The 121,896-nt window shown below is 46.2% G+C and overlaps 1 protein-coding gene across 6 annotated transcripts; it reads right to left on the minus strand.

Annotated features, from left to right (window-relative positions):
- Window positions 1-41,836: 41,836 nt before the first annotated feature.
- On the minus strand, window positions 41,837-116,014 carry AKAP11 (A-kinase anchoring protein 11). Of its 6 annotated transcripts, XR_008596686.1 has the most exons (16): window positions 115,936-116,014; window positions 110,651-110,889; window positions 109,905-109,931; window positions 109,636-109,735; window positions 108,590-108,697; window positions 100,234-100,278; window positions 98,107-98,241; window positions 95,728-95,992; window positions 88,319-92,900; window positions 75,172-75,327; window positions 67,519-67,602; window positions 66,781-66,827; window positions 60,180-60,340; window positions 55,894-56,086; window positions 51,287-51,517; window positions 41,837-42,935 (listed from the first exon to the last, which is right to left on the minus strand). XR_008596686.1 is itself a non-coding variant. In XM_054974217.1 (15 exons), the coding sequence occupies exons 4-14, from the start codon at window positions 109,693-109,695 to the stop codon at window positions 55,937-55,939; spliced, it is 5,793 nt and encodes a 1,930-aa protein (XP_054830192.1). In that variant the 5' UTR covers window positions 109,696-109,735; window positions 109,905-109,931; window positions 110,651-110,889; window positions 115,936-116,014; the 3' UTR covers window positions 51,596-55,402; window positions 55,894-55,936. The 6 variants fall into 6 exon arrangements, 5 of the variants coding, with proteins under 5 accessions (XP_054830192.1, XP_054830190.1, XP_054830191.1 ...); XM_054974217.1 differs by lacking the exons at window positions 41,837-42,935; window positions 51,287-51,517 and adding an exon at window positions 51,596-55,402; XM_054974215.1 differs by lacking the exons at window positions 41,837-42,935; window positions 51,287-51,517 and having other exon boundaries at window positions 51,596-56,086.
- Window positions 116,015-121,896: the final 5,882 nt, after the last annotated feature.

Consider the following 121,896-nt stretch of genomic DNA (forward strand, 5'->3'; position numbering starts at 1 on the left):
TTCTCGATCCCGTTTGGTGCAATTATTGTTCACTGATTGATTTACTTCATTTATGCCCCACTTTTCTTCCTGGGCGGCATACATTTTCTCCCGCTTGTGCTTACAACTTTGTGAGATAGCTTAGGGTGCAAGAACACAACTGGCCCAATGGCAACCAGCGGATGTGAGAGGCCAGTGAGCATTCAGCCCTAAGTGCTTCCCAGTCAGCATCCCTAACATCAGCCCTGAAAGGTAGGCTCGTGTGAGCCCTCCCCCAATGGCTGAGGAGAGGAATGCGGAAGGGGAATTGGTGTCTGCAGAGGGATTTCAGCCCTCCATCTCCCAGATCACGTCAGCCTTTCTGCTGCAGCAACTTCTTAGAGCAGCTCACGGTCCAACTGCTCACCGAAAACTCTCTGAAAGCGATTCAGCTTTCCACTGGCTGACTGCCAGGAGTGAAGGGAGGTGCGTAATGAAGGCAGATGAGCCACCTCGTCTCCTGGCTTGCCCGAGGGCAATGGGGCATCTGTGTGGGTGGAGGAGCATCCCAAGCACAGCTTTTCTCCTCTGCCTAGAAGACCTGGGGGTTGCCCGGGCTGGAGAGCTGGGGGCCCCTTCGGGGCAGGGGGCCGGAGGCAAAACCCCTTCCAGGGCAAAATGTGTCTGGCCAGGAGGCCAAGATATCCTCATGGGGGCCTGAGCATCCCTTTGCTGAGATCCGCCCCTGGCTGCGGGAGAAAGGAAAGGAGGTCAACCGAGACGTGGGAGGGAATCTCACTTACATCAAGAGATGCTTGCTCCTGGAAGCCATCTGGAAGAATATCACAGAGCAGAAAGGCTGTTAGTACCAAGCAGAGAAGGGTCGAATCCACATTACTCATTCTAATTCGCATGTTCCCTGCATTCCCCTCGCAATCCCGAGTGCCGGTCACATTACCTCATTAAACAGACGCATTTCATTCGCATTTCTCCCGAATATGTAGTCACAGGTTTTCAACGGGAGTTTCACGGTGGCCGTGAACGGGCCAATGCGCAATTTACCCATTTTTTTAAAAAACCACCCCCCTTCCTGTCTCTCCGGCCATTCCGAGAGTTCCTATTGGCTGATTCAACTTGCAAGTGCTCCGTAGTCTGCAAAAGACTGTTTTTGACTTCATAGCATTGGATTTATTGATTATGCTGTTTCTGAATCAAATCTGGTCGTTTGAAAAATCATTTTGGGGTGAATCCATCCTCAGAACGGACTCACGAAACTTCCTTTTTAACTGTTTTTTATTTTTTTTATTTTATATGACTGTAATATCGAAATTATGAAATATTGAAATAATGACACTCCAAGGAAGTGAAACTTCAGTAAAATTCAGGCACTGAACTGTCCTGCATAGGAAATGCCCACGAAAGCTTCCCACATGCTTCCAAATTTCCAAAAAAGAAACGGGAGAGAGCCATCAGTGCTGTCAGTGGGGGAAAGAGAGACATCATTATCTTCAATGATGTTTCTTTATAAGGCAAGTTCGAAATAACAGAAAAGTGCGCTCAAAAAAATATTAAAAAATGGGCGGGAAAAAAGGTCCCACCCCAAAAAGTGGTTTTCGAGCGGCCGTGTGACCAGAGGGACGCGCGAGAAAGACAGATTGGAAGCAGGAATGTGAACGAAGAGGAAAAAACGCGGATTGGAGGCAAACGGAAGATATCCGATAAACATGAGGGTAATGGGTGAATGTGGATTCAACCAAGAATGGCTCGTAAGCCACAGTCGCTAAATTACAGCCTAGAAGCCGTACAGAAGCAGAAATGGAAGGAATCGAGTCCGCATTGATGACAGGTGACCATCAAGCCTCTGCTTCAGATCCTCGGGAGGAGGAGAACCCACCTGAGGAACTGCTCCGACTCTCCGGAAGTGCTTTCTAATGTTGAGCCAAACACTTTTAAAAAAAATTTCACCCACTGGTTCTGATCCAACCCTCTGGGGCAACAGAGAACAACCCAACTCCCTTCTCCATGTGACAGCCCTTCAAACACTCGAAGAGGCTGTCGTTTCACCTCCTCACAGTCATCTCCTCTCCTGGAGAAACAGACCCAGCTCCTTCAAGCTTTCCTCTCAGGACTTGGGCTCCAGACCCCAGACCATCTTTTTCGCTTCCTTCGGACACATGCTGGCTTGCCAATAGCCTTCTTAAATGGTGTTGCCCCAAAGGGAACACAGTCCTCAAAATGAGGTCTAACCAGAGCAGAGCAAAAGGAAGCTGCTACTCCAGGAGAGCTGGACAGCAGAGGTGTGTTGCTGCCACCCCAAACGGCCACCCCTTCTGAGCTGCCGCCTCCCAGGGCCAAGCTACACATAAGGAATGACACTTGAACGGCAAGTAGATTGAGTGGAGGGCAAGTGAACAGGGAGAAATACACTTGCTGTTCAAGTGTCATTCATCATGTGTAGCTTGGCCCTCAGTGCTGCCTCATGTCCAGGGGATGGTCTACTAAGGGCCCTCGATCCTTTTCACATGAACTACTGCCAGGACAAGCCTCGCCCATCCTAGAAAGAGGCATTTCATTTTTTCTACCTAAATGCAAGACTTCTCTTTATTGAAATTCATTTGCTTAGTTTTAGCCCAGCTTTCCAGCCTGTCAAGACCTGCCGGAAACTTCTGCTGGTTTTGCTACCCCTCCCAATCTAGTGTTGTCTGCACATTTTAATGAGCATCCCCTCCTTTCCCTCATGCAAGTCAATTAAAAAGATGTTAAAGGGTCCCTGAGGCCCTCCGCTTGCACTGCTGCCCGCCCCCAAAGCCACAACAGAAAAGGCCCCGTTCTGCATCCCCTGCTCTCCGGGGCTCCCCCAGCATATGAAGGGGGCCAGAGGGCAATCTCAAGAGAGGGGGGGCAGGCAAGGGCAGGCAGCCACGGCCAGCTGGGCCATTCCCAGCTCAAGCCTCCAGAGAAGGGGACCTTGCAAGCCCACGGCCGCCCTTCCTTCCAAAGACTGATGGCCCTCCTTGCTCCCCAGTGTCTCAGGGCTCTGCTTAGGGTGGCCCGGTTAGGACTTCCTAAGCCATCCCTTGGAACGGGGCCTGGAAGAAGGCCAGCAACCAGGTTTTCACCCTTGCCACTCCCTTTGACGGGAGTTCCTCAGCTGGGAGATTTCCCTACCTTTTCTCCTCCGATTTCTCTCTGCAGAGGATATGGTTTAGTTCTCACAGGTGTGATCACCTGAACCACTGCGGGGTGGAGGGGTCAGAGAGGAGGCTGTGCCCTGTTGATTAGCAACCGCCTCTGGGCCTGCCCTGACATTCACAGGGGCATCATTTCATTATCGCATCTGACCTTTGAGTATTAAATGCCAGCACTTAGAGGTTCTGGTAAAAATGAGAACAACCCCACACCTCTGTTTGTGTTCGATGTATATACTTCTTTCAACAGGACTTTGCAAAGTGCAGGAGAACTTGCAATGCCTTCCCTCACGCGGCAACGTCTCTGGAAGGTTCCGTCTAGGACCGGCCCTTCCGGGGCCAAGAAGCCCACCTCAGACTTCCCCACTGAAGCTCTACCGTGGGAACTCGGTGTGCCTCCAGACAAAATGAAAGACTTGTTCTACTTCAAGGGATTAAGTTTAGGAGCGGGACCTTATTTACAACACAAGTCCCTTCTCACAAGCCACACGAATGCGCTTTTGATCAGCCATCATATGAAGACCCTCCAGTAATCCCTCTTTTACCACGGAAATAAATGGAGACAGAAGGTTGGAAAAAATTATTGTTGTCACAGAGGGGGTATCCGAATCGCCAGGATTGTCAATGAAAGGTTTGGGAGGGGACAGAATCTCATCGCGCAGGAATCTGAAGGGGAGTTTCCCCTGAGTGAGGACCCCCGTTCTTTTCAAGGCTCCGTCTTCCCTTGCTGTCCCCCTATTAATTTCAATGTTCCCTTCCAGCTTTCTTAACTGCGCTCATTTACGGGAAGTCTGGAAGCGGGGACTGTGCCTGCAGGTTGTGCCCTAGGCCAAAAGGGCTCGGGGGGGGACCCCTGGAAACCTGCTGAAACCGGCAAAGAGAGGGAGAAAAACTGCTCCCTTTCGACTCCGAAATAACCACCGTGTTAAGAGAGCCTGCTTTTATTTATTTTTGTACAGCTTCCACATCTCCCATCAGCTTCTCCAGGGCAGCAACCCCAACCTCCGGGGAGCCACCACCTCAATGCGTTGAGCAGCCCCCCCCCCCAGTTCCTGTCCAATGGGACGAGAATCAGCCACGTAGGACTCTCCGCAAGACACGGGAGGGCCCCAGCTCCCCTCCTCGCTTTCCCCCGGGTTGTTCACAGGCGTTTAAGGTGGAAATTGGGTGCTTCCCTGTACCTGGATAAGAGGTTTAAGCAGTTAGAGCAGGGTGGTTCTCTGCTGCTCTTTGCAAACGAGCCAATGCAGCTGCCCAGTCCGAAGCCTTGAACGAGAAGGCCCGTGTGCCTCAATAGCACGCAGATAATTCACCTCACGCACAGGAGCTCACAATATTAACGAGAGGTAAAATTCACAAGATTCACCACACTTACCTCACCAAACTCACCACTCCGCTGACAATTCTCGACACCTCCGCGCCCCTCCGATGAAAATTCTCCACACCTCCGCACCACTCCGCTGACAATTCTCCACACCTCCGTACCCCTCCGCTGACAATTCTCGACACCTCCGCACCCCTCCGCTGAAAATTCTCCACACCTCCGCACCACTCCGCTGACAATTCTCCACACCTCCGCACCACTCCGATGACAATTCTCCAAACCACCTCACCACTCCGCTGACAATTCTCCACACCTCCGTACCCCTCCGCTGACAATTCTCCACACCTCCGTACCCCTCCGCTAATAATTCTCCACACCTCCGCACCACTCCGCTGACAAATCTCCACACCTCCGCACCACTCCGCTGACAATTCTCTATACCACCTCACCACTCCGCTGACAAATCTCCACACCTCCGCACCACTCCGCTGACAATTCTCTATACCACCTCACCACTCCGCTGATAATTCTCCACACCACTAAGCACACCACTAACCACACCAACCACTCAACTCCCACAACACCACACCACACCCACCAAGCTACACCCACCTCACCACACCCCTTATCAGAGCGCCTCACAATGGCCCACCTTGCTCAGCGCCGGGCACATGACCTCACAATGGCCCACCTCACTTAGCGCTGGGCACAGTCACCCCTGGGGCAGAGTGACCCACGCTTCCCTGGATGTTTAAGATATTCAGATGAGGGCCAATAATTCTCACTTATACCTGAAAGCAGAACTGTCCGGGCCCTGCAGCTGGTGCCAAATGCTGCAGCCAGAATGAATTAAAACCAGATGGCACAACCCGGCCAGGGTGGATTTATGCAGCTACCATTAAGAGGTGTTCTGCCCCAGCCCCAGCACACAAGCACACAAGCACACTTGTAAGGGCAGCCATCAGTGTGGTGCTTTGTATTGTGTGTTGAGATTAACAGCTCTTTGCTATGATGGTAAGCCTCTTTATTGAGAACTGGAAGCAGAGAGACTGAGGCCTCAGGCTCAACAGGCACCAGTTTGTACTTGTAGAGACCACGCCCCCTTGTACAACCACCAAGACAACGTAAGCAGCTGGAATCCTTCATTTGCATGAGCATCTATTTTTCAGCCCAGCGATTGGCTACCAGGCAACAGTTCTGGTTGGCCGTGCCGGCACCCAAACACCAATCGCTTTGTAGGCCTCAGGAGCCTCCGTTCCACTCACGCCATGCGTAGCACTTTGCTCCTTGAGGAGGCGGGTATCGTTCGCCTTCCCCAGCTTCCTGATGGGAAGAAAGAGGCAGGTCTTGTTCTCCCACTGCATTGAATGTTTGCGCCCTGTTTGACGCGGCTACGCATCTCATCCCCAGAGTTCTGTCCGGGCCGGAGGCGCAAGGCCTGAGACCGCAAGGCATCCCAGCAAGACCTGAAAATGCTTCTCCACCCCAACCATACCCCTCTGACCAACGGGGTGAAAAGCCAGGCCCTTTTCCTCACTTAGTTTTCTCTCTCTCAGGACAGTTCCACCACAAGAACAGAAAGCAGAGAGCAAAGGAAAGCCCTCCGTTCACCCAGGAGACGTCCCTTCGCCCCTCTCCTCGGTCAGAGCATGTAGCCCACCAGCCAGACGAGAGGACAGGGGACTGGTGGCCGTTCCTCCCCCCCTTCTCTATCTCCCCCCCCCATTGTACACCAGGGGAAGGATGGCTGACCCTCTCCGAATGATCCCCCATTAACACTCAGCAGGACCACTCAGGCAGGGGACTAAGCCTAACGCGGCTTTTGCAAGAACTTTCCTACCCTCTCCACCTCTCGCGTGGATTCCTTGGTGGGGAGGAAGGCTTGTGGCAGAAGCGTTCTCTGCCTTGTAGGCCTTTCTATGGCCTCTCCCCTCTTTGCATCCTCACACACACACCGTGCCTACAGGAATGGACAGTCCAGGACTCTCGATCGGAAGAGCCTCGTCCCTGCGTGTTGTCCAGGGGGGCCACGTAGGGAGTTCTCCGGAGGGCCAAGGGCAGATGTCCATTCTTACTGGGTTAACTAGAAGGAAAACAAACTCCCATGCAATTTCTGTTCGCTCCGGGCTAAATATTCCACAACACTTTTTTTTTTACTTAAGTGTTTTAATATTAACTTGCCTGTTTTCTATTTTTTTCTGTGATCTGCTTTGAGCCTGACTCTCAGGGAGAGCAGAATAGAAACGTAATAAAATAAAAATAATAAAATGGATAAATAATTCTGCTTTGTGACATACAGAGACTCCTGCCTACACAACGTCCTGTATGGGGGCAGGTATTCTGTAATCTCATCATTAACTATTTAGTGATTTATTTTTCATTTTAGTACAGCCTTTAAATCCTGTATCTTTGTGAGTTTTGTGATGTGCCATGGATTTTAAAGGGAGGAAGCAGGATGAGGCCCAGAATAACAGCTCGGTCGACGGAAGCAGAATGTGTTCCTATGCATTCCGAGTGCAGGGATATCCAGCTGAGAAGTGATGTTATTTTATTTATTTACGTTGTTGATAGTCCGCCTTTCTCACTGAGACTCGAGGTGGATTACACAGGGTGAGTCAATACAGTACAAAGACATTTCAGTTAGCAATCTAATAGGGTCTATAAATGCAAGGTTGCAAAGATTTCAAACCAGCAGAAATCCAATATGAAAATGCTGCATAAGCCATTCTACAGCTGACCTATGAAACAGCCTGGGAATGACCCAGTGGGACCATCCTTCTGGCACTAGTAGTGGGGTCTCTGGTCCCTCAGTATTTACAACACGAGTGGAAAAGTCTATGGTCCCTCCCTATCCCTTTACGGATGGATTTTTGAGACCACTTCCTTACAGTACAGCCTTCCTATCGGAGCGAAAAGGGCTCTAGAAAACTTCAGTGTTGGGTCATTTTTGGAAGGCCTGGAGAGTAGGAGCTTTCCTGACCTCTTTAGGGAGACCATGCCATAAAGTGGGGGCCAGCCCAGAGAACAGAAGGCTGGGCACCAGTTGCTTCACATTGGAATGACCTTGTATTAGGAACAACTTTTTTCTCCCTGTTTTAGGCCTGCTCAGCCTGAATCAGAGTATTAACGTATCCATTCGATGGCCTGATTTTGGGTGGGGGAGAACCGTCTTGTAGGGGACAGTCTCTGGACTGGCAAGATGTGTGATTTGGGGAGATCCAAAGATTGTTTTGGGGTGCAGAGGGCTTTCATCTTTGCCAGTTCCTTGTTCACAGCAATTCCCAATACAAGGTTCTGGGGGGCAGGCTGAATAGGAGGCCTTAGCTCCAGAACCAGTGACTGGATCAGCACCAGCACATGCCCTCTGGCAGGGGACAGCCTCGTCTGGACGGCTAGCCTGTGTGATTTGGGGTGATGCAAATGTAACCCTTGTCCACTGGAGGGAGGGAGATAAAGAGTTGGCCCTGAGAGACTGGAGGGCCTGAAGCTGCAGGGAGAAGCGCTCTCCCGTCCGAAGCACGCCCTTCATGAACTCCCTCTTAACGTTGCAGACTCCTGTGAAGAGCAGAAGACACCCCAATGCAGAGCACAGCTACAAGTTGCTGCATTTCAAGGGGCTGGGTGGCCAGTAGAGGTCCGAAAGACGGAGACCTGGGTCTGCTGGAGCCAAACAAACCAGGCTGGAAATATCCCCCCAAGTCATCCACTATTTAGGGAGTGAAAGGCTTTGAAAAGAGTGAAGCAGAGAGCCCCCCCAAAGCGAGCTGCCGGTCACCAGAGAGTATGTGTTTCACAGAAGCCAGTAGCAGTCTCCCCCTTGCAACTCAAAAGCCAGGCAGGAAATGTCCCCCCAAGTCACCCACTATTTAGGGAGTGAAAAAGGCTTTGAAAGAAGTGAAGCAGACAGAGCCCCCCTTAACCTGCTGCCAGTGGTCCTAGGATGGGTGTTTCACAGAGGCCAGTAGCAGTCTCCCCCTGCACCTCAAAAGCCAGGCTGGAAATGTCTCCCCAAGTCACCCATTAATTCGGGAGTGAAAGGCTTTGAAAGGAGTGAAGCAGAGGGCCCCCCCAAAACGAGCTGCCAGTCACCAGAGAGTAGGTGTTTCACAGAAGCCAGTCGCAGTCTCCCCCTTGCCCCTCAAAAGCCAGGCAGGAAATGTCCCCCCAAGTCACCCAATATTTAGGGAGTGAAAAAGGCTTAGAAAGAAGTGAAGCCGACAGAGCCCCCCAAAAACTGCTGCCAGTGGTCCTAGGGTGGGTGTTTCACAGAGGCCAGTAGCAGTCTGCCCCTGCACCTCAAAAGCCAGGCAAGAAATGTCCCCCCAAGTCACCCACTATTGAGGGAGTGAAAGGCTTTGAAAGGAGTGAAGCAGAGAGCCCCCCCCCAAGCGAGCTGCCAGTCACCAGAGAGTAGGTGTTTCACAGAGGCCAGTCGCTGTCTCCCCCTTGCACCTCAAAAGCCAGGCTCGAAATGTCCCCCCAAGTCACCCACTATTGAGGGAGTGAAAGGCTTTGAAAGGAGTGAAGCAGAGAGCCCCCCCAAAGTGAGCTGCCAGTCACCAGAGAGTAGGTGTTTCACAGAAGCCAGTAGCAGTCTCCCCCTTGCACCTCAAAAGCCAGGCAGGAAATGTCCCCCCAAGTCACCCACTATTTAGGGAGTGAAAAAGGCTTAGAAAGAAGTGAAGCAGACAGAGCCCCCCCAAACCTGTTGCCAGTGGTCCTAGGGTGGGTGTTTCACAGAGGCCAGTAGCAGTCTCCCCCTGCACCTCAAAAGCCAGGCAGGAAATGTCCCCCCAAGTCACCCACTAATTAGGGAGTGAAAGGCTTTGAAAGGAGTGAAGCAGAGAGCCCCCCCAAAGAGAGCTGCTGGTCACCAGAGAGTAGGTGTTTCACAGAGGCCAGTCACAGTCTCCCCCTTGCACCTCAAAAGCCAGGCTGGAAATGTCCCCCCACGTCACCCACTATTTAGGGAGTGAAAAAGGCTTTGAAAGAAGTGAAGCAGACAGAGCCCCCCAAAACCTGCTGCTAGTGGTCTTAGGGTGGGTGTTTCACAGAGGCCAGTTGCAGTCTCCCCCTTGCACCTCAAAAGCCAGGCAGGAAATGTCCCCTCAAGTCACCCACTATTTATTGAGTGAAAGGCTTTGAAAGGAGTGAAGCAGAGAGCCCCCCCCAAGCGAGCTGCCAGTCACCAGAGAGTAGGTGTTTCACAGAGGCCAGTGGCAGTCTCCCCCTGCACCTCAAAAGCCAGGCTGGAAATGTCCCCCCAAGTCACCCACTAAAAAGGCTTTGAAAGGAGTGAAGCAGAGAGAGCCCCCCAAAACGTGCTGCTGGTCATCAGAGAGTAGGTGTTTCACACAGCCTAATAGCAGTCTTGCATCTCATCTGCAGCCAAAAAAAACCGTTGGGGAATGAAGGCAAGAACTCAAGCAGACAACGCCCAAAGCTGCCTTGCACCCACTGTCGGTCTGTGAGTGGGGTGGCGTCAGAGCACACTAGAACCCACTGGCAACCCAGAAAAAAGGAAGAGATTGGGGGGGGGGGGGAGATTCAGTCCGAGAAGAACCCAAGGACTCAAAATGCAGAAAGAAATCAGAGTAACCCGATAGTGCGGTAAAAGGATTTTTTTAAAAGTGCTCTCAAGAAAACTAGAATAGAAAGGAGAAAAAAATTAAACAGGAATGGAGAAAAGAGAAAGCTCTCTTGCACCAGAAGCCCCAAAGGCACAAGGCACAAGCCACGCTCTCCCCCCCCAAAAAACCCCTCCCCACAGCAAGCAGTTGCTAAGCTAACTCGCGTCCCCGTGCCAGCAAAATGGAGCGGGTCTTCACGTGCTTTGTCTTTTATGCAGAAAGGCTGTGATCTCTGACAATCTCTTGATTGGCTGACAGAGCTGCCAATCAAGGTTTCCTGGGCTAAGATTGGTGTGTTCCAAACGGGGAAGGTGGCTCCACACCGCTGCCGAGGAAATTGTTTGAGCGAGAATCCTGGCATGACGGGCCAACGGACACACGGACAGAAAGCCCCAATGTTCGGCGGTTTCGTGAGAAAAACATGTGCCCACGGGCCGTGTGTTCGTGAAGGACGAACTGGGTAAGTTCGTGACGAAATTAGGTCCGTTATGCGGACTGTGCCCCTCTCTACTTTCTAGTCTTGACTTCCTGCTGGCTTCCAAACCAAGACCTCCGCTCACAGGGCCAGTCCTTCAGAATTCCTTCAGGGAATTGCTCACCCATACGTTATGGAGTCGTCATGTGCCTCCTTGAAGTCCCTCAGCTAACTGGGAAAGGTGTTTGCATAATTTTATTTTATGTGTTACTCCCATGCAAACTATGGCCAAGATCCAAGGAGCTGCTGCAGGTGTGCATAAAGACTTGTGCATTCTTGGTGGGGTTTCTGCCTTAAACTTGCTCTTCAGGCAGAAAGAAACAGACACACACACACACACACACACACACACACAAACTTCTGTGGAAACTGCCCTTAATCTTTTTAAATAAATGGCTTTTTATACAGCAGGGGGGGGGGGTGAGATACTGTTCAAGATGCGCAAAGACACTTTGGGTGCACAGACCTAGCTGTGCCCCCTCCCCAACTCAGCAAAATTGGCTGGGGAAGAAAGAGCATCAGTAAATACAGACTCCCCCAGAGTTGTTGAGCCAAAAGAGACCACAGACTGTGTCCCACTTTAAGGAAACAGTTTAGGAACTATTAAAAGTCAGCAGTCCCAAGGGTTGTTCTGATTAAAGAAGATGCTTTCACATTGCTAGCAAGTAAATTGAATAATACAATCTGAAAGTACTGCAATCCAATATACAGTAATATGGCCTAAATTTCATTAATATGACTTTATTGGCTTTAATACAAGCACACCCAGATTGTTACTCTGTGCATCTGGCTGCGTTTCCATGAGCTGCCTGTTACCAGAAGTCATCTCCTTACAATAAATATGATCTGTGGGAGAATTAGCAAGCAAGGAAGACAGCTATAGGAGAGGCGGTAACTGGGATCTATCACCCGTGTATACCAGGTCCCTTCCGAAATAGCAAACAAGGCTGGTTCTTAAGGTCAACCAATAACTTTTACTGAACACAAGAACTTCATGCACGTACACACAATTACTGAGAAAATAATTACACACACACACAAACACACACACAGAGTCCTAGGAAATGTAGCCAGAAATTGGGAATAGAAAGAGGGAATGAATATATCTACCTATCCTGGATAAGGGGTCCAGTCCGTGGAGGAAGAGACTAGCTTCAAATGCCAGCATCCTCAGCCAAGAGAGTAAGACGTTTAGGGAAGTGACCCTAAGGGAGAAGCCAGAAGGCTTGCACGATTTGAATGGGGTCAGAGCTCTACCTTTATAGGTAAAATGTGCCCTTGAGTGGAAGAGCCCACCTAGCCGTTAGAACAAAGGCTCCAACGGTTAGTTCCTGGGTTAGACAAAAGGCTTGAGTACCTTAATTGACAGCTGCAGGGGTGAGTGAATACAAATGTAAAACTAGTTCTAGAGCTGCACAAAAAGGATAGTTTGCTGAAGAAGTCCACCGGAGCTAAGTTAAGTACTTTTAGGGAGGGACTGTTCTCTCCCAGGAACGACTGTCTATACTTATGAATGTCATTTGATTACCTCCTCAATCATGGACAGGAGATCTCATCACGGAAGGAGGGAAAGGAATGTGCTAAGTGGGGATGACTCCGAGAGACCTTTGTTGCACTGGGCACTGGCGGGGCTGGAGAGATAGTAAATCCAGTCGCTTCTCAATGACTCCGCATTCCTGTGCGGCATTCAATGCATGCCAGGTTCTCCCGGGGAGGATTCAGCAACTGCTGGAGGGCCTCTGGTGGCCACACAGCAGCCGTTTTAACTCCAGAGGCCTGAACATTTCTAATATTACAAGCAGCCATATATAAAACTGTATTAAAATGGCAGAGGCCAGGCCAATTGCTTACATACCCATGATAGCCATGGACATAAGTTGCTTCTAGAATACTCTACAACGTCCATGTAATATTTTGAAGAATGAGGGATGCAACATAATGCTGCTGCTTAATGGATGAACAGTGGTTGATGCTGAATCCTGATAAGAAGGAGGGAGACTGGTTGGGAAAGAAGAGAGTCTGGGGGGAGTTTATTACCCACTCTGGATGGTATGCTTTGATCTCTAACAAGCCCCATTAGGAACTTGGGAGTTATATTGGATCCAGCCCTTCTGCAGGAAAAATAGGCAAACCAGGAGGCAAAAAGTACCTTTGACTAATTTCAATTTCACTGAAATCGTGCCCGCCCCTTTAAGTTCAGCTGACCTAGCTATGTATGCATGCTTCATTTGCTGAGGTACTTTCCTGCATGGTGGGAAGCCATACACAAAGAGAAAAGAAACCCAAAGTATACTTGTAAAATTACTATAGGTAGTTTCACATGTGGAAACAGATGTTCTAGCAAAGTTTACACACAACTATTTGAGGGTTTATATATATTCAGGGCTTTTTTCCGGCAGGAACACGGTGGAACAGAGTTCTGGAACCTCTTGAAAATGGTCACATGGCTGGTGGCCCCGCCCCCTGATCTCCAGACGGAGGGGAGTTTAGATTGCCCTCCACGCTGCTGGAGCAGCATGGAGGGCAATCTCAACTCCCCTCTGTCTGGAGATCAGGGGGCGGGCCACCAGCCATGTGACCATTTTCTCCAAGGGCAACCCACTGAGTTCCACCACCTCTTTTCCCAGAAAAAAGCCCTGTATATATTTAAGTCTGGCGTAGTGCAGGTAGAAGTATTAGTCTTTTGGACAGCTGCAATTATCACTTACAGGGTAATGCCCAGAAGGAGGGACATGAATGGTTTGAGGCGCCCCCCTTCATATCTCACTGCAGAAGAACAGCACGAGTTCCCACTTGATGTTACATCTAGAGTACAAAAAGTGGCTCTCTATGTTCAAAATGCAGCGCACTGTAATTTCACCATCTCATGGATATTTTTTGTTCACAAAGAGTTAATCTTAAAGTAGATGCTTCCAGAAAGCACTACCAAGAGCTAAAATGACAGACTCCCCCCGCCCTAGAGCAACACTCTAACCACTAAACCACTGAACTGTATTTAAGAAAGCTGTTCTCTCCCACTGGGAGTGGTCAGAAGTTATTATTCCAGGTATAAAGGGAAAACTCTGTTTCCAGCCAATAATCACTCATGATTGTCTTTAAGATTTTTTATTAAAAATTAATCTAATCAATCTTGAAACAGTCAAATATACACAGATTGCATATATATTATAATAACATATGTAAAAGATAATGGAATATGCATACATGTCATAATCCCTTATCCTTGTCTTAGATCTAAAAGATAAAATGCAGATTTAAGCGTCTCATTAAGCATTAGATAGTTTCGTGCAACTCAAGTTTGAGAGGTTCGGGGACCTTTTATGTGTGGCTGTCTCAATGACATGGAACCCATATGACCATCTCAACATCCTCCAATTTGTCACTTCCAATGGCTTGAGATGAACTTTTCTCTCAGCTTTTAAGCAAATCTTTCTCTTGGAATACATGTAACAAAATGTTTACATGTTCAGAACAAGCAGATGAGATCAATCTGTGCCTTACTTTGTTCAAAGGCGCACAGCAAAAACTGTTAAATAAATCGTTATGTAGGCCCCAGAAACCTAATTAAAGGATCCCATGTTTGGGCCGTTAGCAGGGTCTATCGTTCGGCATAGGAAGCGTGATTATAGGTGATTGTGAGCTGGTTCTGCTGACTGGTGTGTGTGCAGAAAGGAAAATAATAAAAGCATACACTTGCTTTATATTTAGAAAAGAAATAAGAGTTCTTTTATTGAAGAAACTCCATACTCTGATAGGAAAGAAGGAGAGACAGATCCTAACTACCTATCTAGTCTAAGGATGGACATGGGTGCTAGGACAAGGCCTGCTTCCATGCTGCCAAGATAGAGGGAGAGAAGTGTTGCCTGGATCAATGCCAGGAAAAGAAGGGGAGAGAGGGAGGAAGTCAGGAGGAAGAAATCCTGAGAATAGCAATCTGCATAATAAAGGACAGTCAGAGCAGTAAACAATAGTAAATAGTAAACAGAGTGCCCTGACCTCTCTATCTTTTTAACTCTTTGATTTGTCCCCCTCTGAAACCTGAGGAGTGAGACAACGCTGGATCCTCCTCTTCTAACAAAAACTTGAGCAGAGAAAATTCACCTTGCAAATATGAAAAATGAAGCAATTGTAAACGTTTTTGTACAACAAGGGTCTGTTACATAACAGGTTTTTGCCAGAACAAAAGATTAACAGTCGTGGTTATATTACCACTATAAAGATATAGTCACCTCCTTAAGTGAGCAAAGTAAACTCAAGTGCAAAAGAAGGCCTTTGTAGATATTAAAATGATATGGTACGAGAATAGAAGATAATGGAATAAAGCAAAATACAGGCTTAACAAGCAATGTTCAACAAATTTATCTGATATATGCCATACAGATCTCTGATAATACGTTAATTAGAAACATTGAAACATAAAGCTGGAAGGGTCTCCAAGGGGCATCTAGTCCAACTCCCTGAAGGGAACCTTCAAGATCCCTGGCTAATCTGGCCTGGAGGAAAGTTCCTTCCTGACCTCAAAGTGGTGATTGGCATTACCCTGGGGATATAAGAAAGGGCGACGAGAGCCTAACACCAGCTCATCACTTCATACCCTCCCTCTCCCAATCTGTGTATAGAATATAATCATAGAATCATAAGAGTTGGAAGGGGCCATACAGACCATCTAGTCCAACCCCCTGCCCAGGGCAGGATCAGCCTAAAGCATCTCTGACAAGTATTCATCCAGCCTCTTCTTGAAAACTGCCAGTGAGGGGGAGCTCACCACCTCCCTAGGCAGCAGATTCCACCTTTGAACTACTCTGACCGTGAAAAAGTTTTTCTTAATATCCAGCCGGTACCTTTGAGCATGTAATTTAAGCCCATTGCTTTGGATCCTACCCTCTGCTGCCAACTGGAACAGCTCCTTGCCCTCCTCCAAATGACAGCTTTTCAAATATTTAAAGAGAGCAATCATGTCCCCCCTCAACCTCCTCTTCTCCAAACTAAACATTCCCAAGGCCCTCAGCCTTTCCTCGTAGGGCTCAGTCTCCAGACCCATGATCATCCTCGTCGCTCTCCTCTGCACCCTCTCGATTTTGTTCACATCCTTTTTGAAGTGAGGCCTCCAGAACTGCACACAAGACTCCAGGTGTGGCCTGACCAAGGCAGTATAGAGAGGGGCTATGCCTATGACCTCCTGCGATTTCGACGCTGTGGCCCCTTTGATACAACCCAAGATTGAATTAGCCTTTTTTGCCACCGCATCACACTTTCTGCTCATATTTAGTTTACAGTCCACTCTTACCCCAAGATCCCTTTCACATATACTACTGCCCAGAAGTGTATCCCCCCCATCCAGTATTTGTGCTTCCCATTTTTGTGGCCCAGATGTAATACTGTGCACTTGTCTTTATTGAATTGCATCCTATTCACAGCTGCCCACTTCTCCAGAGTATTCAGGTCTTGTTGAATTTTAATTCTATCTTCTTGGGTGTTTGCTACTCCTCCCAATTTGGTATCATCAGCAAATTTAATGAGCAGCCCTTCCACTCCTTCATCCAGATCATTGATAAAAATATTGAAAAGTACCGGGCCCAAAACCGAGCCCTGCGGCACCCCACTGGACACCTCCCTCCAATCTGATGAAACGCCGTTGACCACCACTCATTGGGTGTGGTCCTCTAACCAGTTCCCTATCCACTGAACTGTCCTATAGTCCAGTCCACAGTCTTCCAGTTTGCCCATCAGAATGTCATGGGGGACCTTATCAAAAGCTTTACTGAAATCCAGATAAATCACGTCAACAGAGTTCCCCCGATCCAGTAAGCTGGTCACTCGATCAAAGAAGGAAACCAGGTTGGTCTGGCAAGATCTGTTAGGAACAAAACCATGCTGACTTCCCCGGATCACTGAGCGGTCCTTCAGATGCTTACAGATTTTTATTTATTTTTTTAAAATACCTGTTCCTTTTATTTCAACACAAATTTTTACAAAGTAAACTTCCTGGTATTGTTATACAGGTTTCCTTTTTCCTTACCCTCCCCTCCCTCCCTTCCCTCCCCTAATCTTCTTCTGTCATTGCTTCAGCCACGGGCACAAGGTCCAAAGTTTCCAGTTAATATCCTTCTTGGCTTCTTCCTCCATGATCCAGTCAAAATAAGGTGACCACTTCTTATTAATCGAACTCTTCTTTTCCTCCCAGGTCTTCTCTTCAGTAAATAAAGCCACAATATCTGATTGTACAAATTCAAAGAGATAATTGTTCCAATTCTCCATAGTCCATTTGTTCTCGTTTTTCCATCCCAATATATCACAGCTTTCCCGGCTAATACCATAGCTTTGAGAACCTCTTGATATTTACTCTCTATTTTCTCAGTCTTTAGGGTACCCAGTGTCATTAGATTGTTATCTATTGGTATTGATACCCCTGTCTTATCTTTTATCCTATCCAATACTTTCTTCCAAAATGTCTGCACTCTAGCGCATTCCCACCACATATGCGAATACCAGCCTTTAGCCTGGTTACAGTGCCAACAGTTCGAACTCATCCCCTGTACCATATTGGCTAATTGGGCTGGTGTCCTGTACCGTTTCGTGAAATATTTCAGCTCCATTTCTCTAAACTTATCCATTTTAATCTTTTTCACCCCTGCCATTAATTTTTTTAAAGTTATTTCTGAGGTCAGCCCTTCTCTGTGCCATTTCTCCTGAAGACTTTTAATTATTGAGTCCTCGTTGGTGGTCATTATTTTATATATCTTACCAACTAGCTCTTTACTTGTCGTCCTCTTCTCTTTATACAATACTTCTGCAATTTCCTCCAAGCACCTTCCCCCCTTTTGCTGTTGCTTTCTTATTACACTATATAATCCCGTCAGTTTCAACCAATATTGTTTTCCTATTGTCTCTATTATCGTTTGCAGGGGTTTAAGTTGACCTCCTTCATCATACATGTCCCTTACTCTAGTAAAGCCTTTTTCTTTAAGTACTTCCCACCAATATTTTATTTTCTTTACTCCTAGGGATCGAGATTTGGAAAAATTTGAGTAAAACCGGAGAAGAGAACTTTAAAAAGGTTTGGAAGAAGATTAGTAAGGACATGATAAGATGGGCCAATAAGAACTTGAGTATTTCAAATAAAATTAGAGTGGTTAAGATGTTTTTAATCTCGAAAATGATGTACTTATTCCAAACACTCCCAATAGAGTTGAATATAAAACAGCTAGAAAAATGGAATGGGGCAATTAGAGAGTGGATTTTTGGAAGTAAAAAATCCAGAGTTCAACCCATTCCTGTCATCCTTGCTATTTCTCTCCTCTCTGCCTTATCAACATTGAAGTACATAATTTCGGATTTATCCATATTCGCCTTCAGTCCTGAATATGCTTCAAAGTAATCCAATATGGTTCTTATTTCTCTAATTCCCTCTTTAGGGTTTGTCAGTGTTACCATTATGTCATCAGCGAACAGATTAATCTTTAGATGCTTACAGATTGATTCCTTTAAAATCTGTTCTAATATCTTCCCAGCAACAGAAGTCAGACTGACCAGCCTGTAGTTTCCCGGGTCATCCTTCTTCCCTGTACATTCATATTGAGTCATAAAATCATCATAGCTGTCAAGTGACCATCTAGTGTCTTCTTAAATGCCTCCAAGGAGGCATTCCCAACTCATCGTCTCCCAAGGAAGTCTGTTCCACTGAGGAACCACTTTAACTGTCAGGAAGTTCTTCCTGAAGTTTAACCAAAAACTCTTTTGATTTAATTTTAACCCATTGGTTCTGGTCCAACCCTCTGGGGAAACAGAAAGCAATTCAGCTCCATCCTCTATCTTAAGCAATGGGCTTAAATTACATGCATAAAGGTACCGGCTGGATATTGGGGAAAACTTTTTCACGGTCAGAGTAGTTCAAAAGTGGAATCAGCTGCCTAGGGAGGTGGTGAGCTCCCCCTCACTGGCATTTTTCAAGAAGAGGCTGGATGAATACTTGTCAGAGATGCTTTAGGCTGATCCTGCACTGGGCAGGGGGTTGGACTAGATGGTCTTTATGGCCCCTTCCAACTCTTTGATTCTATTCTCTCTTTCAGCCCTGGTCATGGAACAGAGACAGTGTTGGTTACCCTCACAGATGATCTGCAGTGACACCTGGGTTGAGGTGGGTTGGCACTGCTAATCTTACTGGATATGATGGCAGTGTTTGACATGGTCACCTATGATCTGTTGACCTTGCTGACGTGGGGATACGTGGGACTGCCTTACAGTGGCTGGTCTCCTTTCTCCATGGTCAGGACTTGGAAAGCAGATGTCACACCATTCTTTGGTGTGCGGCATTCCACAGGGATCCATCCTCTCCCCAATGTTATTTAACATCTATATGCAACCCCTTGCCCATGTGGTCCATAGTCTGCGGCTGAGCTACCATCAATATGCAGATGACATCCAGCTATATCTGTTGATGAATGGCCAACTGGCTATTGTGCCAGATACCTTGGCTGGGGGGCTGGAGGCTATGGTAACTTGGTTGAAACAGAGCCACTTGAAATTGAGCCCCCTGAAGGCAGAGATCCTATACCTGGGTTATGGGACGATGGATAGAGTGCTCCAGGCTCCCAGCCCTAGACAAAGTGCAGTTACTGCCTGCATCAATGGTGAACAGTCTGGGTGTGAGTTTGATGCCACACTTTTGATGGAGTCCCAGGTCTCGGCAGTTGCCAGATCTGCATTTTCATTTATGGCAGATCAGGTAACTTGCCCCCTATCTCTCCACTCATGATCTAGCCACAGTGATCCATGCAACCGTCACCTACAGATTAGACAACTGCAACGCGCTCTACGCAGGGCTTCCTGTTGATCTGGAAATGGCAACTGGTCCAGAACGCAGCAGCACAGGTCCTCACTGGGACATTGCTTAGGGCACACATCCACCTGGTGCTTCACCAGCTGCATTGGATCCCAGTTGAATTCTGGATCCAAGGTTCTAATTTTGTTGTTTAAAGTCCTTAATGGACTGGGACTGACATACCTGCAGGACTGCCTCTCCCAGTATGTCCCTGGAGAGCTTTGCGCTCAGCTGACAAGCAGCTGCTGGTGATCCCTGGCTGACATTCATCTGGCCTCAACCAGGGCCAGAGCTTTCTTGGCCCTGGCTCTGGCTTGGTAGAACTCTCTTCCAATGGAAATTTGGGCCCTGCAGGATCATTTACAGTTCCATAGGGCCTGCAAGATGCAGATGTTCTGCCTGGCCTATGGTTGAGGCCTGATGGTGTCCTCTCTGGCATTACTGCAGCCCTGAGTTTGAGAAGATCCATCTTCTGCTGTCTGCATTTTATGGCTTAATCACAGCTCCCAGTATATATACTGGCACCTTATTTATGTAGTCTTTGATTGGTTTTTATCTGTTTAATATGTAATTTATCAGACTGTTTCAACTCTAACTGTGCTTTTAACAACTCTGATTGATCTAGAATTTCTTGAGTTTGTAGCATCCTGTTTCTTTTCTATATTTTGTATAAGTAGTTGTTCTTGAGCTTCTGCTTTCCTTTTTTTTAAAAAAAAAATTTTTATTGGATTAGAAACATATAATAACAATTATAATCACATTCTTTAATTTTTTTCTAATTCTAACCCCCTCCCTTTCCCCCCCTTTTTATTGACTTCCAACAGTTTTCCAACCCCCTATCCACTTTCCCTCTACTCCTTCATATTTATTTTATTTGTTTATTATAATATACTTTCAGATTCTTCTAAGCACTATTTCCACTTCCTTTCACATATAAATTGTCATATAAATTGTCATATAAATAAAATCCTCTTAATCTATCTTCTTCATTAAAACTACTAATAATATTCATTTTGATAACCTGTGTTTTATCTTACTCCTTCTATTCTCTTCAATATGGGACAAACAATTTGCCCCCCTTTATACATCAATTCCAATACTTCTATACACATACATATTATACACACTTATTGTCATTTGCTTAGGCTTCTGTTCTATATGTTGTTCTTTATCTATACATATACCATAAGTCTAACAATTAGACCTATGTTTGAATTTACGTATGTATGTATATATTCACTCTATGTTATACGGTTATCTTTCCAAAAAATATAGATTAGTTAATTTCTATCCCATTAATTCTCATAGTATCAATGCTATTGCTACTTAATATAATACTTAAAAATCATATAAAGTTGCTTAGAATTTTTCCATTAACTCTCCACCCCCTCGGTATAGTCACTTCTCTCCTCCTGTGTACCTCAATAATTTTCAAACTGCCACAGTTCTCCTCCCACCTCCTATTTTTTCACCAGATATTGTTTCAGCTTTCCCCAGTCCGTGTTAAACTGCCCTGGATCAAGGTCTCTCAGTTTTCTTGTCATTTTGTCCATCTCCGCCATGTACAGCAATTTGTAAATCCAGTCCTCAGTAGTTGGCACTTCTTGTACTTTCCACTTCTGCGCATACAAAAGTCTGGCTGCTGCCGTCATATAGAATATCAATGTCCTATGTTGTGCTGGGATATCTTCCATTCCCAAGTTCAGTAGCAGGAGTTCTGGGTTCTTGTTAACTTGAAATTGTAAAATCTCACTCATTACTCTTATTATTTCCCCCCAGTACTGCCTAGCTACCTCGCAAGTCCACCACATATGATACATTGATCCCTCATGTTTTTTACATTTCCAGCATTTATTAGACATATTCGAGTTCCCTAGCGCAATCTTCTTTGGTGTCAGATACCAACGATAAATCATTTTATAAATATTCTCTTTAATATTGGTACATGTCGTGATTTTCAATGTATGTTTCCACAAGTATTCCCACGCCTCCATTGTTATTTCTTTGTTAAAGTTTATAGCCCACTTCACCATTTGCACTTTGACTGTCTCATCTTCAGTATACCATTTTCACAACACTTTGTAGACCTTAGAAATTTCCTTTTGGTCTTCTTGTAAAATTACTTTCTCTAATTCTGAGTCTTCCATCCTTATCCCTCCCTTCGCACAGTCTGAGTAATAAAGATCTCTAACTTGTCTATATTGAAACCAATCGTAGTTTGGAGACATCTCTTGTTGCGTTCTTATTCTTATTTTAAAGGATTCTATTTGAGTTATCTCCTTATACGTTAAACACTGTTGTTCATTATCGACCGTTCTTGGATCTATTACTTCATATGGAACCACCCAGGAGGGAATTCCTTCTTGTAGGTATTCTTTGTACTTCTTCCAAATTGTGAAGAGGCTTCTCCGAATATAGTGATGCAGGAACATAGAATCTGCTTTTACTTTATCATACCATAGGTATGCATGCCATCCAAATAATTTTTTGTATCCCTCTAAGGCCAGCAGTTTGCGATTTTTCAACATGATCCAATCCTTCAACCATACCAGACAGATTGCATCATAATAAAGTCTCAGGTTGGGCAGTTGCATTCCCCCTCTTTCTTTTGCATCCTGTAACACTTTCATTTTCACTCGAGGCTTCCTGCCTGCCCACACAAACTCTGATATTTTCCTCTGCCATTTATCAAATTGCTTGGAGTCCCTAATGATTGGTATCGTCTGTAACAGAAACATAACTCTTGGTAACACGTTCATCTTAATTACTGCAATTCTTCCCAACCATGACAAGTTCAGCCTATTCCATTTGATCAAATCATGCTCTATTTGAGTCCATAATTTCTCATAGTTGTTCTTAAATAGATCTATATTTTTTGCAGTCAATTCAATTCCCAAGTACTTCACCTTACTTGTTACCTCACAGTCTGTTATTTCCGTTAATAACTGTTGCTTTTGTTTAATCATATTCTTACATAAAATCTTTGATTTCTTTTTGTTTACATAGAAACCTGCCAAGTCTCCAAACTCTTTTATTTTTTCTATTACCTTAGGCATGTTTTCAATTGGATCTTCCACAATTAACATTATATCATCTGCAAACGCTCTGACCTTATAGGAAAAGTCTTTTATCTTTATACTACGGATTGCATTATCTTCTCTAATCTGCATCATCAAAATTTCAAGAACCAAAATAAACAACAATGGGGATAGCGGGCAACCTTGTCTTGTACCCTTTCCAATAATCAGTTTTTTAGTCAGCTCGTCATTCACCACAATTGCTGCACTCTGGTCTCTATAAATTTCTCCCACTGCTCTTATGAACCTTTCCCCCATTTGTAGCTGTTCCATGGTGGCAAACATAAAGTCCCAGTTCAAATTGTCAAATGCTTTTTCAGCGTCTACAAAGAAGAAACCAACCTCCTTATCACATCGCCTGTCATAGTATTCTATAGCGTTTATGACTGTCCTTAGGTTGTCTCTGATTTGTCTATTTGGTAAAAAGCCTGCTTGTTCTTCTCCAATAACTTCGGCTAGCCACCCCTTTATTCTCTCCGCCAAGATCTTTGCAAAAATCTTGTAGTCATTATTAAGTAAAGAGATAGGTCTGTAGTTTTTAACATTGGTCAAGTCCTGTCCTTCTTTGGGGATCAATGATATATTTGCTTCACTCCAGGTATCTGGGATCCTTTGGTCCCTCATAACACCATTGATCACCTCTTTTAAAAACGGTACCAGTTCATTGGCCATTGCCTTGTAAAACTTAGCTGTGAGTCCATCAGGCCCTGGCGCTTTTCCCAAGTTTGTTGACTGTATTGCCTTCCTTATCTCTTCTTCTGTTACTTCACTGTTTAGTTTAACTCTCCACTCCTCGGACATTACTGGCAGCTTCATTTTCTCCAGATATGCGGCTATCGCATCTTTATTCACTTCTTTCTTATCATACAATTTAGCGTAAAATTTATAAAAAGCTCTGCTAATAGCGACCTGTTCCAGGTGTACTTTATTGTCATCACATATTTTATTTATTATCTTTTTCTCCTTTCTTTTCTTCAATTGCCATGCCAAAAATTTCCCAGGTTTGTTCGCCCCTTCAAACGACTTTTGATTCAGTCTTTTCAGATTCCATTCCAATTCTTTATTATTCATGGCCGTCAACTGCTCCTGAAGGATTTTAATGTCCTGATATATTTTCTTTTTCCCTGGTCTTTTCTTCAACTGAATTTCTTTGGCTTTTATTTTTCCATAATCTCCAGCTTCTGCTTTCCTTTTTAATGCTTTTAAAATGAAAACCCCTCAAATATAAGTTAACCAACTAACATCTAATGTCTCATTAATTTGGAAAAAAACCTTTTCTTTGGAGAAGTCAAGTATTTACTTTCTACAGATGAAATTATTTTTCTTGAATTTGTCATATCAAGTTCACGGAAGAGTGGTCTGTATATACCATGGGATGTATGTCAGCTTTTGAAGTTCTAACTATAATGGATTGAGAAACACAAAATAAATCAATTCTTGAGTAGAGATGGCACGAATCGAATTACAACCCAAAAAAACTCACGAACCAGGCCGATTCGTGGTTCATGAACCAGTGGTTTGTGGAATCTCGTTTCCACAAACTGGTCTACTGGTTTGTTTGGGTCGTATTAAAGGGGCAGTTTAAATGGCCATTTCCCCAGGGAAATGGCCATATAAATTTTTCCTGCTGCTTGTAAGCCGCAGGACCCTTTAAACTGCCCAAACCCTAGCCCCCAACCCCAGCCCCAGCCCCACACTTGCCTTCCCGCCCCTTGCGAGAGGAGGGGGAGGACACCGTGGGCCCACAGGACAAGGTAAGTGTGGGGCTGGGGCTGAGGGGGTGGGGTTTGGGCAGTTTAAAGGGCTCTGCCTCTTGCAAGGCAGCAAAGGGCCCTTTAAACTGTCAAATGCCATTTTCTCTGCTGCTGCTAAGTGGCTGAAAAGGGGCATTTAAACCCCACAAGCCTGAACTGGTTCATAAACTTACCCAAGTTCATGCCAGTTCATGGTTCCTGGTTCGTGAAAACTCACGAACCCCGAACCTCATGGTTCAGTTTTTTTGTGGTTCGTGCCCATCTCTATTCTTGAGTAAGACTTAAGAGGAGATAAATAAAAAAATATAATTTTTTTCTTTAGACTGTAAGACCCTCCATACATCTAATAACTGAAATTCAGTTAAGCTTAAGAAAGTTTTAGGAAGGAATTTAGCTACAATGTAATTAGACATTCTGTCCAACCTTAGATACATTACCTCATTAAAATTCACTCTTATGACCTTGTGCCTATGCATAATTTTTTTCCAACAAAGTACGAAAAAACTTAGCTTGAGACTGATGAAGAGCATAAAGACATACAAATTTATCAACCTCTCAATCTAATACTGCCAAAACAATTACATATAATAACTAGACTTATACACTCTTCTAGTCAGTTTAGTGCCCCACAAAGAGGTAACAAAGTCAGTGTTGTTATTATCCTCACAATGCAGCTGGGGAGCTGGGCTGAGAGGAGGGGTTTCCCCAAGGCCACCTGCTGAGCTCATGGCAGGAGTGGAAGTCAAACCAGCAGAGTGCTGATTTGCAGTCCAACCACTTAACCACTTGCTTCTTGATCAGATTCAGTTTCAAAACACTTATGAATAATAATAGCCACCACTACTACCACCCCATTTTTAGTTAAATAAGAAGCTGAACAAGTAGTTAATAATTCAAAAATTGCAGGTATTTCTCATCAGCAAAAAAACCTGTCTCCTCGTCCTTGTCTTAGAAGTCTAACTTACTTTCCCCTCTTCATAGGTTAATTGAGTCCTTTAATATTTAATGATAATATTTTAAATGATATCATGACTCTTTCTTGTCTTATGAAGGAAGAAAGTAAGGGGGGGAAAGAAAAATTACAATTTTATTTTTTAATATTCCTCCTCTAAGTCCTTACAAAACTGTTGCATTTCTTCAGTACTTTGAATAAAAGTGCAACTTACTCAACTTAAAGGGATATTCCAATTATATCTAATTGTTAAATAAGTTGTCATCTTTTTGCTAATATAACAAAGCATGAAAATTATTTATGTAAACGACACCTCATATGTGGGGTGAGAAAGGAGGAACTAAAAATAATATAAACCTTTGACAAAATTAAGGTAGGCTTCTGCCCAGCCAAGCTGCCAGAAGTCTAGCAGTCCCTGGACTTTGGTTTCCCTCCTCTCAGAAGCAGACTAGCTTGGTTACCTTCTTATCTTTGCACATGACTGAAATCCATGGAAGGCAGAGAGACAGTACAGATGCATTCTCCTTCCCAATGTTTGTGAAAATGTGGAGCAATGGAAGTGTTCAATTTATGCTGGACACAGGGGAAACAGCTGATGGGGAGAATGGCGGGAGGCTCTTTCCCCTCCGCGATGTGTTGGAGCTCTTCACTGAGTTTCTGCTACTATCTACCAAAGATACCGCAGCAGAGTGTGTGGAGGAGACTGTTCTTCAACAAATACAAATAGCAGGGTTAACATCTCTAGCAATCTTGATCACGCTCAAGCGCAACCAACAGATAATGAGCTTTTATGCACTGGATTTTCTATTTTTCACCCCTATATTCATCCAATGAATGTAGAAGAGATAATTGTGACCTTCTTGGCTATTTGGGTATAAACAAGCATTTTGCTCACCACAGAAGTGGATACAGTGGACTCGGAATCCAAACCCATAATTATCAGGACGTCCTCATTCCCCAGAATGCCTTAAGGTAAAAGAGTTTGTTTATATTTTCACAAGATCCTTAAATAATTGAAGTTGAATTGTTTTTTAAAATTCTTACTTCATGAGAGACGAACAGAGTGTTCTGAAAGGCGATTGCCCACACACACCAGTGAGGGGTGAGTGCTACAGCCCTATTTCTTGACGAGGCGCCAGATGAACCAAGCGCCACGTAGTGGAAGCTAAGAATAGAAGGCCCCTGGGCTCCACACAGGCTGTTCTCTTGGTGATGGGGAGAACAGCTCGGATGACTCACCTCAGCAATTAACTCTCAAGCCTGGGCCACTTGCCTGGAGTTGCCACAGCCAGGACTCTTTGGAAACAACAGAAACTTAATTCTTGAATAATGCAGATCCTTGGTGGGAACCCAGAATCATGTGCTGCACAGTGTGTGTTAACTGTGCATGTCCCTGTATGGCTTGGCTTAGCATGCTTAGCCCCTATAAAAAGTGAAGCCCATGTCTACCTTTCTTAAAGGCCTGCCACCTGGGGCCTGCTCTTCATACATTTCCTACAGTTGTTTGTCATCAACACTGGTAACCTGGATTTCCTCAGATTTAGCATGATAGAGATTCCAACTCCTGGGAGAATGAAGGCACAGTGCTTTCCAGCCCAAATTCATGCACTCCCACTTGTGTTGCCTTGTTTTACCCAGCCAAGGGCCCAAACCCTTAACAAAAACCACTCTCATAAACTGCCACAGCATTAGCTTTTAAAACTGGGAGATTAAGATAAATAAGATGTAACCACTTTGGATACTGAAAGTTTTCAACATACTGTGTCTGCTTCCTATAATTTCAGGGACGTTTCTCTCTCCCCCTCTTCTGAGGTAATATTCTATGACTAGTAACAAAGCCCGCTGTTGGAAAAAATACAATGGGCTCTAGAAAGGGGAGGGTAGGCAGTCAGGCATTGCCTCTTCCATGACTGATCCCAGCTGGGTGCAGGCAGGGGGCGGGCATTGCCGCCTGCTCTGCTCCTGGTCCCAGCAGGTGAAGGGGGAAGGGCATTGCCTCCTGCTCCATGCCTCATCCCAGCCGGGTGAAGGCAGGAGGCAAGCATTGCCACCTGCTCCATGCCTGATCCCAACTGCATGAGGGGGGTGGGCATTGCCACCTGCCCCATGCATGAACCCAGCTGAGTGAAGAAGTGGGTGGGCACAATCTCCTGCTCTGTGCATGATTCCGTCTGGGTGAAGGGTGGGTGGGCATTACTGCCTGGTCCATGTCTGATCTCGATGGAGTGAAGGGGGCAGGCATTGCCACCTGCTCCATGCCTGACCCAGGCTGGGTGAAGGGGGAGTGCACATTGCCACCTGCTCTGCTCCTGATCCTGGCCACATGAAGGGGGAGAGGCATTGCCACTTGCTCTGCACCTGATTCCCTCCAGGTGAAAGAGGGCAGGCATTGCTGCCTGCTCCACATCTGATCCCAACGAGGTGAAGGAGGGGGCATTGCCACCTGCTCCACTCCTGATCCCAGCTGGGTGAAGGTGGAGGACAGGCATTGCCGCCTACTCTGCGCCTGATCCCACCCTGAGCTTCCTGCCATGGTGCACTCTGAGAGGGACGGGCTGCCTCTTCTGGTCTTCCCTCTAAGGCAGCACCCTCTGAAGGCACACCAGGGAAGGAAGTGACTTGACTGGAAAATAGTAGGATAGTGCACATAAGGCTTAGCTTCCAGAGCTATAGAATAGTGGGTTTCTTAAAGTGAGGTAAAATGCCTCACATTGTTTGGGTGTTGGGGATGGGGAAACAGGCCATGTAGGTTGCTGTGAGTGGAGAAGAGTTCGTGAGCAGGCAGGGGAAAGAGAGAAGCAGGTGGAGGCATGCCAGGATGTGGGCGGGAAGGGAGGTATGACTGGAGTGCAGGGTGGTGGGAAGAGGACGGCCTTTGGGCACTCTCTGCCTGGAGCCAGGGCCGGTGCCACCATTGAGGTGGTGAGGTGGGCGCTGCGGGTGCTGAGGTGCCGAAGGGGGCACCAGAGGGTGTGCCGGGGGCAGAGGTGCACGCCATGGAGCTGACGTGCCTGGCCCACAGCTGCTGCAGCTGGCCAGCCCTGCACCACCACCACCGCCACCACCGCCGCCAACACATGCCCCCAGCTGGGTGCAGCAGCCGCGGGCCAGGCACGGCAAGTGTCTGGGGCGGCATGTGGAACCTCCCTAGCCACCCACTGCACCCGACTGGGACCGTGGGCAGCCTCTGCGCGCCATCCCAGCCATCTGCTGGCCAATGGGGCCGGCTTGCTGCATGATGATGTCATCACACAGTGACATCATCATGCAATCCAGGGGTGCGTGTGCACACTACATGCATGCACACATAGAGGACAGCCACAGGCGCCAGAAATTCTGGCGCTGCCCCTGCCTGGAGCCCCTCAAAAGCTGGATCCAGCCGTGAGAGAATGTAAACAGTGCAGAAAGCAGAACGCTTCCAAAAATGACAAGCAGAAAATACAAATTTTTTACACTGTCTGTGGCAGACATAAATTTAGGAAGAGTTCTAAGCTAGGCATAGTTTTCATCTTAAATCATTTCCCAAAATGGCTGCAACTCTCTCCATGCCAGCTAAGACTCCCTACAAAGCAAAAAGCCCATCTGTTCAAAACACAACAGCTGCTACTCTACTTCTTCCTATTCACTCCCTTCAGCTAGATTCGGTGCCAGTAGCACCTTAAAGGCTGTTAAAAGAGTTAGCATCAGTACTCAGAGGGAATACGGCTCAGCAGACAATTCAAACCAAGCACTTGTGAATAAGCAAAGCTTCAAATTGATAGAGTCAGATTACCGACCCTTTACATTTATGGGAAATGGAAGAAGCTCTTTTCAGCAATTCTTAACACAGACACAAGAAGTTTATCACTTAAACTTGAAAAGACTTCTCAGTTACAGCTGAGAGGTGCAGAGGAAATCCCACATGCCAGATGCCAGTAAACAAGTTCTCTGACAAACAAAGCAACAGAATGGAGGTGCGTACACTTAATTAATTCAAAATGGCAATTAAAGAAAATGGTACACCCTCCCCATATTTCTATAGCTAAAGTAGTTCGTTGCACCAAGTGACATACAATTTTGCATATACACGCACAGATGCACATATTGTTACTTTCACGAGCACCAAAGCTCCTAGGTTCAAAGCCTGGCGTCTCCCTTTATACAAGGTGAGAAGTACGTGGGTGCCCATACCAATGCCTTCTGTTTCGGCAGTGGGACAAACAGCAGTTTCCTGGAGCTGTTTCAGGTTGGGAAAATGGCCCCAAAGGGAAGGCTTAACTTCCCTTTCCCCGCATTGTGGTCCCAGCCTGAATTATGGCCACATCGCTCCTGCTGCTACCAGATGGAACCAGAACCTTTTGAAAAAACTCGAAGGTGGTTTAACACTGTATGGTTGCCCCCGAGGAAGTCTCTACTGTGAAACGAATGAAGCTAGCCATTGGCCGGGTGGAATTATTACCACTCCATCTGGAGCTTCAACTCTGAAATTTGGAGAAAGTTCTCTATTGATTTTGTGGCAAGCAATTGTTGAGGATATTGGTAATTATTACTTCGTGGTATAGACTCTTGAACTGTGGCAGTTTGCCTTATATTTATCCTTGGAACTATCTGCTGTGGGAATGTTTACTATTACAGATTATTGTGGATTCTGGTTGCTATGTATTTAAATTAGAATTTACTGGTATAGGAAACGTGTATACATTAGAGTGGATTGATTGTAACATATTTATTGTATGATACTTTGTATATGAAAGATTGCACTGTTGCACATTAGCACTTTAGTAAATTGTTACTATAACAGTATTTAAAATAGAAAAGGAGAGTTTTTTGGCTGTGTTTTTAAAAAAGGAACCATAGCTCTGGACACATCATTGCAAAAACATTCTGAAAAAAAAGGAGGGGGGCTCAGAAAAAAACCCTTAAGGAGCAACGACAGTAAACAATCCTGTATGTATGGTTGTTGTGGTTGTCACACTGTGTCACTGAGAGATCTCTGTCTTTGGTGCTACACCTCTGAAGATGCCAGTCACAGCTGCTGGCGAAACGTCAGGAACTACAATGCCAAGACCATGGCTATACAGCCCGGAAAATCCACAACAACCATCGTTCTCCAGCCGTGAAAGCCTTTGACAATATATTGAACACCTCTACGGGGAGGAAACATTTCAACAGACCCGGAGATTGGAAACACTTCAGAACAAGAAAGCACATCTACTCTGTTCTTTAACCTTTCCCCAATCCCAACCCTCCTGAGTAGATATAAATGCCCTGCCAACATCTTTTACACTGTGACATTGAGAGATCTCTGTCTTTCGGTGCTACACCTCTGAAGATGCCAGTCACAGCTGCTGGCAAAATGTCAGGAACTACAATGCCAAGACCACGGCTATACAGCCCGGAAAATCCACAACAACCAGGGCTTTTTTTCAGGGGGAACGCGGGGGAACAGAGTTCCGGAACCTCTTGAAAATGGTCACATGGGCTGGTGGCCCCGCCCCCTGATCTCCAGACAGAGGGGAGTTGAGATTGCCTCCGCGCCGCTGAGCGGTGCGGAGGGCAATCTCAACCCCCCTCTGCCTGGAGATCAGGGGGCGGGGCCACCAGCCATGTGACCATTTTCTCCAAGGGCAACCCACTGAGTTCCACCACCTCTTTTCCCAGAAAAAAGCCCTGACAACAACCATCGTTCTCTGGTTGTGAAAGCCTTCGACAATAAATCCTGTATGTAAGCTAGAGGAGAAACTGATGCAGTTAGGAAGCGCCACAACAGCAGCAAAATCTCTGGGAAGAGAAGCCCTCTGGTGAAACAGCCAGTATAGCCCACATAAGCTGATTCCATAATAGACCTTTAACGGGCCACAAGCCTCCTTTTTGGTTTGTAGCAGGCTGACACGCGATACTCCCGGAATGTGTCTTTTGTGATGGCCCAGGCTAGCTTGACCTCATCAGATCTTGGAAGCTAAGCAGGGTCGGCTTGTGCTTGGATGGAAGTCCAGGGTTGCTACACAGAGGCAAGCAATGGCAAACCACCTCTGTTTGTCTCTTGCCTTGACAACCTCACCAGGGGTCACCATGCTTCGGCTGCATCTTGACAGCACTTTACACACACGATCATTAACATAAATATCAAGAGAAGGAACGAAAAGTGATTTAAGGCAATATGCAAAGATATCCTTAGGTGTCTTCTATGGCAAGAAATAGTATTTGTATCTCAAAAATGAACTTTCTGGTACAGAATTCTGATTCACTGTGGTTTTTCAAAACTTATTTCTTCAAAATTAATTTGAAATGTGCTGACACAAGAAGAAATGTACCGCAAGTTGTTCAATTCCTCAACCGCCCACACTGGAAATTGTCTTGATTTCTGATCCAGTTGTGTGCTAATAATAGAACACTTAAATGTGAGCCTTTGGAGACGCTTATGTTGTTTCTCTGCTTCCCTTGGAAACAATCGACAGACCTGAAGAGGGGCATTGGGTCAACACTGAGTGCCCGTATGGATCACGGGAGACAATAGAATTCCCCCTGAAGTGTAGCTAAAAATATTTCAGTCACCATCAGCGATTTAAAGTGCATGATAGCTACGCAAGGAACGAGGATCCAGCCAAGGGAGAAAAGAGACAAAAGCGTTTTCCACATGGGGACTGGTATGAGGTTGTTTCACTGTTGCTGCTGTGGCTGCTAAGACAATGCAGTAGCAACAGGGAGTCCAGACAGCAGGTTTCCCTGGTAGCTTTTTTTAAAAATCACAGATTGAATAGCATTAAATCAATATATGATTATACCAATATTAAGTATCTGCTTTATTGAATTACCAGCAGTGTGTGTATGCACGTGCATGTACACGTGCGCCTTTGCATGGTGCTGTTGTGATGTTCAAATCCAGCTATTTAGAGGAAGAATGTAGTGGTTATGTAAAAACAGAGTTATTCCTTCTGTGTTGGTGGGTTGTGGGGACCACAGAAGAAAGCATGGTGTTTAGTAGGGGTGTGCAAGGAAAAAACTTTCCGCTTTCTTGTTTCGGGATTACCCGAAACAAGATTCTCTACCGTTAAAGCCGAAAGCCGAAACAAGAATCTCTTTCGGCTTTCGGGATTCGGGATTCTTTCGGCATTCTTTCGGCATTCTTTCGGCTTTTTTCTATGGGAAAATGCCTCCGTCTTTCAGGACGCCTGGAGGAGGCATTTTCCCACCGAATAAGCCCAAAATTGGTGGGGACCTTCCTCTAACCCTTCTCTAACAACCACCCAAGTTTCAGACAGATTGGACTTTGGGGGGCCATGTTATGGCCCCCCAAAGCAGGTCCCCCCATCCTCCCATAAGAAAGCGAAGGAGCAGCATATTGTTAGCATGCTGCTGCTAATCTTTCTTCATTATTTCCTATGGGGAAAAATGAAGAGGCAGGCTTCCTTTGCCAGGGGTGGCATTTTGCATGCAAAATGCCCCCCAGCCCTCAGGGGCCCTTCTCCCACCCCTCCTCCCACCCCCCACCAAGGCTCAGCCTGCTCCCACTTGGGGGGGGGCATTTCATGGCCTCCCCAAGTAGGTGCTCTAATCTCTACCACTGACAGCTGGGGGAGGCTTCCTTTGCCAGGGGTGGCATTTTGCATGCAAAATGCCCCCCTACCCTCAGGGGCCCTTCTCACACCCCTCCTCCCACCCCCCACCAAGGCTCAGCCTGCTCCCACTTGGGGGGGGGGCATTTCATGGCCAGGGGTGGCATTTTGCAGGGGTGGCCCTTCTCCCACCCCTCCGCCCACCCCCCACCAAGGCTCAGCCTGCTCCCACTTGGGGGGGGGGCATTTCATGGCCTCCCCAAGTAGGTGCTCTAATCTCTACCACTGACAGCTGGGGGAGGCTTGTCTTGCCAGGGGTGGCATTTTGCATGCAAAATGCCCCCCAGCCCTCAGGGGCCCTTCTCCCACCCCTCCTCCCACCCCCCACCAAGGCTCAGCCTGCTCCCACTTGGGGGGGCATTTCATGGCCTCCCCAAGTAGGTCCCCTCAGCCCCCAAAGTCCACCCCTCACAGCCCCACACAAACCCAATTCCCCCCCAGCTGCCACACACAGACCCAAATCCCCCCAGTAGCCCCTCACAGACCCAAATCAACCCCCACCTGCCCCACACCCACCATAACCCCAGGAACAGGCTGGCCTGCCCTCCCCTTTTGGGAACCCCTAAACTCTCTTTCCCAGGGCAGTTCCGCACAGACCAGGGGTGCCACAATGGTGGCAGTGCCAAATCGTCCCTGGGAAAGAGCACCTGCCCTGGCACACAGACAACCACCCCCCTGACCCCCCCCCCCCACCTGCAGAGAAGGCTGGCCAGCCTGCCCCATTGTTCCCTATGCTGGGAACCAACCTCCCATCAAAGAAGGGAACACAGACACACAATGATTAAGTTTAAAAAACCTTTATTTTATCATTTTCAAATTACAAGTGGTCAACAAATCACACAACATATTACACTTATTGTCCCTCACAGCACAACACAACACAATTAACTACACATCAGAGAATTTTTACAACAATTTTTCTTTTGAAATGGACAAACTGTAAAGTTTTGAACATTTCCACAGGTTACATAGTGAGCGGGCACAACAGGGCATGGAAACAGAAGATGATCATAACTACCAGCCTAATACAACTCTCCCTCCATAAAACGACTTAATGGGGGGGGACCACTGCAACAGGGTCCAGCAGAACCTATGTCATTTCCTGTGGCTGTGCTTTCAGTTCAGACACACAAAGTTGAACTGGGCACTTCCAAGGCACTGGACAATGGTATTTCTGGAGCAGTTCTGCAGAGGTCTCCCCCCACCCCCACACCAGCCTCAGAATTTCCCTGGGAACATCTGCGAGAGATCATCATTGGCCGGTGCCCATCCACCACTCTTCCCGCATCCCCCAACCATGCAAACCCAACATTAACATCAACAATTTTTTTTTGTTTTTTTTTTTTAAACATTAACATTCAATCAACTTTTAAAAAACATAATCACAACATTTTTTTGGGTTTTCTTCTTTTTTTTACATGAACAGAACATCAACTTTCAAAAAACAGTACAACAATTCTTCTTCAATTTTTTTTACAAGGATTTCATCTGATAAAAACACCTAAGCAATCCCTATCTAACCTGTTTCTCCCTCCAGTAGCAATCCATGTTTCTGGGGCATTATTTTTCATAATAAATTTGGTCCCACAGGGTCTGTCTCAGTGATGGGAGATGTTTTGAATACCCTGGGGGGGGGCTTTCAAATTGCTGGGTGTTTTCCCTTTGCCACTGGTTCCTAACCACCCTCCCTCTACTGGCCGGTTTTAACTGTATATACAGGGTTTTATACAGGGGAGAGCGCGATTCCAAAGGATTGGACTCATAGAGGATGCAGGCCACAAGTTGGGCTCACCTCAGTCACTCTGGAAGTCCAGTCCTAAGAAATCGAAGAGGCGAGAGTTGACCTTCAGGAAGGTCAACTGCTCGACTCTCCATGGGAGAAGGCGAGTGCGATGTGGGCCGACAATGTCGCCCGCATGTGAAAAGACGTGCTCGCTCTCCACGCTCGTCGGAGGGCATGAGAGCAGCCGCTGCGCCTCGAGGGAGAGGTCCGGCCAGACCGACTCCTTCCTGGCCCAGTAGCTGAGCGGATCGGTGGAGAGCGACTCGCAGGGCTTCGCGAGGTAGTCCCTGACCATCGCCTCCGCCGGATCCTCTCTCACGGTCCTCACGACCCCAGAGGGGACGAGGGCCCACCGGAGCATCTCCATCTCCATCGGCACTCCGGTGGTGGCCTTGGGGGGGGCCTGCGCAGAGGGGGCGTCAGAGGGACCCGCACGGCAGGGCCCCTCTTGCATCCCCCCTGTCGACAGGCGTCCCCTCTTGGCCTGCCTGCGCCTCACCCAAGAGCAGAGCCCGTCTCTGGCTTGGGTGAGGTTCCCGTCCCGCTCGGCGAAAGTGCCCTTTATGCGCGGGTCACACATGGTCGCCAACATGTATGACTCTTCCTTAGTGAGAGGAGTTAGCCTGGCAGCTATGCCCTGCTGCAGCCTTCTCACTAATGCGCGCACTGCTGGAACAAGGTCAGCACGGGGCACGACCCGGTCTGCAAGGGTGGCCAGATTCCTCTGGAGCGTGTGCACCAGGGGAATGACCAGACCGAGGGTCGCCGTGTCTGACGAGACCACCACAGTGAAGTCCTTGAAGGGCTTCAGGACCTCCACTGTCTGGGTGATGGTGAGCCAATCCTCCCGGCTGAACTCACCCACCTGACTCGCACCGCGGTTCTCGGAGAGCCACGCGTGGAGTGCGGCCTTCTGCTCCACCAAGCGCTCAAGCATGGCGCAGGTGGAGTTCCAGCGAGTGCTGACGTCAGTGATCAGAGCGTGCTCTGGCACACCTGTCCTGACCTGTGTCTGGCGCAGTTCGTGCGTGGCCTTCACGCTGCGCGAGAAGTGACCCGTGAGCCTCCGACATTTCTGGACAAGTAACTGGAGTTCACGGGTCCAGGTATCCACGGGTTCCTTCGAGGAGCCCAACCCCAGCGCATCTCTCACCACTAGGTGAAGCTTGTGAGCGGCACAGTAGACGCTCTGTCGGCTCACTAGATGCGCCGCTGCCCTCATGTTCTTGCCACCGTCCGTCACCATGCATCCCACGGTGGCGGGTCCCTGGCCTATCCACTCGTCCAACTGTCTCCTTAAGGTGGCAGCGATGTTCTCCGCCGTGTGGGACATGTCGAGCACCTCGGCGTGAAGCAAGGCCTTGCAGTAGCCGGCCTGGCGGTCTCGCATCCTTCCCTGTCTAGCTGTGCTAGGCACCTCCCCCCAGCCCCCACCCAGAACCGACTCGGGTTCCCACCAGTGAGCAGTAAGCGAGAGGTACGCTTGCTGCACACTTGGGCAGGTCCAGATGTCCGATGTGAAGTGCACAGTTCTCCCGGCAACCCGGGACAGCTGTGCCTTCACATGATCCCTGGCAGCCCTGTAAAACGAGGGCACCACCGATCTGCTCAACGACGTGCGAGCAGGGACGACGTACCAGGGAAAGCAATCTTGGAGCAGCCCTGAGAAGCCGAAGTCTTCAACTATGGAATACGGTTGCCCATCCACTGCTATCATGTTGACGATGTGGCGCGTGATGCGCCTGCTCGCCCTCTGGATCCCCTCTCTGGGCACACTAGCGCCCTGCATACCAAGCATCTCCGGGAGAGAGGCTTGGCGTCCCTTTCCTGCAGGTACCCTTGGGGGGAGAGCACCAGAGGAGCCTGCCTCCTGGCTAGCTGGCGGCCGTGCGGCGCCACTCGAACCCTCCTCCCGAAGAAGCACCGCCTGGTGGTGCCTCTTCATATGGTACTTCATCCCAGACATGGAGAGATGCCACACATCTTTGCCACGGCTGACGCGCTGCCTACAATGCAGGCACAGGGCTGCTCGGGGATCCTCCGCTGTCTGGAAGTGCTTCCAGATTTCGGAGGAAAAGGGCAACCCACGCTTCCCAGGAGAAGCGCTTTCCGGATCACCCTGAGGCACCTCCTGTGAGGTGCTCTGGCTGGACACACCGTGTCCCACTCTTGGCCGGGCAGGTAGGGATGGACGAGGCTGAAGGGGCAGAGATGTGGGCTCTTCCACCACAGTCTCTGCCTCTTCCTCCCGCATCCTCTCCTCCTGCACAGCCGCGAGAGGCCTGCTGCTGGCCTCAGAGGAAACTGGGGTGGACCGCCCCAGGGGGGGTCTCACGGGCAGTTCCTCCAACATCCTCTGGGTTCCTGGGGTGAGCGGGAGCGCAGGGAAAGTCATGTGCTCCGCGCCCATCCCAGGAGACACCACATGCTGCCCCTCCTCCAGCAGCTGGCTCGCAACCACTGGAGGAGGAGGAGCCTCAGCAGCAGGCCCCCGCCCAGTGCCAGCCCCTGCCTCACGCACCCGGGTTGGGGGTGGCCCTCCAGCAGCTGCCTCAGGAAAGAGAGTCTTGCGAACCCTCTTCCTGTCACCAGAAGCCAGGCTGGTGAACGGCAGCAGCGCAGGGGAGGGCCTCCTCCGCTCAGATGGGGGGGCTGCCGCAGCAGTCCCCCTCCCCCTCCCCTCCTCCCCTCTAGATTTCTCCCTAGCCTTTCCCCCGGGGCCCCTCTCTGCTTTCCTCTCTGACATACTTTCCCCTCCCAAATTCTACCCTAACTAATCAGAAAAGATTTGGAAAACAAAGGTCAACTTTGTTTTCAAGACCTAACTAACCTGCTCTAAATCTGTGCTTCTAGTGGCTCTGTGACTTGGAGATGAACAATCAAGTGCCTTTTTAAGCAACCCTATTTATGTCAGGGAACCTGAGCCTGCCAATCAGCTGAATTCCTCTGGAATTGAGCTGGCCCTAAACCCCAATAACAGAGGTGACTAAGCCTTAAACACTCACACACTAGTATGCCCGGGCCGGCCTGGCACCACCACGGGTGCCAGAGATGGGCAGTGGAACCCTAGTTATGGGGGCACTAATGGGAAGCCTATTGACAGCTATTACAAATTTTTATATATATATATATATATATATATATATATATATATATATATATATATATATATATATATATATAGAATTCAAACCTAACACTCACTCACTAATGCTTTCCCTGCTGAGTCCCTATTTAGTTTTTTTAAAAAAACTAGGCTTGGTTTCCCTAATAATTATGTTGAGGGCAATTATCCACTGATCACCTACCAACTGGCCTACCTACCTAAGAGACACTATTTAGCGGGACCAATGTATCTGTGGTATGTCGGTGTGGGGTGTGGATGTGGTGTTTTGAAGATGAGCCTCCCCCCTCCCAAGCTAGCAAGAACCCACCCCCAAGCCCACGCAAATGTGAACCCGGACTCGCTCACACTGACACCAGTCCTGCAGTCCAGCGATGTTCAGGCGGTCTTGCAGCTGGTCCTCCTCTCCTCCGCGATGCTGTCAAGAAAATTGGAAATGTTAACAGAGTCAACACCACACGCCGCACACGCAACCCCCAAAAGTCAAGGCCCCGTTGCACAAGCCAAGTCAGCCCCCCCCCCTGAAAGGCTAGGGCCAACCAGCAGCAAAACAAAACACATCCACCCAGCAGAGCTTCTGGCCTTTGCAGGCCAAAAGCTGGCACACTCATTTTTTAGTCCTGTGAAACAGTAGTTCAAGCCCACCCCACACTCAAACTTGACAAATGAAACATGAAAGAAAGCAGGCACTGCAATCTATGCTGGCCCCCCCTAACCCCCAAACAATATCCTCTTGCCCAACCAGAAAATGCCCCCCCCCTAGCCCAAGCCATAAAGACCGAGCCAAAGCATATGCTCGCAGGTAGGCACAGCAGCAGACATAAGCTCAAAAAACAAATTTTACAACAACCCTACCAGTCCACCACTGCAGATGTCCAGCAATGTTGATCCTCCACGTAGAGATCTGCAGGCCAATGTCCACCAAGTGCAGTCCAGTCCAGAAGAGGTCCACCAACGATAAACAACCTGAATGTGAAGCAAAACTGTGAGTGCCAGGCCAGCAACCAAAAAGGGTTACCTTAGCCAAAGCAGCATACCTGTGTGTGGGCCGCAGGCTGGCACAGTTGTTCAGGACGGAGCCTGTTGGAAAGCCTTGGAAGCAGGGGGCTAGACACAGGAAAAAAAGCCCACACCATTCCAGTTTGTGAAGCAAAACTGTGAGTGCCAGGCCAGCAACCAAAAAGGGTTACCTTAGCCAAAGCAGCATACCTGTGTGTGGGCCGCAGGCTGGCACAGTTGTTCAGGACGGAGCCTGTTGGAAAGCCTTGGAAGCAGGGGGCCAGACACAGGAAAAAAGCCCACACCATTCCAGTTTGTGAAGCACAACTGTGAGTGCCAGGCCAGCAACCAAAAAGGGTCACCAAAGCCGGAGCAGCAGGCCTTTGTGTGTGGGCCGCAGGCTGGCACAGTTGTTCAGGACGGAGCCTGTTGGAAAGCCTTGGAAGCAGGGGGCCAGACACAGGAAAAAAGCCCACACCATTCCAGTTTGTGAAGCAAAACTGTGAGTGCCAGGCCAGCAACCAAAAAGGGTTACCTTAGCCAAAGCAGCATACCTGTGTGTGGGCCGCAGGCTGGCACAGTTGATCAGGACAGAGCCTGTTGGGAAGCCTTGGAAGCAGGGGGCCAGACACAGGAAAAAAGCCCACACCATTCCAGTTTGTGAAGCAAAACAGTGAGTGCCAGGCCAGCAATCAAAAAGGGTTACCTTAGCCAGAGCAACAGACCTCTGTGTGGGCTGCAGGCTGGCACAGTTGATCAGGACGGAGCCTGTTGGGAAGCCTTGGAAGCAGGGGGCCAGACACAGGAAAAAAGCCCACACCATTCCAGTTTGTGAAGCACAACTGTGAGTGCCAGGCCAGCAACCAAAAAGGGTTACCAAAGCCAGAGCAACAGACCTGTGTGTGGGCCGCAGGCTGGCACAGTTGATCAGGACGGAGCCTGTTGGGAAGCCTTGGAAGCAGGGGGCCAGACACAGGAAAAAAGCCCACACCATTCCAGTTTGTGAAGCAAAACAGTGAGTGCCAGGCCAGCAACCAAAAAGGGTTACCAAAGCCAGAGCAACAGACCTGTGTGTGGGCCGCAGGCTGGCACAGTTGATCAGGACGGAGCCTGTTGGGAAGCCTTGGAAGCAGGGGGCCAGACACAGGAAAAAAGCCCACACCATTCCAGTTTGTGAAGCAAAACAGTGAGTGCCAGGCCAGCAACCAAAAAGGGTTACCAAAGCCAGAGCAACAGACCTGTGTGTGGGCCGCAGGCTGGCACAGTTGATCAGGACGGAGCCTGTTGGGAATCCTTGCAAGCAGGGGACCAGACACAGAAAAACAAGCCACACCATTCCAGATTGTGAAGCACAACTGTGAGAGCCAGCCAGAAGAAAGGCTTCTGGCCTGTGTAGGCCCAAAGCTGGCACACTCTTGTTTTAATCTTAAAACAGTAGATCAAGCTTAAAGAAGGCAAGCACAACAACCAATGCTGAAACCCCCACCCCACCATCAAACATTGTCTGCCCAACCTGTCCCCCAGGCCATGCCAAGAATAAACTGCAACACCTTTTTGCAGAGGCAGGCCACAGCAGCACATTGCCCAGCATCAAAAAAATTTTCAAAAATTTTAAAAAGGCCTACCAGGTGTCCTCTCAGGATGTCCAGCAGCACAGTTGATCCTCCAGGCAGATGTCCTCCAGGCTCCAGGTGCAGTGCAGTCTCTCTTCTTCTCCTCTCTCGGTCAGCAGCAGCAGCAACAGAGGTGCTCCAGACAGTCTAGCTCCAAATTTAAACCCCCTGCTGCAGCCTCAGCCAAAGATTTAAATCTATTGGCTGGCATGAAAATACAGCAGAGGGATTGGTGACTCCTAAAGTCCCCCCTCCCCTGCCTTTCCCCACCCACACTCCAAGAGCCACCCTCCTCCTGCTCCCCCTCCCCTACCTGTTAGTTTTGGCGGGAATCTCTGCTGCTTTGCAAATGCAAAGTGCAATGCAATGCTTGCACCTTGCATTTGCAAGGCAAAGCAGGATTCCCTATCCTCCTTTGCAAGAGGGGTGGGGGGTGACAGAAGGAGTGAGTGATTCACTCCTTCTCCCCCCCTCCCCTCTTCTAAGAGCCTGCAGGAAGCCTTTGCTTCCAGCAAGATTTTGCTAGCCGCTTGCTAAGGCAAACGGCTAGCAAAATCAAAATGGCGATTCTCGAATGCCGAAAGAATGCCAAAAGAATCCCGAAACGTTTCGGCTTTTTCTTTCGGCTATCCCGAAACGTTTCGGCATTCCCCGAAACGTTTCGGGATAGCAGAAGAATGCCGAAACACTTTTGTTTCGGCATTCTTTCGGCATTCTGAATGCCGAAACGCACATCCCTAGTGTTTAGATTAAAATATCTCAGCACAGATTCTGGCTTACTCATCCTTACTCAGGCCCATATTTCCCCTGTTTTAAAATGTATTTATTTATTTAAAACATTCATAAGCCCACTTTTCATCCAGATAATGGAACCCAATTTGCCTCAGGCTAACTTACTTTACAGAGAAAGCACAATATCCTACTATAAAAAAGGCCAAACATGTTCCAGACAACTCACTTCCTACCCTGTTGCGCTTCCAGAAGGCACTGCCATAGAGGGAAGACCAGAAGAGGCAGCCCATCCCTCCAGAGAGCACACCACGGTGGGAAGCCCAGGCCGGGATCAGGCATGGAGCAGGTGGCAATGCCCGTCTCCCCTTCACTCAGCTGAGATCAGGAACGGAGCAGGTGGCAATGCCCCCCCGCCTTCACCCATCTGGGATCAGGAGCGGAGCAGGTGGCGATGCCTGCCCCCTTCACCCAGCTGGGATCAGGAGCAAAGCAGGTGGTGATGCCCGCCCCCCACCTTCATCCAGCTGGGATCAGGAGCGAAGTGGGGGGCAATGCCTACTCCCCCCCTTCACCCAGCTGGGATCAGGCACAGAGCAGGTTGCAATGCCCGCCCACCCCCACTATCACCCGGCTGAGCACAGAAGCAGATCAGGTGGCTACGCCTGCCCCCCCTTCACCCAGCTGGGTTCAGGAGCAATGAAAAAGAAAAGTATGGCCGTTTCTGCAACCGCAGTAGAGACAAGGGAGGGGTTACCCACAGAAACGTCTGCACTCTATGTGCACGCCACCACAATAATGAATGATTATACAATTTTCAAAGTGCAAGTGCCTCTTGTTCATTGAGCCAATATTGCAATTCATACAAAGACCATTGCTCATAGGACAATTCATACATGTGCAAATCGTACAAGTGCAAAATCATACATGTGCAATTTCATTTCTGGTGCAGTACAACTCTACAACTCTACAATACCAGGTATATCAGTAATACAATGAATTTTATACAGATTCACTCCTTCCTCTCCTTCAACTAGTTCTTCATAGAGTGTTTTCATCATAGATGGCACGCTCCTGAAGAAGGTGGCACGAAATCTGCGTTCGTAGCCGGCCCCAGATTGAGCGTGGCGGTCTCCACTCCCTCCTTTGGAATTTATTTGGGTTCAGGAGCAAAGCAGGTGGCAATGCCCACCCACCACCTTCACCCAGCTGGGATCAGGCACAGAGCAGGTGACAATGCCCACTCCACGCCATCACCTAACTAAAGAAGCTCCCTTGGAATCAATGCCAAACCTAAAGTGGAAAACCACAACCAAGGGACCAAGGAAATTTACAGTAGAGTAATATCGTATGGTTTTATAGTTATTTAAAGTGACCCTTTGAAGTAAACAACAATCCTTATAAATATAAATATATTCCAATATACAAATTCTTCTATAATTCCATACAAAATTCTTATAGAAAATTCTATCCACAGTCCAATAAATAAATATACAAATTAGCACAATTGATTGACGCAATTAATAAGTCAACAGACGGCCAAAATGATGCTCCTGTGTGGGCGCTTTAAATCATGATGCACAACAGAGAATCCTTTATAACTTCTTGTTTGTTTCCTGTATCAATCAGGCGCATCAAATCTACTGGCACACTGACTGACACAGGAGAGAGCTCAACCACCAGATTTGATGCTTAGCGGAAAGGTCTGTTGACTCTTGATGAAGCAACATATTGAGAAACAAGCGTATTGATAGCTGGTCCCTAGTTGGGTCTGTGGGTCCTACGTGACTCTTTATTAGCCGATTCCACCTGTAAAAGAAGAATTCCATTACTAAGAATTACCATTATATTTAATTGTGGACACTTACCTTATGTTTATTGGGGACACCTTCGGGAATAGTCCTTCTTCACACCTATAGAGAAAAAGGAAAGAAACAAACAAGAATAACTATAAAACTACATAACCATACAATATTACTCTACTGTAAGTTTCCTTGGTCCCTTGGGTGTGGTTTTCCACTTTAGGTGTGGGATCAGGCATGGAGCAGGTGGCAATGCTTGCCCCCGCCTTCACCCAGCCGGGATCTGGAGTGGAGCAGGTGGCAATGACTGCCCCCTGCCTTTACCTGGCTGGGATCAGGCACAGAGCAGGTAGCAATGCCCACCCCCCCCCACACACACACACTATCACCCAGCTGGGCACAGAAGCAGATCTGGTGGCTATGCCTATCCCCCCTTCACCCAGCTGGGATCAGGCGCAGAGCAGGTGACAATGCCCACTCCACGCCATCACCCAGCTGGGTTCAGGAGTGGAGCAGATGGCAATGCCCACTCCACGCCATCACCCGGCTGGGTTCAGGAGTGGAGCAGATGGCAATGCCTGCATCCCGCCTTCACCCAGCTGGGATCAGGAGCGGAGCAGGTGGCAGTGTCCTCCCCCTACCTTCACATGGCCAGGATCAGGCATGGTTGCTAACTAAAGAAGCTCCCTTGGAATCAACGCCAAACGTAAAGTGGAAAACCACACCCAAGGGACCAAGGAAACTTACAGTAGAGTAATATCGTATGGTTAGAGAATAACTATACAAGAATAACTATAAAACTACATAACCATACGATATTACTCTACTGTAAGTTTCCTTGGTCCCTTGGGCATGGTTTTCCACTTTAGGTGTGGGATCAGGCATGGAGCAGGTGGCAATGCTTGCCCCTGCCTTCACCCGGCTGGGATCTGGAGCGGAGGAGGTGGCGATGACTGCCCCCCACCTTTACCTGGCTGGGATTAGGTACAGAGCAGGAGGCAATGTCCAACCCCTCTTCAGCTGGCTGAGATCAGGAATGGATCAGGTGGCAATAACCGCCCTCCCTTCATGCTGGCAATGGCTGCCCCCGCCTTCACTTGGCCAGGATCAGGAGCAGAGCAGGTGGCAATGCCCACCCCCTGCCTTCACCCAGCATGGAGCAGGTTGCAATGCCTTCCCCCCCTTCAAGTGGCCGGAATCAGCCATGGAGCAGGAGGCAATGCCTGCTCCCCTTCACCCAGGCTGAATCCACACTTCCCTACCTTCCGCTTTTCATGTGCATTAATCGTGCTGGATTCTCTCCCGCAATGTCCCAGTCTGTGTTCACATCCCTTCTCTTACTACTGCTGCCTTGTGCTATACTTTGTCCACATCCCTGGTAGAATCGTGCAATATGGTGTGGGTTTAGATCCGACGTTGCCAATGACGACATCACGTTCATTCCCCCCCCCCCCCCGTTTTTTCATCAGATTTCTGCTATAGCGTTTTTTGCTAAATTGCTATGTCGAGGCCACACCCCTATGATGCCTGTGATTGGTTAATGTTATTCTATGCCTTCTTCTTTGAAATCCATTGGACCATTATTCTGGCGGGCTAATTTGAACTGATATTTAAGGTGGGGGTGATCCAAACTCTCCAAACGGGCAGACTAATTATTTGACGTATTGTCGAAGGCTTTCACGGCCGGAGAACGATGGTTGTTGGGGGTTTTCCGGGCTGTATTGCCGTGGTCTTGGCATTGTAGTTCCTGACGTTTCGCCAGCAGCTGTGGCTGGCATCTTCAGAGAGATCTCTGTCTTTTGGTGCTACACCTCTGAAGATGCCAGCCACAGCTGCTGGCGAAACGTCAGGAACTACAATGCCAAGACCACGGCAATACAGCCCGGAAAACCCCCAACAACCATAATTATTTGACGCTTGAATGTAATGTTAGAATGACAGATTTCCGCTATACGGTAATTTCAACAGTTGAAAAAAAAATAATTTTAACAGCCACCAATATTTCCGACTGTTCGACATCCAAAAAATGACACAGAAATGGAAATGATGCCACTCCTTGATGTCTCCGCGGGGATTTTGGAGCACCCCGATTAAGATTTATGGCCAGGATTGTGCAACAATGCTGGGAAAGTCCCCTTTTTAAACAAAAAAAGGGGGGGAAGGGCAGGCAGGCAGATATGCTGCAGAGAGAGTGGAAAAGCTTGATAATTGCACGGCAAAGAGGGATGGTGTTCCGGAAAGGCTGCAAACATGGAAGTGGGGTGGTTTGAAGGGGGCGGTCTCCTTGTGAAATGCTTCTATTTGTCCACATGCACAGTGAGAACCACGCAAGAAAAGCGTTTGAACGCATGACAAATTCGTCTGAGGCGCAACACGAAAGACGCGAACGAATGGCGGGATTGAGGTAAGAGTATGTGAACAGCCCTCTGAGAAGCGAATAATGGGTGGGGGAATAGCGGGAAACTTGAGACATGTGGATTTGGCCCCAGTTGGGATCAGTAGTGGAGCAGGTGGCAATGCCTCCCCCCACCCTCACCCAGCTGGGATCAGGAGTGGAGCAGGTGGCAATGTGGGACACCCCACCTTCACCTGGTTAGGATCAGTCACAGGATCAGCCTGTTGTTTTCCCCACAACCGGCTTTGTTACTAGTTATATTCTTCCACTTCAAAGAAGAAACGTATTTGACTGATTTCATACACTGGAGCATAATGTGATGATGTTAACATAACACTGGAAATTATTTTCTTGAGCAGTTCTGCTCTAATTACCTCAGTTACTTTTCCATGGAAACACCCTTGTCTGGTCATTTATTTGTTTAAATCCACAGAAGGTGACTACTGTTGGTTTTGAAGAGTGGATTGGAAGTTTCCAAGTCAACAAGATAGCCTGTATGCATTTTTGGTTGTGGTTGTGGGTGTGTGTATGTACATACACACATGTGTTCCTATTAACTTGAAGAAGTAGGGAAAACATGACTGGTTCTGTGATTAATGCAGCCCAGCTGCATTAGCTCCCAACACAACCAGAGGTAACAAAGCATCTGACCACTCATCTCTTGAAATAACAAAAGATTTAAAGTGTATGGGTATCGCTTGATGTCCAAGTACTATGGATTAAGGGCAGGGCTGCCAAGAGACAGGGACAAAACTCCCCTGGCCCAAGGTCAGTTGAGGGCCCTGAGCTGAGGCTCAGCTGAGCTGCAGTCTTGTGCCAGAGTGTTGGATGTGTGGCTGTTACTGCCATGTAAATCGAATGCCTGTTTATTTATTTATTCAATTTATATTCCGCCCTCCCCGCATCAGCAGGCTCAGGGTGGATTACAATCGGTATAGTAATTTAAAATACATATAGCTTTAAAACTAATAAAACCACATAAATATTTAAAACATACAACAGCAGACTTCTCCAAAAACACCACCCATCTCCAAAAGTATTTAACAGGCTGGGTGGTAGATACTTCTAGTAGGGGGGGATGTTTTCCTCTAGTCGGCCAGCGGGGAGGCCCAACCAGCATCAACCTGGTGGAAAAGCCTGGTGGAAAAGCTCCGTCTTGCAGGCCTGGCGGAAGGATAACAAATCTGGCCGGGCCCTGGTCTCTATAGACAGAGTGTTCCACCAGGTTGGCTCTGGTCGACGCTAGGCGGGCCTCCCTGGGGCCAGGGACCATTAACAGCTGTTTGTCATTGGATCGAAGCATCCTCCGGGGCTCATATAAGGAGAGGAGGTCCCGCAGATACACCAGTCCCAGTCTGCATAGGGCTTTATAGGTTAGTGCCAAAACCTTGAATCTGATCCGGTACTCCTCCGGTAACCACTGCATCTGGCGCAATACCGGTGTTTTTCATGTCGGCAGTAAATCTATCACCCCAAAGACACAAAAGGAGGGATCCAGCCCCCCCTCCCCTTTGTGCTTGCAACTAAGCACACAGCTTGGTTGCAGCCTCAGCATTCTCTTGCACCTGTGTGCCAACTGGGATTGGGAAGCACAAGCAGGTGAGACTAAGTCCGTGTGTGCTCCACCTCCCAAGCCCCGTGCAATCTTCTTGTACTGCACCAGCGAGCACCTGCAGCTGTCAATACTTAATGGGCTGCCTTCTGGCTCCTTGCAGCCCCTGCTGTACCTATGGAAGCCAGCAGCATGGAGTACCAATTTGACATGCACCAGCAGAAGATTCTGCAAGTGAGAAGAGTTTTTGCCAGTCCTCCTGGGAAGCAATTCTCTTGCAGCTATAGGGGGTCTTGGGTGACATTTACTGTGCAAGCTTAGTGCCACTTCTGCATCTGTTGCTCTTCAACGTAAGCCCCACCCCCTCATTCCCAAGTAAGTTTAGGAGTAGCGTAGCTTAAATTCAGCACACCTCCCAGCAGGTGTCAGCAGAGGAGAGTTATTTCTTCAAGTCCAATCTAGTCTTTAACAGGAAGTCCGGGTAGGAGGAAGTGGTGCCTAATTAGGCATGCTTAATGGGAGCACCTCCACTCGGTATGTCTCTGCTTGAAAGTTTGTGAGGGGCTGGTTGGCTCTCTTGTAAACTGAGATCTCGTTGGAAGGGTTTCTTATGCGCTTCACAACTTGGCAGCAGAAGAGAAAAAGAACGTTGTGTTGGAGTTTCCAACCTCCCCCCCAAGTCCGAGTGCTTCAACTGCTTGAGGATTTCTGTCCTTTTTCATCTTTCCCTTCTGCTGTTCCTTTGGGTCGGTGCATTTTTTCTCTCTTCAGGTCTTGATCAAAATAAACAAGTGTCGTTAGGTCCTTGGGTGTTAAATCATGTGTGATTATTTGTAAGACGTTCTCCAGTTGGGATCACTTAAATCAGCTAAAACAAGAAGTCTGGTGGTTTCTGAAAGAGTTATTGAAGCATACACTTTTGCCAAGTGGACTGATGCAGATTGATGGTGTCTCACCTGTGGGGAAATCCTGTGCGCGCCCTCTTGCATTGTTTTTATTTCTTGACTTCATTTATACTTGCCTTTCTTCCCATGGGGACCTGGAGCACCTTATGTCATTCTCCTCTCCTCCATTTTTTCCCTGTGGTAGGTTAGGCTAAGTGTCTGTGACTGGCCCAAGATCACTCAGCAGGCTTCCACGGCAGAGTGGGGAAATGAATATGGGCAGGGCTTTTTTTCAGCAGGAACGCGGCGGAACGGAGTTCCGGAACCTCTTGAAAATGGTCACATGGCCGGTGGCCCCGCCCCCTGATCTCCAGACAGAGGGGAGTTGAGATGGCCCTCCATGCCGCCAAGCGGCGTGGAGGGCCATCTCAACTCCCCTCTGTCTGGAGATCAGGGGGCGGGGCCACCAGCCATGTGACCATTTTCTCCAAGGGCAACCCACTGAGTTCTGCCACCTCTTTTCCCAGAAAAAAGCCCTGAACATGGGTCTCTTAGATCGTGGTCTGACACTACCCACTGCACCACCCTTTGGAGACTCAGACTCCCTGTCTCTTCCCCCTGAAATTTTTACCAGTCCCTTATTTTTCTTCCCCCATTAAGCATCTTTACATTTTGTGTCTCACTATATTCTGTGGTGCTTATTCCCACCAGTAACTTGTGTCTCTTGTACATTTAATTTATAGTGCAAGGGAGCATTCTAGCTAGGTCCCTTGGCTGGGAAGTCTTACTGATTCTGCTCCTTCTTCTTTTTGGGGGGGGGGGGGGTTAAACACTATAATTTTTTCTAACATTCATATTGGTCAGGATGGAGGTTCTGAATGAGTATTTCCTGCAATTACCAAGGAGACACCTCCTAGGATGTTTTAAAGCACCGTCTTCTAGAGTTGGGGGACAGCCAGGACTCAGTGTTTAATTTAGAGAAGAGATACTTTGGAGGAAGAAGCCACAAGGCTTTTCTTTTCTTTTTTTAACAGAGATGCAATTGTAAGCAGTCGGCCCGGCCTCCGCCATCTTTAATAGCCATTTAATATGGTTATGTGTGATATTAAATGTCAACAGGCCCCTGGATTTAAAATGGCAGTTTACATTGCAGCCAGGGGAAGTACAGCTGACAGTTGCTGAGTCCTGCCCGGGAAACACAGCCATGAATGGAATGTCGCATAGGAATGCAGAGATTCGTGGTGATTAGTTTTGCAGTCCCCCAGGCCCCTAAGGAATCCAGAGCAACAAAGGTCTCGCAGAGTCATCCCCACTTAATACATTCCTTTCCCTCCTTCCCTGAGGAGCTAATCAAATGGCATTCATAAGTATTTATAATTCATTCCTGGGAAGATACATTCCCCAATTAAAGCCATCAACTTAGTTCTGGTAGACTTCATTAACAAACTGCCCTTTTGTGCAGCACTAGAATAAATTTTGCATTCTCTTTCACACACCCCGGCAGTTACTCCCAGGAACTGACAGTTGGAGTCTTTGTTCTAGCAGCTACGTGGGCTATCCTACCTCAGGGCACGTTTTATCATATAAAAGTAGTGCCCTGGCCCCATTCAAATTGTGCACGCTTCTTGGCTGCTCCTTTAGGGTCTCTTCCCTAAGACTCTCTCTCTGTACATGCTTACTGGATCCAAAGCGCTGTTCCCTTGAGGTTTGCCCTAAGCCACTTGCTCTCCTGGCCGAGAACGCTGGCATTTGAAGCTACTCTCTTCTCCCAAGGACCGGACTACTCTTCAGGATAGGTAGATATACTTATTCCCCTCTCTCTGTCCCAACTTCTGGCTAGCTTCCTAGTGTGTGTGACCTCCCCCCTGCCCCCGAATTTCTGTGTGTATGTGCATGCTTAATAAAAATTTTTATTTGAACTTAAGCATCAGCCTCATTTGCTATTTTGGAAGGACCTCGTAACACTGGTGAACAAGATCCCGTAGTTGTCGGCCTTTTGCATAGCTATCTTCCTTGCCTGCTAATTCCCCCCACAAATTCTCTTACTTGCAAGGAGACCAATTCCGGTTACACAATCTGCTATTAGAGATGTTCAGTGGCCTCAGTTTATATCTCCTTGGCCAATAAGGCAGGCCAGGTTAAAGAGAATGAAATGGGCCCAAGGCCATGGGAAGAATGGCAACAGGACACGGGTCTCTCCAGTTCCAGCCCAGCACTCCAACCACTGCACCCAACTGGCTCATTAGAAATAGTGTCGTACATGAATGACTCGATGAACACAATTGAACAAGAACTCTCTCCAAGCAGCAGCAGCAGTTGTAATGCTGTGGAATCTGTGTGAGCTGGCTGCAGGAAAGCCTGTGCTAGCCCTTGTGTTCTTTTCTTTATTTCTACTGAATACAGTTAGCCTGTGCTGACTAAAGTGGATTGAGAACCCCAGAGAGAACCAGCACCATTCCCCAGTAGGAAAAGGGAGGGTGGTCGTGTATGGAACCAACAGGAAAAAAACTTCACTATCTGCATACATTTCTAGTTCCCCTTGAGAGTTCTCCCTCTTTTTCTGGTATAGGCTTCTTTTTTAGCTACCTTAGTGGGCCAGCTAGGGTTCCCTTTGTATGAAACTGTTGCTTCCACAGTTCCCTGTACCGAGTATCTTTGGAGGGATAAGGTATTAAACCTGGGACCTTCTGCATGCCGAACAGACTCCGCCACTGAGCCACAGTCTCTCCCTTCTGGGGGTGGGGAAGGGCCGGAGGATGAGCCAGAGAGAGACCTGTCTCTTCCCTGAGCAGTCTGACAAAAATGGCAATCTATTCTCCCAGAGTTTGTCTAATCAAGTTCAGAAAAACTGAGAATAGCATCATGGCGCCCAATCCCATTGCATTACTCACGAGAAGCCCTCCCTTGTTCACCATGGGCTCTGGAGGCATGGACGGTGGCTGAACCCGAGACCAGCTTGGCTGCCCTGCACTTGGTCTTGCGCCTCTAGCCTGACTTAGGGACAGGTTTGCCAGGTCCAGGTTGGGGAATTCCTGGAGATTTTGGGGGGGGGGGGAGCCTGGAGAGGGTGAGGTTTGGGGAGGGGCCTCAGTGGGATATAATGCCATCGCGTTCACCCTTCATTTTCTCCAGGGGAACGGGTTTCTGCTGCCTGGAGATCAGCTGCAATTCCGGGAGGTCTTCAGCTACCACCTGGAGGCTGGCCACCTTACTTAGGGATGTGGCGAAACCCACTCCGCAGCCCCCTCCTGGATGGATAGATGGATGGGTGGCAACATTGTCCTCACTATGCTGCTGTTTACAATGAACCTTGAACCCAGAGATAGGTACAGCTCCAGCTTTACTTCATTCAGCAATTTCTCTTGGATAGCTCCAGTACTGGGAGCAGGCTCACCGCCCAGGGAAGTGCCCTCATTTCCATAGGCCAGGCTCCGTTCTTCTAGCTCTCCTCTCTGTTGCACACCTGACTTCTCAGAGCAGTGGCTCTTAAGGAGTGGCCCAGAACCCCACCCCTGGTTTAGGATCCTACCCTTTCCCCACCGTGCTATGGCTCTCGGAGAATCCCCTCTCCTCCCAATGTCGCTGTAAAGGCTGTCTATCTTAGGTCCAACTGACCGGAGTCTGGCCACACCTGGGCTACAGGCCTCTGGGGTGGGCCCATCCTGCCAGCTCCTGTGCAGAATCCTTGGCTGCTTCTCCCCTAGGTAGGGCTTCCTCTTCTCTCTCCCTCGTCTTCCTTGGGCAGCATATGCTCGCAGTATCACTGGAAACTCCTGGCCAGAGTGAGAAGTGTACCGCCAGGAGACTTCTGTCATGTAGCACTTGGTCACTTCTGTCATGTAGCACTTGGTCACTTTGTCAGCTGCAATAGTAGGGGAGCACATGAGGTCTTCAGCAAAGGAAAACTAACAAAATCTAGGAATCATTGCAACACAGAGAATTGGTTTGCACAATTTATTTTAAGATATTGCTAAAACAAGGATTGAGTGGAACCTGAAATTCATATAACCATCACATTTCTAAGAACAATAAAATGACACTCTTACTCAGTGAAAAGATCGTTGTTGATTTCATTTAATATGTGTGTGTGTGTTTGTGTGTAAAGATTTATTCCAACTGTTTTTAGCTTATAAATTAAGGGCCACTCCACGTTATATCCTATCTGCACATAAACGTCTCCTACGTAGGAAGAAACATGATATCTATGTGTAGGTTGTACACACACATGTATTTGACTGTTTCTACATGCACAGAGAACTCACATGAACACATCATGTGCGCTCCATGCTGGAAAAGGAACAACAGCCCTACAGAGCTAGCTGAAGTACAATACAGATACAAAAGCTCAAATAATTTACTTTTGGATTTGCTGCTCCAACTCAAATAGGACTAGCTGGTCAGACAAGTGGCTCACACCTCAACTCCTTCTCAGCATCACGAGCCTGAGAAGAATCTTGAGGTCTTCCTCCTAGCTTGTGACTCCTAGAGAATAAATGGTTAAAGATTTCAGGTGCAAGCCACCCTTCTGAAGGATCATGCTCCAGACGTTCCTTAATTCCCACCTGTACACAGCACCTAGGAGAGATCCTTTGGGTTGGTAAGGAGCAGTATAGGATAGTCAGGGAGATGAAGCCCTGTGAAAAGAGCTTTTAAATACTTCTTCCCAAGCTGTTCTCCAACAGATTTTTTTAACTTTTTACCTCCCCAGGCAGAACTCCTGTGCTTTCAACAGCTGCTCTGCATTTCTGGGCCATGGGTCATTGCACATGGTAAATTTCTGCCCTTCACAGAACTTACAGGCACAGGATCCCTGCCAGACTAATAGGTGGCAAACTCAACCATCTTCTCAGAGTGCAATGAAGCCCGCGTCATGTAAGCTGGAGGCTGAAGCTGTGAAGGAACCCGACTGTGCATGCACAACCATGTCTCTCTGTGTGTGGAAAGGGGGTGTTGCAAGAATGGAGGCCATTCTGTGGGCTTCAAACCAAGGCCTTACCGGGGGCGGGGGGGTGGGATCGCTTGCCTTTATCAATGGCCACCTGTCACCACAATTCTCCAAGATGTTTACTGAGAAGCAGCTTCCGCAAACTTTGATTTTACTTCTCAGTAAATTTACTTGGGATTACAGTCAGGCTACAATTTACCACAACTTTGTGCCACTAATCTAATCAACTGTACCTCCGATGTTTGGCATTAACTAATATTCAGATGTTACAAGGCAAGGATAACTACCTAGAGCTTACAGCTCCACCTGTTAACAGGAATGTACAAAGATGGCTTGGAAATAAAGTGACCAGAAACCACACCCTACAAACTAAAGCAATATTGACAGTAGAGAAATTCAGTGAAAAGCGGAGAACACTTTTGCACTTGACTCACCACCATAAACGAAAGCGGTGTGGTAGGAGAAGCAGCAGCAACAGTTGGCATTTTGCTTCCAGAGGTGCTTTTATGTCTGTTGGAAGCAAACTAACATGTTCTCTTCCGACAGCTGGATCCTAGTTACCACCAAGGAAAGGAACAACAACGTTTCCCATGCTCTTGTCCTCCCAGCAATCCCTTCCGGGCCTGGGAAAGAGGATACACGGAGTCGAGGGAGAAACATGGATGGATTAACAGCTATGCTGGGTGGGGGGGCTGTAGTGGGAAGGAGCTGAAGTGGGAGAATGATCAGAAGGGACTGCTGCAGGGAGAGGAACATGGCAAACACTCACGTTCCTTCAGCTGCTGGAGGGCAATGCCTGTCCTTCCTAGTGACATTGATCAGATACAGAATGATTCTTTCCACACCTAGGATTCCCTTCCAAAATGATTTGATTAAAATAGCTATGCAGTTTTAACATCTGCTGCAAAAGTTTATCATTTGCTATGTACCCCCCTGGAACACAAATAACCATAAACAGAAAAAGTCCCCAAGAAAACTAGTAAAGGGTTAATAATAGTCCTGGAACAGTACTCCCACGTGCTGCCTTCTTGACACTGCATGAGCTATTGACTGACTAATAATTCTTTCAAACCTGATGCTACTGGCTTAATCCATTAGGATGCATTTCTAAAGACCTCCTCATATTATTTCCTTTATGTATCTTTTCTTTATATGAAAATACTTTATATGTAACTATTGTAACTTTTATAAATTGGAGCCTATCCTCTAAGACTAGAGATTCCTGCAAAAGATACCAAAACATTCTAGCATTTTAGAACTCCAAAAGGTCCGCTAAAGAGTTCTTTCTGAAACAGTGCAAGTAGTACAAACACAGCATTCTGCAGCAAGACGCACCGAGGCAAGATGCTTATATCACACTGGTCCCTGGTCCCAACTCTCCAAAAACGTGTGTACGTGTATATTATTTTCAGTGTAGAAGAACATTCCTCATGTCGTGTTGGAATACCCTAATGAGCATTGCAGCAGTATCTACGAAGCCACACTGTTGTAAAACTATTGTACTATACACACATTTCCTACTCTGCAGTGCTGCTACTTAGCTCAAATAGGGTTGCCAGGTCCCAACCCAGATATCCTGCCTATCATTTTATAAGCTGCAACAACGAACCTTCAGTGTCTCCATCTTTCTCTGTCAAGGATCCTGAACACGATGGAAAGAACTCTGTAGGGTTCAGCTCTGCCCATCAACTGAATTTCTGCTTGTCACACAGTTGCTAAAAGCACAGAAGCCCTGCTGCAAAGCACATTAGCAGCCCTAGTTGTTTCGCCCCAGACTGTTGCCTGCAACTTGCTGTAAGGTGCAAATAGAATCCTGTTTGTGACAGCAGATGGGAAAGACAGGCAGGGAGATGGCGCACTGAAACAGCACGGTGTGGGTCCCACTGGGGAGCATTTTTTGCCATTGTGAGGCTCTCAAAGATGAGCAACCAGGGAACTGGCAAGAAGTACACATAAAGAACTGACTGAAGACAACTTCTTGCTACATTTTTTTCAAATAAAACATACAGCAACATACTTTTATGACTACAATCCCAACTAAAATAAATGAAAACATTTTGAACAGCAATCTATAAATACAGCTTGGACAGAAAAGCTGGATTCTCTACAATTTGCCCTTCTAAATGACCTGAAACCCGGGAATGTTTTCTGTATGTCACAACAAGGCAGTATCCGTAAGATTAACAACAGGACTATTAATGAGGATAAGAAACCTAACGATCATACTTGAGCATATTTGGTTTATTCAACAGGCAGCAAAGATTTTGCCGTGTTCAAGAAAATCCCCCTCAGCTCCAAAAAGTGATGCTTGGCTGGACTGCAAGAGCCATCAGCTCCTGACAAATGGTTGGTTTTAAAGTCACAGCGTTTTTGGAAGGCCATGTGGGCGCCTGAAAAGAAGCTTACTGGAAAATATTAGGGCACTACTCTGAATCTGGCCTAAGACAATTGAGCGACATTCACCTGTGCCTGTGGGGATCCCTTTTCTAGGGCAAACAATGGCATTTGCTCGTCTCAAAACAAATAGCCCTTCAATCAACACGCGCTGCAGTTTTTAATCTTTACTTGCTTGTGCCGAGAGCCAGATTTTCCGGAAGGTCACTCTGAGTTGGAGGGGAGGTGTGGCAAGCCAAGACACTGCCTTCTCAAGGGGCCTTCCAGTAAGAACTTCCCCCTCTCCTCCTGACACCAGGCAAGTCCAGCTGCTGCTGCTGCTGCTGCTGCTTCCCTCTCCTGTTCCCCAGTGAAGCAAGGGGGCAAGGGGAACCTCTAGCCAGCAACGGACAGGCCGGCTGGCAACTCCTAGTGGATACAAAACCCAACGGAAAGAGCTGTGGCAACACATGTCAAATACAAATCTGGGTGGCTGCATGCAGCAGAGACACACACAGAGAAACTACAATAAGCAGCGCACACTCTTGTCTCGTTCTAGAGAAAGCAGCATTAGAAGGCTCCACAGAAATTCACTGCGCAGTTCCTGGGGCAGGATACGAGAAAAGTGAGAGAGGAACAAGTGAAGAGAGGCAGGAGCCCACGTGCTGGGCTTGAAGTGACAGAACTTCTGCCCTTGCTTGAGAGCCTGGGCGAGCTCATGACACAGAAGCGATTCTCCGCAGGGTTCTGAACACAGCACAAGTAAGAGACTGAACAGAGATGCTCAAGGTGAAGATGGGCCAAGTGAACAACATACAAAGGGCGGGACAACACAGCGACCTTTGCTTCCCATCAATGTTTCGCAAACGGCAGGTAACAGTACATTCACTCAGGGGAACGCATTATACACATTATCATACCCTTCAGAAAACTGCCACACAGTAACAACATCCCTTTTGGTATTCAGATGTAGTCCTGAAGCCATCCAAAGAGCGTTGGGGTTTCTGGAACTCTATCCCCATTGGTAGCCTTCTCCATGACTTCACAGTACTTCATCACTGCTTGGAAGAGGTCTCCCACTTTCCAGCCCCTCTCTCTCAATCTCTTTGAAAGCTAAGAGGAAGAAAAGAATTCACATGGTTTGAATTCAGCAGCAAAGACTGAAATGTAGTGAAAATTCCTCTGCAAGTTAAGCTTCAGCAATAGCATGAGAAAATTCTGCCTACGATATGGAGCTCCCCACAACCCTCCATTGGGCAGAGACAGAAAACGCTAGCTTTGTGTCCATCCATCACAATTACGTGAGAACTCTGTCCCGCCCTAACCTACCAAGACTTTGGCTTAAACAATTAATGGCGTAAACAATTAATGAAGCGATTTATCTTAGTCCTTTTCATGCCTTCTCTCCCCCGCAGTAAGTGCATTTTTCTAATCAACTTAGTTTTCTTATACTTGAGCAGGCAGAAAGATTTTGGGCCTTCTTTCCATTAAAAAGGAAAGGGAAAAATAGATTAACCACCACAACTATGAAGAGACAATAGTTTTTTGCCCTAAGTGGAGTAAGGAAAGAGAGAGATTTATTATTCCTATTATGTTAAAAGAAAAGCTTCCGTTCCTTCCTTGGGCAATCTCAATGTTATTGTCTGATAACTTTCCTGACAATCAAACCTCTGCTATAGTGGCTTCCTTTTTAGCCATGGTGATAAAGAAACAAGATTTTCATGAGTTTAGATAGTTTAAAGTGATAATGACGAGTTATGTCTGTGTGAATTGGGTATGTTCAAGTGTACAGTTCATATTTTGTTGGTGTTTGTATGGCTTATGGCTTCGGCTGGAAAAGCAATAAACATATTATTATAAAAAGGAAAGGGAAAAATAGATTAACCACCACAACTATGAAGAGACAAGGAAGAAATTGTTAGTATTTTACAGCTTTAAAAACAAAGCATCTTTAAAGTCCAGGGTCTTCCTAACAGCTCTGTCATTCATAGCTATGTGGATAACAAATAACAGCAAATTATTCCAAACACAAAATTAATAATCTCCTTGTGGAGGGCCACCCCCCCCCCTCCATTTTGTTCTGACCATCCTGCTGCCTGGAGGAAGAGAATACATTCTAGCAATTGGGCAGACTTGCTTCCTGTCCACGTGAGACGGAAAATGATTTGGTCAGAGCCATTAGCATACGTAGCACTAAAGTGCTCTGTGCTTGAGCTTGATAGAAACAGAATGTAGCCCTAATGTTGAATCACAGGAGTGAAATCTAGGGTGGAGGGCATTTCTCCACAAATGGAAATTATGGTCCCATTTGACAGTGAGAAGTGCATGTGGCGCTCCCTGTCTTTCTCTTCATTGCTCCCTGCCAACCCCTCCAGCCCCTGGGACAGAACCCCTCTAGTAATATGCATGCAGAAGCATGCATATTACTTCCATTCTGCAGTCTCTCCATCAGGGCCGGATCAACGGGGGAGGGCAGGGGGGTAGTCTGCCCCTGGCACTGCCAAAGAGGGGGCGCCGGGCGCAGCTGCCAGCTGCTGGGAGCACGCTGTCAGCAGTGTAGACAGCTGAGCAGGAGGGGAGACCACCCACACCATTCACCTGCCCAGCAGGAGGAGCCCGCGGCAAGCTGGCCACCCCCTCAGCGGGGCAGGCGAATAGCTTCGGTGGCCTTCCAGCCACCCACGCCGCCGCCAGCTCCATGGTGCACCATGCGCCAGGGCAGCCAGCTTGCTGTGCTGGCAGCACGCTCCGTCCCTGCGTGATGACATCACAGAAATGACGCCATCATGCAGCGCTGGGAGTGCACGTGCGGAGGGGGGGCAGACTTGGGTTGCCCTGGGCGCCAGCAACCCTAGATCCGGCCCTGCTCCCTAATGGCTACCTATGAAAGTACTGGCTATCACATGCTAAGCCCTTCATGGCCTTGGTCCGTATGGGACCGCCTCTCTCCCTATGTTCCTTTACAGCAGCTTCGCTCATCTGAACGGGGTCTCCTGCAGGTGCTACCTTGCACTTGGGTGAAATCAACAGCTGACTGTACATGTGCATTCTCTGTGGTGGCCCCCACCCTGTGGAATGCCCTGCCTGAGGAAGTCAGAAGAGCGCCCCCTCTCCAGGCCTTCCTCAAACGATGCAAAACTGAATTATTCAAGAGGACCTTTTACTCAGATAGGAGGACTGTACTGTAGGGAGGTGGTCTCACTAAAAAGATATGGACCATAGATTTCACCACTGTGTATCGTCTGTTGCTTTATGTCAAGTATGTGCTATGTATTATCTGTTGCTTTAAATATGAACCTGCTTGGTACTTCCATGTTGTTTAATGTCAGTCTTGGGATTACTTTTCCACAACATTTCTCCTGGTTGTTGTGGGTTTTCCAGGCTGTCTTGCCGTGGTCTTGGCATTGTAGTTCCTCAGGATGCCAATGCCAAGACCACGGCAAGACAGCCCGGAAAACCCACAACAGCCATCGTTCTCCGGCCGTGAAAGCCTTCGGCAATACAACATTTCTCCTGTTTTGTCTGTATTATTTATGCCACTAAAGGTTGCCGTGCTGTGATTACTTATGCTCTGTTGCAGCATTTATTCAACTGTATTGGATTTTTGCTGGTTATGTCTTTGTAAATTTGCATTTATATACCCTCTGTCATTTTTATTAAAATGTCCTTAATATTGATCTTTATCTCACAATATGTAATCCGCCTTGAGTCTCAGTGAGAAAGGGGTCTATAAATGGCATTAAATAAATAAATAAATATCACATTCTTTATAGCATGGCCAATATTGCTCTTCTAGTCAGAAATGAGTGTTTTTGAATCAATGGTCAAAGATCAAACCTTCTTTCATTCTGGTTTGTCTGTTTCTTCAGACAGGCATGGGAAATTTTCCATTATTTGGATAGAGTCCAGTATACCCACAGTTGAGCTGCTGAGGTAGTTTTCAGCTGGAATTAATTTCATAACCACAGAAATACTTATCTTCCAGAAGTTATTTATGGTGCTTTGCTACTTCAGCCTGCCCACCCCCCCTTCCAAGAATCCAAACCAGAAGTGCTCAGCCTAAAACCCGTATGTGTAAAAAAGCCTTTAGGGCAAGGCAGAAACAATCCTGAGCAGAACCAATGCAACCATATATTCAATGCAATAAAAAAATGCCTGCCATTAAGTTCCCTTTGCTCACTCCTTATAGCAAGGGACTACTTGCAAGAATGGACTGAAGGTGACTAAACTGCATCATCTTCTCTGACGTCCCACAGCCCGTGCCAGATAGACACAGTGAGAAAGAGTGAAGGTTCTTTAATCTGCACCATCCTGGAGTTGCTGGATGCTTCTACCCTTGTGTAAATGGATGCAATGTGTGCCGTCTACTCTTTCTGACAGCATATTTCTGTTTCAAACCTGCTTTTTAGTCTGTAAAGCTCCCAAAGAGGCTAACAATTAAAACCTTAGTTTAGAACAGGTAAAACATAAGTAAACCACCACTACTTCCTCCAAACAGGATTAAAACAGATCAATAATACTAATGGCAACTAAGTGTAACACCACACTGGTTTAACCCCACCATCAGTTTGACTGGGTACCCACTGGAGAAAGCAGAAGTTTCCCAGTGGTGTAGTGGTCGGTGTCAGACTAGGATCTGGGTGACCCAGGTTTGAATCATTGCTCTGCCATGGAAGCTCACTGAGTGGCTTTGGGCCAGTCACACTTCTTAGCCCAACCTACTTCACAGGGTTGTTGTGAGGATAAAAATACCCAAGACTGTTCCAAATAGATAAAATGGCACTGGAGGAAAGCTTAATGCTACAGTCCTGACCTGAATTGTGTTCTCACCATCGATGACTGGACTAAAGGTTGCAACTTCCGGTGACCAGAGAACTCTCAGAGATTTGACCCTTGGTTATAGACAATGTCTACAGTCTCCACCCCATTAATGCAAGCCCGCTAAGAAAGCATTAACTGAACCACAGCACAATTGGTTAATTATATACTAGCTCTAAGCTTTCAAGCATTTCAGACACAATGGTGGCAAAGGAAATCTATTAATACAACATCTCTTTGTCTCTCGTTCTGCTCTGCAAGCTCTTCTGGATACAGTGTTTAGGGAAGGTGCCTGATTCTGTGCCAACATTTCAGCCCCATGTAAGGTATGGAACAGTTAAAGGATCACCATCCCATTTTGCAGAGTGGAAGCACTATTGTTACTCACAAGAACAAACTCTTTTGGAACAGCATCGTGAAAATGGAGCTCTGCCACATCGGCCTCAGAAGCTGAAAGCCACTGCAGTGTCATCCTCAGCTGCGAATCCACCAGGCACGGTTGCATGTCAACATTTATGATCACCAATGATTTTTCTTTGCATCCCAAACCTAGTATTACAGGTGGGGGAAATCCAAAATGAAATTAGTCAAAATACTTTCTAGAATTCATTAGGAGGACATTCTGCAGATACTGGGAATCTCTACATGAAATGTAACCAGCTAGGGGTGCGCAATTTGGAATTCCCAAGCTGAATAGACACCTGAAAAAGACCTGCTTGGTATTACTTGGGTATATCTGGATATATCCAGCTTATTCTGGTATATTCTTATAAACTGGTATTTACGTTCCTCAATAATCCAGATATATTTGGGAATCTAATTTTAAAGGTTTCAGTAGCTTGTTTCTCCCCTTTGCAGGCTTCCCAGGCAACAGGAGTGGGGAGGAGACAGCATTACTCTCTGTGCATCCATTTCAGTGTTGCCTGCTTAACGTTGCCAGGTCTGGCTCTGGCCTGGATATTATTATTTATTATATTATTTATTTATTTGTAATCCACTCTCACCGCCAGGCAGGCTCAGAGCGGCTACTGACTTGCTAGGTTGAATGCTGGGATTCTCTGGTTTGATATTGGTTACATCGGGCTTGCATTGGCCCTAGGTTCAGCCTGGCATCTTTGAGTGACACTGGTTCTCTTGGGCTTGTAACATTGTCCCTCACTTTAGTTTGGTTCCGCTGGATTCCCTGGTTTGATATTGGTTTTGGCGGGATTCTCTGGTTTAACATAAATTCTGTTGGGCTTTGTTGGACCTGTCTGCATTGGGAGGCTTTTGGTCATTGGTTGATGTTGTGTGTTTAACTAAGGCTTGCTATTCTTTGAAAAAAACTTGGATTTCCCCCCTATAGGAAACAGTGGAGAGGGGCTGTGGGCAGGTTGTTCAGGGGCCTGCAGAAATGGTCCAATTCACTTAAAATTTGGGAGATCTTTAGTGGAAGGCAGGTTCCCTGCAATTTTGGTGTTTTTTTAAAAATCCCCCACCCCCAAGATTTCCTCATAGGGATTAAGGGAGACAATTATATTCAGAATGCCAAATAAAATGAGAATCCAAATTGTATACCGATATTTTTGGATCCAAATATTGGGAATACAAATTATATATGACCAGGGCTTTTTTTGAGCTGGAACGCCCCGGAATGGCATACCGGCAGCTCATTAAAATACTCATGTGACTGGTATCAGGTGGGTATTTTTAAAATGGCCTACTTTGGCCATTTGGGGCCAGATCAGGCCCAAAACAGCCCGGATCGGGGCATCTGGATCGGGGTTCCCCTGCCCGGCACTGGCTCAATCCTGGCCATTTTGGCCCCGATCCGGGCCTTGTGCCCTAAATAGGCCCCCAAAAGCTGAAATGGCACCAAAAATGGCCAGGATCAGGGCCAAAACAGCCAGGAACAGGCTGCTGCAGGGCGGGGGGAGGGTACCTCTGCCCAGCAGCAGCCCATTCGGGGCCATTTTGGCCCCAATCCAGGCAATTTAGGGCCCAAAACGGCCTGGATCCGGTCAATACCAGGCTGGGGAGGGTTCCCCCACCTGGCAGTGACCCGATCCAGGCTGTCTCAGCCCTGATCCATGCTGTTTCTGTGCCGTTTTGGCTGTCTTGGGCCCATTTAGGGCCCAAAACAGCCAGGATTGAGGCTGAAACAGCAATGATCAGGGCCGAAACAGTGAGGATCAGGCCGGTGCCAGGCAGGGGAGAGTTCCCCCACCAGGCACTGGCCCGTTCTAGGCCATTTCAGCCCCGATCCGGGCCATTTCAGCCATTTTGAACCCATTTAGGGCCCAAAACAGCCTGGATTGAGGCCAAAAACAGCCAGGAATGGGCTGGTGCCGGGCAAGGGAGGCCTGATCCAGGCCATTTTTGCCCCAATCCTAGCCGTTTCTGTGTTGTTTTGGACCCATTTAGAGTCCAAAACGGCCAGGATCGGGGCAAAAAAGGGCCCTGATTGGGGCCAGGGCCGGGCGGCGGCCAGATCCTGGCCATTTTGGGCCTGATCCTGGCCGTTTTGGGCCCCTTTCAGCCCCTTTGGGCCCAGTTCAGGCACCAAATGGCCAGGATCAGGCTGCTGCTGGGTGGGAGAGGGTTCCCCCGCCAGGCAGCAGACTGCTCCAGTCGGTTTGGCCCTGATGCAGGTCGTTTCAGGGCTGTTCTGGTCCTCTTTTGGCCAATTTAGGGCCCAAAACGGGCAGGATTGGGGCCGAAACGGCCCTGATCGTGGCCGAAATAGCCAGGATCAGGCTAGTGCTGGGTGGGGAAACCCTCCTCTGTCCTGCAGCAGCCTGATCCTGGCCATTTTGGGCCCAATTCTGGTCATTTGGGGGTCTGAATTGGGCCCAAAATGGCCAGGATCGGGCCACTGCCCGGTGTGGGACTGCTCTCCCGTGTGTCAGCAGCCCGTTCCAGGCCAATCAGGGCTGTTTCTGGCCTGTTTTGGGCCCAGAATGGTCCCTAAACGGCCAGGTTCAGGCTGCTGCCCTGCAGGGCAGTCCACTCCCATGTGGCAACAGCCTGTTCCAGGCTGTTTGGCTCAATTTGGGCCTAAAATGGCCCAGATCCAGCCACTGACAGATGGAGAAGTGCTCCCCTGTGGCGGTGGCCCGTTCCGGTCTGAATCGGCCCCTCCCCCATGGAGCACAGAAGTGTTCCTGCGGCAGCCATGCCTGACATCACTTCCGAGAATTAACATCATCCTACAGTCCCGGGAGCATGAGCACACTGCACACATGTGCATGTATTGAGAGGCGCACCACCTCTTCCTGGGAGTTGTCCTGGGTGATAGTTCCCCCACCTTTTCCCCCAGAAAAAAAGCCCTGTGTGTGATAGTCCAGGTAGCCAAATCTGAATTATACCAGTTTTCTTTAATGCACATCCCTACATACAGCAATCATTTTATGTATACATTTTATTCATTTATATCCTCTGGCTCCAGAGGTAGCTTATAATACAAAGTACATAAATAAATACAATGAAAAATACATCACAAACAGTGCAATCCTACAGAGAGTTACTATAGAATAATTCTGCAAGGATATAAACAATGTCGGTTCCTACACAGGGACAGGCTTGTGTTGCTGGTGCAGCTGCCGACAGAGCATAGGGCAGCAGTGGGGCTTCCCCGTGGGAGGTTTCTCTGTAGTTTCCCAGCAGCAGCCATCCCCTTTCCGTTGTGCCACTGGGGCTTTTGGATTTTTTTTTAAAAAAAATCCGCAATAGAGTGTCATTATATCAATGTTACATTATAATAATATGTGTAGCACATTACACATGGACTGTTTCTAGAAGATAAAATCTATTAATGAATCTGGAACGTAAAGCCAAGTAGAAATTTCAGGCTAAATGGAGTAAGAAATTTGGTAATGAAGTGCTAGCTGAGGTTTGGGATTTTTCTTCCATGGCTCTTCTTTTTCAGTGTGTCATTTGTATGAAGAGAATAGCATGAAAATACACCATCAATGGCATTAATCACCACATGCTTGCTAAAAATTTGTCGTACAAGTGCAGTTTTGCGTGGCTTATGCAAGTCCCCCCATGCAGACTTTTTCCATATATGGTGGTCTTGCCAGATGTTCACCATTGTTGGAAAGTTAGTGTTCAAAAAAGGTATGGATTTTAAGTTTTCACTCAGGCCAGAAATTTTTGTTATTGTTGTAGTTATTCCCATAAAATTCACGGTTATCACTCTGAATTTAATTCTGCAGCAAGGCTGACTTTCTGCCAAGGTTTGGAAGTTAGATAATTCCTTTTTAATTTGGTTGGGAAAATTAAGGAAATGTGTTCTTTAATCAAACTTACTATTTATCAGTGTAACAAAGATGTTAGGAAAGTAGATTCAATATAAAAATCCTTTTTTGTGTTGAAGGAAATAAATGGATTATAACATTCATAATTGTCTATTGTACAAAGTCTTTGTAATTCTAAAGGCTGTTTTGGTATGCTCTCTTAATTGTAGTTTTCTATGATATGTTTGTCTTTTTAGCTGTGCTTGTGGATATTTTGACAGTCATAGAAGTAAACAATAAAATATATATTAGATTCTTTGAATTCTCATCTTTCATTCAAAATAAGCTCTCTAGACCCTGCCATTTTGGAGATATGCCTTTCCCTTTATAACTCCACAATGAAAGGAGCTGGAGACTTCCTGTTTTTAAAAAACAAAACCTTGAAAATCAAAGCTCTTGTTACACATACTGTTTATTGGCAATTTTAAAGAAAAAACAAAAAGCCTTCTGGTGGCAGAGGAGGAAATAGCTGTTGGGGGGGGGGGGACAGTGGTCAGAGAAAACAGCTGCCATGAACTTTCCATCCACATGGGAGTCATCCAGGTTTTACCTTTCCCCAAAACTTGCAGCAAAGTAGGTTTAAGAAAGACCCAAGAAAACCAGCATGGTGCAGTGGTTAAGTGTCAGACTAGGATATGGGAGAATCACAGAAGAGCCGGGAGGGGCCATACAGAGACCATCTAGTCCAACCCCCTGCCCGGTGCAGGATCAACCTAAAGCATCCCTGACAAGTATTCACCCAGCCTCTTCTTGAAAACTGCCAGTGAGGGGGAGCTCACCACCTCCCTAGGCAGCTGATTCCACTTTTGAACTACTCTGACCGTGAAAAAGTTTTTCCTAATATCCAGCCGGTACCTTTGTGCATGTAGTTTTAGCCCATTGCTTCGCGTCCTACCCTCTGCTGCCAACTGGAACAGCTCCCTGCCCTCCTCCAAATGACAGCCTTTCAGATATTTAAAGAGAGCAATCATGTCCCCCCTCAACCTCCTCTTCTCCAAACTAAGCATTCCCAAGGCCCTCAGCCTTTGAGTAAAGGCTCAGTCTCCAGACCCCTGATCATCCTCGTCGCTCTCCTCTGCACCCTCTCGATTTTGTCCACATCCTTTTTGAAGTGAGGCCTCCAGAACTGCACACAATACTCCAGGTGTGGCCTGACCAAGGCAGTATAGAGAGGCACAGATTCGAAATCCCACTCTGTAGTGGAGTCCACTGGGTGGACCTTAGGCCAGTCACACACTCAGCCTAACTTACCTCAAAGGGCTGTTATGTGAATAAAATAAAAAGGAAGCCATGTAAGCCACTTTGGGACCCCACTGGGGAAAAAAGTGTGAAGAAAATTAAATAAATAAATTTCAGCTGAAAGTGGGAGGCAGATTAAAAGTGGGCTGGCTGCTGGGTTAGAAGGAGAAAAGGAAGTAGGTGTGGATATAGTGGCTGCCAGGAGGAGGAAAAGAGGGAACGGTGTGAGAGGGGGAATGCCAGGGAAAGCGAGGCAGCCCCTCCAAGTCCTCGTGGATCTCCCACTGCGTAACTGGGCCTGGCCCAGTGGAAAAACCCATGTAACTGGGCCCAGCCTGGCAGCTAGAAGTACAGAGTTTTCCTAGAGAGAAGCTATTGAAGGAAGGAAGGAGGAAAAGGTGAAGGGGGGGGGGTGCAGATCCACCCTGAGCCTGCTGGTGCAAGGAGGGCGGAATACAAATCAAATCAAATCAATAAATAAAATAAATAAGATAAAAGTAGGTTGGCAGGTGGGTGGGAAGGAGGGAAGGAAGCAAGAAAAGAGGAGACACTATTGGGGCTTTCAGGGGTGGGAAAGAAGGGGAAAGGGAAAATGCAATGCCCCCAATAAGCCTTCACAGGTCTCCCACTTGTTAATATATCTAATGCTCAATATGGTTCCATCTGTGGATATTTAAATCTGGAAAGTGGGACTATCAACAAAAAGACAAATCTTTCTACAAGCCTGAAAAAGTCCCAGGTTGCAGAAAAATCTGAATTATTGTTTATAATAATAATAATAGTAATTATTATTATTATTAACTACTACTACTACTACTACTACTACTACTACTACTACTACTACTACTATAATTTTAAAAGGTGGATTAACCACCTTCAATAACAGAAGCAGCACCTGTAGCTTTAAGAAATGAAAGTGCCCTCAGTGGCTGTTGTGGGGTTTGCTAGGCACCCACAGCAGTATTGCCAAAATTCAAACCTTGGCTTCTGTCAGTAAAAGGCACAGGAAAGGACAGGGCCCTTTTGGCCTTTGAAGGAGAATTCTCTGGAACCAGGCCTGGCAGCAAGCACTGGCTGAAGACCAGGGGGGGCGGGGGGGCAGATAAAATGTAGGCTGGAGGAGGGTGGGAAAGAAAGAAGGAAGTAGATAAAAGGATATGGGTGCTCCCAGGAGGAGAGAAAGAGGAAACAGTGTGGGAAGATTGACTCTCACAAGTCCCTGAGCATTCCTCACTTGTTTCTCTCGATTACTGTGCTGTCCCCAACACTAAAGCAAAGTTTGGGGTCCAGGCACTGTGAAACTCTCTCTCTAATGAAAAAAAATAGCACATTTTGTGAAAGACAAAAAAAAAAGCAAGAAAATAAATATTTGATTGTACCAGAAAACCTTTAAGCTGTAGGGCTGGGCTTTTGGGTCACGTTTCAAAAGATTATGAGTGCCAGAAAGACTGCCCAAGGGACTGGAAGTATTACCTGGAATGGTATTTTTGAGCTCTTCTTCTTTATCTTCTGTTCCATCACTGTGGGGGGGAAGGGCAGAATTATTGTAACTTGCCAAGTTGTTAATGCTGTCTATTCCCACAGGTCCATGATGAACATCCAAGGAAAAATAGTACAAATACACAAGGAATGAGTATGAAAGGAGGCTTTGCTTCTCACACCATTTCCTGTCACATGATTTGCAAAATTTTAAAACAGAGAAAACCATGAAGTACATTCTGTTTTGATTTTAAAAGGATGATTGATTTTAAGAAGAAAAAACATGTTTTATAATTTTAACGTAACAAGAAAAGTTTATTTCAGTTCTAGAACAGTATCCCAACTATTTCAACCATCTTATTTAGCACTAAATTATATGAAAAGGCTCTAACTTACAGCAGAGGGGGGAAACTATTTTGAGGGGGGGGGAACAGAAATCTTGTAGGAAGCAAGCTCTTGGTTTTTTAATAAAGAAATAATTGGAAGCATCTGGAAAAGCAAGCACAACATGCATAAGAACTTTTTCAAAAATTCATTTTGCCAGGACATTCACGCTGTAGCACAGTAAAAATGAACCAATTTATCATGAATTTGTTATGGAAAACCGTGATTATATGAGGAGCAGTTTGTTGATAATGTCATAAATGCAAGATTCTTTTGTCTGGAAAAAGAATGATTTCATGCATTAAAATATGAGGAACTGATCTGTTTCAATGTCTTGGTTTGACCAACCTGTCAGATGTTGGAAAGGATAAATTCTCCTCATACATATCTCCTTCTAAACCAAGACTGCTCCAGCTACTGCTGTTACCAAGACTGCCAGAGGAAGAAGAGAACAGAGCTGAACTAGGAAAAAAAGCTCAAACTAGAACCTTTCTTTGCCTTGGTGCTGCGAATCTGGAGCCCAGAGCTGGGGTACCTTTTTTCACAAGAACAAAGTGCATGCTTCGTTATCAGCACTGTTCCGAAGAATAAAGGCCAATCCACAACATACTGTTTTCCATTCGCAAAATTTAATCTAAGTTCTGTATGGATTTCTTTATAGTATCATGTAAAAAATCACTCTGTAGTGGGAAAAGCTAGTTTTATGAACACATGAAGTCTTTACATATAGGCCTCCAGTCTATGAAGTTCAGTATCATCTATTCTGCATAGCATCAGCTCTCCAGGGCGCTGAATCAGCCTCAGCCGCAAGTGCTTCTGTTTGTGCAACTAGAGATGCCAGGGAATGAACCTGGGACCCTGGCAAACCACACCGTGGCTGCACCACCTCTGGCAAGGATGCCTTGTTCTGGAAGTAAATTTAGAGAGATGCTCCTTACAATAGGAATATTTTCCTTATTCCAAATCTACTTGAATTTTGCTATTTGAAACAAAACTTCAAACCAGACGTTGTACCTAGCAGTCACCTAACAACAGCATATAGGATACTGAGAACTAACAGCAAGATTTATGTTCAGATAAAATTCAAAACATCATAATTACAAGTAGTTAATTTAACTGCCTTTGTGAGAGAATCATTCCACACAGTGAAATAAATAACTAAAATCATATTTAATAAACAGATGAAAAAACAGAGAGAACCATTTTTGTCTAAGACACACTGCTAATCTAAACGTCCAGGATTTACAGACAGCTTAAAGAGAAGAATGCTACTAACAGCTTAGGTCACATTTGTAACCAACGATGTTACGTCCATATTGGGTTTGTATGCAATAACTGGTCTGGATTCAAAGAACCACACAACTTGTTTGGTATACTTAAGGGAAATTTAGTGTTGTTTCTCAAACTGCAGCTCTGGCCCAAATGCCACATGGCAGTTTGATAACACAGCGGTCACTTTTGAAACCAAGGTCAATTTTATAAGCAGTTTGCTCCATGGCCCTGGGACCTGCCATTCAAACAAAACCATTTTAAAAATCACTGGGTACACCCAAGAACTTTATCTGTACATGACAATGTTGTGCATATTAAAAAAATGACTAAAGAACCCAGAGCATTTAACTTGAACATTTAACATTTGAACATTTAAACTTGAAATAAACTAAAATCATATTATCAGAGGCAAATGTTTGTCATATAGTTTTGATAACCTTCCAGATAATTACCATTCTATGCAACTAACAAAAAGATATATTTCTCTATTATTTGAAGCAGAAACAACGTTATATAGCTGTACATTTCAAGCTGATGATTTCTGAATGACATTCTTGAGCATAAACATGACGTTTAGCTTACTATATAAACCAGGGACAGCCAGTTTTTGTATTTTCGAAGACCTCTCTGACCGTGAGAGACAATGGAATAAGAGCCAGAAAGGAATTTTTTAAACACAAAATGATCAGCATCCCCAATAAGGCCAGTACCATAAACAAGAAGTAAGGGCATCATAATTACGGAGCACAGGCAGTCAGGCATAGTTGGGGCCTAAATGCCAAATCCCAAAGAGGGATCATGCTGAAGTGTGGATTCTCTCATCTGTTAGGAGTTAATTAAGTGCAAACATTTTACTGTCCCTTTTTGTAAACTCTGAAAGGGTTGCCTGGGGCCAAATAGGGACCAACAGCATTTATACAGAGAACAAATGTTTGTCATGGAACAAACAGGTGGAGGCTGAGGATCTGCAGCAGGGTGGTAGAACTGCTTAGAAAGAGTGACCACCATTCTATCCAACTCAGCTAATGTACGAGTGGAAAACTCTCCAACAAGCCATTTAATTTCAAATGCTGGAATTTCTCGAAATCAGATTTAAATATTGCTGAAAGATAAAGTTATCAGAGTAAAGTTAGGAGGTTCTTTCAAACCAGAGAGGCTCAGATCATATGCATGGCACAGCTTAGTCAAGGCCAAGGCAAGGCATGACCAAGCAGCAAGACTATGGAAGCTCTACAATGGCAAGACAACTCGCTCAACCAGAAGGAAAAACCTGCAAAGCTGCAGTAAGATAAGACAAATGGGAATTTGAAGAACAATTTTCCAGCAATATAGAAACAGAATATAAACATTTCTTGCAAAAGAAGGAAACAAGGCAGTGACACAGCATGAATGCAGTTTTTGTGAGTGTGCACAATAAGTCAAATATGATTTAGGTGTTACTTGTGCCGATAAGAAATTGATTTAGATCGTTTATTTTAGGGCTGGATGAACTTCATCTAGACTGGTTTGTGAGAAAAAGCAAAGGAGGCTTGGGGAAAGTGCTCTTCCCCAGAGAATTCTCCAATGCTTTGCAATTGCATGTCCCCGCTGGAGGGATCTTTGACTGTCTTGGGCTACTGGGGTGCTCAGCCCCTCTCCCCCCATTTTGGTGGTGCCACTCTTTCCTCCTCTCCGCCTTCTCCTTTTCCTCTGTATCTCTGCTGGTGGTAGCAGCTCCGGCTTCCTCTTTCTCCTACTATCCCTCCTCACTGAAATGCTGCTTTCTTACTTTTCCAGGCACTAGGGACATTGGGACATAGAGGTTTCCCAGGGTGCCTGAAATGTTAAAATAGTGTTGGGGGAGGGGCAGAAAGCTGGAACCACAGCCAACAACCACAACACAAACAGGAGTGGTCAGAGAGAGAGAGGGAGAGAGAGTGTTAATACTGCGGCCACAAAAACCAAGTAAGTAGGTGGTAGAACTCAAAAGCCTGAGACAAGGAATTGCCAACTTTGGTAACATCGCTATTTTTATATAGATTAATAATGTAGTTTCCTCTGTCCTGGATCCATTTCTGTCCCTTCCATCCTGGCCATGGGACGGCGATGGCATTGGTTGCCTTCATAGATGACCTTTGTTTGCATCTGGATGAAGGCGGATTGGTGCTGCTGGTGTCATTAGATTTGACGTCAGCATTTGGCACGGTCAATTATGACCTTTTGACTCACTGCCTCGCTGATGTGGGGATGCATGGGACTGTCTTGCAGTAGCTAGTCTCCTTTCTCCACAGTCAAGGAGGAAGGTGGCACTTGGGGAGCAAATGTTGCCACGATATCCACTGGTATGCAGAGTTCCTCAAGGGGCAATTCTCTCCCAAATGTTATTTAACATCTACATGTGTCCCCTTGCCTCGAAGCTTTGGACTGGGTTACCATCACTATGCTGATGACACCCAGTTATATCTGTTGATGGACAGCCAGATGTTGCCCCAGAGGTTGTGGCCAGGGCGCTGGAGGCAGTGCCTGTGTGGATGAAGCAGAGTCAACTGAAGCTGAATCCTATGAAGATGGAGATCCTGTATCTGGGCTGTGGGTTATTGGGTTTGGGAATCTGGCTGCCAGTTCTTGACAGGGCATCTTTGATGCCTACGTCGGCAGTGAGGAGTCTGGGTGTCACTCTGGGTGCTCCCTTGTCAATGGAGGCCTAGGTTTTGGTTGCCAGATCTGCGTTTTTCTATCCCTAGCAGGTCAGGCAGCTTGCTCCCTACCTCTCTACCTCCATGCAATGGTCACCTCCAGGCTGGACTACTGTAACTCACTCTAAACAGAGCTACTCTTGAAGCTGACCCTGAAACTGCAACTGGTTCAAAATGCGGTGGTGCGTGTCCTTACAGGGACTCCGTTTAGGGCACGTATTCGACCTGTGCTGCACCAGCTGCACTGGCTTCCAGTTGAATTCTGAGTCAAGTTCAAGGTTCTGGTTTTAACCTTCAAAGCCCTTTGTAGACTGGGACCTACGTATCTGTAGGACCATCTCTCCCTGTATGTTCCTTGGAAGGTGATACACTCCGCAGATCAACATCCACTGGTGATCCCTGGCCCCAAGGATGTTTGACTGGTCTCAACCAGGCTCTGGCAGTGGCCTGGTGGAACACTCTCCTGGTTGAGAGCTGGGCCTTGCGGGACCTATTACAGCTTTGCCAGGCCTACGACTGTGGTTGAGGAGCTGGTGGACTATCCTGCTGAACTCTTGCCTGGTCTGCTCTGCATCCGCCATCTTAATTAGACCTACTATACCTGCCCCACAGAAAGTTTGCAATTGTTAGTCTGAGATTTTGGAGATTTGGAGATTTTTAGGGACTTGTGGTCCTTGTTTTTATACTATATTTTACAGCATTTTATTGCTGTTTTATGTAATATTTATTGTTATTTATGATATTGTGACCACCTTGAAACGCTTGTGGGGAGGGCACGGTATAAATCTAATAAATAAATAAATAAAAATAAATAATATTTTGCAGCATAAACTGGTATGCTCAAAATGTTCTACAATGAAGTCCAGAAAGGAAACTTATGTGAGGTTGAGATTAATAATGGGATGAAGTCTTGGTGGAATTAGATCTCCAGTTAATGAAAATTTTGTAAAATCTCCATGTGTGATGAGCGGACAGCAGATGACAGCCAATGTTGTACAGCAGCTATGGCAGATCCAGGTTCGAATCCCCACTCTGCTGTAGAAGCTTGTTGAGTGAGGTACATTAAACTCTAATGTGCCTCACAGAGCTGTTGTGAGGGAAATATGGAGCTGAGGACAATGATATAATCAGCTCTGGGTAATGAAGTAAATAAATAGATAAAATAAGTAAATTATTTCAAGTCCATCATAAACACACTGCCATGCACCGAAGTGACTTTGGCAATGTCACTGAAATTATAAATTGACTAGCAACAAAGCCCATTGTGGGGGGAAAATACAACGGGCTCTAGAAAGGGGAGGGTGGGCAGGCAGGCACTTGCTCCTCCTCCATCACTGATTCTAGCTGGTGAAGGAGGGGGGTGGGCATTGTCATCTGTTCCATGCCTGATCTGCCTGATCTCAGACAAATGAAGGGGTGGTGGGCTTTGCTACCTGCTCCTTGCCTGATACCTTCTGGGTAAGGGGGGGGGGGTATTGCCTCCTGTTCTGCGCCTGACTATGGCTGGGTGAAGGGGGGCAGGCATTGCCACCTGCTCCAAGCCTGATCCCACCTGAGTGAAGGAGGGTGGGCATTGCCAACAGCTCTATGCTGGGTGAAGGGAGGAACAGGTATTGCCTCCTGCTCCACACCTGATCCTGACATTTGAAGGTGCACAGCAGGATTAACTACTTGCTGTGCTCCTGATGCCAGCTGGGAGAAGGGTGTGCAGGCATTGCCACCTGCTCCACTCCTAATACCAGCTGTGTTAAGGCCGGGGGGCATTGTCACTTGCTCCACTCCTGATCCCAGCTGGGTGAAGGAGGGGGGAGTGGGCATTGCCACCTCCTCCAATTCTGATTCCAGCTGTGGGAAGGAGGGTGGGCATTGTCATCTGATCTGTTCCTGATCTCAGCTGGGTGAAGGGGGTGGATTTTGTCACCTGCTCTGCGCCTGATCCCAGCTGGGTTAAGTTCGGTGGTGGGCATGGCTACCTGCTCTGCTTCTGATCTCAGCGGGGTGAAGGGGGAAGGGCATTGCCAAGTGCTCTGCTCCTAATACCAGCTGAGTTAAGGTGGAGGTGGCATTGGCACCTGCTCTGCTCCTAATAACAGCTCTGTTAAGGTGTGAGGAGAAATGTCACCTGCTCCACTCCTAATATCATCTGGGTTAAGGCAGGGGTGGGCATTGCCATCTGTTCTGCTCCTAATACCTGCTGGATTAAGGCAGGGGGAGAGTATTGCCACCTACTCCACTTCTAATAGCAGCTAGGTTAAGGCAGAGGTGGGCATTGCTACCTGCTCCGCTCCATATACCAGCTGGGTTAAGGCAGGGGACAGGCGTTGCCACCTGCTCCACTCCTGATCCCAGCTTCCTGAAGGGGGAGTGGGCCTTACCACCTGCTTCTCTCCTAATACCTGCTGGGTTAACGCAGGGGGTGGGCATTGCCACCTGCTCTGTTCCTAATACCAGCTGGGTTAAGACCGGGGGGCTAGCACTGTCAACTGTGCCACTTCTGATCCCAACTGGTTCAAAAGGGGGGCGGGCATGGCCACCTGTTCCACTGCTGATACCAGCTGGGTTAACGCGGGGGTTGGGCACTGCCACCTGCTCCACTTCTAATACCAGATAGGTTAAGGCAGGAGGTGGGTATTGCCACCTGCTTTGCTCCTAAAGGCAGCTAGGTTAAGGTAGGCAGAGGGCATTAGGAGCATTGCTCTGCTCCTAATACCAGCTGGGTATACCTTAGGTATAAGGTGGTGGTATGTGGGCACTGCCACCTTCTCCGCTCCTAATGCCAGCTGTGTTAAGGTAGGGGTGGGCATGGTCACCTGCTCCATTCCTAATATCAGCTGGGTGAAGGTAGGAGGTAGGCATTGCCACCTACTCCGCTCCTTATATCAGCTGGGTTAAGGTGGGGGGTGGGCACTGCCATCTGCTCCGCCACTAATATCAGCTGGGTTAATGAAGGGGGCAGGTATTGCCACCTTCTCCACACCTGATCTCAGCTTGCTGAAGGGGTAGTGGGCATTACCACCTGCTCCTAATACCAGTTGGATTGGGGCAGGGAGTGGGCATTGCCACCTGCTCCACTCCTAATACCAGCTGGGTTAAGGCAGGGGTGGCTTTGGCACCTGATCTGCTCCTATTACCAACTGGATTAATGCGTGGGGTGGGCATTGCCACCTGCTCCGCTCCTAATACCAGCTGGGTTAAGGTGGAGGGGCAGGCATTGCCAACTTCTCTGCTCCTGATCCTAACTGGTTCATAGGGGGGCAGACATTGTATGCTGTTCCACTGCTGATACCAGCTGGGTTAACGCAGGGTTTCGGCATTGACACCTGCTCCGCTTCTAATACCAGCTGGGTTAAGGTAGGCAGAGGGCATTGCCACCAGCTTTGCTCCTAATACCAACTGGGTTAAAGCAGTGTGTGTGTGTGTGTGTGGCAATGCCACCTGCTCTGCTCCTAATATCAGCTGGGTGAAGGCAGAAGGTGGGCATTGCCATCTGCTCCCATCCTGCTCCCGGCCTGGGCTTCCCACCACGGCACGCTTTCTGAAGGGAAATAGTGCCTTGCCTAGGCTTCTCTCCATGTCAGCGCCCTCTGGTAGTGCACCAGGGTATAAAGTGAGTTGTCTGAAACACGCTTACTCAAATTATATAGTAAGATAACATTCAGATATTCCCATCATCACAGTCCCAATGCTGAAATCTGTTATCCAGTTTGAGTATTTTGGACTATGAGTAAAAACCCTTGATTGTATGCACTTGTTCCTGGATATCCATGAGTTTCATTAATTAATATTTTCTAGAGATACTTTTGCCTCATATCACAGAATCATAGATGATCAAGATGATCAAGAAAGGTTGAAGGGCAGGAATTACTCAATTTAACCTTGGTGTTTAAGTTGCTTTATTGTTATGCCTTATGATTACACTTACATTTTTTCCTGCTGAAAATAACATATATTTGAAGCTGAATTCATATCAAAATAGACCTTTTTAAAATATAGAAAACCATACCAAACCATATAATCAAAGGCTAAAGCACATGCAAAATATTTTTCTAGTTACCTGTCACTGAGATGGAGAAAACTGCTATTTTCATCAGGTTGCTCATCTTCGAAGCTCAGATTGGACCAGCTGCCGGTGCTGTCATCACCTGCGCTGAGACTTATTTGCTGGCTGACTATGGATTCAGCAGAATGAAACCCCTCTTCTCCAACAGAGCTAAACAAAAATTAAAATGGACACATCATCACTGTGGTTCCGGATCCACATTATTCCCAAATAAAGGTACAGGTCTTCTTCCATCCTACCCCAGCGGCTGTCTATTGGTGTCATACTGGATGTGCTCTGAAGACAAGGCAGAAAGTTTTAAACGTGGAAGAGTCTGACATTAGGGCATTCTTCCCTTTGTGAGACCAGGTCTTTCAAAAGTATTTTTCTACTAACTGATTGAGGATTGCCTCAAACTCAAAATCAGCTGCTTTCAGTTGGCTCATCCACATGGTAAATTTGCTGTTGGTATATAACTGAAAAGCCAAAGAATGCGAAGCCAAAAAATGCATGGAAGCAGTCCCTATCTTTCCACCAAATTACTACATGAAGTTCCTAGACATGAGATTTGGGGGGGAAACTGCAACCAGAGGGTGAGAATTCTACAGCATGGAGCCTCTTGATCCACAGTATATTCCTAATGGACATGCATGACAAGTTTGTGTGCAAGCCATTTTACAACAGCAACAGTAAAAATACAGTAAGAAGATAAAAATAAAAAATCAATTACAAACAACCAGTGAAATATATAAACTGAACAGATTGTGTTGGCAAATGGGTGGGGGGAACCAGGGCAGAACCACTTAGAAGGCCTCATGTCTTGCAGATACCCACCACAATTCATAAAACAGGGGGAAGTGGTGCAGGACTTCCCAAACTGACTTCAACTGGCAGACAGGCCCAGACAGAAGCCGCCTTTAAAGGTTGAACTGGGCCATGAGCTGCTTAGGCAACTAGTACAGTTCTTTTAAAGCTGATGAGGTAATTAATGTCTTTAATGGGGCTGCTGCCTTTTATATTAACAGAAGCATCTGAACCATATTCAAGGACCCATATAGAATCTAATACAGTAATCCAACTTGGATGTGACGAGAATGGCTAACTGTGACTTAATCCTACCTCTCAAGAACAGGCACAGCAACCAAAACTGGTTAAAATTCCTGCATACCACAGAAAAGACCTGGGCCTATATTTGAAGCACAAATCTAAATAAGCCCCATGCTCTGAACCTGCTCTTTTAGGGGGGAAGAAAAGCCATGCAGAACAGACCAACTCCTCTGTCTCTGACTGGCAGGCTACGTTACCAACCAACTGCACCTCAGTCTTGCCTGGATTGCGTGTGAGTTGGGGACATTTCATCCAAGCCTTACTTTCTCTAAACAATGGTTCAGTACATCCACAAAAAGGCTTCTCCAATGAAAAGGAGAACAAAGCTGGGTGACATCAGGATAATTATGACATCTCACTCCGAATTTCCAGCTGGTCTTTCCTAACAGTTTTATGCAATGTTGAAAGGCATGCAGGACAGCATGTAACCCCATGGGACCCATACACAAACACTACAGAGTAGAGCTGCTCTCTGGCCAACAATCACCAGAGTGGTGCTCTCAGAGCTCGCATTTTTGCAAACCAAAAGATGCTCCATGCAACCTCACAGGCAGCCTTACATCAGGGCGACACGTCCAAAGCATGCCTACACAGAAGCAAGCCCTAATAAACTCCGTTGTGCTAATTTTAAAAACACACAAAATTGAGTTGCCTATTAATTGCATTTTGCTCACATTTCTTTGCTCTATACATTTCTCTTTTCTTCTTAAGGCCAAGATAGACGTAATGTTTTAAAACTAATCAGACTGAGTTGACTGGACCTGACTTGCTTTCCCCACCACCACACAGCAGCTGTGGGAAACCAAATTTTGAAACACTGCCAAGGGCCTGATTTGGATCGGGACCATGGTGTAGGGAGAGGAGAGGATTCTGCCCATCTTCAGTATTGTTTCCTTGAGCTGAAATGGCCTCAGGTGGCTATTTCTTGGAGTGGTATTCAGAGTAAGCACACAGGACTACCTGATGAACATTTACAGTTATGTGCAACCCAGTTTCCATCATTCTGGTCTCTGTGAGGTCCCACATCGGAGATTAGTGAGATGGCTTACCAAGGACGATGCTCTTACAGGCTGTGTTGAGCAGCTCTTCAGCCTTCTGAGTCTGCTAAAGTTGACATGCACAGTGTAGCATTTAACAATGTCAGTGAGAAAGGTTGCTCTACAGATTACCTCCCAGAGATAGGCAGAAAAGATGCTTGGGCTCTGGTGGTGATCAAGAAACTGCAATGGACTGGCTACATGCACCAGCTGATAGCAAGCCTGGATCCAAAATCCCACCTAACGCAAGACAGTTTGCACTAAAACTCTGCTCTCGCTACGGCTGGGCCAGGCATGAATTCTGTGTATGGCCGAGCATTAATCCTGTTTCATCTTGTTGATGGGAGGAGCATGGGAGGAGTGTATGTATACAACAGCAGAGAGCATGGCATTTTGTGTTGTGAACAGTGGCAAACAGATCAAATGTGTGAATCTGTTGTGTGGATACAGGAAGTGGAGATCTCGTTGCTCATCCACTCGGGGATCTCCACAGGACCCTGCTCAAGGCATCTACCATTACACTGTCTTCCCCTGCGATGTGAACAGCCTGTAATTTTACATGTTCGCTGAGGAACCGTTCCCGAGTCAGAGCGGGTTCTGCAGAAAGAGCCCCTCTCTTCTTGTTCATGCAACACATGGCCGTGGTGATGCTTCTCATAATCTGGATCAATTTCCCTTTGACCATGTTCTTGAAAGCTACAAACGCATACCGTATGGTCTGAGTTATAGTGCATTTGTGTGTAAGACTTGCTGCTTGACAGCAGATCCAACAGGCTGAATGGAAGCCTGGAGGTTTTCACAATGCACAGAAATTCAGGTCTCAGCTTGTTCTGCTATATCTTTTCTTTCTGTTTAGTCTTAGCCTTTTTACTGGCAGCTACAACAGGCTGCAGAGCAATGCCTTCTCAGCTGTAGTTGACACAGGAAGGAGGGAGGTGCTCAACTTTCAGAGTGACGGGGGGCACTTATTTCTGAGGGAGAACTGCTGGGGACAGCAGCAGGCTGTGCGACCAACTCTCTTCCTCTAAGAGCCTTCTCACAAAATGAAGCTTTCAGTTGGGATGTGGTTCTTAGCTTTTGGAGCAAACTGTCTGAAAAGAGCACACCTTAAGGAGTCATGTTCATCACCAAGACAAAAACAACACAGGGTTAATTTTTGGATTACGCCATCTTCCTTGCACATTGAAAAGGTGTTTTTTTTTTTTTATCAAAGAGAACATTTATAAAATGATCTATCGTTGGTACATGACACCAAAGAAGATTGCGCTAGGGAATTTGAATACTTCTAATAAATGCTGGAAATGTAAGAAGCATGAGGGCTCCCTCTATCATATGTGGTGGTCGTGTGAGGTAGCCAGGCAGTACTGGGGGGAAATAATAAGAGAAATGAGTGAAATTTTACAATTTCAAATTAATAAGAACCCAGTAAGAACCCAGAACTCCTGCTACTGAACTTGGGAATGGAGGGAATTCCAGCCCAACACAGGACGTTGATATTTTATATGACAGCAGCAGCTAGACTTTTGTATGCGCAAAAATGGAAAGTACAAGAAGTGCCAACTATTGAAGATTGGACTTACAAATTGCTGTATATGGCTGAAATGGACAAGATGACAAGAAAATTGAGAGATCTGGACTCAGGGCAGTTCAACACAGACTGGGAGAAGCTGAAACAATACCTGGAGAAGAAATGGGAGGTGGGAGGAAAACTGTGGCAGTTTGAGAACTACTGAAGTATTGAAGTAGAGGGGGGAGACTTTACCGGGGGGAGAAGAGATAAATGTGAATTAATAAGCAGTCAGATTAATAGATTGACATATATACAGATATATATAGGTTAACAAACAGAACATAGAGAAAATAATTAATTATAAGGACTAAATATAAGGAGCGATTAACTAACAATATTTTCTTTTTTTTCTGACAAGTTTTGTACCAAACTGAATGTCTGAAGATATAGATGGGTCAAATTGATTGACTACGTGAGGAGAGATATATAGAACTATTATAAAAAGATAGAATGAGTAATATATATAGAGAATAAGTCAAATTGTTTGATATAAACGAATGTATGATCTACATGGTTTATGATATATAGAAATACCTGAAATTGAAAAATTGAGATAAATTGTTTATCTAAGATGGAAACAAAGGCTTACAGTTTGGGCATATAATGTTAAAAATAGTTAAGGATGTACTGCTTAGAATAATGGAGAATATATATTTGTTTTAGATAGAGGAAGCTAATAAAAGTAAGGGAAAGGGGACAAAGGGTTGGAAAGCTGTTGGAAGTCAACAAAAAGGGGGGGGAAAGGGAGGGGGTTAGAGATGAAAAAATTGGGGAAAATTGAATGTAAATGTGGAAATAATGGAGTCTAACCCAATAAAAATTTTTCAAAAAAAAAAAGAAAAGAAAAGGTGTTTTTTTTAATGAGCAGTATTTATGCAATGAAAAAGAACATTCACGCTATCAAGCCTCAAGCCAATGAAGAGACAGGAAGAAGAAAAAACCCTGAAAGTAGGGAATGAAGAACTATATAATACTTTTATTATTGACAAAGCAGCTTCTCAAATAATGCTTTCTATCTGCAGTGGCAAGAAAAACTAAAAATCACCGAAAGGAGGCGAAGTGCTTTGTGTTTTCAGGAGCTCTAGAGTTCCTAGACCCAGGGGGAACTGCACAGATGCAACAATGAACCTTTACTCTTAAATACCAAACGGTGCTGTCCCCCTCTGTCCACATGCACCACATGCTTACCAGATTGTCTCCTAATGCTGGTGGAGGGAGTTACTCTGGGAAAGTACCGGCCAGGAGTGTTTTGTGGCTTTCAAAGCCAAAGAGGTTACACTTTTAGGTGTCCTCAGTCTAATGTTGAAATTCGTATTTAAGGAATTTCACATAATTTTTTTTTAAAAAAATTAAAAAATAAAAAGCAGTTTAAATTATTAACATCTAAATATCATAAAATGTTCTTAACCTGAGTATCACCATACAGAAACTGGCTACTTGGCAAGTGCCACCTTATAGTGCGGGCATGAAAAAAACGTATGTTGCGTGGTCTCAATCTCCCTCGACTGGCAAGTACAAGGCCTTTCACTAAGGGGAATATTCTTATACTTGCCTTCAAGTATGGCAGAAGTAAGGGCAGAGCGCCTAACTAAAGTGAAAGCTCTTCTGAACCCTTTTACTTCCAAAGATGTTAAATAGTTTGCCGGTTCCGCCGAGTATTTGATATTTACCCAAACCTTTGTATTTTGTAAACTGGAGAAACTGGTTTGCCGTTCAATAACTTCAGTTCTCTGCTTAACTAGTTTTTTGCATGCTCTATTCCACAAGAAAGACACATTTGGGGAGAGAGACCAATTCTCAGCAAATAGCTCTGAACAGCCTTCAGTCAGTTTGATTGAGAGTTGTCACAGGGGAATAGACCTTGTGGGTTAAGATATCCCTTTATCCACATATATAATGTACAGACCCAGGCTTCAACTTTCAAACAGCCTGTCTCCAGTCTTACCCTAGAATTTGACACACACCTAGGAACCTGTAGAATGGTTCTTAAGAACTTAAACTGAACTCTTTCTTGTAGTGCAAAGCATGAGCTGGGCGCCCCATAAATACAGCAATTGGGCTAAAGTCTTAGCCTTATATAATTTGAGAGCCACCCCCCTCCATTGAGCTTGATGGAATTTTGCTATGCTATTTGCAGATCTTTCTCCTTGGTCCGCAGCATAATTACTATGTTGGAGCTTAGAGCCTGAGGCCTGCAGGATCATCCCCAAGGAAAGTTGTTAATTTGGCCATTAATTGACCAGGACCAGGTCTTTGGCCTGCGCCCCAAAAGAATGATCTTGGTTTTCTGATAGTTGATTGTGAGGGACTCATTTGCACAATATGAGGAGAGCGTCGCCAATGTCTCCCTCAGCCCCATAGGATAGTAACACTGTGTCATCAGCATATAATAAAAATGGTACTGACCTGCCGGCAAGTTTGGGAGGATTTTTTTTTCAAGTGATAATCCTTCAGACTCGTGTAAGAAAGTGCATATATATTTTGGAGATATGTAAAACAAGGGGTGGGAAGGGCAATCAAAAATGCATATAATGGTCCAAATAAAAAAATTTAAGTTATTCATTCACTTTACCGGCTATGTGAATCTAATAGAAAGACTGGGCCTTTTCAGCGGTGGTGCCTTGCCTTTGGACCATCCTCCCAATTAAAGATTGCCTGGTGCCATTTCACTTTAGATGCCATGCCAGAACATTTCTTTTTACCCAGCCTCCATCATTTTTAGCTGTCTGCTTCCATCCTAAGGGCTATGTTATAGTACCATTTCAGGATGCTCAGCGTTATTTTTTACTTTTTTTATACCCTTGCCTGCTGTACTGTTTCAGTCGTGGGACATCTTGAGGTCTCTGGAAAGGTGGCATATAAATTTTCTTTAAAAATTAATTAAATCTAAAGCTAACTTTTTAATTTATATGTTCTCTATGACAAGGTGGAAGGGATCTCGTAATAGCTAATATTGGAAATCCAAGTAAATCCAAGTGATGCTCTACAGAGAGTGAAGGTAAAACTGAGGTGACCCTACGATGTCTGCAGAAGAGAGTTAAATCCTGTTGACAGTTGAAACGGATGATATCATGCATAGTTCTTTGTATATGCTAAAACTGAAAAAATTATTGTGTCCACAAATGTAAGTGCCTGTTTTTCCCCCTAAATTTAAATAAGTGTGAAGGATGCACATGCTATGTTGTTTTCAAATTTTTACTACATTAGTCCAATAAAAATCATTTCCACATAAAGCTCCCTGCTGGAAAACTTCATTATGTTAAACTGTGAGGTAGAATCAAGGAAGTTCTGCAAAGCTGGTCTCATTTACAGCTTCTATGGTTTGGAAATGCTGCACGTATTAAGATAACGATTTTACCAAAACCCTTTCTTGGTTTGAAAATCTTTTAATACCAATTTCACTGCAAGCTTTACAAACATGGCAAAAGATACTAAGGCCTTTTTCGCCCTTACAGTTTAAACCGCCATTTACTGCGCTGATTTATAAACATGCACTGCGATTGCAATGGCTTTGGCATGGCATCCCCACATTCCACACTGTCCAAGGCATCCTGTTTTTCATTTTAGAAGGGCTTTGAAGCCTCAATGCAGTTTTGGGCTTTTGGGGCTTTGCAATTCACGTCATTTTTAAAGAAAATTTTGAGCAGGCATAGTAACGCTCCAATGTTGAAACCCACTCCCCTCCCCCATATTTGCTGATTGGGCTGTCTCATGCCCACTGGACAGGCCATTGGTGGCGGAGTTCTGGGGAGAAACACGTACTTTTCATGCTTGTTCCACTCTCATTTATTTTTTTTAAAAGCCAAGCCAGGGAAGAGTTAAAATGCTGCTGCTTTATCCCCTCCCAGCAGCTTCCCTGCTGTTTTGTTTCCAAAGGGCTGTGCAAAAGGCTTGGGTTTTTTTTCTCTTTGGCCAAGCCTGAAACATGCCTGGGAGAGAGGAAAAAGCAGCCATTTAATCCTTTCCTGGCTTTTAAAGCCAGGAGGAACGTGCAGTAAGGTTACAATGTTACAACCTTACAACCCATTCTTGCCTTTGGGGAAAAAAAGTGTACGTGTGCATATCCCAAGGGAGGAAGGAAAAAGCAGCCATTTAACCCTTTCCTGGCTTTTAAAGCCAGCAGGGAATTGTTTTGCTGACTTTTAAAGCCAGCAAGTTTAGGAATTGTTCCTAGCTTTGAGGGAAAAAAAGGCTGTTTGCATACCCAGGAGGAAGGAAGTCAAGGGAGAAGCAGCCTTATGACCCTTACCTTGCTTTACTGATAAAAATGGCGGAAAAGTTCAGAGAGCTGGGGAGGGTGGGAGTGGTTAATTCTGCACAGACCAATCAGCTCTCAGTGAAAAGGAGAGTGGGGAGAAAAGCAGGAGTATAGAGTTCGCACTGACAGTAACTGGGCCAGACACAACTGGGCAGGGGCTTCAAAATAAATTCATGGTATGTCTGCAGGGGGGGAAATCTGGGATACCACAGACAAACATCGTTACTGCATCCCATGACTACCTTGCAAGTGTGAAACTCCTGCAAACATGGGAAGCAGAACAGATACTGAAACGCTTTAAAGTCCCAGTGTGAAAAGGACCTAAATGTATATGGTCTACAAAGAGACCACAGTCTTTATCTATCTTAAAGAGAGCCAAAACGGATTGAGTATTGCAATACCCCAATGATTCAGTTAATTATGATAGCTAGACAATTATACTGGCAGCTACACTTTTTGAAGATGAAGAATAAATCATAATAATGTATTGAATTTGTGGCATGAGATGTTTTTAGAGGAAGCATGACAAATGTAACATTTAAAAACAGTGTTGCACTTATCTGTAACTGTTTTTCGTTGAGGTCTTCTGTGCAGGCACACATGGGACTGTGCATGCGCAGGCCTGCCAGAGGTTTATTAGCTATATTTTAAAAAACCACTAGGGGGCACCCTCGCCCCTCATGCACTTGCACAGCTGTTTCCCCACCCGAAACAGCCCTCTAAGGAGGCGGGTCGCCCCTCATACCCTTAAGTCCTCTTTCGCCACTGTAATCTCAGGTAAGTAATAAAAGAACAGGGAAGGAGGAGGAGAAAAAATTCTTTCTATATTGCTGGGATATAATATTTAAACCAAACTTGATTGTTGTCCTAACCAAATATTTCAGTTGAAGTATTTATTTCTACTGCAACATAAAATCAATGCAGGGAACTTTAAAATTTTCCCATTTTAATTTTTTAGGAAAACTCGCATCACTGGGGAACACTGTGCCTGTTAAGGAGATATAAAGAATTCATTAAGTGTACTTACAGCAAAATGCTTAAAAAGTGAATTTCTGCTTGGACTCATCCCAATCACTGTCCCTTACACAGAGAATTTATACTTTTAAAAATTCATGACAGAATTCAGACCAAATCTCTCTGTCTCAACTCTCCCTGCCCAGTAATCTTCCCCATAAGAGTAATTCCCAGTATGATCTTTCCTTCACATATCTGAAGTGCGGTGTGACTCCTGAAAACTAATGGTGAAATAAATGTTGTTAGTCTTTTAAGGTACTGCTGGTTTTTTTTGTTTTATTTCACATGCCCTGAGAGACCAAGGCAAAGTTGGTAATAAACAAAAAAAAAAGAAAAGCTAGCAAGCTGTCTGAAATTTACATATCACATGCCTAGCACCTAAGCAGCTGAGCCCAAAGGGGGCTAGAAAAAATGATTTCAGTCTACTGAAGTTTCAGCTTTCAAAACTAACATTTAGGAAGCTTTCAAAATAAGTGGCCTGTATTTGTTTCAGGGCTACTTATGTCAAGTTCACCTGAGTTTGGAAGAAAATTGACAATACAGAATTTGAGTAAAGCTAAATGTTCTGTATTTTGATACCTCATTTGTCTCTTGCTGTTGGGATGCAAATCAGCACTCAGTTGGTTTGAATCCCACTACTGCCATAAGCTCAGCAGCGGCCTTGAGTTTGACTAGGGGTGTGCGCTTCGGGTGTCCGATTCGGATAAAATACCCTAATCAGAACCTAACTGTAAAGATTCAGGATTCCCGAATCGGGGCCAGCATGATGGCCCCAATTCGGGAATCCCGAATCAAAGCTTCGACAAAGCATTCGGGTTGCTTTGGAGCAACTTTAAAGGGTCCTATGCAAGCAGCAGTTCCCTTTAAAGTATCAGCTGTTAGGCAGCTGAGGGAGTCCCCCCTCCACCATCTAACAGCTGATAGTATAAAGGGACCTGCCCTTGCAAGCTGGCAGGGCTATTTAAATTATCAGCTGGCAGGCGGCAGGGGGGATCCCCCCCCAGTCACCTGACAGCTGATAGTTTAAAGGGAGTTGCCGCTTGCACGCGGCAGGGCCCTTTAAACAACCCCACCCCCACCCCCATAGCCCTAGCTCCCACACCCACCCCAGCCCTTCACCAGCCTCAGCCCCAACCCCCCACCTACCTTACCTCTGATGTTGGGGGCGGGCGGTGAAGGCTTCCTCCGCTGCCCTGCAGGCCCACAGGTGAGTGGAGGAGGATACCAAGGGCCTTCCTGCCCCTTGAATGACAGCCACAGCTGCCATTTGAGGGGCAGAAAGGGCCCTTTTAGGCTTCCTCCACTGCCCTGCAGGCCCACAGGACAGCGGAGGAGGCTGCAAAGGGCCCTCCCGCCCCTCAAATGACTGCCATGGCTGTCATTTGAAGTGCAGGAGGGCCCTTTGCAGCCTCCTCCACTGCCCGCGCGAAAGTGGAGGAAGCCTAAAAGGGCCCTCCTGCACTTCAAATGACAGCAGCGGCTGTCATTTGAAGTGCGGGAGGGCCCTTTGCAGCCTCCTCTGCTGTCCTGTGGGCCTGCAGGGCAGTGGAGGAAGCCTAAAAGGGACCTTTCTGCCCTTCAAATGGCAGCCACAGCCACAGCTGCCATTTGAGGGGTGGAAAGGGCCTTTTTTCTTTCTCCTCTGCTGCAGGTCTGCAAGGCAGGGGAGGAGGCCTTCACCGCCCGCCCCCAACATCAGAGGTAAGAGGGAGGCTGGGGCTGGGGTGGGGCTGGGGTAGGGGTTAGGCTGTTTAAAGGGCCCTGCCACTTGCAAGTGGCAGGTCCCTTTAAACTATCAGCTGTCAGGCGGCTGGGGGGGGATCCCCCCTGCCACCTACCAGCTGATAGTTAAAGGGCCCTTTCCTGCAAGAAAGGGCTCTTTAAACTATCAGCTGGCAGGCAGCTGGGTGGGACCCCCCCCCACCTGCCAGCTGATAGTTTAAAGGGACCTGTGCTTAAACAGACAGGAGGGTGATGGGTGGGGTGGGGGTGCTGGGAGAAAACCCAGCCCCCTGAGTCACCTTGGAACGCTCCGAATCTTTACGGAGCATTCCGAAGCGAATCAAACACCTGAATCCGAAGCGGCTTGCCACTTTGGGTTTTGGGTGTTCCCGAATGTTTTTCCTGCTTCAGATAAACCCGAAGCAGGAAACCCAAATATCTTCGGGCTGCACACCCCTAGGTTTGATACTCCTCTCAGCCGCAGCTCCCCACCTATATTGTGAGGATAATAATATTGACTTTGTTCACCACTCTGAGTGGGGCACTCATCTGTCTAGAAGAGTGGTATGTAAGTGCAGTTATTATTACTGTATATTATTACAATATACCATCTTCAGGTATATTTCTTATTTACTTCTGGGGTAGGGTGGGATTTGAACTCAGGTCTCCCAGGTCGTAGCTTTCATGGGATGACTGCTGATGAACAGTAGCAAGCAGGCAGCCCTGGGTCAGTCATGCAAGTCATGTAATATAAAGTCTGATTCTGAGCTTGGCCCCAATGAGCCCTCCCTCAAACGCCAAAAGAGCCCAAAAGGCCCCTGCCCAGTCCCCTTGCCTTTTACTGGCAGAAACCAACCCTGGAAGGATAGCAATACTGTTGTAGTGACCTTGCAATGGCCACTGAGGGCATACATTTCTTAAAGCTAAAGGTGCTCCTTTCATCATTTTGGGAAATTTTAATTCCCCTGATCATATTATTATTACAATATCTATTTTTCATAGTCCACTAGATGTTTGGGTTGGAATTTCTGGCCCCTCACCAACCCAGATTTTATCCAAGAATCTAGAAATCAGTGAGGTATCACCTCCGTATATGGCACGTTCCAAGTAGAGCAGCTGTTTGCAACTGTCCAGTTGTTATTCTGCCTATGCCAATATCAGCCAGGTGTTTAATTAGTCCTTTTGGAATCACACCTAGCATTCCTCACACTACTGGAATAATGTTTCTCCCACAGATGCTGAACTTCAAATCTTAGATTTTGATATCTTGCTATCTTTTCAGTCTCCTTTTCCTCAATTTAACTGTTACCTGAAATTGCTACATTAATCAATTTGACCTTCTAACTTTCAACTACAGTTAATATCTGGGGTATTATGTTCTAGCTTCTTAACCGTTTGGATTTTGAAATCCCACAAGATCTTAACTTTCTCATTTTCTTTTTCTTGTCTTTCTTTTTTTTTAGTCTCAGAAATCAAGAATTTAATAGAGCTATTTGTAAGACACTATTATGATGTCCTCCAGGGCAAGAGCTTGACTTGTAGATACTGTAAAAGGAATCACTGTACACACTTCTGTAAGCAAGCTAAAAGGTCTGCCATCTAATTGCCAGAGGCCTTTTCTGGGGAACAGAGTGCCTTTCTCAAGTGCCTGCTGTATCCCACAAATTCTGGGAGGGGAAGTGGCGGGAGAAGGGACTGTCCAAGAGAGAATTACCTGGCTTATGGTGTTCCGCTGCAAACCTCATGCAATTTCAGAGAACCCTTCCCCAAGCAGATTGTTACACTGCCAACAGCAAGCGTGGAGCTCCCAAGCCACTCTGGTTCTGTCCAAATGAATGAGATGTTCCTTCCCATAAGTAACACAACCAATATGAATCAAGCTGTGGGTTGCAAGGAAGGTTTCAGTCTGAGCACTTTGCTGCATGGGTTTTTTTACTATGGATTTCTCATTTTCAACAACTTTCTCAGGCTTACTTTCCAATCAGTATTTTGCGGATGGTATTATGATTATTCAGATTTTTCCTCAATCCTAGGGCATTTATCTGGTTCGCAGAAAGATCTGTCTTGTTTGTTCATGGCTCCAATCACTGGATTTAAGTATCCAAAGATTTGGCCACAATAGTTATAAGATACACTGATTTTAACTCCAACTCAGTAAGAATTAATGCCCCATACTTGCATACCCATACCCCTCCTCTTCTATATCTGACCAGTTTCTGTACCATGCATCTGACGAAGAGAACTTGATTCTCGAAAGCTTATGCTACAATAAAATTGGTTAGTCTTAAAGGTGCTACTGGACTCTTTTTGATTTTGCCCCATACTTGTGACTCCTCCATTTCATACATTAGAACACTTGTATTAATAATGATATAATACATATATTTTCACAAAACAGTACAGATCAGTCCATGTTCTAAAACCAAATCAGGGGAAAAAAGAACGCAGCTTTACCTTATGTTGGCAGCCTGACCAATGTTTGTCATACAGGAAGTCATGATTTCTGTAGTGAGACTTTCTGCAAAGCTGATCCCATCGTGGCCAATTCCACTATCAGCTGCCAAACTTGTGTTGCTAAGCTGCCTCTCTGCTTTGTCAAAAGTGGTAGAAATCACATTTTCAGCAAATACTACCTTTTCATCCATATTAATATGAATTTTAGGAATATCAAGGTGAAGAAAGTGAGGTTTTTGAGAGCTGCCGCTTAGCCTTGAATTTGAAATCTGTCCACCTTTAGAATGGAGTTCTTGTACAGGGAGGTGCAAAGATGGGCTTCCAGTGCAGTACTGATGCTCTTTCATACAACAGTATCTGCAAGAGGCTGCAGGAAAGGGAGACAACTTTTCTGCATGTGTTGATCTTTCACCATTAGTCCAGTTTCCAGTAGTTTGGAGAGTAGCAGATTCCATGCTTACTTCTAAAGTGTCATCGACTATCTTCCTAGCATATTGTTCTATGGCGTGAATAATGCCCTCTCGGTAAGCACATTCATTTAAACTGCCTGTACTATGATACAACTTCTGTTTGCAACAGAAAGGAGACAGTGATTTTGAAAATGTCTTAAGATCATCTGTGACTGTGACTTTACTGACTTGGGATTTTTTATACAAACAAGAATCAGTTAAGGATTTTGGCAAGCAAACTGTTGACATTTTTAATTTTCTTCTGACATCAGAGGTGATACTACAAGCAAGGGATTCTGAGAAATTTAGTAACTTTGGATATGCAGTTCTACTTATGCTGTATTTGCTGTCAGAAACTCGTTTTCCAAAATGATGTATATTATTTCTTTTCTGTTTCTTTGTATCCTTGCTCACTAGCTCAAATGGATCAAGCATACTGTTTAACTGCAAATTCTGTGCCGGGGCTACTTTTCTATTATACTTCATTCTGAGTTTACGGGCAGCTTGCTGCATACCAGATTTTATAGATCTGTAAGCAAGTCTACTGGCAAACTGCTCCATTATTAGTTCACTGTGACCACCTTCTCTTTTCAGAATCTGAATAATGTGATCCGCATATTCATCCGTTACACTTTCACAGCTTGGAAATTTTGATATCAGGCCGGGAGCTTCTGAGCTCTGGGATAAAGGCAGTACAGAAGAATCTGCCTCTTTAGACCACTGGTCTGCCAACAGAAATTTTTTGCCTTTTGACCAGCATTCATTGCAGTTTCTCTTAAGATTTAGACTGTCAGCCTGATTAACATGTTTCAACCTCAAATGTTTGTAGTGTCTTGATTTTACTATTTTCTTTGCTTCACTAATGACCTTGCCAGCCATATCACTTGCATAAATCCACAATGTACATACATTTTTTTCTGGAACATTCATACATGCAAGGGACCCACATCTTTTGCTTTCCACATTTAGTGGATTTTTTTTTGTTTGAAGTGTTTCATTATCTAAATGTGAAGCAGCCATTTCAGTTGCCATAGAAATTATACACGTGGCCAGGTGATCCGAGTACGCTAGTGTCCTTACTGATGCTTTAACTTTTTCAGCCAGTGTTTCAGAATACTCATCTTCACTGCTTTCAACTTCTTCAGAAAGAGACCGCATCAGCTTCAGCATAAACTCTTCCTTTTCTAAGTAATGATGTTCATTTTCATATACGCCATCCACTTCTGATCTGTACGGTGTAGGAGGAGGAGTAGCAGGAGCAAACTGTTTTGCTAGTTCACCTTTAAGCTTCTTGGTTAGCTTTCTTAAATTCCACTCAGAACAGGCCTGAGAGGGCGTTAAAGGCGTAGGGGGCGGCGTGTCCGGTACCAGGCACAGACTCCCATCTCTCATTTTTGATCCGTCTTCCATACGAAGTGCATCTTCACAGTCAGGTATCACAGAAGCAAGAGTAAAAGCATTTTCATGACCAGACACAGAGACGGCTGCTGTTTTGCACAGGTCATATTTTTCCAGTGGATTACTTACAGGTTTTGCTGAATATCTTTCTGCATCTGGGAACTCATCAGCATGCTTTACAAAAGCCACGGAACAAGGAGGGCTTGCACACGTAGAGAACCTGCAGGCAACAGGCCACTTCCTTTCTTGAACACAGTCTTTAGACCCTGAAGGCAAACGCCCGCGGCAGCGAACTGGAGCTACGTGGAATTCAGATGAGCTACTCAGGGGCATCTGCCGCTGTCCCACGATTACTGGGGTGCTGCTCTTTCTGTCAGGTCGGTTAACTGCGCCTGGCAATTCCGTTTTATTGTTTTCTTTATTCGTTCCTAATCCTACACAATATGCTAGTTTTTCACTTGTAGCAGAACATGGAGACTTGGTTTCATCTACAGACTCTTTTGCTGTTCTCTTTGCCAAATAATTACCGAACATATTTCTACACGTGTCTTGACCAATGCACTGCAAATACGGCGTTTTCTCAGTTTTTAAGATATCTGTATACTGCTTTGAAGAAGTTACTGCTTCATAAGCCTCAGTTACTATCATATCTACCATTGTTCCAGAAAAGTTACTGATAGTTGGCATCTGAGCTAGGTGAGAAATGTTACTGATTTCAGAATTATTTGCTTGTTTAGAGTCATCTTGCTTATATAAAAGGTGAGTGTTACATCCACTACCTGGACCATTATCTGATGTCAGGTAAATACCTCTTAAAGATGTCACTTCATCTTGTCGCTTTCTTGTTGGATAATTCAATTGTGCTGATTCTTTACACATTTTCAGCTGGCCATCTGATGCTGAATGGTTCCTTGTTTTTACATTATCAGTTAAAATCTGGTTTTGACAAAGTGCACTTCCAGCTAAGGGCACTGGAACTGAACTGGCAATGCCAGAAGTGTAGAATAAGGCTGTATGGACGGTATATTCCTTTCTGAATTCCTGTATTGGATTCAAGGCTACTGGCACTTTATCATGAAACTCTGTGAAAGCACTGGAGGTCGGTGTTGATTCCAAAATACTTTCTGAACTAACATATTTTATGTTATTCATAGAAACACTAATTGCTGCTTGGGTGGTAAAGGTCACATCAACTTGAGACAACTCAATGAAAGCTTCCTGAATAACTGACTCAGATAAGTCTTCAGCATATGACTGTACAACCTTATCATCATAGTGGAAGGACCAGTTCTGAGAAGCAGTTGGTGTTGATGGGTGAGAAAACTGGCATACCTCCATTATCCCCTCAAAAACCAGCTCCTCAGCAAGGTCAGCTGCAAATTTTGCAACTGTGTTGGTAAATATTTGTTGCTTCATAGAGTGCAGTTCTTTTAAAGCGCCCGTTATCGCTTCGCTCACCAAGAACCCTGCTAGTCCACTAATAGCTTTCTGTTTCAGTGATAAGGCTTGTTGCCTCCCGATCTCATAAAAAGCCATTTGAAAGGCTGAAGAAGTTAACTTGGCAGCCAGGTGGCAGAGAACATTCGTACATGAAGAAACGCTCTTCTGAAGATCTTTAAAGGCATTGCCAAAACTTTTTTCAACAAGCTCTGAGGCAAATTTCTGGATGTTGTCTTTAATCATTAGTGCTTTCTGTTTAGATTTCCTTTTCTTATTGAGCTCTTTTTCAGACCTATTTCTTTTGATTTCTGCAATAGGAATTCCTTCTCCTTGTGGAACAATTTTGTTATGGTTGGAAAGCTCTTGAGTGTATCTGCACAGTGATGAACTCGGAGAATTAAAGACAGAACCTAGAATTTCAAAGGAAACAGTATTTGCAAAATCCGAGTATGTATGGTAAAGTAAACTGTGATTCTGGCTAATGGTATCTCTACTAATGCCTACGTGACAGAGGCACTCTGGAGAAAAGCAGCTGCTCAATGGACTGAAAGCTGATGATCTGACAGGGCTGAACAAGCCTCCACTATCATCCGATGTTTTCAGTGGACGGGGAGAATCCGGAACATCCAGAAGGTTCTTGCTATGTGAAGATTCTGGTTTGCGAGGAGTCGGCTTCCTCACATTGGCCGGAAGAGTGGGGCGATCCAATTTGAACTTCTGGGGATTCATTGCAGTTGCTGCAGAACTTGACTTTTTACACGAAATCATTTTCTGCTGGGAAAAGTGACCTGCACTGGGATCCTTGGCAAGCTGACAGCCACTCTGTATAGTTTGCTCTTGTTCATCAAACTGGTCAAAACTATCAAAAAATTCACTGACTTCGGAGTCCGAGTCTTCTATACCATCTTTCATTACTGGGATTTTTGGTAGCTGAAGCTTTGCCTTTAAGCTTCTTTGATAACCTTCTTCATCTAAGAAAATAACTGGGCTTGGGCTGGAGCATTCTGACTCTGATGATTCAGCAGGCGAGGAGGAAAAGAGTGTTTTATGTGAAAGGTTAACACTTTGATCAGAAGAATTATGTGGTCTGAAAAAACCCATCTGCATCCTGGGATCAGAAACGGAGGCTGTGACTGGACTCCTTACAGAGGGCGACAGTGCTTTAAGTTCCAAGAGGTTAACTAGAACAGCAGCTGATGGCTTAATAACCCTCTTTGGATCAGTGAAGTCTAAGTGCGGAGCAAAGATGGTCTGTGAAGCTGCATCTTGGAGGGGTTTCTCAGGTGTGACTTGGTCTGTGCCACAGGAGAAAAAAAGGTATTAATTCACACACAAAATACCTGAAAATAAAATACTGCAAAAGGCTTGGATCTGCAGAAAATCTCTGCTGAGATCACTGCAGATTTCCACCGGCAGAGTGACACTTCATCATATTCCCTTTCTTGCTGAAGTCCTAATAACTCCCAAAATGCTACTTCTAGAAAACAAGGGATCTTCAGGGACAGCATGAGAAAGGATTCAGCAAAAACTACCTTCCCTTACTTTTCCATCAGCAGGAATTTTCCACTTGATCCATCTCAAAACATTTAAACAATATGAAATTTAGCAGTTTGTAACTGGTCAAGTGATGCAGAAAACAAAAAATATATTTATAATTCCTTCAGCAGAAAAGGCAAAGAAAATAATATTCAGTTTCATGGACATATTGTTATGCAATCATAAGCTGCAGCTAGAGGTGTGCAGTTCAGGTTCAGTATTCGGGGGGGGGGGGAAGCTGAATTTTTGCTAATTTGGCAAAAATCAGCTTTTTTGAATCAAATTAGATTTGATTCAAAATCAGATTTGGTAGTCTGAATTTTTAAATTGAATCAAATTTGGTATTTTGAATTTTTAAATAGAATCAGATTTGGTATTCTGAATTTTTAAACTGCATAAATTGGGATTTATTTGGTAAACCAGGCTTGGTTGTTCCGTTGCTGCTTCCCTACAAAGAAACAGCAAAGAAACAGCTGTTCCTGCCTTTTTTGTAGCGGTCAGGAGGGGCATTTTTCAACCAAACTCCACTAAATTTTCAGGGAACCTACTCCCGACTGTCTTCTGAAGTCTCTCCAAGTTTCATGAAGATTGGACCCTAGGGCCCAGTTCTGTGAGCCCCTGAACAAGGTAACCCCTGCCTCTTCATTTGTTCCTATTGTGGGGGGAAAGTCAAAGCTGACTCCCATTGTAGAAACACACTAGTATAAAGCCGCCACAGCAAAGGCGCATTCTCAAATACAAGCTCCGCACACGGAAAGCCCAGTAGAACCAAACTGAAGCACCACCCGCCCAAGCACCCTTGAACAAGCTGCCACATTTCCAAGCCAGTTCTTGGGGATGGTTTGTGTGGAACAGATGTGATTCTCTGGTGTGATGCTGATGCCCTTGTTTCACTTTGGTTCTGGAGGGATTCTGTTCCCATGCTTCAGTTTGGTTCTGTTAAGCTTTTCCAGGGATGAGCGTGCATTGGCTGTGACAGCCTTGTACCAGTATGTTTGTGCCCCTGGGAAACCACTTGGAAAATTTCCTGTCATTGGTAACAATGGAGAGTGACCAGGCCTGGGTGTCGGTGAGGGGCATTAGTTTGGTTCTATAGGGCTTTCTCAGGAATGAGCTTGTATTTGGGAGCATGCCTTAGTGTGTTTCTGCAGTGGGAGTCAACTTTTCCCCCCACAATAGGAACAAATTGAGTGGCTGGGGTTACTTTGTTTAGGGGCCTACAGAATTGGGCCCTGGGGGCCAATCTACCTGAAACTTGGGGGAACTTTAGAGGACAGTTAGGTGTAGGTCACCTGCAAATGTGGTGAATTTTGCTTGAAAAATGCCACCCTGGCCTCCTGGATAGCTCCCTGATATTTTTCCCCATAGGGAATAATGGTTGAATTTTACAGAATTTCTCTAATATAACCAAACCAGACTAGAGAATCAATTTGGAATTCAGGAAATTCCGAATTTTTTAATTTGGTATTCTAAATCTGGATTTACTAAATTTTAAGGGGTGCACACCCCTAGCTGCTGCTTCAGTAAGAAAAACTAAGTCTGACATTACCTAAGAATCCATTTTTTAAAAAACACAAATATAATAGATTATTTAAACAACTACAGAAAATGACACTTTATTAAAAGGAAATGTAATAATCACAGATTTTTATCTTAAATGTGGTTGCTCTTTATGGGGAGGGGGCTGGATTATTAAATTTGGTCTTGCATGCTCCACAAGGAGACATCTATGAAAAAATGTAAGAGCAAGTTTCTTTGATCACACCAGTAGGCCATCTAGTTGAGCCTCCTCTCTCAAAGGATGGCACCTCCCAGCATACATATTCCTACCTCAGAAAGGAGCTTACATTTGAACACACTGGATTTGGATTGTGACTCTTTGCTGGCCTTAGGGAAGACTGGTACTTAGAGTTTGGTTAGTAGCCACCTTCTGGGGGAAGAATGGCGTCGTCTCCAGGAAGGGAAGTGGTGTGTATGTTTGCCCATGTCTTTTGGATAGTCATACTTTAACCAATACCAATTACCATATTATTTTTACAGTATTACTGTTTCATGTTACTGGAGATTTTTTTTTTCCTTGCAAGAATGAATTCACTTCCACTTGCTGTCTTACATGGCCAACAAAGGAGATTTAGAATTTGTATTTGTGGTAAGTCTTTGGTAGAAACTACCGAGCATTTCTTTTTTTTCCTGTGTAATCTATTCGGATCTGAGAAGAAAATTTCTGGATCCCTATCTGAGTAAGAAACTTCTAGTTATATTGCTGTCTTTTTCTGGTTGAACAGCCTATTGGCTTTAAGACTTAAATGGGATGTAAGTATCAAATACCATTGAAGGATCCCTCCTCCAACAATTCTATCTAAGCCCCTTTTAAAGGCAATTAAACTAGTGGCTATCACCACAGCCTGTAGCAGTGAACACATCTTAACTACTCTTTGAGTAGAGAGTTATCCTTTTTTCTTCCCTTAAATAGATATACCAACTTAAAAAATATACAGAGATCATTAAATCTAAATGCAAATGTTTGCTAAAGAAAAAGTTAATTGTAGCTTTAAAATCTCCTTAAAATACTGCAGGAATACTAACCTGGGTTTGTTATCTTTGAAGGCTCATCTTCATCTAAATGCTCTAAAGCAGTCACAAAATCATCCTCGATCGAAGACACTGAATGATTGGTGTCATCATCCTCAGTAGGTGGTATGTCTGATATATACTTCTGCAATGAATCTGTTTCTGTAGTACATCTTATACCAGCAGTATACTTGCTCAGCAAAGTAAACACAGAATCAGTGCTGAGTCTTGGAACAGAAGGAGGCAATCTCATCACACACAGTATTTGTGAAGGGCAGTTCTTAAAAAAGAGAAAAATACTACAGTCATTCAGCAGCTGCTGTATACCTGTATTGTAATTCTAAAAGCAGCTTTTCCCTCTGAATTACCAGGATCCAAGTTTAGGGTGCCCTGATCTGGATAGCCCAGGCTAGCTCAATCTTATCAGATCTCAGAAGCTAAGCAAGGTCGACACTCAGGTTAGTGCTTGGATGGGAAACCACCAAAGACGATGAGGGTCACTATGCAGAAGCAGGCAATGGCAAACTACCTCTGTTACTCTCTTGCCTTGAAAACCCCCGCAGGGGTTGTTATAAGTCAGTCCTTGAGCATTTAGAAAGGGTGGCTGTGATTACTAAGAGCCAACAAGGGTTTCTCAAGAACAAGTCATGTCAGACTAACCTTTTCTCATTTTTTGAGAAAGTTACTACCTTGCTGGATCAGAGGAATGCTGTAGACATAATTTATCTTGATTTCACTAAGGTTCCACATAATATCCTTGTGGACAAGTTGGTAAAATGTGGTTTGGATCCTATTACTGTTAGGTAGATTTGTAACTGGTTGACAGATCTCACCCAAAGAGTGCTTGCTAATGGTTCCTCATCCTCTTGGAGAAGAGTGACAAGTGGAGTGCCTCAGGGATCGGTCCAGGGACCTGTTCTGTTCAACATTTTTATCAATGATTTGGATGAAAGAGTAGAGGGAATGCTTATTAAATTTGCAGACGATACTAAATAGGGAGGGATAGCAAATACGGTAGAAAGTCAGGACAGAAGATGATCTTGACAGGCTGGAAAACTGGGCTATAACAAATAAAATGAATTTCAACTGAGATAAATGTAAAGTTCTGCATTTAAGTAGGAAAAATCAAATGCATAATTATAGGATGGGGGAGACTTCTTTTGGCAGTAGTATGTGTGAAAAGGATCTAGATGTCTTAGTAGACCATACACTGAACATGAGTCAGCAGTGTGATGTGGTAGCTAAAAAGGCAAATATGATTTTGGGCTGTATCAACAGAAGTATAGTGTCCAGATCACAAGAAGTGATGTTATCACTCTACTCTGCTCTGGTTAGACCTCACCTAGAGTATTTTGTTCAGTTTTCGGCACAATTTAAGAAGGATACGGACAAACTGAAACATATCCAGAGGGCAACAATGACAATGAAGGGTCTGATGACCAAGTCTTATGGAGAAAGGTTGAAGGAGCTTGGTATGTTTAGTCTGGAGAGGAGATGATATGATAGCCATCTTCAGGTACTTGAAGGGCCGTCATATAGAGTATGGTGATGAATTGTTTTCTGTCGCCCCAGGTTGGACCAGAACCAATGGCTTGAAATTAAATCAAAAGTGTTTTCGGCTAAACATTAGGAAGAATTTCCTGACAGTTAGAGCGGTCCCACAGTGGAAAAGGCTTCCTCGGGAGATGGGGGGGCTCTCCTCCTTTGGAGGTTTTTAAGCAGAGGCTAGGTGGCCATCTGACAGCAATGCTGATTCTGTGAACCTGGGCAGATCATGATGGAGAGGGCAGGAAGGGTTACATCAGTGCTTAGTTCTCATGGCCCCTTCTTACATGCCCAGAGTAATGCCAATTGCCACTTTGGGGTCAGGAAGCAATTTTCTCCAGGCCAGTTTGGCTAGGGATCCTGGAGGTGTTCTTCCACCTTCTGTGCATGGAGCAGGGGTCTCTGGGGGCATGTAAGGGGAAGCAGTTGTGAATTTCCTGCATTGTGCAGGGGGTAGGACTAGATGACCCCGGAGATCCCTTCCAACGATATGATTCTATGATTCTAAGTTGGCGGCACCTTGACAGCACTTTACACACGCAAGTTTAGGATATGAAGTAAAGTTTGTTTATAAATTCAACAGAACAAAAAGCACACTGCCTGAATGCTTAGGGACTTCATGCTGAAAATACTGACTTTACTGCAAAGACATCATCAGTTTAAAGCTACTAATAAGCACACTCAGGCCAGCTCATACAGTTTAACTTGGATCAATTGCAGCACACTTACACAGAAGCTGGTGTTTTACACTCAGAATGCTGCATCACATTAATAGGCCTTTTCTAAAAGACCAGCTAATATTCCCAATCATACTTTAATGAGTTTTACACAAAGGCATAAACATCTTACCTGTTGACTAAGAACATCACTAGTCTCTAATGATTTATGTATATCCTTTAGAAAAATAACTTCGTTTTCGTTTAAACTGCACAAGTGCAGTGATTTCAGAAGATCCAGGAGTTCCGCAAATGTGGCTGCCAATTCCTAAACCAAACACAGCACACTCAGGATTAAAATTAATGCATTCAGTTAGCACAAATTTTAATTCAGATGCAATGCAATCTTTCCAGTCTTTTACCCAGAAGTATTTTCACATTTTGAAACTATTTTTGTATTGACCAGAGGTGAGGTTTTATTTTATTTTTTTCTGTTCAATTACTAGGTTCTTACTAGAATCGTAATGTGATTCTTACTTACAGGCGAGTAGCTCACTATGACTAGGGAATGGAACTCTGGGCTTCCATTTTTTCCTTTAAAGGTAAGAGGAGGTGATTCCTCCCAATGATTCTGGATAGAGGGAAGCATCAAGGGTGCCAGGGAAGCAATCCGGCTGGTACGAAGCCACCACCTTGGAGAAGAGCTGTTGTGAGGAGGCTCTGACAAGCCACACCTCTGGACTTAGCTCTTGGTATTCAAGGGTGCCGGGGAGGGGGCGTTTTCCAGCATCTTGAAGAAGCCTGTCTTGAGCCATAACAATGAAGGGAAAGACAGAAACTTTTCTTCTTTAAATGTAGTTTTATTCTTCACTAGAAAGTGTATTGAGGATAAAAACTTTTTAAAGAAATAATTCTCCTCAGCCTCCTCAACTAAGGAAAGACAATTTACTGGCCTCAGTTCCCTGGTTGAGCCAGACTGGCTCTCTAGCATTAATCCGCAAGAAAGGACATCTAAGAATGGTATCTACTACCGAGCTCATCTCTGTCTTCCAAAAACTGTTGACAAAACTACCAGTCACATCAGCCAGAAACTCTACCAGAGTAATCTGGATTCATTAGCCTCTGAGGGAAGATCAAATAAACTGGCCCCTCATTCTCTTCAAAGCTACTGATAATATAAGTCCTCATCATGTCTCCAAAGCCCAAAGGAAGTACATACTCTTTCCAGATGTCCCTCTCCTCTAAAAGAGAAGAAAAGTCTCTGCTAAACCAAAAATCAGATAATATATTACAGTGTGTTCCACCTAAGGGAGTACCATCTGGAATCAGAAAGTAACCCTTAATATGAGCGATCTCATCCTCTTTAAAGAAACCGGTAGGCCAACTGCTTACTCACTGAACAGTTCACAGAATAGTCTTGCAATAAAGGGCGTGTAGTTCAAATGGTTTAACTTTATTCATTTAAACTAAGCAACTTTGCTTAGTTTAAATGAAAAGGGGGCTAAAATTGAGGTGGGTAATCATAGATCTTTCCTGTTAAGCCAAGGATGCCACGGCTGCTACAGCACGGCTCCTTTCGGCACCACTGGATTAACATCAGGGGTCCCAACCCGTACGGGAAGAGTTCTCATCAAGGCTCCTGACTACGGCCCAACACGGTGGGAAGGAACCGCATTGTGGCAGCGCCTACACTCCTTGGGTAATATTAGAATAGCCCCCCTCTGTGTTTTCTAATCTTTCAAACTCTATAATGAAAAGCAGTTCATACTACGCAATCATGTTTCGCGAGCATGATCCTGAGTTCTGAACTCCCATTTTGGATAGCAATTGACACACTTAACAACAAACCAGGAGGCCAGAGGGTATTTGCTTGTGAGAGGGAAGAACGGAGAGGATGAGAGTCGTGATCAGGCAGTCCTCACCCCACCCCCAACCACAATCAGGGTTATGTCCATATTCAGTCTAAGTAGCTTAGGAGACTTGGAAAAGCAATTTTGCTCTCTCTGCTGTATTTATGAATAGTAGTTTGTGTGCACATGCATGCTGAGAGGGGAGGGGGAGGGGGAGTGTTCTGCTCTCACTTCAGGGGTCTAGGTCAAATTTCTATTTGGAAAAGGGAACTGTTGAGCTTGTATAGTGAGGCTATTAAGAGAATGAAAAAGGTGAAGAGCTATAGCACTAAAGAAATGACACAGTAATACCAGTTACTTAATCCATAGCAACTAAATACATAAGTATTTAATCTGTTTGGTTTGCTACAACAAGGTTACGCTAGCTACCTTTCAGAAATGTATGGCAATTATTTTCCTGTATACCATACCTCAGGAGCCATAGCTGTCGCATCAGCAAAACACAGAAATGTGATCTGCAATATAAAGAGAATATATAACCGAATGAAAGCATTAAGTATATAAACACCATGTGTGCCAAAAAAGCCACCCCACCATTGAAATTTACTGCATTGCATTTTTAAGAGCTTCTGTGCAAAAGGCTTGTAGGTGACTTTCACTTTTATTTTCAGCTGAGGCTTTTCTGTGTCCTAAAAGCAGTTGTCTGGCTGCCCTTTCTGCTTCCCTTTGCCTGCTATCCCATCAGCCAGACAGAGCAACAGAATAAGGGCACAGAGAAAGCATGCATATTGCCCCATTACTCCAAGGTATAGGACTGATGGCCTTTAACCTATGAAATGATCTTACACTGAGACAGACCACGGATCCATCCCATGCTATTCTGATTGGCAGTGAATATCAGGGACTCAAATGTAGATCATTCCAAAGATGTTATTAGAGATCCTCAGAGACCTGCTTGCAAAGAAAGCGCTCCAGATCGTGGTAGACAGATCACTGCTCATACGGGAACAGACACTTAGCAAAAAATTAAAAGCCCCTTGATGGTCTGTGTTATGATCTTCACTTTCTTTAGGGTGGATTTTGCTTTAAATCTCCCCCTTAAACGCTCTGGGTAGTTTGCTGCCACCAGGAATATATTATTCCAAAATGTTTTATTTAAATTTTCCCTTTTGTAACGTGTTTGAGCGTCAGGCTCCTTCGTGGCTCTATGTGGCCCTGAGGATAGGAATGGGAGATAACGCTGGGATATAACAAAACAAAGTTTATTTTTTTTTAAGAAGCGTATTGGTTTCATAAAAGTCGTTCTTAGTTCTTCTAGTTGCTTCATCCAAACTCATTCACACGGAATTCTTGTAAGGCTTCACACACAGTTAGCCTCTTTCTCTAGGCTCTATATTTCCCTCACAGAGAACTCCTCAGACAGCACACAGCTAGCCTGTTTTCTTTTCACTCTCAATTCTTTCTCTCTCAGGCGCGCACACAGTTTGCCTGCTTCACATAGAATGAATATGTAGTCTCACAGACACATTCAGTTCAGGCTTCCACTCAGGTTGCCTTTCCCTCACAAATACATGAACACACTCAGGCTGCCCACAGCTCGCCTCTCTGGCCCTGACTGAACCTTTTCCTCTCCCTCAATAACTGAAAACTGCCTTCACTCCGCCCACTCTCTGTCATCAACTAATCATATCACTCACTCATCTCTCTTTCACCCCCACTCTTCACCTATCTCACCAAGCATTTAAAGACACGTGCACCCATGTCTTGAAATCATTACAGTCTGCTTGCCCCTCCTCCTCCCTAAGGGCAGCACACATGTGCTACTACCTTTCCCAACAGCCTCTCCTCCCTGCCTTTGCACTGAATAAGAAAGCTGCAGCGGCAGAAAGCTTTCCCACACACAGGCTTCTTCTTCTCCTTCTCCTCTTTTGCATGTGCACCACTGTTCTGGACAGGGATAGAGCATCCTATTGTTCGAGTCTAGTAGCGACTTAAAGACCAACAACATTTTCCAAGGTATAATCTTTTATGACTCAAAGCTCACTTTGTCAAGTATCATGTGCGACATCATAGTTTTTCTGCCACCCAAGAAACATCCCACTTAGCTATGCTAGGCTTTTCCAGCTTGCGGGCAACTTTGGAATTCTAACAGAGGGTGGTGGGCACAACCATAAAATGGCTGGTGCAGGAGAAGGAGCAAACCGCAAATTGTCAGAGAGTGAGGTGTTGTGTATCGCTAATAGTAACTCTTCAACACTTCAGCTCAGTTTAAAAGGATGTCTTTTAAAATGACCATGCTCAAAAATATTTCCTTGCATACACACAGTGTACCTTCAGTCACACAGTGAAGATCCTTGGGCTGTGGTGGCAGCGGCTGCCAAAGCACATTTTTAAAAAACCTGCACAGCCAATCAGATCTTCAGTGGCCGTCAGAAGCCCTGTGGGGCAAAACCCCCATCTGGCCTCACTCACTTTCTAAAAACAGTTGATGGGCACCAGGAAAAGTTCCAGCAGGTGCCATGTTGGAGCCTATGCTAACCAGGAGATTAGGGAGAGGTAAAGAAAACAGGAGATGGGACTTGCAGAACAGGCTTCACTCCCAGGAATTGTCCTTGGGCTCAGCACAAATGGCTGGAAGAGGAAACAGCCTGCAAAACTCTTTCAGAAGAACAGGGGCTTTAAAAAAAATCAAAACAAAAAAGGCTTTAAATGGGAGGAGCTAAATCTACATGTCTGACTTCTCCTCTAGTGGAGGCAATAGGAAAAGTAGCTGAGTGGAACAGTAAGACTGGAGAAGATCACCACATTATTATTCTGTACTTGCTCTAAAGAACACAGGGCGGCATAACACAGTTCTTTCCCACCACCATTTCACCCTCGCATCTGCCACATGAAGAGACAGAGAGTGAGTGGCCCATGCTTCATGGTGCAGTGGTCAGTGGAACCCAGGTCTCCCATGTCCTAGTTTAACCATGACACCACAACTGGTTCCCACTGAGTTCTGTTAACCTGGCACCTTGACCATATGATGTGTGGAGGAACTCTGTGTTAGCACTAAAGTGATGTGGCTTTTCATTCTTCTATCACAGCAAAGAAGACTATTGGTACCCAAGGGCCAAGATGCATTGCTGTGTTTTGGCCTGAGACCTGAAGCCCTTACACATTAGGGCAGTGCATTAGAGCAGGGGTTCCCAACGTGATGCCCGTGGGTACAACTGCGTCTGCTGACACCTTTCCTGGTGCCCTCCAAGAATTTTTAGAAAGTGGGTGGGGCCAGGTGGGGCTTTTGCAAAGCATGGCTTCTGATTAGCCATTAGAATATTGATTGGCTGTGCAGATTTTTAAAAACACTGCTTTGGCAGAAATTGCTTCTACAGCACAAGGATCTTCACTGTGTGACTGATAGTAAGTTACTATTAAGTACTGGGGTAGGCCCCGCAAGTGATTCAGCCAGGCAGTGACTTCAGCTCATAGTATAGTTTATTGTACCAGAGAAGAACAACTGGCCCCGAAAGGGCCACAATATATACACTCCCAACTCCACCCCATATCCATAACAACCCAATAAGAACGTGGGCTTTAGGATCCTTCATTTGCATGCACACAACAAAAGACATCCTGTTTACTTGATTGCAATTGGCTCCTGTCCAAGGAATAACGATTGGTTGCTGACATCCCAATTCCTGATAGGATTGGTTACCTTAGGAGCCTAGTTCTCCTTGAAGCTAGCTCAATACATAACACCCCTCCCCCCTAAGCTTGGGGCGCCCCGCTCCAAACATAGTCCCCCAGAAAGGCCGGTGGTTGGCGCACCCGTTGGGACCTGCGCAACCCCTCTGTGTTCTGGCTCCCCGCGGTCGGTCCCTCGCTATCGGTTGCTGATTCCCCAGCAGGAATGGAGGGGGTTGTCTCGGCGGCGCCAGCAGCGCCGTGTGTCATTGGTAGCGGGTCGTGGCTTCCCCGCGGCCCGCCCGGGTGGCTCCCAGTTGCCGCGCCAGCTACCTCTCTAGTCTCTGTGACACAAGGGGGCAAGTTACCGTCCCGTTCCGGCTCTCGCGGTGGCCATCGTTTCCGCAGCTGGTCGATGTGCTGGCGGTAGATCTTGCCCTCGGAGTCGGCTACTTCGTAGGAGACGGGTCCAGTAGTCCTGGAGATGGTTGCCGGTATCCAGACTGGCCCGGCCCGGTAGTTCCGGGCATACACTCGGTCGCCTGGCTGGAACGCTCGGGGCGGGTCCGGCGCCTCCGTCTCTCCTCTGGCGTCGGGTGCGAAGTCTGGGTGCAGCCGATCCAGTAGTGTGGTCAACCTCCGTCCCATTAGCAGCTCTGCTGGGCTCCGGCCTGTCGTGGCATGGGGGGTGATGTGTTGACGCAGCAAGAGGTCCGCCAGGCGCTGGCTAAAATCCCCCCGGCCGAGCTTGTGCAGTGACTCCTTCATTGACCTCACCATGCGCTCCGCTTGCCCGTTCGTGGAGGGATGAAACGGCGCCGATGTGACGTGCCGGATGGCATTGTTCTCCAGGAACGTTTGAAATTCCCGCGACGTGAACTGGGCGGCGTTGTCCGACACGATGGTGTCCGGCAGCCCGTGTGTTGCAATTAGGCGCCGAAGGGCGCGGATGACAACTCCCGACGTCATGGCTGATACCGGGACTACCTCCAGCCACTTGGAGTATGAGTCCACAACGACTAGGAAAGTGTGTCCTTGGAAGGGGCCCGCAAAGTCTATGTGGAGCCGCGACCATGGCGTTCGCGTTGTCTCCCAGGCTCGCACTGGAGCTTGCGGCATTTCGGGCCGGGCTTCTTGGCAAGGCTGGCAAGCCCGGACCCATCCTTCCACCTCCCTGTCTATTCCCGGCCACCACACATAGCTGCGGGCCAGCGCCTTCATCTTTACTATCCCTGGGTGCCCCACGTGCAGCGCCTCTAGCACCCGCTGTCGCAGCTTGGGGGGAACGACGACCCTGCTCCCCCAGAGTAGACACCCTTTGTGCACTGATAGCTCAAGTTGGCGGGAGTGAAATGGTTGGAGCTCAGCTTCAGCTCCCCCAGCTGGCCACCCCCTCCACACCCAGTTGAGGACCCGGGAGATAGTGGGGTCCTTGGTAGAGTGTGCCGCTATGTCCGAAGCCACAAGGGGGGGCTGTGACAAGTCCTCGATCTGCATGACCCCGTGGGCCGGTGAGGGGTCGTCGGCAGGCTCTGGCAATGGCAGGCGGCTGAGGGCATCGGCATGCCCAATGGCCTTCCCCGGCCTGTAGGACAGCTGGTAGTCGTAGGCAGACAGGAACACCGACCAGCGCAGCATCCGGGGCGACATTACTTGCGGCGTTTGCCGGTCCGCCGCTAATAGGCCGAGTAGCGGCTTGTGGTCCGTGGTTATCTCGAACCGCCGCCCGTAGACGTAGTCATGGAACTTCTTGACTCCTGCTACCAGTGCCAGGGCCTCCTTGTCAATTTGTGCGTAGTTCCGCTCAGTTCGTGACAGGGATCTTGAGAAGTAGGCGATCGGCGCCTCCTGGCCGTCTGGCATCCGGTGGCTCAGCACAGCGCCGATCCCATACGGAGAAGCATCGCTGGCAAGGATGAGCGGCTTGCTTTCGTCGAAATGCGTCAGCACTGCCTCGGATGACAGGAGCTCCTTGACCGCTGTAAACGCACGGGCGTGCCTGCGGTCCCACGTCCACTTGGCGTTTTTTTCCAGGAGGCGGTGTAAGGGTTCCGCCAGCGACGCCTTGTGCGGTAGGAAGGCGTGGTAAAAGTTCAGTAGCCCCAAGGCTTGGAGTTCCTTCTTGGAGCGAGGTGGCGGAGCTTGGGAGATGGCTTGCACCTTGCTATCCGTTGGGTGGATTCCGTCTGCATCGATGAGGAATCCTAGGAACTCTACTCTGGGCACGCCGAACTGGCACTTCTCCTTTTTTACCTTGAGTCCCGCGTCTTGGAAGCGGCGCAGCACTTCCCGGAGCCTGTCGGAGAGCTCGGAGGGGGCGGATCCCGCGATCAGGACGTCATCAAAGTACGGAATGACGCCCGGGATTCCCCGCAGCAACCCCTCCATGAGTCCCTGGAAGATGCCTGGGGCTACGCTCACCCCAAATTGGAGTCTCTTGACCTTGAACGCTCCGCGGTGGGTCACGATGGTTTGCGCCTCCGCGGTAGCTTCATCCACTGGCAGTTGCTGGTATGCTTGTGCCAGGTCGATCTTTGCGAATATGCGACCCCCCGCTAAGGATGCCAGAAGGTGGCTGACCACCGCCACGGGGTACGCGTGTTGTTGCAGTGCTTTGTTGATAGTGCACTTGTAGTCTGCGCAGATTCGTACGTCCCCGTTGGCCTTGATGGGCGTGACAATTGGTGTCTCCCAGCAGGCATGCGACACGGGCTCGAGAACTCCCTGTGCGATCAGGCGGTCCAACTCCTCATCTATGCGCGGCTTGAGGGCGAAGGGGACCCGGCGTGCCTTGAGGTGGACTGGCGCTGCAGCTGGATTCAGGTTGAGTGAGACGGGCAGACCCTTGTAGCAGCCGAGGGACCCATCGAACACGCCGGGAAATTCTTCGCAGGCTGCACGGATGCCTGATTGGCTGACTTGTTGGACCCCGGTGACGTGGATGCCCAACACCTCGAACCAATCAAGCCCCAGCAAACTGGTGAGGCGCCCCTTGACTACAACCACTCGGAGGGGGCCCTGGAACTGCTTGTAGCTGACCTCGACTAGGCCAGCTCCTGCCACTGGAACCCGTCGTCCCTGGAAGTCCGTCAGGATCAGGTCGCTTGGCTCTAGGCGCTTGCTCCTCCCGCCAGTGCACACTCGGTCAAAGAGGTCCTTCGAGATGATGGATAGTGCTGACCCGGAGTCCACTTCCATCTCACATGGCGTTCCCTCGATCTGCACTGTGACGCGTATCTTTGGCTGTACTGTCGCCTTCATGCTCAGGACGAGAGTCCTGACTGCGTGCTCCTCTACGGCATTGCACTCGTTGGACCGGCGCAGCCCCTTCTCTGCTGGCCGCCTCGGCGGCGGGGAGCTTCCCTTCCTGGCTGTCCTGCAAGCGCGTGAGTTGTGGCCCTTCCTCCTGCATGCTCGGCATTCTGCATCTCTGAATGCGCAGTACCGCCTCTCATGGGTCCCCCCACAACTGGCACATGGAGGCCCCCTGTACTGCTGCTGCTCGGAGCGCCGGGATCTGGTGGCTTGCGTCCGGTTGACTTCGTCATCCTTCTCGGTGTCGCTCGCGAGGCCCTCGTGGTGAATGGGTTCTGCTCGTTTGGCCAAGGTCGGGCTGCGCGACTGCTGCACCTCCTTGGTGGACCGCTCGGCCGTCTCCGCCGCGAGGGCTTCCTCCAGGGCCTCTTTAAACGTGAGCATCTTCTTTGCAAACAGGCGCCGCTGCAGCTTCTCGTCCCGCAGACCGCACACCAGTCTGTCTCGCAGAGTATTCTCGAGGTCTGGGAAGTTGCGTTTCCTTGCTGCTTTCCGTAAGGCGGTAACAAAATTGCTAACGGACTCACCGTGTGCTTGGTCTCGCTTGTGGAAGACGTGCCGGCTGGCAACTTCTGACGGCTGCGGTGAGAAGTGGTCTCGGAGCTTGTCTTTGATCTCGCTGAACGCCAACGCCTGGAGCTGTGCCGGCGCTACCAGCGCCCGGGCGATCTCGAACGTGGTTTTCCCACAGACGCTGAAGAACGTGGCCCTTTGCAGCTCAGCGTCTTTCAGCTTATTTGCTTCAAGGTAGAATTCAAACCTCGCAATGTAGGACTCCCAGTCCTCGGAGGCTGAGTCAAAAGGCCCAAAGTGGCCCGCGGTAGCCATTGTCCCCTTGCGCTGGCGGAGGGCGAGCGAGTGCAGCTGGACAAGGCGACAATTCCTTGCTGGGCGTGATTCAGCTCTGTGGCGCGGGGCTGCTTACCCGCATGTCGTGATTTCTCTCAGCGCGGGGCTGCCTACCCGCATGTCGTGATTTCGCTCTGGGCACTCCTCTTGCGGGGCTGCATACCCGTGCTGTATCCCATCCTCGTCGCCAGTATTAAGTACTGGGGTAGGCCCCGCAAGTGATTCAGCCAGGCAGTGACTTCAGCTCATAGTATAGTTTATTGTACCAGAGAAGAACAACTGGCCCCGAAAGGGCCACAATATATACACTCCCAACTCCACCCCATATCCATAACAACCCAATAAGAACGTGGGCTTTAGGATCCTTCATTTGCATGCACACAACAAAAGACATCCTGTTTACTTGATTGCAATTGGCTCCTGTCCAAGGAATAACGATTGGTTGCTGACATCCCAATTCCTGATAGGATTGGTTACCTTAGGAGCCTAGTTCTCCTTGAAGCTAGCTCAATACATAACAGTTGCAGCAGTCATTTTGTGGCAGCCACTTTGTCGCCACACCCACACATTGCATCAGAATTCCAAATGTGCCCACAGGCCCAAAAAGGTTGGGGACCTCTGCATTAGAGGAAAGCCATGGCACAGAACTGGGTCACAGACCTACCGAAAACAACAATGTAATTTTTAAAAAAATAGGTTAAAGGTTTGAATTTGTTGTCTTGCAGTTTGGTTAATTTCTGGAACAAGTTTTAGAAGCCACTGAACCTTCCTGAAAAGCTCAACATGTTCAATGTTTGCATAAATTATTTGACACAACCATACTATGAATTATAGTATGAACTTTGCAAAAAGCTGTGTCCATTTTCAATATATGCTTGTTTTAAAAAGATATACTTCTTGCTTTTATCTTACAATGCTGCATATAATGTGCAATTGATGACTGCGAATTCAAAGCAATTTTCAGAAGTAAAGAAGGTCAGAACAGTGCCAAACCTCACTGAGTCTGTCTTGCTCTCCCAGCTCTTCTGCAGAGACTGTGCACAATTCTTTTTGACTTTGCAGCCACACTTTCATAGGCAGCAAGGCACAATCACTAAAGCTCTAGAAGAAAGAAGAGAAAAATTCTCTGCGCTACTGTATCATATTGTACCTTTCCCTAGACATGTTACTAATCATTAGGATACGCTTTAAATTCAGTGATTGATCTATGCCAGCTACAAATCTGTGGGTAGAAACTGCCCCCTATGCAAGCCTATCACCATCAAGTTATCTTTTCACTGCAGATGAGAATGCAAATCAAGGAGCGATGGCATTTTTGCTGCTCTATCAAAAAAACTTTCTTACCTGAGAAATGCAAAGCGCATAAATGCTGCAGCATGCTACTACCCAGGCCATTATTACAGTTATAGCAAGAAACCAAGCAATCAAAAGAGGCATGTACATACAACAGTGGATTTGGGGACATGTATCCTGTTACAAAGCAGCCCCAATCACTTACTGGGTTATGGCCAGCCAATATCAATTATGCAGCCCATCCTCATTCTCCAGTCGGGAACTGTTTTCATTTAAAATTCCTTGTAATTGCTTCAAAAGTCAGCGATGTTTTTCAAGGCTCAGCCTGCACTACTCATGCCTACTAAACTGAACAAAGCCGCACAGTTCATCTAATAAGCCATCTGTTCTTGCTGCCTGCTTCAGGCTGCAAAAACAGAGACGCTGATAAGCACTCGGTAGCATATTTGGGTCACAAGCTGCCAGGACTGCCTAAGCTAAACACAGCCTGTCCTTACAGGATCTTTCATGCAGATTTCATCTTTAATCTCCATCCGAATATGTTTTCAACATGCTTGACTGTGTTGCCTAAACCTTAAAATGAATCTTTTCAAAGCTGAGAATCTAAAATCACCTGAAACATTTTCGCCTAATTAAAAAAGTGTGTGTGTGTGGGGGGGGGTCTCTCACTGCTTCAAGAGGAATTTATTCATTTGAAAGTCTCAATAGCGCAATAATCAAAGCAATTTTTAATAGCAAGAATTTACCTTTTTCATAGCTATTCTGGACTTCTTTTGATTGCTTTGGACCGCAATAACACCGTCCATTGTTTAATGGTACGTTTTTAAATGAAGGGCTCAAAAACTTCTAAAAAAGAAGAAAATTGACATAGTGACATCATTCACTGAACCAAACTATATTTACATTTTTAAAAAACCATAAAGCAGTGAAAGTGTACAGCAGGCAAAACAAATATGAATTGCATCCATTCCTATCCCTCCTCCTCTCTCCTTTCTTTTACTCAAGCCATACTCACTTTGTCTTAGCACTCCCCTCTGGCAAACTGCAATAAAGAAATACAAACATTACACAGCATGACTGGGCTGCTGTGAAGAATACTGTGACAATGTATGTGACGTGCCTTGAACACTGGACAGGCAAAGTTGCACCATGAATTCTCCTGATTGTCCACCAGAGATCCAGACTTTGCTTTAAGTAGCATGGGGGCGGGGGGGGGGGGGAGCAGAGAAGTGCAAGACCATTACTATGAGAAGGGGCACTGCTTAGAGTTTCATTTCTCCTCATGGACAGAAATCACCCAGTCAAGTGAAGCAGAAGAGCCTTATGATTAATGAGAAACCTGTTTGCTTTGGAGAGGAGGTTGTATCTCAGCTGGATGTTTGGTTTAAATATGTAGCAATTCTGTATTCTGTTTAGTATTGTGATCAATCACATTAATAAAATAAAATATGAAAGCATGTAGAGGGGTTTTTCCCCCCTACAAAATGTTCTGTGTCCTATTTAAGAAAGGGATTTTATTCCTGCATTCTAAACTGGCTAGATAAAACTCAAAGTCTGTGGCTCTATTACAGAAAATGGTATGGGATTTTTAAAAATATGCTATCCTGAAATACATATTTTCAGCAGTTTTACTATCACAATGTAACACAAACCAATAACTTGCATGACAGAGGAAGTATATCATTTGAATCACACTGTTAAAATACAGTTTATTGTATATTCAGATTTCTTTGAACAGTATATTCAGAAATTCAAGCTTACCTGCTACAATTTTAAAGAAGCAAATAGACTTCAAGTTTCTCATAAATGTATCAAAGGATAGAAGTATAAAATACAGATCAGCAAAGTGAAGAGACTTCTCGTGTTGCACACAAAAAAAAGTTGATTGGAAATTAAGAAGAGGGGAAAGAACCCAAAGAGAATCCAAAGTGCTTAAAAATATTCAATATCTCTTCAGAAAGCTCAGTGCAGGGGCTACAATTCAAGGGCTTCTTCGGGAGCTATGAAAAATAAAAAGAAAGTCGATGTAAGAATGTGTAATATTAAATAACTTTTTAAAAAACTTTAAATAGCCAAGACAATTCTAAAACCTCTAAGAAAAAGACCAGGAACAAAAACGTGGGAAGTGGGCAGTTTATCATGCCGTAGGAAGCATAAAAGCCAAGTGGGCAGAGCAGATGGCTAAGACAGGTGGGTACCCATTTTCCCCTCCCCCACTATTTCCTCCTTCCCTTCCCTGAACACCCCCATAGTCTCTCCCATTATCCTGCTTCCTCCCTCCTTCCCACCCACCAGATAACCTACCTTAATCTGCCACCATCTTCAGCTTTCCCTCCCCCTGGTAGCCTTTCTCCGGGCAATGTCTGGCTGAGTTGCATGACCCTGGACACCTTGCGGGGGGGGGGGGGGGGAGAATGTAGTGTGGGTAGTGATTGCCCCAGGGCCTGTCAATAGTCAGTTCTCCTCTGCCAGGGGTCATGACAGAGAAAGGGGACAGTACCGAGATTTAATCCCCCAATCTTTTTTTTTTTTAAGATTTCATATTCTTCTACAAACCAGGAACTTCCTTCAGGTTCATGGAGAAATCCACCCTATCAGTTCCTAGCTTCATTTTGTGGATCTATTAATCATGTCCTCTATTGATACAGTGAACTTCAAGATCAGGTAAATCCATATGCATTTTAATAAGCCATAAACAGTATACATTTGAATGTGTTCAGTTGTTTTCTAAAAGAGTTAATTTAAAATGCACATCAATTTTCTATTTGCCCCAGTGTTAGGGAATACTTTATTGGTATGTTCTCCTTGAACCAAACTCCCTCCAAGATCACGGTCCAGCAGACAATTCTGAACTGAAGTGCTATTCACATGCCTGCATTTAAGCCTGATAACTTTTTCTTTTGCGTTGTTTTTTCTAATTTTGTAACCCATTACACTATTTATATTGTGTGATATACCTTGAGTCTTACCAAGAAAGGGAGGCTATAAATAAGTAAACAAGTGTTTATTTTATAAGAAATTAACATAACATTGTTGTTTTCTACATACTTTAAAATACTGTATTAAGTTCCTGTCCACTTCTCACATTTCCACAAGAGACAAGATTAACCTAGCTATTTATATTTACTTCCTGACTGCATGACTAACAGGAACTACATCCCTGCATGCCATAAAAAATACTTCTACCAAACTGCTAGTCAACAAAAGGAAATACTCACATGCAACATCTTCTGCAATATACATTTATACAATATACAATGTGAAAGAATTAATAATTTCCTAAATGGTACTTTGGAGCACTGTCGAAGTTTACGAAGCATTAAAACTAATGGTAGGATCTGGACTGTAGCAGGGCTCTCCTATATTCTCTCCTATATTCTCTCCTATATTCTTTCCTCACAACAACCTTGTGAAGTAGGTTAGGCCGAGAGTGCTGGCCCAAGGTCACCCAGCAAGCTTCCATGGTAACACGGTGATTGGAACCAGTCTCCTCTCGATTCTAGTCTGACACTGTGAATACTCCACCCTGGCTCTCACTATACAACACCACAGAACTGTTTGTGTATAATGCATCTAATATTAAGCTATTTTTAAACATCCAAAGTGGCTAAAGTAGACAGTTTTCCAAATCATAGTCTGTATGAGCACTAGACAGAATCTGTTAAGAACACTCTAGTGAACTATTCTAAGTAAAGAATATGGCAAATAAGAACCAGGAAGTCCTGCTTAGAATTTGTCTTCTTCCTTGAACTCACTTATGTAAGTTCTGCCCTCTCATCCCCAATCTCCCCTTTCAACATGGGGATTTCTTTTATGGGACTGTTGTAAAACTAAGAATTACCTCTCTCACCCTCTGCCTGGATTATAAGGACTCTTTCCTTTTCCCACTCCTCATATCCGACAAAGAGAGCTCTGACTCTCAAAAGGTCACTCACACTCTGGAAATCGAGGTGATCTTTAAATTGCTACTAAACCCAAATCTTGCTTATTTGTAAGTAAGTTTAGTATTACTACTAAACTTTGTATTTATGTCAATTCAAAAGATTTAACTGGCAGTAATAAGTAGGTCTAGAGGTAAAAACTAACAAAGTTCCTACTTTATTAAGGGTAAGGGTGAAGTTTCTAATTTTTGTACCCATGCTAGAAGAAATATAGGCTAGGATCCAAAGAACCATGCATCTAGTTCCACAAGCCCAAGGTTTGCATTTTTAATAAATCTACTTGCCAGAAAGCCAACCCATTTTGAAGCTGAGAGGACCTTCGAAAACAGTCCATGATACTGTCTGGGTGACTGTTGCTGAGAGGGGAGAAAAATTCCTAAAGCAGCTGCCATCTACAGCTCAATTTAGGCATTCTTGATTTTCTAGGATACATCTGACTGGTATCCCAATCTCAACAGTTATCAATAGTGAATTTTACACTGTTCTGATCAATATAAACAGTGGTTTATGTCTTGGTCTGCAGTAAGAGAAGAATAACAAGTTTGTTTAGGATTAAAAAGACAATAAATACAGTTGTGAGACCAGAATATCCTCATTTCTAGAATGCCCAATAACAACTCATAAAAAAAGTCTGACGACAGTCACTATTCATCAAAATGATGACAAAAACTCATAAAAATTATGTGTATCCCATCACTACTAGTGCACTTCTAAGTAAAGTTACACCCTTGACTTCAATAGGCTTAGAAGAGTGTACATCTACTTAGGATAGCACCATAAATACCTTTGAGATGGGAAGACACCAGAATTTTCCAGCTGCTGTACACATTTCAGGTTTTATCAGACTACCTTCTTATAGAGAAAATGTATGCCAGTTTGCAGAATTGGTTTTATATGTTAACAGTGTAAACATTACACTGTTTTTTTGCAAAATACTGACTAATCTTCCCTATTAAAGGGAAATGGATTAATAAACTAGCAGTGCAATCCTAAGAAGAGTAACTCTTCTTAGGACTGTAACTGTTTAAGACTTATTTTGTATAAGATTAAATGTTTATTTAAAAATGAAAGCTGTAAAGAACACTAAAGTTTGATATCAGATGAGTTATATAAAATGACTAATATAGAATGGAAGAACTGATTTGAATCTTGGGGGGAAATCAGGACTGTACAATTAATAATTTATAAAACACTCAGTTGGTATATATTTTCTGTAGTTCCTTTTAAAGCTTAATTTTTAAAAAGTGCAGAGATGACACATAAGTCTTTGTCAGATATAAGTGCCTCTGACTGCCCAGAGAAGCTACAGCCTAACACCTGAAGACCCCTCTCCTCCATTAGCACATGGGGGCAGGCTATGGTTATGTGGTAAAAAGAAAAAAAACACTGAACTCCTGTTTCATCTGCATTGTTTTTCTTTACTTCTTCCAGGACTGAACCCCAGTACTGAGTTCCAGGGGTAAATCTCAGCACCCTGGCATTCAAATTAAGAAGCAATTAAGCCTAGCATAATTTTAAAACGTTCTCTGATTAATTTGGTTCTCTCAGCTAGCCTAGTTATTCTTTCATTCTCTATGTCCAATGGTACAAACCGAAGCACTGTTATACCATTCTGCTGAAGTCACTGGGTTTAGAAGAGTCCTTAGGAATGTACTGTTGGTATTCATCTTTCAGAATTTAGCCTCAAAGATGGCCTGGCCAACACAAAACAGTGAGGAAGGAAATATACAGACTTGCCACCTCAGGTGTCAACATTTCTTGGTTAACCTTTTATACTTTCCTTCTGGAGCAAATGCAGAATGAGAAAAATTGTATTAATTGAAGCTTTGTTCTGTATCCGGCCACTGAAGGTACAAAAGCCCTGACACAGCCTCTAAATTAGGTACTCCTAGAGGGCAATAAAGACACATTAGTTTTAAAGACCGAAAGCAAGGATGACAAATTCCAGGTGTCAGACTGTTTAGATATGTGGAAATTTCCTTGGGGTGCCTAGTCTTTTCAGCAATCAGTTTATTGTAGCATCTCTCTGCAATTCTCTGTGGAAGTTTAAAGGGTTGGATCCAACTAGTTTTGCCACGGAGGAGAAAGGAAGGGAGGAGTTCCCTTTCACCACCCAGAGGCTTTATTTGGGATCTGCATGGCCAGATGTCATGTGGAACAGGGGCTGTATAAAGAGGGAAACGGGCAAAGACTGAGCAGAAAACCTGGTTAAACCCAAACCAAAGCTAGACTACCTTGTAGTAATGACACAAAAACAAATCAAGACGGGTAGCCGTGTTAGTCTGTAGCAGCTGAAAAGAGCAAGAATCCAGCAGCACCTATAAGACTAACAGAATTTGTGGTTCGGTATGAGCTTTCATCACAGCTCATTTCGGCAGAAAGAAGTGAAGTATCTGAAGAAGTGAGCTGTGTGACTCACGAAAACTCACAGCCTACCCCATATTTTGTTAAGTCTTATAGGTGCTACGGGACTCTCGCTCTTTTCTAAAAAACAAACGAGTATGAGACTTTTGGTCGGCGCCTGTTCATACGCAAAATTAACTTTACATCATTAAATGGCAGCGGGTGGATTCTTTTCTTAACGCGTTGCTTTCCACCGGGCTCCGACACTCAATTCCAAGCAATGACAGAATGAGGAGAACTCGGGCGGCCCCCGGGCTCGGGAGAGAGGCTGAGCGGGGATGCCGCCCGCGGCCGGCCCTTTGCGGTTTGTATACAGAGGCTGAAAGCGGATTTCGGGGCTGGCTGGCAGAGCCAAAGGAGAGCGGCCAGGCCCGGCCTGAGGCGCTCCGGGCCCCGAGAGCGAGCGAGCGAGCGAGCGAGCGCCAACGCCAGGCTGGCTGGCTGGCTGGCTGCCGCCGGGGTCGGGACGCGTCAGGCCAGCACAAGGCGGGGCCGGCGGCGCTGGAGCTCCGGGCGGGCAGCGGGGACAGGAGCGCGCAGGGCCGGAGGCGTCCCGCGAGGGGGGCGCTGAGTCGGGAGGGCTCCGGGACCCGGGCCCGGGCCCAGCGGCGCCTCGGGAGGCTTTTCGCGGGCTCTGGAGCGGCCCCGGCTGAGGCGGCGACACCGCTGGGCCGGGGGGGGGCCGCGGCCCCTCACACTTACCTGAGCGCGGGGAGGGCCGAGCGGCGCGCAGCTGTCAAGGCAGCGCCAGGCTCAGGGCGCGCCCCCGCGCGCGTGCACTTCAGCCCCGGACCCGCCCCTTCGCGGGGCTTGCAACCGACGGGCGCGCGCGCCTCCGCTCCGCCCTGCCCCTCTCGCGAGATTCCGCGCGCCACGGGCCCGGCGGCCAAAGCGGCGGGAGTGCCATGACGACCGCACAGGAGCGCACGCGCAGTAGCCGCTGGCCCTCAGAACGGGCTGGGGGCGGGGCGGGGCGAGTTCTTTAGTTGTGGTGGGCGGGAAGCCCCGCCGGCGGGCAAGAGCGGCACAGCGCCGCCTGGAGGCCGCAGGGAGGGATGACGTGACCGAAGAGGTCTTGGCAGCAGCCGAGCCCGCGTCAGCTCCGCACGCTGGAAGGCCGGCCTGGCTGGCCGCGAGGGGCTGCTGCTGGAGGCGCGGGGCGTGTGGCGGACGGGGGAAATAGCTGGAGGGAGAACGTCGGTGAACAATCCCGATGGTCCGTCTTCGCAGAGAGGAAAATGGTCCCCGTTTCTTGGATATGTAACCAACCACGCCACAACGGACTCCTGATATTCTTTTATATTAATTGTATATGGTATAAAGATCTGTACATCAGGTTGTTTAGCTCAGTAGCTTAAATTTTGTTATATAAATCACTTGTTCGGTGTTAAAAGCTTACATTTTGTTAATGTTGAAAAAAAAATTATAAAATAAAAATAGTTCTTTTTCTCCAGGCCAGCGAGCAACCCTCGGAGATGGTTGGAAATCTCCTGGAATTACAACCAGTCTCCAGGGCACGGAGCTCAGTTCCCCTGGAGGAAATGGCTGTCTTGGAGGGTGGGCTCTCTGGAATTACGCCGTGCTAAGAGCCTTTCCTTCCCCAAACCCGGCCTTCTCCAGGCTTCACCGCCCAAATCTCCAGGAATTTCCTGATTTGAAGCTGGCAACCATACTAGGAGACCGGGCTGGCAGGCCATTGCACCGGGGGGGGGGGGCACTCAATAGCCAGGAGCCCATTGCAGCAGGCAGGCAGAGCCCCTCCGCCCCCCCCTCTGTAATTGTGGGGGCGGAAAGATCCCACCACACCAATGGCCACGAGGTGGAAGTGTGAGATGGGGCATTTTTGCATTGGAGGTGGGTAGGAGGAGGCAATTAACCCTGGCCCAGTCCTTAATGGCCCAGGCCATGCCAGTCTCATCAGGTCTCAGAAGCTAAGCAGGGGGCCAGCCTTGGTTAGTACTTGAATGGGAGCCCTCCAAGGAAAACCTGGGTTGCTACAGAGAGGCAGGCAATGGCAAACCACTCTGTTCGTCTCTTGCCTTGAAAACCCCACCAGGAGTTGCTATAAGTCAAGTATGACTTGAGGGCGCTTTCCACCACCACCAGTTAACCACTGACTCCCTGCAGGCACCCTATGCGCCCCCTGGGTGTTTCCCTTCAGGCCCCTGAAGGGTCCTCAGCCACACCAGGCACCCTGTGTGGACGCCTTGGGGAGGGGGCTCAATACCGGTGCATCTGAAGCAAGGCCAGAGAACAGTCTCTCCATCACAACCCCCCATCCTTTGGGCATCCTGCTGCTGCTGTTGGAGTGCAACAGCATGGAGTGTGGCAGAGCCCCCCCCCCCAACATTGACTTCAACAGATTGGTAATGACTAGGGTTCTCAAGTGGCTGCCAGAGACATACAATTTCCCAGAAATTTGGCAGGCGATTCCCAACATTGGCAGGCAGGCTGGGGAAATGGGCATGAAAGCCCCCTGCATCCCTGGCCAATGATGTCGTTTACTGGCAACCCAGAAGTGACCGTGACCGATCAGGGCCAACTCTTTTAAGAATCAGACCATTTCTTAAAGAATCAGCCTGGTGCAATGCCAGCAGTTCCAGGTGGCGTTAGAGGTGACCTCATTGGCCAGCGCCACAGGAGCACAAGCAAACACCCAATACCTAATAATCTATTGGGGGGGACCTGAGAACCCTTGTAATGAACACGGCTTCTTTGCTAGGATAACTTTCCATTGAAAAGGGAAGGGGGGCTATTAAATAGTGGGTTCAGACTTGAGGTAAATCAACAGCTCTTTATTTAGCAGGAACACACACACACACACACACAAAACTGAACAGAACCCCTCAATATATATACAGCAGCTCCGCCCCCAGAATAACTGATAGCCAATGAGAACACATACTTCACAATACCATCGTTTGCATAACCCATCTACAATGTAACTTATTTACAGCTCAGTGATTGGTCTTTTATCTTGTCACCCTGATTGGCTGCTATCCGTAATTAGTAACCAATGATAGCATAGCCTTGAGTTCTCTCGCAAGCTAGAGTTCGACCAATACATTACAGGGGCTCAATACTGGTGCATTTGAGGGAGGGGCAAAAGAAGCCACCTCTTTTGCCCCTCGTCTCAATGTAACACTGATATACAACTTCACAAAGGATTGCAGACTGCACTGTTTCTTTGGCACTTTATGTAGGGGGCAGAAATACCATTTATTTATTTAAAATATATGCTGCCTTTCCACACAAATAGGGTCCCCAAGATGGGCAGACATTAAAACATTAAAGTAACATTTAAATTGTATATAAATGCAATACAAATATAAATATATAGATAACAAATGAAAAAGCCCATATAACCAGGGAGAAGGGCCAATAAAAGTTTACAGGGGATATGACAAATGAGACAGAAAAGTCTTCAACTGCCTGTGGAAGACAATAGCAGAGAGAGAGAGAGAGAGAGAGAGAGAGAGAGAAATCTCCTTTGGGTGGCAGTTCCAGAGTTTTGGCACCGCAACCAAGGAGGTCTGTTATGACCTGTACTTTCTTTGGGGTAGATTTTTCTTTTAATCTTCCCCTTACACCCTCTGGGTAGTTTGCTGCCACCAGGAATATATTATTCCAAAATATTTTATTCAGATTTCCCCTTTGGTAACGTGTTTAAGCGTCAGGCTCCTTCGTGGTTCTATGTGGCCCTGAGGATATGAATGGGATATAGCAATGACAGCTACTCTGGGATATAACAAAACAAAATAAACTTTTATTTAGTCAAGAAGCGTATCGGTTTCATAAACGTAGCTCTCGGTTCTTAAAGCTACTTCCTATAAACTCATTCACACAGATCTCTTCTAAGGCTTCACACACAGTTAGCCTCTTTCTCTAACTCAATATTTCTCATAGACGTGCTTAAAGTTACTCAGGCTGCACACAGCTGGCCTCTCCTTCTCTGACTCTCATTCACAGAAATATGAAACCTGCTCAGGCAGCCCACAGCCGGCCTCCCTTCCCCTGACTGAGTGTCCTTTCACAGACGTGCTCAGTTCAGGTTCCACGCAGGTCATATTTCTGTCATAAATACTTCAGTATACTCAGGCAGCACACAGCTGGCCTGCCTTCTTCTGACTGACACTTTTGCTCTCTGCCCTGTCAGTCTAAACTGCTTTCACTCCGCCCACACCCTCAGTCATGAGCCAATCATATCACTCACTCATCCCTCTCTCTCACCCCCACTGTTCACCTAGCTCACACCAAGCATTTAAAGACACAGGCACCCATTTACTTGGAATCATCACAAGGTCCTTTCTTGGGTTGCCACCTGACTAACGGCAGAGGCACCTGGAGCAAGACCTCTGAAGATGACCAAAGTGGACATCTGTCATGGTTCATATGGCAGAAGGCAGTCCTTCAGACACAGCTCAAAGTATTTACTGTATATAGTTTTTAAACATCAAAATGGAAATTGCCATAGATTGTGTGTGATACTTGTTATCATATGCTATATAAGTTTTTCTCACAAATGAGTGAAGACACTTCTGTTTTGTTTTCCATTCCTTCACTGATACTTATTCCTGTTTATGGTATTTTTGCTTAATTGTTGTTTTAATTGTTTATATATGTATGTATTTAAAGCTGATTTTAATGTTTTTTTTGTTGCTGCCACGGGGGCTCTGTTGGGTGGGAAAAGGCATTAAAATGTTTTAAATAAATATAAATATTAAAATCTTGTACTGGCAGCACCTTATGCCTTCAAAATTGAATAAGAGTTATAAAAATACAAGAGATGCTTGTTGGTGGATGTGGAAAAGTTTCCGCAGATTATAGACACACATTGTGGTCTTGCTTAAAAATGAGAGTTTTTTGAGAGAGGAAGTAATGTATACAATTGAAATAATTAAACAATATCTCATTTTAATCCTATAAGTATACCTCAATAAATTTAATGGAATGAAAAAGTTTGATTCTGCTACAAAATGACATTCTTCAGCTCCTCTTTCCATCAAGGAGTGGTTTGGCATATTCACTAAAGTTGTGGAAATACATACATATTAAAGAGAAATCAGAGATGCTTACAGTTTTTTCAACGTTGGCTTCTTTTAGTAAGACAATATTGAAATGAATAAATTTGGCTCCTTTACTATGATATTATCATCAATATAACTAGTAACAGCCCATTGGGGGGGAAATACAATGGGCTCTAGAAAGGGGAGGGGAGGCAGGCAGGTTTGCCTGCTCCTCCATGATTGGTCCTGGCTGGATGAAGGCAGGGGGCAGACACTGCCCTTGCTCCGTTCCTGATCCAAGCCAGGTGAAGGGGGCAGCCATTGCCACCTGCTCCACTCCTGATTTAACAACGGACAATTCTATTATATTAAAAGAGGCGGATAAGGGGGGTGCAATAGTCATTATGGATAAAAAGGACTACATGACGGAGATAAATAGGCAACTAAATAATGAATTAGACTACAAGGCTATTCCCAATGATCCAGTTAAAAAGATCAGTTTTTTGATCAAAGTGACATTAGATGAGGCATTGGTGCTAGGATATATTACGGAATCAGAGCACAGGGGGTTAATCAATCCATCCCCCAGAACACCGGTTATGTATATCCTACCAAAAATCCACAAAGAAGGATTTCCACTGTCAGACTGTGGCTAGATAAGGCACTCTCTGCAAGATTCCCTTTAGAAGCAAGAATAAGTCCAATGTCTGGCAAAGGAAGTTTTATTGCAGAAAAGGTCCATTATAGTCCACTGTCCTGAATAGGAGACTCAGGATGGTACATGATCATTGTTACCAATGGAGAGCAAGCATAGGATACAGAGTAACAATACCCATCTGGAACAGCCTCCCCCCACAGTTCTCAAAACAATATCTTTCAGTCCTGGGAAGCTGCTCTCCTTCAAGGCCAATGCTTGGTGGAACGGTGTTAGACAAAACAGTCTCCTCTGGTGGGAATGCTGCCTGGGAACTGGTGCACCTGAGGAGAAAACACTTAAACACTAAAAGCATTAGAAAATGGAGTCAGTATAGTTTAGATATATACTGGACCTGACATTTCTGCCCCCCTTAAAATAGATCCCCCCCTGGTTTATATGGGTAGCGAGTATGAAAAGCTTTGGTTAATCTAGGAGCATGAACATGTGCAGAGTTCACCCATTCATCGTAACCAGAATCAAAGTCCTTCCATCTAATGAGGTAAAAAAGCTGATTTCGCTTGAGTTTAGAGTCCAAAATTTGTTGTACCTCATAGTGTATTTGGTCGTCAATTAAAGTTGGAATGGGTGGAGCTTTGATATGCCATGTGTTGTCGGTGGGAGCTTTCTTCAAAAGGCTGACATGGAACGTATCATGCACATGGCGCAGGTTCTTGGGCAAAGTTACAGCAACAGTCACTTTATTTATTACTTTGCGCACAGGAAAAGGTCCTAAGAATTTCAGAGCGAGTTTGCGGCTTGTCTGAGCTAGCTTAAGGTTTTTTGTGGAAATATACACATGATCTCCTGGTTGTAATTCCCATTCAGCCACACGATGGCGATCTGCGTATTTTTTGTAATCCAGTTTGGCTTTTTCAAGGTGTCTCTTAATAATAGTCCACTGCTGCACCGCCTCCCCCCACCATGAGGATACATCTGGCAATTTAGAGGAATGGAGAGGGG

The sequence above is a fragment of the Eublepharis macularius genome, chromosome 3 (genome assembly GCF_028583425.1).
Source record: "Eublepharis macularius isolate TG4126 chromosome 3, MPM_Emac_v1.0, whole genome shotgun sequence".
NCBI classification, from domain to species: Eukaryota; Metazoa; Chordata; class Lepidosauria; order Squamata; family Eublepharidae; genus Eublepharis; species Eublepharis macularius.

Excerpts from the sequence above, each read along its gene's own strand:
- AKAP11 (XM_054974216.1), bottom strand. The coding sequence starts at position 109,695 with ATGGACGGTGTTATTGCGGTCCAAAGCAATCAAAAGAAGTCCAGAATA. Across the intron at positions 108,698-109,635 it reads CCAGAATAGCTATGAAAAAG|AGCTTTAGTGATTGTGCCTT; the intron begins GTAAATTCTTGC and ends TCTTTCTTCTAG. Across the intron at positions 66,828-67,518 it reads TCCTTTCCAACATCTGACAG|TGATGGAACAGAAGATAAAG; the intron begins GTTGGTCAAACC and ends TCCCCCCCACAG.